This window comes from Bombina bombina, chromosome 1 (assembly GCF_027579735.1).
Source record: "Bombina bombina isolate aBomBom1 chromosome 1, aBomBom1.pri, whole genome shotgun sequence".
Taxonomy (NCBI): Eukaryota; Metazoa; Chordata; class Amphibia; order Anura; family Bombinatoridae; genus Bombina; species Bombina bombina.
The window spans coordinates 1,183,897,304-1,184,041,482 of record NC_069499.1 but is presented as its reverse complement, the minus strand read 5'-3'; positions in this window follow the sequence as shown (position 1 = coordinate 1,184,041,482).

The window sequence follows — 144,179 nt, the reverse complement described above, 5'->3', positions numbered from 1 at the left end:
TAAAGAAGGAATAGAAGCTATAAAACACTTCCTAAATAAGGATAAAAATATGGCAGAAAGGGGGGCGGAGCTTAGCCACGCAGGAAGATGGCAGCAGACTTCTAAAGCTCCTAGGCCCCATGGCAGGGATAAAATAAATAAAAGGGGTGAGGGCACCCCAAACCTTTGCCTAACAAAACAGAACATAGCAGAGAGAGCACTGGGCCAAAATTGTACGGAGTGCAGGCACTCAGAAGATCGATCCAGACGGCCTGTGCCTGGATCACAAGGGACACACAACTCTCATCTGCAGCACCGCAGCACTTACCCATACGCAACGATCATCGCTGAAAGAGGAGTGAAAGCCTCTGGGTCACGAAGTAACAAGGTGAGAACAGCCAAAGACTGAACTCAATATAACTGAACTGACACATGGTCTGGCAGCCTGAAGGTGCGGCAATGCTACCGGAGAGAACACAGCTCAGGAGGAGGCCTATGCTATCAGGATAAAAGGTATAGACAGGGAGATTTCCACGGGGCAAATAGAATCTAAAACGAACAAACAACAGAGATTGGCAGTAACAGCAGGGCCCAAATTATAAAGTCACACATAATACATATATTTTTAAAGTTCACTACGCCACAGCGGCCATCTTGGGGCAGAAGGGAAGTCCTGAGATAAAATACAGCAGGCAAAAAGTAATACACAGAAGACCCCAACCACAGCGGTCCCCTGCTACAAAGACCCAACAGAGCACAACAGAGACATTGGGCTTCAGTAACCCTCACTATACCCCCATTAGACACCACAAAATATGCAGGGGCTATGCGTCAGCATACCTAAATACACCAGAACTAATTGGAGCACTGGTCAATCGCAGAAAAGCTGCACTTCTTTGATATAGAGATCACTTGGCAGCTTCTACTCCTCACACAGTATTAGGGCCCAAAACCACATAAAGGGCTCAAATAAAAGTCACAGGAATGTCAAATAAATCGCTATCCAAAGGGGAAAAAAGCACTAGATCCAGAACTCTGGGCCATTATCTAAAACCAATAGACTCACAAGAAGCATTGTCCATGAATTCCTCTATTCCTGGGAACATACAAGCAGAAACAATGAATACAAATAATGTTGAAAGTGTGCCCTCTAACTACATTACAAAGGAGTACCTCAATCTACTTACATCCAAAGAAGATATGAAAATATTTATGCACGAGGTTAGAACACTTTACAGAGCTGCATAAAGACATCACAGTCATAGCAGACAGAGTTACAAATGTAGAGAAGGAACAAACCACAGTTCTAATGTCAACCAGCTCACTGATAGAGTCCAAGCTCAAGAGGAAATGATACAATCATTAAACGACAAAATTGAAGATTTGGACAACTGGTGCCGCCACAACAATTTGTGTATAAGAGGAGTTCCTGAAACCATTTCAGCGGTGGCCCTGAATGGTTACCTACAAGATTTATTTCAGACAATAAAGGGCACACCCAGCTCACCTGAAGTTCCCATAGAAAGAGCACACAGGGCATTGAGAGCCAAACTCCTCCAAAGACTCCCCCACGGGACATTATCCTCAAATTATTAAACTTTCAAGACAAAGAAGAAATATTAAATAAGGCAAGAACCAAACACCCTCTTCAACATGCAGGAATACCGCTACAGATTTTCAGTGACCTAAGCCCAACCACACTACAAAAAACGAAGGGCCTTGTCGCACATCACATCTACCTTACAAGCCAACAAGATACCATACAGCTGGGGCTTCCCGGTATCGATCATCGCGACTAAGGACAGCAAGAACGTTATCTATTGCACAGAAAATGATCTACAGCACTTCTGTCAACAATTTTCTATCAGGATCTCAGCTAACACAACGTCTTCAGGACCTGCTACATCCTCCACCTCCCATAGTACCAAGAAGGTAGAAGCTAGTGACGGCTGAACAGCTTGGCTTGGGATCCCCACAATGGCCCTCCACATAGGAAGGAATCCAGGAGGCAGGGTGGAGGGGCTGAGGATCCAGAACAGGACATCTGCTGGTCAAGGAACCTAGGTAATGTTCCACTCTAATTGACTTATCTTTTTTCCCTGACATCACACAGCATACCACCTACATGAGATCTTACCTTGTTGCAGGCATTGGTAATGTTATTGGTAGTGTCATTGTGCCCAGAGCAGAGGGCCTGCATAGTTGTTTCGATCCCTGATTTGACAGTTATTGTGGAACAGCTCTCTTGTGATACGGAGGACATGGGCATATCTCTGTTACAAGGGAACCTGTTATCTTGCACTGGGAAAATATTTTCACACCACTGCCTTTGGGTACCACACTTGTTGCCTAGCCTGTCTGGGGTTCCAGACAATACAGCTACTAGACAGCCATTGATGCTCAAGAGACTCCTCTCAGCATAGACACTTATCTAACAAAACTGGGGCATCGGAGGAGCACCCCCAGGTGGAACAAAGAGGATAAATAAAACTTTCTCAGGGGTAAACTGTATACTAATCAATGATAGTTTGTATGTGATGTGGGATGTTTGTGTTTCCTTTGAATGTATCTCATATAAGGTTCATAAAGGTTTCTTGTTGCTTGCTACCCCCTGCCTTATACCTTATATATAGGCTACCGAAGGGGCAATTTATGCCAATGTTTTCTCTAATAGATATACTTAAAAAAAACAAAAATGGGAGGAGGGGGTAATGGGAAATTTAACAGGCACTGTATAGCAATAATGTATAAGTATGTTTTGGATAAATTAACATATGGTTAATAGAATTTTACCTTTTGTGACTTGCATATTCCGGCCTGATTTTTAGCCCATAACAGGCTTTAGAATAAAGGCATGTTTGTTACAGTTATTACAGTGGACACAATTTTACCCTCCCCAGAAATCTACAGGAGGGACTCCCTTCCCAAAGCAGTATAAAATTACTTGTCACCCCCCTGCCATGGGGATACTCCCTCAGAACTACACCTTTCTCTTTAAGGTACTCTAGATCCCATCCCTAACTCCAAACCGATCACTACCCTTCATACTTTTCCCATTCCTTTTCCTACACCCCCTGAGTTTTATTATACCCCTTTTACCTATACCCCACCCAAAGCCCAACCCCACTTCTTGCACACTTGACTGATTAATCTTGTGCGTTGCTGCAAATCTAAAGACATATCTTAGACATCACATACTTCAATTATATATCAACTCCGATATTCACACTGGAAATTATATATAAAAATGCCTTGCAGCACACGCAACATAAATAAAAATTCCGAACACACCATCTCCCTGATGACACTGAATGTTAAGGGCCTTAACAGCCCAGGAAATAGGTCAATAGCTACAATAGAGCTATCCCATAACAATTATTCAATAATATTCTTACAAGAAACACATTACCAAAAAAGCAAAGAACCTAAATGGTCTATCCCAAAGTACCCTAATGCATATTACGCCTCCAGAAGAGGGGAAAAAAATGGGATGGGAATCCTGCTCCACAGGTCAATGCCGCTGCAAACAACATCGGTGATAAGGGACCCTGGTGGTCGTTATATTCTGATTGTGGGGCTGCTATTTGGCAGACCAATCACTCTCATGAATATATACACTCCAAACATAGAACAACACTGTTTCATCAGGAAGATATCCCAGTTATTACTGGACAACGGAAAGGGCAAGATTATTCTAGGGGGCGATTTTAACCTCCCATTTCATCCTCAACAAGACACGTTGAATAAGCTTTCTAGCATAGCTACAGCTACTTTAAAATCTGCTAAAAACACCCTATCAGACCTGAATTTGCACAATATATGGCGCACCCTTAACCCCACAGCTAGAGACTACACATATTACTCTAATGTGCATAAAAAATACTCAAGAATAGACTATTTCTTCACGGACTCAATAGGACTGACTACAATAACCAAATGCGACATAGGTACAATCTCATGGACAGACCACGCACCAGTTGAATTCACTATACTATGGCCTGAGACACCTCTTACAGAATTTATTTGGCGACTGGATGACCAGCTATTGGCGGATCCGCTGATAGCAGAAAAAGTCGGAAAAGCAATATTTGAATACTTCACTCACAACCCACATTCAGATACATCAAGTTCTACTACCTGGGAGGCCCACAAATATGTAATTAGGGGAGAATTGATTAAGATATGGGTGAGAAAATTGCTAGAAAGACGGACAAAACATGAACAGCTACACACCTTAATTCACCAACTTGAACAAACACATAAAAAAGAGCCACGCAACCAAGCACTCTTCTTTGAACTCACACAAACCAGAAGAGAACTTATGGATTCTTAATACAGGAATCTCAAATACAGGCACTATATATCCAACAAATGTACTATGACCAGGGGAACAAACCGAGCAAACTCTTAGCTAGAACAATACAATGCAAAAATACAAATCCTACATACACTCCCTAAAAAGCAGCAACTCAACTACTATAAAAGACAGCAAGGGAATAGCCAATGAGTTCAGGCAATATTATCATAGTTTATACAACTTAGATGGCTCTCAAACCCCCTCCCCACCCTCGCAATCCAGGGACAAGCACTCAAAAATTAGAGAATACATCAAAGATCTCCCTCTGGTTACACTAACAAATGAAGAAAAAGAAAAATTAGACTCCCCGATAACTGACTAGGAGGTGGGGTGGGCAATAAAGGAACTTCCTTCGGGAAGGTGTCCGGGTCCTGACGGTTCTCCACAAAATATTATAAAATATACAAAACTTCAGACCGATCTCCCTCTTGAATACAGACATCAAGATATTAGCGAAAATATTGGCCACTAGACTTAATAAATACCTTCCAAAGCTTATTTCAATGAATCAGGTGGGATTTGTACCAGGTAGGGAAGCTAAAGATAACATCCTTAGAATACTACACATTATGCCAAACACCATAACATCCTATTGACTTTATTCTCATCTGACGCGGAAAAGGCCTTTAATAGGGTGGATTGGTCTTTTCTTAGAGAAACCATGTCTGGGATGAATGTGGGCGATCACTTTCTTCACATGGTGTTTTCCCTGTACTCTGGACCTAATGCTAGGGTAAGAGCAAATGGCACGCTCTCAGACCCATTCTCAATCACTAATGAACCGTCAGGGCTGCCCCTTGTCCCCTCTACTATTTATACTATCTTTTGAAATGCTGGCTCATAAAATCAGACTTAATACAAAGATTGAAGGGATACATATAGGCGACAAAGATCATAAATTGATGATGTATGCTGATGACATCTTATTCTCCTTGTCTAACATCAAACAATCCATTCCAGAATTACTCACAGAACTACAGAATTACGGCCAAGTTTCTAACTTTCACCTAAATTTGACTAAATCAGAAATACTTAATATAACTTCCTCACCACATCTCCTTCAAAACCTTGCAACACAATATCAACTGACAAAAGCCTCGGAAAAATTAAAATTTCTGGGAGTCTTCCTTACAGCTAATTCAGATGCACTGATAGGATGCAATTACGCACGGCTTAAAAAAGAAATTACTGACGATTTTAGTTCATGGAACAATAAACCACTCTGCTGGTTGGGTAGGGTGGGATTAATAAAGATGAATGTGTTGCCCAGACTGTTGTACATGTTCCAGACCTTGCCAATCCCTCTCCCCCGCCAATTCATGACGCAAATGCAAAAAATCATAGATAATTTTATATGAGGAGGGAGGAGAAATATGGTTCGACGGAGGACTATGTTCCTGCCCAGAGAGCGGGGGGGGGGGGGGACTGGGGGCTCCCAATTTGGAGCTCTATCACAGAGCTATACTACTACAGCAGATTTTGGACTGGAGCCATAACTCAGAACAAATGGCCTGGGTCCAGTTAGATAATCGCATCCTTGAGAGGGGCAATGTTGCCTTTCTTGCATGGTTGGAATCCAGAAAATGTCCAGACACTATTCAACACTATGTCACCATATCTGAAACATTCAGGGAATGGGATAGGACAACTGCTACCAGCTCACATGTTTCCACCAAAATCGGCCCTCTTCTCCCAATTAGGGAAAATCCTGGCCTTCCACTAGGAACAGGCACCAAACATAGACCAACATATAAGTTAAAGGAGGGTATTTTGCACAGTGCAATAGAACAGGGTACAATAGTATCACTGGAAAAATTACAACAATGGGATGCAAAAACGTTTCCCACATGGTTGACACGGGTACAAATAGTACATTATATAACCACACATAGACATAAGACAGAAATGCAGGGGGACTTGACACCTTTTGAGAAACTATGTACGCAGGAACCCGGCCCTAGACACACAATATCATTAGTTTACAAATTACTATTGCTACCGGACGAGTCGGAATTACCTAACTATGTTAGATCCTGGCATGCTGGACCTAACGATGAACCCAACTTCAAAACCTGGCACATGTCATTTCGGATGGCGAAAGCTGTATCAACTTCTGCTAACATACAGGAAATGCACATTAATTTTATCCGTAGATGGTATATGACACCACTAAGACTACACAAATCTAACCCACATATTAGTGAACAATGCTGGAGAGCATGTGGTCAGGTGGCACGATGCAACATATATGGTGGACATGCCCCCTCATAGGGGACTACTGGAGGGATGTCTTTAGGGCTATCTCCTCAGTATTGGGAATTACAGTAGAACCCGACCTACACATCTTATTGATTCTAAAAATCCCTCAATTACATAGTCAATTACACAGGACCATATTCCTCTTAATGATAAGTGGCGCCAAGAAACGAATCCCCAAAAAGTGGAAATCCAACACAATACCGATGATTCATGAATGGCACACGCAAACTACCGACATCTTGACACTAGAGTGCTTCCACTACTTGAAAACAAACAACTTACAACATCACCAGGGGCTTATGGATCTGTGGGGCAGAGTACAGCTCTAGGAGTTTGTTGGACTTATAATGTCTCCGCTACATAAATTCGACCATGGCAGCATGCACACCAACCCTCCCCCCCTTTTTTTTTTTCTTTTTCTTTCTCCCTTTGTCCTTGTCAATTCTTTCTTTTCTTGTCCTTGTTTAAATATCATGCAACCAATACTGGGTTACACACTTTGTTTGAAAGTTAGTTATGTTATATACTACTTGCAATGTATAATAATCAGCTGAAGTGGTTGACATTTCTGAACAACCGGAAAAGAAAGTGTACCAAAGTAGCATTTAGTAATAGATGTAACACATTGCTTAATACTGTAACCTTGGCTGATGGTTGTTTTCATTTAATTGTATATGTTGATATTCAATAAACTTCATTTGAAACTCAAAAAAAAAAAAAATATGGCAGAAAAACAAAAAGATTTTATCCTGGAGGGTATTTTATACATACTCACACATAATTATTTTAACTTTGATGATACATTTTACAAATGATGTGTGGAACTGCGATGGGGACCAGATTCGCACCAAGCTATGCAAATCTATAAATGATCAAGTGGGAGACAATTTTTTGGGACTCCTGCCCAGTGAGCACAGATCTGGTTATCTACCATAGATATATCAATGATATATTTATGGTATGTAAGGGTAATGAAGAAGATCTCAAATTCACTATTGATGTTATAATACAAAATTAATACAATCTTAGATTCACTTACGAATACAGCTACACTAACATAACATTTCTAAATTTAAAAATTGAGATTAAAAATGGTAAAGTAGAAACCTCAACTTTTTTTAAAAAAAGTTGACTGTAATATTTACATCCATCATTCCAGTTGCCATCATCACGTTTGGAAAGCAAATATACCAAAAGGGCAATTACTTTGGGTTAAGAAAAAATGCTCAAAGGATGTTAAATGTATGGAACAGTCACAACTTTTGAAAAAACGATTTATAGAAAGAGGTTATACAGAGGACATATTGGATAGTACCACTGAAATTGTCAATAAAATTGATACGGAATCCCTCTTAGTATATAAAGATAAAACGAGTCAAAGTAAAGATGAGATTAATGTTCCATTTATAAATGAATACAGCGAAAATTGCCATCTGATTGAAAATATAATTTAAAGAAATTGGCACCTTTTGAAATACGATAACCTTTTGGGTGAGAAGAGAGATGTCCCACAAATCATCTATCGAAAAACTGAAAATGTAAAGTCCATATTGGCCCCCAGTGTATAAACAACAAAACCAAAACTTTACGAAACAGACATTAAGGGGAAAAGATCATCGGCTAGATTACGAGTTTTTGTCGGTAAGACTTGCGGTGCTAACGCGCAGTTTATGCTCACCGCTCACCTACAAACAACGCTGGTATTACAGGTTTTTTTAAACCCGGCGTTAGCCGCAAAAAATTGAGCGTAGAGCAAAATTTAGCTCCACATCTCACCTCAATACCAGCGCTGCTTACGGTAGTGGTGAGCTGGCAAATCGTGAGCTTGCAAAAAAGCAGCGCTCAGCTCCTAACGCAGCCCCATTGATTCCTATGGGGAAATACATTTTATGTCTACACCTAACACCCTAGGGTCATAATAATTTGCATACGAAGAAAGAAGCGCTCTACCAGGAACGAACAACAGCTCAGTGGCTTGTTCTATGGCGATTTACCACCCGGAAGCAGCCTCTTTTAGACCAGTGTGCTTTTCACAGAAGAAAACTTTCCTGAAGTATATCAGTCTGATCCCGCCAAGTAAGGTCAGTCCAGCCCCGAAATACCAGGCAATTCTCCTCTGAACAAGGAACATGACAACCCCAGACGATCGTTTCGGCCTCCTAACACCCTAACATGAACCCCGAGTCTAAACACCCCTAATATTACACTTATTAACCCCTAATCTGCCGCCCCCGACATCGCTGACACCTGCATTATATTATTAATCCCTAATCTGCCGCTCTGGACACCGCCGCCACCGACATTATACTTATTAACCCCTAATTTGATGCCCCCAGCATTGCAGAACCTTACATTATATTTATTAACCCCTAATCTGCCACCCACAACGTCGCCGCCACTATAATAAATATATTAACCCCTAAACCTAAGTCTAACCCTAACTCCCCCCTAACTTAAATATAATTTCAATAAATATAAATAAAATTACTACAGTTAACTAAATTATTCTTATTTAAAACTAAATACTTACATATAAAATAAACCATAAGATAGATACAATATAACTAATAGTTACATTGGAGCTATCTCATGGTTTATTTTTATTTTACAGGCAACTTTGTATTTATTTTAACTAGGTAGAATAGTTATTAAATAGTTATTAACTATTTAATAGCTACCTAGCTAAAATAAATACAAATTTACTTGTAAAATAAAACCTAACCTAAGTTACAATTACACATAACACTACGCTATAATTAAATTTATTCCCTAAATTAACAACAATTAATTACAATTAAATTAAATGAACTAAAGTATGAAAAAACAAACACTAAATTACAGAAAATAATTGGAACAGCAAATAGAATGCGTGCTCAATCCTATTGGCTGATTGGATCAGCCAATAGGATTTTTTCTACCTTAATTCCGATTGGCTGATAGAATTCTATCAGCCAATCAGAATTGAAGGGGCGCCATCTTGGATGACATCACTTAAAGGTACCGTCATTTAGTGTTAGTCATCAGAAAGAAGAGGATGCTCCATGTCGGATGTCTTGAAGATGGACCCGCTCCGCTCCGGATGGATGAAGATAGAAGATGACGCCTGGATGAAGACTTCTGGCTGTCTGGAGGACCTCTTCTGCCCGGATAGGATGAAGACTTTGGACCGTCTGGAGGACCACTTCTGCCTGGCGGGGTGAAGACGTCTCAAGGTAGGGTGATCTTCAGCTGTTAGTGTTAGGTTTTATTAAGGGGAGATTGGGTGGGTTTTAGAGTAGGGTTGGGTGTGTGGGTGGTGGGTTTTAATGTTGGGGGGTATTGTTTTTTTTTTTTTTTAAAGATAAAAAAGCTGATTACTTTGTGGCAATGCCCCGCAAAAGGCCCTTTTAAGGGCTATTTGTAATTTAGTATAGGGTAGGGTTTTTTTTTATTTTGGGGTTGCTTTTTTATTTTATTAGGGGGATTAGATTAGGTGTAATTAGTTTTAAAAAAATGTAATTATTTTATTATTTTCTGTAATTTAGTGGGGGGTTTCGTACTCTAGTTTATTTAATTTAATTGTAATTAATTGTAGTTAATTTAGTTAATTTATTTAATGATAGTGTAGTGTTAGGTGTAATTGTAACATAGGTTAGGTTTTATTTTACAGGTATATTTGTACTTATTTTAGCTAGGTAGCTATTAAATAGTTAATAACTATGTAATAACTATTCTACCTAGTTAAAATAAATACAAAGTTGCCTGTAAAATAAAAATAAACCCTAAGCTAGATACAATGTAACTATTAGTTATATTGTAGCTTTCTTTTAAGGCCTAGATTTGGAGTTTGGCGGTAAAAGGGCTGTTAACGCTCCGCGGGCTTTTTTCTGGCCGCACCATAAATTTAACTCTGGTATCGAGAGTTTAAACAAATGCTGCGTTAGGCTCCAAAAAAGGAGCGTAGAGCATTTTTACCGCAAATGCAACTCTCGATACCAGAGTTGCTTACGGACGCGGCCAGCCTCAAAAACGTGCTCGTGCACGATTCCCCCATAGGAAACAATGGGACTGTTTGAGCTGAAAAAAAACCTAACACCTGCAAAAAAGCAGCGTTCAGCTCCTAACGCAGCCCCATTGTTTCCTATGGGGAAACACTTCCTACGTCTGCACCTAACACTCTAACATGTACCCCGAGTCTAAACACCCCTAACCTTACACTTATTAACCCCTAATCTGCCGCCCCGCTATCGCTGACCCCTGCATATTTTTTTTAACCCCTAATCTGCCGCTCCGTAAACCGCCGCAACCTACGTTATCCCTATGTACCCCTAATCTGCTGCCCTAACATCGCCGACCCCTATATTATATTTATTAACCCCTAATCTGCCCCCCTCAACGTCGCCGACACCTGCCTACACTTATTAACTCCTAATCTGCCGAGCGGACCTGAGCGCTACTATAATAAAGTTATTAACCCCTAATCCGCCTCACTAACCCTATCATAAATAGTATTAACCCCTAATCTGCCCTCCCTAACATCGCCGACACCTACCTTCAATTATTAACCCCTAATCTGCCGAGCGGACCTCACCACTACTATAATAAATGTATTAACCCCTAAAGCTAAGTCTAACCCTAATACTAACACCCCCCTAAGTTAAATATAATTTACATCTAACGAAATAAATTAACTCTTATTAAATAACTTATTCCTATTTAAAGCTAAATACTTACCTGTAAAATAAATCCTAATATAGCTACAATATAAATTATAATTACATTATAGCTATTTTAGGATTAATATTTATTTTACAGGCAACTTTTTAATTATTTTAACCAGGTACAATAGCTATTAAATAGTTAAGAACTATTTAATAGTTACCTAGTTAAAATAATAACAAATTTACCTGTAAAATAAATCCTAACCTAAGATATAATTAAACCTAACACTACCCTATCAATAAATTAATTAAATAAACTACCTACAATTACCTACAATTAACCTAACACTACACTATCAATAAATTAATTAAACACAATTCCTACAAATAAATACAATTAAATAAACTAGCTAAAGTACAAAAAATATTTTAGAATTCTATCAGCCAATCGGAATTAAGGTAGGAATTTTCTGATTGGCTGATGGAATCAGCCAATCAGAATCAAGTTCAATCCGATTGGCTGATCCAATCAGCCAATCAGATTGAGCTCGCATTCTATTGGCTGTTCCGATCAGCCAATAGAATGCGAGCTCAATCTGATTGGCTGATTGGATCAGCCAATCGGATTGAACTTGATTCTGATTGGCTCATTCCATCAGCCAATCAGAAAATTCCTACCTTAATTCCGATTGGCTGATAGAATCCTATCAGCCAATCGGAATTCGAGGGACGCCATCTTGGATGACGTCCCTTAAAGGAACCGTCATTCGTCGAAAGACAACGGAAGAAGAGGATGGATCCGCGTCGCCTGCTTCAAGATGGACCCGCTCCGCACCGGATGGAAGAAGATTGAAGATGCCGCTTGGAGAAGATGTTTGCCGGTCCGGATGTCCTCTTCTTGCCGGATAGGAGGAAGACTTTGGAGCCTCTTCTGGACCTCTTCAGCACCGGATGATGGATCGCCAACCCCCGCTTGGGTTGGATGAAGATGTTGGAGCCAGGACGGATCGGTGAACCTGGTATGGTGAAGACAAGGTAGGAAGATCTTCAGGGGCTTAGTGTTAGGTTTATTTAAGGGGGGTTTGGGTTAGATTAGGGGTATGTGGGTGGTGGGTTGTAATGTTGGGGGGGGTATGGTATGTTTTTTTTTACAGGCAAAAGAGCTGAAATCCTTGGGGCATGCCCCGCAAAGGGCCCTGTTCAGGGCTGGTAAGGTAAAAGAGCTTGTAACTTTTTTAATTTAGAATAGGGTAGGGAATTTTTTATTTTGGGGGGCTTTGTTATTTTATTAGGGGGCTTAGAGTAGGTGTAATTAGTTTAAAATTGTTGTAATATTTTTCTTATGTTTGTAAATATTTTATTATTTTTTGTAACTTAGTTCTTTTTTATTTTTTGTACTTTAGCTAGTTTATTTAATTGTATTTATTTGTAGGAATTGTGTTTAATTAATTTATTGATAGTGTAGTGTTAGGTTAATTGTAGGTAATTGTAGGTAGTTTATTTAATTATTTTATTGATAGGGTAGTGTTAGGTTTAATTATATCTTAGGTTAGGATTTATTTTACAGGTAAATTTGTTATTATTTTAACTAGGTAACTATTAAATAGTTCTTAACTATTTAATAGCTATTGTACCTAGTTAAAATAAATACCAAGTTGCCTGTAAAATAAATATTAATCCTAAAATAGCTATAATATAATTATAATTTATATTGTAGCTATATTAGGATTTATTTTACAGGTAAGTATTTAGCTTTAAATAGGAATCATTTATTTAATAAGAGTTAATTAATTTCGTTAGATGTAAATTATATTTAAGTTAGGGGGGTGTTAGTGTTAGGGTTAGACTTAGCTTTAGGGGTTAATCAATTTATTAGAATAGCGGTGAGCTCCGGTCGGCAGATTAGGGGTTAATAATTGAAGTTAGGTGTCGGCGATGTTAGGGAGGGCAGATTAGGGGTTAATACTATTTATGATAGGGTTAGTGAGGCGGGTTAGGGGTTAATAACTTTATTATAGTAGCGCTCAGGTCCGCACGGCAGATTAGGGGTTAATAAGTGTAGGCAGGTGTCGGCGACGTTGAGGGGGGCAGATTAGGGGTTAATAAATATAATATAGGAGTCGGGGGTGTTAGGGGTAGCAGATTAGGGGTACATAGGGATAACGTAGGTGGCGGCGCTTTGCGGTCGGAAGATTAGGGGTTAATTATTTTAAGTAGCTGGCGGCGATGTTGTGGGGGGCAGGTTAGGGGTTAATAAATGTAATACAGGGGTCGGCGGGGTTAGGGGCAGCAGATTAGGGGTACATAAGTATAACGTAGGTGGCGGTCGGCAGATTAGGGGTTAAAATTTTTAATCGAGTGGCGGCGATGTGGGGGGAGCTCGGTTTAGGGGTACATAGGTAGTTTATGGGTGTTAGTGTACTTTAGGGTACAGTAGTTAAGAGCTTTATGAACCGGCGTTAGCCAGAAAGCTCTTAACTCCTGCTATTTTCAGGCGGCTGGAATTTTGTCGTTAGAGCTCTAACGCTCACTTCAGAAACGACTCTAAATACCGGCGTTAGAAAGATCCCATTGAAAAGATAGGATACGCAAATGGCGTAGGGGGATCTGCGGTATGGAAAAGTCGCGGCTGAAAAGTGAGCGTTAGACCCTTTAATCACTGACTCCAAATACCAGCGGGCGGCCAAAACCAGCGTTAGGAGCCTCTAACGCTGGTTTTGACGGCTACCGCCGAACTCCAAATCTAGGCCTAAGAAAGCTACAATATAACTAATAGTTACATTGTATCTAGCTTAGGGTTTATTTTATAGGTAAGTATTTAGTTTTAAATAGGAATAATTTAGGTAATTATAGTAATATTTATTTAGATTATTTTAAATTATATTTAAGTTAGGGGGGTGTTAGGGTTAGGGTTAGACTTAGGTTTAGGGGTTAATACATTTAATATAGTTGCGGCGACGTTGGGGGCGGCAGATTAGGGGTTAATAAATGTAGGTAGGTGTCAGCGATGTTAGGGACGGCAGATTAGGGGTTAATAAAATTTAACTAATGTTTGCGAGGCGGGAGTGCAGCGGTTTAGGGGTTAATATATTTATTGAAGTGGCGGCGATGTCCGCTCGGCAGATTAGGGGTTAAAACATTTATTTAAGTGTTTGCGATGTGGGGGGGCCTCGGTTTAGAGGTTAATGGGTGTTAGTGTACTTTTTAGCACTTTAGTTAAGAGTTTTATGTTACGGCGTTAGCCCATAAAACTCTTAACTACTGACTTTTAAATGCGGTAGGAGTCTTGACAGGAGAGGGTGTACTGCTCACTTTTTCCAAGACTCGTAATACCGGCGTTAGGAAAATCCCATTAAAAAGATAGGATACGCAATTTACGTAAGTGGATTTGCGGTATGCTCGAGTCACGGAAAAAAAGTGAGCGGTACACCTGTACCTGCCAGACTTGTAATACCAGCGGGCGTTAAAAAGCAGCGTTGGGACCTCTCAACGCTGCTTTTTAAGGCTAACGCAAGACTCGTAGTCTAGGTGTAAGTCTTTTTTTCTCTGTGGATGGTGTAAAGCATGCCAACACAGAATTAAAAGTGACACGTTTTCATCCAAAAGCAATAAGGAGGTGGGGATTATGGCAAAAATATATTACAGGCTGATGCCAAATGGATCTTTCATATAGATTGCCTATTCCCTAGAGGTTTAAATGCTGATGTTGAAATATTTCATCTTATATAATACTTTTAGACTAGTCCATATATTTCTTCTGACTTATCAATTTTATTCTATTTATATATTCATACCCCCTGACTCACCTCTTTGATTTACATACTTTATAAACGCACCCTAGTATTGTAAATCCGATGGGGAACACTATATTAACTTTTTGTATTGATACAATGCAATTTTAGAATTTGGTTGTTATAGATTCATACGGCTAGATTTAGAGTTCTGCAGCCAAAGGGGTGCGTTAGCTACGCATGCTTTTTTCCCCCCGCACCTTTTAAATACCTCTGGTATTTAGAGTTCACAGAATGGCTGCGTTAGGCTCCAAAAAAGGAGCGTAGAGCATATTTACCGCCACTGCAACTCTAAATACCAGCGTTGCTTACGGACGCGGCCAGCTTCAAAAACGTGCTCGTGCACGATTCCCCCATAGAAAACAATGGGGCAGTTTGAGCTGAAAAAAAACCTAACACCTGCAAAAAAGCAGCGTTCAGCTCCTAATGCAGCCCCATTGTTTACTATGGGGAAACACTTCCTATGTCTGCACCTAACACCCTAACATGTACCCCGAGTCTAAACACCCCTAACCTTACACTTATTAATCCCTATTCTGCCGCCCCCGCTATCGATGACACCTGCATATTTTTTTTAACCCCTAATCTGCCGCTCCGTATACCGCCGCAACCTACATTATACCTATGTACCCCTAATCTGCTGCCCCTAACACCGCCGACCCCTATATTATATTTATTAACCCCTAATCTGCCCCCCACAACGTCGCCGCCAGCTACCTACAATAATTAACCCCTAATCTGCCGATCAGATCTCGCCGCTAGTCTAATAAATGGATTAACCCCTAAAGCTAAGTCTAACCCTAACACTAACACCCCCCTAAGTTAAATATAATTTAAATCTAACGAAATAAATTAACTCTTATTATATAAATTATTCCTATTTAAAGCTAAATACTTACCTGTAAAATAAACCCTAATATAGCTACAATATAAATTATAATTATATTGTAGCTATTTTAGGATTAATATTTATTTTACAGGCAACTTTGTAATTATTTTAAACAGGTACAATAGCTATTAAATAGTTAATAACTATTTAATAGCTACCTAGTTAAAATAATTACAAAATTACCTGTAAAATAAATCCTAACCTAAGTTACAATTAAACCTAACACTACACTATCAATAAATAAATTAAATAAAATACCTACAATTACCTACAATTAAACCTAACACTACACTATCAATAAATTAATTAAATACAATACCTACAAATAACTACAATTAAATAAACTAACTAAAGTACAAAAATAAAAAAGAACTAAGTTACAAAAAATAAAAAAATATTTACAAACATTAAAAAAATATTACAACAATGTTAAACTAATTACACCTACTCTAATCCCCCTAATAAAATAACAAAGACCCCCAAAATAAAAAAATGCCCTACCCTATTCTAAAATTAAAAAAGTTACAAGCTCTTTTACCTTACCAGCCCTGAAAAGGGCCATTTGCGGGGCATGCCCCAAATAATTCAGCTCTTTTGCCTGTAAAAAAGAAACATACAATACCCCCCCCAACATTACAACCCACCACCCACATACCCCTAATCTAGCCCAAACCCCCCTTAAATAAACCTAACACTAAGCCCCTGAAGATCTTCCTACCTTATCTTCACCATGCCAGGTTCACCGATCCGTCCTCCGAAGTCTTGATCCAAGCCCAAGCGGGGGCTGGCGATCCATAATCCGGCTGAAGTCTTCTATCAAGCCGCGGCTGAAGAGGTCCAGAAGAGCCTCCAAAGTCTTCATCCTATCCGGGAAGAAGAGGAGATCCGGACCGGCAACCATCTTGATCCAAGCAGCATCTTCTTCTATCTTCATCCGATGACGAATGGCTCCATCTTGAAGACCTTCAGCGCGGATCCATCTTCTTCTTCCAACGTCCAACTGAAGAATGAAGGTTCCTTTAAGGGACGTCATCCAAGATGGCGTCCCTCGAATTCCGATTGGCTGATAGGATTCTATCAGCCAATCGGAATTAAGGTAGGAAAATTCTGATTGGCTGATGGAATCAGCCAATCAGATTAAAGTTCAATCCGATTGGCTGATTGGATCAGCCAATCAGATTGAGCTTGCATTCTATTGGCTAATCGGAACAGCCAATAGAATGCGAGCTCAATCTGATTGGCTGATTGGATCAGCCAATCGGATTGAACTTGAATCTGATTGGCTGATTCCATCAGCCAATCAGAATTTTCATACCATAATTCCGATTGGCTGATAGAATCCTATCATCCAATCGGAATTCGAGGGACGCCATCTTGGATGACGTCCCTTAAAGGAACCGTCATTCTTCAGTTGGACGTCGAACGAAGAGGATGGATCCGTGCCGGAGGTCTTCAAGATTAGCCGCTCGTCATCCGATGGAACAACATAGAAGATGCGGCTTGGATGAAGATGTTTGCCGGTCCGGATGTCCTCTTCTGCCCGGATAAGATGAAGATTTCTTCCCGAAGATGGACTTCTTCATTTGCCGCTTGGATCCAGACTTCAGCCGGAGGATGGACGTCACTCTTCAGCCCCTGCTTGGGCTTGGATGAAGATTTCGGAGGCTCTTCTGGACAGATCGGGACCCGGTGTGGTGAAGACAAGGTAGAGAGATCTTCAGGGGCTTAGTGTTAGGTTTATTTAAGGGGGGTTTGGGTTATATTAGGGGTATGTGGGTGGTGGGTTGTAATGTTGGGGGGGGGGTATTGTATGGTTTTTTTTTACAGACAAAAGAGCTGAATTCTTTGGGGCATGCCCCGCAAAGGGCCCTTTTCAGGGCTGGTAAGGTAAAAGAGCTTTGAACTTTTTAAATTTAGAATAGGGTAGGGCATTTTTTTATTTTGGGGGGCTTTGTTATTTTATTAGGGGGCTTAGAGTAGGTGTAATTAGTTTAAAATTGTTGTAATATTTTTCTAATGTTTGTAAATATTTTTTTATTTTTTGTAACTTAGTTCTTTTTTATTTTTTGTACTTTAGTTAGTTTATTTAATTGTATTTAATTGTAGGTATTGGGGTGACTGGGAGCAGAGTTGGGAGATTGCAGGTTTGTGTTGGGATGTTTCCTCGGATTGCAAGTGTTTTATTGAGAAAATAGTCAGCAAGGTCTTGAGCACTGAATGCAGATGAGGGGGGTGGTGCAGGTTGGTAGAGGAGAGAGTTGAAAATAGAGAAGAGTCTTTTAGGGTTTGAGGAGTGAGTGGATATAAGAGAGGAGAAGTAGGTTTGCTTAGCTAAGCGAAGGGCAGAGGTGTAAGAGTAGAGAATGAACTTATAGTGCATGAAATCATGTTCAGAGCGGGATTTCCTCCAGGCACGCTCAGCAGTGCGGGAGAATTTTTGTAGGTGACACGTTTGTTGGGAGTGCCAGGGTTGGAGCTGACGACGTGGGGCTTTGCGAGGTTGGGGTGGAGCGAGAGTGTCAAGTGCAGCAGAGAGAGTATTGTTATAGTGGGTTATAGCAAGGTCAGGGCAGGATATCATGGAAGTGTGGGGAGGCGTAGTTGAATAAGATTGGAGAGTTGGGGAGCGTCCACAGTGTGCAGATTTCTGCTGGTGCGGGGGCGAGAGGGGGAAGTAGGTTTAGTATCTATATTAGGATTAAAGGTGAGCAGATGGTGGTCTGAGATGGGAAATGGGCGACATGCAACATTAGAGATTAGGGGTTAATACTATTTATTATAGGGTTATTGAGGCGGGAGTGAGGCGGATTAGGGGTTAATAACTTTATTATAGTAGCGGTGAGCTCCGGTCGGCAGATTAGGGGTTAATAATTGTAGGTAGGTGGCGGCGACGTTGGGGGCGGCAGATTAGGGGTTAATAAATATAATATAGGGGTCGGCGGTGTTAGGGGCAGCAGATTAGGGGTTCATAGGGATAACGTAGGTGGCAGCGGTGTGCGGTCGGCAGACTAGGGGTTAAAAATTTTTATTAGAGTGGCGGCGATGTGGGGGGACCTCGGTTTAGGGGTACATAGGTAGTTTATGGGTGTTAGTGTACTTTAGAGCACAGTAGTTAAGAGCTTTATAAACCGGCGTTAGCCCAGAAAGCTCTTAACTACTGACTTTTTTCTGCGGCTGGAGTTTTGTCATTAGATTTCTAACGCTCACTTCAGCCAAGACTCTAAATACCGGCGTTAGGAAGATCCCAGTGGCGTCACTAGGGGGGTGCGGGGGGTGCGGGCCGCCCCCGGGTGACACCCTCCAGGGGGTGACACCAAAAAAAAAAAAATTTTTTTTTTTTTTTTTTTTTTTTAAATTTTATTGAAATTCATAAAAATACAATGTTGAGATGCATAGATTATTTTATTAGAGGCTGGCATTTGTGAACATTAGTGGGACTGGGGAAGTTGTAGACACACAATTTTTTTGCCCCTTGAGCCAGTGCTGCAATTTCAACAAATAGTTTTCCCGGCTGCTTTTGCTTGTTTGTACTTTGCTCCTCCCCTGCCCAATTTCACTATGAATGTTGTGGGTGTGCCGTGGGGCTTGCAAACTTGCGCTGCTAGCCTAAACCTGCCTGCCTATCTGTGCTCACTGCTCAGTGACACGCGGCCCAGGGCTGTGCACTGACGGACTTGGAATAGAGTCAGAGAGTAGAATTTTCATAGTTTACACGCCTAAACCTTTTCTTCAGTGATTTATTTTAGAGTGCTCTGTTTATCTTTCATTTGATGTTCTGCTGAGCCAGGGAGCAGCTCTAGGCATGAGCTTCATAATTAATGCAGTGCAGTTTACATATTGTGTATGTGTGTGTCTGAGTTTTTGTGTGTCTAAGTTTTTGTGTGTCTGAGTTTTTGTGTGTCTTAGTGTTTTTGTGTGTGTGTCTGAGTGTGTTTCCGAGTGTTTGTGTGTGCACCTGAGTATGTTTTTAAGTGTGTCTGAGTGTTTGTATGTGTGTTTGCCTGTGTTTTTGTGTGTGTCTGCTTTCTGGGGGGGGGGGGTGACACCATGACTTACCGCACCGGGTGACACCAACCCTAGTGACGCCACTGGAAGATCCCATTGAAAAGATAGGCTACGCAAATGGCATAGGGGGATCTGCGGTATGGAAAAGTCGCGGCTGCAAAGTGAGCGTTAGACCCTTTCCTGACTGACTCTAAATACCAGAGGGCGGTAAAAACCAGCGTTAGGAGCCTCTAACGCTGGTTTTGACGGCTACCGCCCAACTCTAAATCTAGCCGTTAGATTTTTTTATTACTAATATTTAATTGCAAATGTATATATAATATCCATTAGGAGACTACTATATATTTCTATTATATTTTTATTGTGTTTTTAATATTATCTAATTTTATTTTATTATGTATAATCAAAAGAAATTTCTGATTAACAATAATCTGACTTATATTTCACATTTTTATCTTTGTAACTTCAATATAATGTTTGCCGAATGTTGACCTATATAGAATGTCATTCACACAGAAAGTGGAGGTGATAAAGTCACCTCCACGAAAGAATGCGGTTCTAGCACTCACTGTCTTAACCTCTTATGCAGCGTTAACTTCCAGAGTGTAAAACTTAACTTTTATTTATTTAACTAAAATAATTGGAGAAGGGGGGAAGACAGGGGGGAAAAAACATAAACAGTTAAAAACCTAGGATAGAGTAGTCCTGTATAGATTTTGTTATATGCAATAATGTGTCTGAATAGGCCTTTGGGGTATGATAGCCCAGATAATAATATTACAGTATAATCTATACAGAAATCAATGTGGCACACCGGCTCAATTAAATAAAGCTGTGTTGATGTAGTGTAGATTGTTATAACGATACCCAGTGTGGGATTATTTCAGATCAACTAAGTTAACGATTCTAAATTTTAAGCCGTAGCCAGGATGTCTTATGCAATAAGTAGTCAGTTTAATGCTGATATAATATGTTTATGTATACATATTGCTGTCATCCATACTCTAAGGCTGTTATTCCTTTACAGTGATCTTTTACATATAGGATAATCTACACAAAAGATGCTGGAATTGTATTGGTTGTCCAGTGGGGGAAACTGAACTTATATTAAAGTGCTGGGCTAATTCTATTCTCTAAGGTATATGAGATAAGACAGCTGCCAATTTTGTCTTTCAGTTATTCACTGTTGTATCAATATAAATAACTTGATAGTGATAGTATTGTTACTGCTGTTGTCTATCCATTCACTCACTATTATATTCACTTATCGTAGGGTTAATGTTAAGTAAATTGGTTTGTATGCATTATACTATCCCAATACCACTTATATAATTGCGTTTGATCCTCTGGTCTGGGATGGTTTTATGTTAAGAATCAGCTAGGGTATAATGTAGTCAAGCTATTATTATTTCAAGTTTAAGTGTAACTTGTTCAATCTGTATTCTTATTGTGTTTCATAATAGCTTAGTATGCATTGGAAAAACCCTAGATATTCTGCATTCCCATGTAGTAATAGTAGTGTGGTATTAAACATACAAAGGTAACTTTATTTTAGTGCAGCAGTGGTTTTATTACTGTATTGTTCTTATGTGAGTCCCGGTAAAATGTTAAATAATATTACTGATTATTAGTCTGATTAAATCAGAGTATTCTGGTGCAGTAGTGCCACTTCACAGTATTAAGTATTTGGGTACTAGTTTGTGCACCAGTTATGCAGCACCTATAATGAGTATTATAGTGAGTTATGATTGTTGAGTTCGATTTCACTGAGCAAGGGTAGTATCACTTTAATGCAATCTCGGTTACTATTTCAAATGTAAAATTGTGTTCCACAAGTAAACCGTAATATAGTTCTTTTTGATTTTTTGAACAACAATAGTGTGCCTGCAGGGAGATCGCTACATGTAACTCGATAACCTCTTAGTGTTTGCCCTTTGGCACGCTTGTGTAGTATAGTAAGATTCTTATTGTGAATACTATTTTCTTATACACAAAAAAATATCAAGCTGCCAGCATGCAGTTTGTTATATTACTTTGCTGTTGTGAATCTAACTCTTGATTGTTTGTCTGGATTGGCAGTAATTTGCGCTGTAACTGGTTTAGCTTATACTCTAAGTTAGCTTAGTTACCCATGTAAATAACCCATACCCGTTATAGTCTTGTTGTAATGGTTAATCATAAACTTATTACTGATTATGCCATACAGGAGTTATAAATATAGGTTTCTGGTATAGGCGATATTAGTCAGTGGGTGTCCCTCTAAGGAGTTTCCTAAATAGTGTACCACGCTGACACCCTATTGATGCCGGTGAGCCATAGTTTAACGTAACCGACTACTTTCTCCTAATTTTTAAAAAAGAGCTTAACAATGCTCTATCTCTACACCTAACGCGTTTCGCCCGTATAGGGCTTTATCAAAGGCGGCGGGCCGCCCGTCTCTGAGAAATTTAAACCCGGTATGAACCGGAAGTTCCGCCTTAGAAATTTTCTGGTTGGGCAAATCTATATGTCAATCTAGGTTCCCATGTTTTCATGTTGTGGGTCCCGGATGTTGTTAAGGAGGATTTTAACTTATTCACTTAAGGTGGAATGTATGTAAATAGAGTCTATTAAGTGTCTATTTATTATTATGTGTATACATAGATTTGACATTACATTCCAGTATAGTGCCATCCATGGTAAATTTATTTAGTTATATTTTGGATGATTTTAATTACTTATATTATTGCAATGTAATAATATATATATCTCTTTGTTAAGCTATATGTACTAAGTTTGAGATAAGGTCTTCGGATCGTATATCCTTTCCCATGTTTATAGTATCTTGATGAGGGTACCAGTTCAAAAGTTGACTCGTTTAGTGATATACCATCATGAATCATGTCCTAAAATGATCGTATCTGTATTGATTGTTTACCTATTTGTGAGTCCACAGGATTCTCCTAAAACTAAGTATGTAGGTATAGAGATCTTGAGTGGCTAGTCGAATGATGATTTTAACTTTAAAGTCAACTGTTCGAATTTGTGGTATTCTCATACTTGCCTCCGGTATTCTGAAAGATTTATATCAGGAAACTAATTAATAAAATGGAGTAAGAGCAAGTGACAAGAGAAACTATGTTAGAGTAGGAGAATCAATGATGTTTTATAATGTTTTATTGTTGTATTTTTTTGTTTTTTATTTTTTATTTATTTCCATTATTCTATGAGGACATTTAACTGCTGATTTAATGAAACATAATACATTATAGGGGGTGTAGTAACTATGTGTGCTATTAATAACATGATGTTATGTGGTTAGGTGTAAATTGTGAACAGTGTAATGTGTCTTAAACAATAAAAAGTCACAAAAAGAAAACTTAGGTCCCATGTGCCAACAAAGGAAACCCTCAAAATAACAAAAAGCACTTTCTAAGTGAAAAGTGAGGTGAGTGAAAATATTCTATTGAGAATTATTTTCTTTTATTATTCAAAAAAATATGTTTTTTTGATTTATACTTGTGAAGTGTAGCGTGTTTCGACATGTTGTGATACATGTATATATCCTGTGGTAAGTGAATGATATAGTGATGTAAAGTGCTAAAAAGATTTTTATATTATTCTCCAGTTCTTGTTTTGAGAAGAGAGAAGGTGAAAATCCTATACTTGTGTAGCATAAGTAAAAGTGATAATGAATTAATATACACAATGTTCCCTTATTGGTGGTTACTTATAAGGAAATTAACGGTTGGGTGTTAGTGGTGGTTTAGTGCACAATGTGACAATACTCAGTTTCTTGTCATTGTAGTGAAAAGGTTTTTATTCTCATAGAATGTCTTGTATAAATTTTTATTGAATCCTTCTAGCGTGATAACTCTCATTTTAGTTTCCTTCCAGATAGTTTGTTTATTTATATTAATGTATCTTGTAATCTCGACATGGTTGTGGTTTGTTTTAGGAAAATGATAACTTTTTATCATTTTGGTGTGATTTGTTTTATGGATATTCCACCATTGTTGATTAGATTGGAGTTTTTAGAAGATATTTGCCTAAGATAGTTTTTGGCAATAAAAAATTGATTCATCTCTTCATATCTATAAAAATGTGAAATAATTATTTTGTTCATTAAGGCCTGTTGGATATACTGAGTTGAGTAAGTATATCCATCTGCTCTCTGCTCTTAATAGAGCAGTTTCAAGCAGTGTTAATTTTGACGGCAAATTTCAATTTAGTCTTAGTTTTAGTCTTTTGACTAAAATGCCATTTTAGTTTTAGTCGTATTTTAGTCATCTGAATTGTTTTAGTTTTAGTCTAGTTTTAGTCGACCGAATCTCCAGTAGATTTTAGTCGACTAAATCTCCAGTAGATTTTAGTCAACTAAAATCTAAGGGGTTTAGTTAAAGTGTAATGCATTATTTAAGCATTTCTCTATCATTTGCAAACTGATTACATACTCTAGGAGTAAACATAACACCTGTTATTATTTATGTATTAAGGTTTAAACATGCAATACAGACACAGATTTAGCCGTTGTGATATGTAACATCTTTATTAAACTTAAAATTAAATAAAACCAAGTTTCATAAACAAACAGAAGTGCAACTTTAAAATATAAAAAAACAAAACTGTAAACTGTATTGGCTGTATTGAACATATTACCCAATATAAAAACTTTAACAGTTCTCTGTTAATAATTAAAACAAGCATCAAGTATCTTAACACAACAAAAAGTTTCTGCAGCTAGCACAGACACAGCATAACTTAAACCCATACTCGTGAGTTATGCTTATTTCAATAGGAAGAATCAATTGATTGTTTACAGATTCGAAAAAGTTTTGGCAACAATATTAGCACTGCTCTAGAACTTCCAAACTCATTATATACTCCTGGAGTAAAGGTTAATTAACCTGTTTTTATTTATGGTATTAAGGTTTGAACATGCAATACAGATTTAACAGATTTAACTGTTGTGGTATATAACATGTCTATTTATCTTAAATTTTAATAAAATTAAGTTTCGTAAATTTTACAAAAGTGCAGTAATTGCATATGGATTGATTATAACAACTTGCATAAAATGTTTTTGTCAGCACATTTTGATTAAGTTTTAGTCATAGCCTTTTGACTAAAATGTCATTTTGATTTAGTTTTAGTCATAGTCTTTTGACTAAAATGTCATTTTAGTTTTAGTCGTATTTTAGTCATCAGAATTTCTTTAGTTTTATAGTCATTTTAGTCTAGTTTTAGTCGACGAAATTAACACTGGTTTCAAGATCTCCTCCTCTTATCCCTAGGCTCACTTTTTCTATGCCCCAGCAAACCAAATCTTCTTGTCTGGAGTTGTGGTGTTCCAAAAAGTGTGTTGCTACACTGGTGATGGCTTTACCATCCAATTTATCTTTTCCTGCATTTTTGATGTTCCTTAGGTGTTCCATTAATCTGGTTCTTAATTTTCTAGTCGTCATGCCGACGTAATATTTGTCACATGTGCATCGAAGTACATAGATTATGCCTTCACTTTGGCAGCTGATATATCTCCTAATTTTATGTATTGTGCCAAAACGGTCCGTGATGTTCGTGGTTTTCTTGATGTATTTACAAGTGCTGCAGTTTCCACATTTGTGACATCCTGGATTAAATGCAGTTTTTGTTTTCTTTGGTTGGAAATGACTGCTGGTTAGTAAATCTTTTAGATTTTTAGTTCGTCTGTAACTTATAGCAGGTCTATTTCCTAAGCATCTTTTCAGTGTGGGATCAGTCATTAGAATATCCCAGTGTTTTGATATGATTTGTACGACTTCAGAGGTTTGTGAATTGTATGTAAGAACCAACCTAGGTTTATTGTCATTGGTTTTCGTCTTTTTATGTAATAGATCTTGTCTTTTGGTTCTCTGGGCTCTATATTTGGCTTGTTTGATCTTCCTTTTACTGTAGCCTCTTTCTATTAGCCGGGAGGATACTTGTTTCGCTCGTATTTGAAATGTCGTGTCTTCCGAGCAGTTCCTTCTAGTTCTGAGGAATTCACCTGTTGGTAAACCTCGGATGGTACCTGGTGCATGCGCACTTGTACTATGTAGGATGCTGTTGGTTGCTGTATGTTTTCTGTACAGATCTGTTTGAATGTTGCCTTCAGAATCTTTTTTAATAGTAAGGTCTAAGAAATTTATTTCGCTTTGACTTGCTTCATGCGTAAGTTTTATATTTAAGTTGTTCCTGTTCAGTATGTTTAAGAATGTCAGAAGTTCCTCTTGGGTTCCCTCCCAGATGAAAAAGATGTCATCTATGTACCTTATCCACATGGGTATAAGGTCTGTGTATATATTGTTTGTATCAGAGAACACTTCTTCTGCCTCCCATCATCCTAAAAAGAGATTGGCATAGGTCGGGGCACAGGCTGTGCCCATGGCAGTGCCCCGGACCTGTAGATAGTGTTGGTTGTCAAAGATGAATGTGTTGTTGGTCAGTACAAATTCCAGTAGGTTAAGGATGAAATCATCATGTGGTCTTCCCTCTTCAGATTTTTGTTCTAAGAAGTAGCGAACTGCTTGTAAACCATCTTTATGTTGGATTGATGTATATAATGACTCAACATCCGTTGTTACCAGCCACGTTGATTTATTCAAAGAGATATTGTTGAGTCTTTGAAGGACCTGCATGGTGTCTTGAACGTATGAGGGGAGCTCTGCAACATACTCTCTTAAGCGAAAATCTATATATTCGCTTGCTCTTTCAGTAAGGCAGCCTATGCCGGAGACAATAGGTCTTCCTGGTGGAGTTTCTTGATTCTTGTGGATCTTCGGTATTAGATAGAATGTTGCAGTCTTTGGTTTTGTTACGTTAAGATATTTTTTCTCTTTTTCATTGATAATTCCTTCATATGCAGCTTCCGTAATCAGCTTATTATATTTCTTGTGGATGTTAATTATTGGGTTGTTAAACAGTTTCACATAGCAACTTGTATCTTTGAGTTGTTTGTATACTTCTTTTAAGTATAATGTAAGGGGCCAAATTACAATGTTGCCACCCTTGTCTGAATTTCTAATGACAACTTCATCCCAATTTTGCATCTCTTGCAGTGCTTATCTCTCCTTGTAGGTTAGATTATTGATTTTGGGAGGTATATTCAAACTTGTAATTTCATTGCAGACCATCTCATTGAATATGTCCAATTGTGGGGCATTTACATTTTGCGGTACAAAGGTAGATTTGTTATGGATTTTATTTCTCCATTTTTTGTTCATACTTGGATCATTTTCATCCAATAAGCTCTGTAAATCTTGAATTGTTTGTATTTCTTCTGAATTCCAGCCCCATTCTGGTTCTTTGTCTGTAAAGAATTTTTTTAGGAGCAGTTTCCGTATGTACAGTTGAATGTCTTTTATGACTTCAAATTTGTCTACTGTTTGTGATGGACAAAATGAGAGTCCCTTTGATAATAAACAGATATGGCTTTCTGAAAGTTGGATATCAGACAGATTGATAATTCTTAGTGATTCAGACGTATTTGGGAGAATGGACTGGGGGTCCTCTTGTATTGATTCCCATTCTTCTGATGGTTCGATTGTTGAAATGTCCTCCCTCTGGCCGGCTTTTTGTTTTTTCCTCCCCCCTCTTCTGGTTTGTCTTCTTCCCCGCCTGATTCTAAAAAATCCTTCCTCTTATTATGACTGGATGATCTTGGGGCTAATGTTGTTGTTCTGTTGGGGATGGGAGTAGCTGTACCAGAGCTGCCTTCCTCTCCATCTGTGTCTGATACGTCACTCTCTACAATGGTTACCTTTGGATTTTTGTTTGGCTGTCTGTAAAATGATCTATTACGCCATTTATATACTCTGTTGTTGCTGAAGTCATTAATGTCTCTATTCAATTTACCTTGTTTGGTATTTTTTAGTTCTAATTCATATTTGTCCAGTTCTTTCTGATAGGCTTTATATGATTTTTCAAATTCTGAGTTGTCTTGGAATTGTTTCAGTATTTCATTTTGTTCTTTTATTTTGGCTTCCAATAGGTCATATTCTGATTGGTCATTTTTCATGAGTATTTTCATTAGTTTTGTAGAACATTCTAAAAGTGCTTCCTCCCATTCTATACTCAGTTGTTGATTTTTAAATTCATATGCCGGGAACAACTGAATGGGTATAAGTTTCTTTTGAATATATTTTTCGAAAAAATGACGGTTCCACCATACTTTATCTTGTTTAAACATGGTCTTATGTAATTCTCTGAGGGCCCCATCTAGCGAAGTTACTGTATTATGTGGTTTAGAGATATTGCCATCCTCAAAGATTTCTTCTAGATCAGCTGCTCTTTTCTGCTGTCTATTTTGTCTATCTAGGTCCCACGGAAATGCCATGTTCGTGATTATTTTTATAGAGGTCTGTGTGCTCTATTGCTCGAGAATTCTGGATAACCCAGATAGCTAAGATTATTGGAAACGAATTTGAGCAATGGCACTATACTTAGACACGCTCCCCAATATCTCTATAGTGGTCAATGTTAGTTGGTTATTGTGTAATTAATCTATGCTGTTAAAGGGAGGGGTGCTACCGCACAACAATAGCATTCACACAGAAAGTGGAGGTGATAAAGTCACCTCCACGAAAGAATGCGGTTCTAGCACTCACTGTCTTAACCTCTTATGCGGCGTTAACTTCCAGAGTGTAAAACTTAACTTTTATTTATTTAACTAAAATAATTGGAGAAGGGGGGAAGACAGGGGGGAAAAACATAAACAGTTAAAAACCTAGGATAGAGTAGTCCTCTATAGATTTTGTTATATGCAATAATGTGTCTGAATAGGCCTTTGGGGTATGATAGCCCAGATAATAATATTACAGTATAATCTATACAGAAATCAATGTGGCACACCGGCTCAATTAAATAAAGCTGTGTTGATGTAGTGTAGATTGTTATAACGATACCCAGTGTGGGATTATTTCAGATCAACTAAGTTAAAGATTCTAATTTTTAAGCCGTAGCCAGGATGTCTTATGCAATAAGTAGTCAGTTTAATGCTGATATAATATGTTTATGTATACATATTGCTGTCATCCATACTCTAAGGCTGTTATTCCTTTACAGTGATCTTTTACATATAGGATAATCTACACAAAAGATGCTGGAATTGTATTGGTTGTCCAGTGGGGGAAACTGAACTTATATTAAAGTGCTGGGCTAATTCTATTCTCTAAGGTATATGGGATAAGACAGCTGCCAATTTTGTCTTTCAGTTATTCACTGTTGTATCAATATAAATAACTTGATAGTGATAGTATTGTTACTGCTGTTGTCTATCCATTCACTCACTATTATATTCACTTATCGTAGGGTTAATGTTAAGTAAATTGGTTTGTATGCATTATACTATCCCAATACCACTTATATAATTGCGTTTGATCCTCTGGTCTGGGATGGTTTTATGTTAAGAATCAGCTAGGGTATAATGTAGTCAAGCTATTATTATTTCAAGTTTAAGTGTAACTTGTTCAATCTGTATTCTTATTGTGTTTCATAATAGCTTAGTATGCATTGGAAAAACCCTAGATATTCTGCATTCCCATGTAGTAATAGTAGTGTGGTATTAAACATACAAAGGTAACTTTATTTTAGTGCAGCAGTGGTTTTATTACTGTATTGTTCTTATGTGAGTCCCGGTAAAATGTTAAATAATATTACTGATTATTAGTCTGATTAAATCAGAGTATTCTGGTGCAGTAGTGCCACTTCACAGTATTAAGTATTTGGGTACTAGTTTGTGCACCAGTTATGCAGCACCTATAATGAGTATTATAGTGAGTTATGATTGTTGAGTTCGATTTCACTGAGCAAGGGTAGTATCACTTTAATGCAATCTCGGTTACTATTTCAAATGTAAAATTGTGTTCCACAAGTAAACCGTAATATAGTTCTTTTTGATTTTTTGAACAACAATAGTGTGCCTGCAGGGAGATCGCTACATGTAACTCGATAACCTCTTAGTGTTTGCCCTTTGGCACGCTTGTGTAGTATAGTAAGATTCTTATTGTGAATACTATTTTCTTATACACAAAAAAATATCAAGCTGCCAGCATGCAGTTTGTTATATTACTTTGCTGTTGTGAATCTAACTCTTGATTGTTTGTCTGGATTGGCAGTAATTTGCGCTGTAACTGGTTTAGCTTATACTCTAAGTTAGCTTAGTTACCCATGTAAATATCCCATACCCGTTATAGCCTTGTTGTAATGGTTAATCATAAACTTATTACTGATTATGCCATACAGGAGTTATAAATATAGGTTTCTGGTATAGGCGATATTAGTCAGTGGGTGTCCCTCTAAGGAGTTTCCTAAATAGTGTACCACGCTGACACCCTATTGATGCCGGTGAGCCATAGTTTAACGTAACCGACTACTTTCTCCTAATTTTTAAAAAAGAGCTTAACAATGCTCTATCTCTACACCTAACGCGTTTCGCCCGTATAGGGCTTTATCAAAGGCGGCGGGCCGCCCGTCTCTGAGAAATTTAAACCCGGTATGAACCGGAAGTTCCGCCTTAGAAATTTTCTGGTTGGGCAAATCTATATGTCAATCTAGGTTCCCATGTTTTCATGTTGTGGGTCCCGGATGTTGTTAAGGCTAATAGAAAGAGGCTACAGTAAAAGGAAGATCAAACAAGCCAAATATAGAGCCCAGAGAACCAAAAGACAAGATCTATTACATAAAAAGACGAAAACCAATGACAATAAACCTAGGTTGGTTCTTACATACAATTCACAAACCTCTGAAGTCGTACAAATCATATCAAAACACTGGGATATTCTAATGACTGATCCCACACTGAAAAGATGCTTAGGAAATAGACCTGCTATAAGTTACAGACGAACTAAAAATCTAAAAGATTTACTAACCAGCAGTCATTTCCAACCAAAGAAAACAAAAACTGCATTTAATCCAGGATGTCACAAATGTGGAAACTGCAGCACTTGTAAATACATCAAGAAAACCACGAACATCACGGACCGTTTTGGCACAATACATAAAATTAGGAGATATATCAGCTGCCAAAGTGAAGGCATAATCTATGTACTTCGATGCACATGTGACAAATACTACGTCGGCATGATGACTAGAAAATTAAGAACCAGATTAATGGAACACCTAAGGAACATCAAAAATGCAGGAAAAGATAAATTGGATGGTAAAGCCATCACCAGTGTAGCAACACACTTTTTGGAACACCACAACTCCAGACAAGAAGATTTGGTTTGCTGGGGCATAGAAAAAGTGAGCCTAGGGATAAGAGGAGGAGATCTTGAAACTGCTCTATTAAGAGCAGAGAGCAGATGGATATACTTACTCAACTCAGTATATCCAACAGGCCTTAATGAACAAAATAATTATTTCACATTTTTATAGATATGAAGAGATGAATCAATTTTTTATTGCCAAAAACTATCTTAGGCAAATATCTTCTAAAAACTCCAATCTAATCAACAATGGTGGAATATCCATAAAACAAATCACACCAAAATGATAAAAAGTTATCATTTTCCTAAAACAAACCACAACCATGTCGAGATTACAAGATACATTAATATAAATAAACAAACTATCTGGAAGGAAACTAAAATGAGAGTTATCACGCTAGAAGGATTCAATAAAAATTTATACAAGACATTCTATGAGAATAAAAACCTTTTCACTACAATGACAAGAAACTGAGTATTGTCACATTGTGCACTAAACCACCACTAACACCCAACCGTTAATTTCCTTATAAGTAACCACCAATAAGGGAACATTGTGTATATTAATTCATTATCACTTTTACTTATGCTACACAAGTATAGGATTTTCACCTTCTCTCTTCTCAAAACAAGAACTGGAGAATAATATAAAAATCTTTTTAGCACTTTACATCACTATATCATTCACTTACCACAGGATATATACATGTATCACAACATGTCGAAACACGCTACACTTCACAAGTATAAATCAAAAAAACATATTTTTTTGAATAATAAAAGAAAATAATTCTCAATAGAATATTTTCACTCACCTCACTTTTCACTTAGAAAGTGCTTTTTGTTATTTTGAGGGTTTCCTTTGTTGGCACATGGGACCTAAGTTTTCTTTTTGTGACTTTTTATTGTTTAAGACACATTACACTGTTCACAATTTACACCTAACCACATAACATCATGTTATTAATAGCACACATAGTTACTACACCCCCTATAATGTATTATGTTTCATTAAATCAGCAGTTAAATGTCCTCATAGAATAATGGAAATAAATAAAAAATAAAAAACAAAAAAATACAACAATAAAACATTATAAAACATCATTGATTCTCCTACTCTAACATAGTTTCTCTTGTCACTTGCTCTTACTCCATTTTATTAATTAGTTTCCTGATATAAATCTTTCAGAATACCGGAGGCAAGTATGAGAATACCACAAATTCGAACAGTTGACTTTAAAGTTAAAATCATCATTCGACTAGCCACTCAAGATCTCTATACCTACATACTTAGTTTTAGGAGAATCCTGTGGACTCACAAATAGGTAAACAATCAATACAGATACGATCATTTTAGGACATGATTCATGATGGTATATCACTAAACGAGTCAACTTTTGAACTGGTACCCTCATCAAGATACTATAAACATGGGAAAGGATATACGATCCGAAGACCTTATCTCAAACTTAGTACATATAGCTTAACAAAGAGATATATATATATATATTATTACATTGCAATAATATAAGTAATTAAAATCATCCAAAATATAACTAAATAAATTTACCATGGATGGCACTATACTGGAATGTAATGTCAAATCTATGTATACACATAATAATAAATAGACACTTAATAGACTCTATTTACATACATTCCACCTTAAGTGAATAAGTTAAAATCCTCCTTAACAACATCCGGGACCCACAACATGAAAACATGGGAACCTAGATTGACATATAGATTTGCCCAACCAGAAAATTTCTAAGGCGGAACTTCCGGTTCATACCGGGTTTAAATTTCTCAGAGACGGGCGGCCCGCCGCCTTTGATAAAGCCCTATACGGGCGAAATGCGTTAGGTGTAGAGATAGAGCATTGTTAAGCTCTTTTTTAAAAATTAGGAGAAAGTAGTCGGTTACGTTAAACTATGGCTCACCGGCATCAATAGGGTGTCAGCGTGGTACACTATTTAGGAAACTCCTTAGAGGGACACCCACTGACTAATATCGCCTATACCAGAAACCTATATTTATAACTCCTGTATGGCATAATCAGTAATAAGTTTATGATTAACCATTACAACAAGGCTATAACGGGTATGGGATATTTACATGGGTAACTAAGCTAACTTAGAGTATAAGCTAAACCAGTTACAGCGCAAATTACTGCCAATCCAGACAAACAATCAAGAGTTAGATTCACAACAGCAAAGTAATATAACAAACTGCATGCTGGCAGCTTGATATTTTTTTGTGTATAAGAAAATAGTATTCACAATAAGAATCTTACTATACTACACAAGCGTGCCAAAGGGCAAACACTAAGAGGTTATCGAGTTACATGTAGCGATCTCCCTGCAGGCACACTATTGTTGTTCAAAAAATCAAAAAGAACTATATTACGGTTTACTTGTGGAACACAATTTTACATTTGAAATAGTAACCGAGATTGCATTAAAGTGATACTACCCTTGCTCAGTGAAATCGAACTCAACGATCATAACTCACTATAATACTCATTATAGGTGCTGCATAACTGGTGCACAAACTAGTACCCAAATACTTAATACTGTGAAGTGGCACTACTGCACCAGAATACTCTGATTTAATCAGACTAATAATCAGTAATATTATTTAACATTTTACCGGGACTCACATAAGAACAATACAGTAATAAAACCACTGCTGCACTAAAATAAAGTTACCTTTGTATGTTTAATACCACACTACTATTACTACATGGGAATGCAGAATATCTAGGGTTTTTCCAATGCATACTAAGCTATTATGAAACACAATAAGAATACAGATTGAACAAGTTACACTTAAACTTGAAATAATAATAGCTTGACTACATTATACCCTAGCTGATTCTTAACATAAAACCATCCCAGACCAGAGGATCAAACGCAATTATATAAGTGGTATTGGGATAGTATAATGCATACAAACCAATTTACTTAACATTAACCCTACGATAAGTGAATATAATAGTGAGTGAATGGATAGACAACAGCAGTAACAATACTATCACTATCAAGTTATTTATATTGATACAACAGTGAATAACTGAAAGACAAAATTGGCAGCTGTCTTATCTCATATACCTTAGAGAATAGAATTAGCCCAGCACTTTAATATAAGTTCAGTTTCCCCCACTGGACAACCAATACAATTCCAGCATCTTTTGTGTAGATTATCCTATATGTAAAAGATCACTGTAAAGGAATAACATCCTTAGAGTATGGATGACAGCAATATGTATACATAAACATATTATATCAGCATTAAACTGACTACTTATTACATAAGACATCCTGGCTACGGCTTAAAATTTAGAATCTTTAACTTAGTTGATCTGAAATAATCCCACACTGGGTATCGTTATAACAATCTACACTACATCAACACAGCTTTATTTAATTGAGCCGGTGTGCCACATTGATTTCTGTATAGATTATACTGTAATATTATTATCTGGGCTATCATACCCCAAAGGCCTATTCAGACACATTATTGCATATAACAAAATCTATACAGGACTACTCTATCCTAGGTTTTTAACTGTTTATGTTTTTCCCCCCTGTCTTCCCCCCTTCTCCAATTATTTTAGTTAAATAAATAAAAGTTAAGTTTTACACTCTGGAAGTTAATGCCGCATAAGAGGTTAAGACAGTGAGTGCTAGAACCGCATTCTTTCGTGGAGGTGACTTTATCACCTCCACTTTCTGTGTGAATGCTATTGTTGTGCGGTAGCACCCCTCCCTTTAACAGCATAGATTAATTACACAATAACCAACTAACATTGACCACTATAGAGATATTGGGGAGCGTGTCTAAGTGTAGTGCCATTGCTCAAATTCGTTTCCAATAATCTTAGCTATCTGGGTTATCCAGAATTCTCGAGCAATAGAGCACACAGACCTCTATAAAAATAATCACGAACATGGCATTTCCGTGGGACCTAGATAGACAAAATAGACAGCAGAAAAGAGCAGCTGATCTAGAAGAAATCTTTGAGGATGGCAATATCTCTAAACCACATAATACAGTAACTTCGCTAGATGGGGCCCTCAGAGAATTACATAAGACCATGTTTAAACAAGATAAAGTATGGTGGAACCGTCATTTTTTCGAAAAATATATTCAAAAGAAACTTATACCCAGAGGTCTAAGAATTCAGTTGTTCCCGGCATATGAATTTAAAAATCAACAACTGAGTATAGAATGGGAGGAAGCACTCTCAGAATGTTCTACAAAACTAATGAAAATACTCATGAAAAATGACCAATCAGAATATGACCTATTGGAAGCCAAAATAAAAGAACAAAATGAAATACTGAAACAATTCCAAGACAACTCAGAATTTGAAAAATCATATAAAGCCTATCAGAAAGAACTGGACAAATATGAATTAGAACTAAAAAATACCAAACAAGGTAAATTGAATAGAGACATTAATGACTTCAGCAACAACAGAGTATATAAATGGCGTAATAGATCGTTTTACAGACAGCCAAACAAAAATCCAAAGGTAACCATTGTAGAGAGTGACGTATCAGACACAGATGGAGAGGAAGGCAGCTCTGGTACAGCTACTCCCATCCCCAACAGAACAACAACATTAGCCCCAAGATCATCCAGTCGTAATAAGAGGAAGGATTTTTTAGAATCAGGCGGGGAAGAAGACAAACCAGAAGAGGGGGGAGGAAAAAACAAAAAGCCGGCCAGAGGGAGGACATTTCAACAATCGAACCATCAGAAGAATGGGAATCAATACAAGAGGACCCCCAGTCCATTCTCCCAAATACGTCTGAATCACTAAGAATTATCAATCTGTCTGATATCCAACTTTCAGAAAGCCATATCTGTTTATTATCAAAGGGACTCTCATTTTGTCCATCACAAACAGTAGACAAATTTGAAGTCATAAAAGACATTCAACTGTACATACGGAAACTGCTCCTAAAAAAATTCTTTACAGACAAAGAACCAGAATGGGGCTGGAATTCAGAAGAAATACAAACAATTCAAGATTTACAGAGCTTATTGGATGAAAATGATCCAAGTATGAACAAAAAATGGAGAAATAAAATCCATAACAAATCTACCTTTGTACCGCAAAATGTAAATGCCCCACAATTGGACATATTCAATGAGATGGTCTGCAATGAAATTACAAGTTTGAATATACCTCCCAAAATCAATAATCTAACCTACAAGGAGAGACAAGCACTGCAAGAGATGCAAAATTGGGATGAAGTTGTCATTAGAAATTCAGACAAGGGTGGCAACATTGTAATTTGGCCCCTTACATTATACTTAAAAGAAGTATACAAACAACTCAAAGATACAAGTTGCTATGTGAAACTGTTTAACAACCCAATAATTAACATCCACAAGAAATATAATAAGCTGATTACGGAAGCTGCATATGAAGGAATTATCAATGAAAAAGAGAAAAAATATCTTAACGTAACAAAACCAAAGACTGCAACATTCTATCTAATACTGAAGATCCACAAGAATCAAGAAACTCCGCCAGGAAGACCTATTGTCTCCGGCATAGGCTGCCTTACTGAAAGAGCAAGCGAATATATAGATTTTCGCTTAAGAGAGTATGTTGCAGAGCTCCCCTCATACGTTCAAGACACCATGCAGGTCCTTCAAAGACTCAACAATATCTCTTTGAATAAATCAACGTGGCTGGTAACAACGGATGTTGAGTCATTATATACATCAATCCAACATAAAGATGGTTTACAAGCAGTTCGCTACTTCTTAGAACAAAAATCTGAAGAGGGAAGACCACATGATGATTTCATCCTTAACCTACTGGAATTTGTACTGACCAACAACACATTCATCTTTGACAACCAACACTATCTACAGGTCCGGGGCACTGCCATGGGCACAGCCTGTGCCCCGACCTATGCCAATCTCTTTTTAGGATGGTGGGAGGCAGAAGAAGTGTTCTCTGATACAAACAATATATACACAGACCTTATACCCATGTGGATAAGGTACATAGATGACATCTTTTTCATCTGGGAGGGAACCCAAGAGGAACTTCTGACATTCTTAAACATACTGAACAGGAACAACTTAAATATAAAACTTACGCATGAAGCAAGTCAAAGCGAAATACATTTCTTAGACCTTACTATTAAAAAAGATTCTGAAGGCAACCTTCAAACAGATCTGTACAGAAAACATACAGCAACCAACAGCATCCTACATAGTACAAGTGCGCATGCACCAGGTACCATCCGAGGTTTACCAACAGGTGAATTCCTCAGAACTAGAAGGAACTGCTCGGAAGACACGACATTTCAAATACGAGCGAAACAAGTATCCTCCCGGCTAATAGAAAGAGGCTACAGTAAAAGGAAGATCAAACAAGCCAAATATAGAGCCCAGAGAACCAAAAGACAAGATCTATTACATAAAAAGACGAAAACCAATGACAATAAACCTAGGTTGGTTCTTACATACAATTCACAAACCTCTGAAGTCGTACAAATCATATCAAAACACTGGGATATTCTAATGACTGATCCCACACTGAAAAGATGCTTAGGAAATAGACCTGCTATAAGTTACAGACGAACTAAAAATCTAAAAGATTTACTAACCAGCAGTCATTTCCAACCAAAGAAAACAAAAACTGCATTTAATCCAGGATGTCACAAATGTGGAAACTGCAGCACTTGTAAATACATCAAGAAAACCACGAACATCACGGACCGTTTTGGCACAATACATAAAATTAGGAGATATATCAGCTGCCAAAGTGAAGGCATAATCTATGTACTTCGATGCACATGTGACAAATACTACGTCGGCATGACGACTAGAAAATTAAGAACCAGATTAATGGAACACCTAAGGAACATCAAAAATGCAGGAAAAGATAAATTGGATGGTAAAGCCATCACCAGTGTAGCAACACACTTTTTGGAACACCACAACTCCAGACAAGAAGATATGGTTTGCTGGGGCATAGAAAAAGTGAGCCTAGGGATAAGAGGAGGAGATCTTGAAACTGCTCTATTAAGAGCAGAGAGCAGATGGATATACTTACTCAACTCAGTATATCCAACAGGCCTTAATGAACAAAATAATTATTTCACATTTTTATAGATATGAAGAGATGAATCAATTTTTTATTGCCAAAAACTATCTTAGGCAAATATCTTCTAAAAACTCCAATCTAATCAACAATGGTGGAATATCCATAAAACAAATCACACCAAAATGATAAAAAGTTATCATTTTCCTAAAACAAACCACAACCATTTCGAGATTACAAGATACATTAATATAAATAAACAAACTATCTGGAAGGAAACTAAAATGAGAGTTATCACGCTTGAAGGATTCAATAAAAATTTATACAAGACATTCTATGAGAATAAAAACCTTTTCACTACAATGACAAGAAACTGAGTATTGTCACATTGTGCACTAAACCACCACTAACACCCAACCGTTAATTTCCTTATAAGTAACCACCAATAAGGGAACATTGTGTATATTAATTCATTATCACTTTTACTTATGCTACACAAGTATAGGATTTTCACCTTCTCTCTTCTCAAAACAAGAACTGGAGAATAATATAAAAATCTTTTTAGCACTTTACATCACTATATCATTCACTTACCACAGGATATATACATGTATCACAACATGTCGAAACACGCTACACTTCACAAGTATAAATCAAAAAAACATATTTTTTTGAATAATAAAAGAAAATAATTCTCAATAGAATATTTTCACTCACCTCACTTTTCACTTAGAAAGTGCTTTTTGTTATTTTGAGGGTTTCCTTTGTTGGCACATGGGACCTAAGTTTTCTTTTTGTGACTTTTTATTGTTTAAGACACATTACACTGTTCACAATTTACACCTAACCACATAACATCATGTTATTAATAGCACACATAGTTACTACACCCCCTATAATGTATTATGTTTAATTAAATCAGCAGTTAAATGTCCTCATAGAATAATGGAAATAAATAAAAAATAAAAAACAAAAAAATACAACAATAAAACATTATAAAACATCATTGATTCTCCTACTCTAACATAGTTTCTCTTGTCACTTGCTCTTACTCCATTTTATTAATTAGTTTCCTGATATAAATCTTTCAGAATACCGGAGGCAAGTATGAGAATACCACAAATTCGAACAGTTGACTTTAAAGTTAAAATCATCATTCGACTAGCCACTCAAGATCTCTATACCTACATACTTAGTTTTAGGAGAATCCTGTGGACTCACAAATAGGTAAACAATCAATACAGATACGATCATTTTAGGACATGATTCATGATGGTATATCACTAAACGAGTCACCTTTTGAACTGGTACCCTCATCAAGATACTATAAACATGGGAAAGGATATACGATCCGAAGACCTTATCTCAAACTTAGTACATATAGCTTAACAAAGAGATATATATATATATTATTACATTGCAATAATATAAGTAATTAAAATCATCCAAAATATAACTAAATAAATTTACCATGGATGGCACTATACTGGAATGTAATGTCAAATCTATGTATACACATAATAATAAATAGACACTTAATAGACTCTATTTACATACATTCCACCTTAAGTGAATAAGTTAAAATCCTCCTTAACAACATCCGGGACCCACAACATGAAAACATGGGAACCTAGATTGACATATAGATTTGCCCAACCAGAAAATTTCTAAGGCGGAACTTCCGGTTCATACCGGGTTTAAATTTCTCAGAGACGGGTGGCCCGCCGCCTTTGATAAAGCCCTATACGGGCGAAACGCGTTAGGTGTAGAGATAGAGCATTGTTAAGCTCTTTTTTAAAAATTAGGAGAAAGTAGTCGGTTACGTTAAACTATGGCTCACCGGCATCAATAGGGTGTCAGCGTGGTACACTATTTAGGAAACTCCTTAGAGGGACACCCACTGACTAATATCGCCTATACCAGAAACCTATATTTATAACTCCTGTATGGCATAATCAGTAATAAGTTTATGATTAACCATTACAACAAGGCTATAACGGGTATGGGATATTTACATGGGTAACTAAGCTAACTTAGAGTATAAGCTAAACCAGTTACAGCGCAAATTACTGCCAATCCAGACAAACAATCAAGAGTTAGATTCACAACAGCAAAGTAATATAACAAACTGCATGCTGGCAGCTTGATATTTTTTTGTGTATAAGAAAATAGTATTCACAATAAGAATCTTACTATACTACACAAGCGTGCCAAAGGGCAAACACTAAGAGGTTATCGAGTTACATGTAGCGATCTCCCTGCAGGCACACTATTGTTGTTCAAAAAATCAAAAAGAACTATATTACGGTTTACTTGTGGAACACAATTTTACATTTGAAATAGTAACCGAGATTGCATTAAAGTGATACTACCCTTGCTCAGTGAAATCGAACTCAACAATCATAACTCACTATAATACTCATTATAGGTGCTGCATAACTGGTGCACAAACTAGTACCCAAATACTTAATACTGTGAAGTGGCACTACTGCACCAGAATACTCTGATTTAATCAGACTAATAATCAGTAATATTATTTAACATTTTACCGGGACTCACATAAGAACAATACAGTAATAAAACCACTGCTGCACTAAAATAAAGTTACCTTTGTATGTTTAATACCACACTACTATTACTACATGGGAATGCAGAATATCTAGGGTTTTTCCAATGCATACTAAGCTATTATGAAACACAATAAGAATACAGAAGGTTACACTTAAACTTGAAATAATAATAGCTTGACTACATTATACACTAGCTGATTCTTAACATAAAACCATCCCAGACCAGAGGATCAAACGCAATTATATAAGTGGTATTGGGATAGTATAATGCATACAAACCAATTTACTTAACATTAACCCTACGATAAGTGAATATAATAGTGAGTGAATGGATAGACAACAGCAGTAACAATACTATCACTATCAAGTTATTTATATTGATACAACAGTGAATAACTGAAAGACAAAATTGGCAGCTGTCTTATCTCATATACCTTAGAGAATAGAATTAGCCCAGCACTTTAATATAAGTTCAGTTTCCCCCACTGGACAACCAATACAATTCCAGCATCTTTTGTGTAGATTATCCTATATGTAAAAGATCACTGTAAAGGAATAACAGCCTTAGAGTATGGATGACAGCAATATGTATACATAAACATATTATATCAGCATTAAACTGACTACTTATTGCATAAGACATCCTGGCTACGGCTTAAAATTTAGAATCTTTAACTTAGTTGATCTGAAATAATCCCACACTGGGTATCGTTATAACAATCTACACTACATCAACACAGCTTTATTTAATTGAGCCGGTGTGCCACATTGATTTCTGTATAGATTATACTGTAATATTATTATCTGGGCTATCATACCCCAAAGGCCTATTCAGACACATTATTGCATATAACAAAATCTATACAGGACTACTCTATCCTAGGTTTTTAACTGTTTATGTTTTTTCCCCCCTGTCTTCCCCCCTTCTCCAATTATTTTAGTTAAATAAATAAAAGTTAAGTTTTACACTCTGGAAGTTAACGCCGCATAAGAGGTTAAGACAGTGAGTGCTAGAACCGCATTCTTTCGTGGAGGTGACTTTATCACCTCCACTTTCTGTGTGAATGCTATTGTTGTGCGGTAGCACCCCTCCCTTTAACAGCATAGATTAATTACACAATAACCAACTAACATTGACCACTATAGAGATATTGGGGAGCGTGTCTAAGTGTAGTGCCATTGCTCAAATTCGTTTCCTATATAGAATGTCAATTTCCAATATGATTGTAATAGATTAATTTATAATAAACATTTTATAAGTAAGTTTTTAAATGAACATACATAAATTCACCAAGTAGGTTCTGAATATCGATAAGATTAAAGGGACAGGCAACACTAATATTGTTTATTATTTAAAACTGTAGTTAATGCCTTTACTACCCTTCCCCCAGCTTTGCACAACCAGCATTGTTATTTAATAACATTGAAACCTCTAAATGTCTGCCTGTTTCTAAGCCACTAAAGACAGCCTCTTATCAAATGATTTTTATTTGCTTTTCACAACAGGGGAGTGATATGTGAGTCATATAGATAACATTGTGATCATGCCCTTGACTTGTGGCAGACACTGCACTAATTGGCTAAAATGCAAGTCAATAGATAATAACTAAAAGTCATGTGATCAGGGGGCTGTCAGAAGATGCTTAGATACAAGGTAATCACAGTGGTAAAAAGTATATTAATATAACTGCGTTGGTTGTGCAAAACTGGGGAATGGTTAATAAAGGGATTATCTATCTTTTAAAACAATAACATTTCTGGTGTAGACTGTCCCTTTAAATATAAACTACAAGTCCCATGAATCACTACACCGGAAGTAATGTTGCGGTGTAACCCGGAAGTGACATCACATATATAGTGATGTCGCAAATTGTTCTCTGGTGGATAGTTCCCGGCGAACATAGCATGTTCGCGTTCGCCTCAACGGGCGAACATATGCAATGTTCGATCCGCCCCCTATTCATCATCATTGAGTAAACTTTGACCCTGTACCTCACAGTCAGAATACACATTACAGCCAATCAGCAGCAGACCCTCCCTCCCAGACCCTCCCACCTCTTGGACAGCATCCATTTTAGATTCATTTGGAAGCTGCATTCTTAGTGAGAGGAGGGACAGTGTAGCTGCTGCTGATTTAATAGGGAAATCGATAGCTAAGCTTTTTAGGGCTAGAACATCAGTCTGCTTTTTTTTTTCCTGTGTAATGTAATTGCAGTTGCCTGCCTGCCCTGCCAGCGTGTGTGTCAGGCTCACAGCGTATACTGTGCCCACTTGCCCAGTGCCACCACTCATATCTGGTGTAACAGTTGTGTACATTTAAAAAAAAAAAAAACTTTTTTGACTGTGAAATAATAGCAGACAGCTGCCAGTACCCAAGATGGCCGCCAATAAGGCAGATGGGGAGGGTTAGAGAGCTGTTTTGGGGGGGGGGATCAGGGAGGTTGGGGGCAAAGGGGGGAGGCTACACCACAGCATATGTAAATATGCTAAAAAAATAAAAAATAAATAAAAACCTTTTATTTTAGTACTGGCAGACTTTCTGCCAGTACTTAAGATGGCGGGGACAATTGTGGGGTGGGGGAGGGAAGGGAGCTGTTATGGAGGGATCAGGGGGTCTGATGTGTCAGGTGGGAGGCTGATCTCTACACTAAAGCTAAAATTAACCCTGCAAGCTCCCTACAAACTACCTAATTAACCACTTCACTGCTAGCCATAATGCACGTGTGATGCGCAGCAGCATTTAGCAGCCTTCTAATTACCAGAAAGCAACGCCAAAGTCATTTATGTCTGCTATTTCTGAACAAAGGGGATCCCAGAGAAGCATTTACAACCATTTGTGCCATAATTGCACAAGCTGTTTGTAAATAATTTCAGTGAGAAACCTAAAATTGCGAAAAAATGTAAGTTTTTTTTAAATTTGATCGCATTTGACGGTGAAATGGTGGCATGAAATATACCAAAATGGGCCTAGATCAATACTTTGGGTTGTCTACTACACTACACTTAAGCTAAAATTAACTCTACAAGCTGCCTACATGCTCCCTAATTAACCCCTTCACTGCTGGGCATAAAACACGTGTGGTGCGCAGTGGCATTTAGCAGCCTTCTAATTACCAAAAAGCAACGCCAAAGCCATATAAGTCTGCTATTTCTGAACAAAGGGGATCCCAGAGAAGCATTTACAACCATTTATGCCATAATTGCATAAGTTGTTTGTAAATAATTTCTGTGAGAAACCTAAAGTTTGTGAAAAAGTGAACAATTTTTTTTTATTTGATTGCATTTGGCGGTGAAATGGTGGCATGAAATATACCAAAATGGGCCTAGATCAATACGTTGGGTTGTCTACTACACTACACTTAAGCTAAAATTAACTCTTCAAGCTGCCTACATGCTCCCTAATTAACCCCTTCACTGCTGGGCATAAAACACGTGTGGTGCGCAGTGGCATTTAGCAGCCTTCTAATTACCAAAAAGCAATGCCAAAGTCTTATAAGTCTGCTATAATGGCATGTCTGGCACACAGTGTTGGGGCAAGGGTCCATCTGACCACTGATACCTGGTCTGCAAAGCATGGTCAGGGCAGGTATATCCCCTACACTGCGAACTGTGAAGCGGGCGTAACCCTTACATGTAACCCTTACACTACCTGATCGATACAACATCATACCTGATGTTTTAAAGCACGTTATTCCAAACAATTTAGGAATGTTAGGTGATTTATGCCCTTTATGGATTAAAACCAGACTCTGCATCAACTATGTCATTTTACATGGAAGTTTTGCCTTGGATCCCCCTCCGGCATGCCACAGTCCAGGTGTTAGTGCCCTTGAAACAACTTTTCCATCACTATTGTGGCCAGAAAGAGTCCCTGTGGGTCTTGAAATTCGCCTGCCTATTGAAGTCTATGGCGGTTCGCCGGTTCGCGAACTTTTGTGGAAGTTCGAGTTCTCCGTTCGTGAACCCAAATTTTTAGGTTTGCGACATCGCTACACATATATATACCGGAAGTGCTTTTTCGCGATGATTAGATAGACCCCATATGAAATTCCGGATAACATAAGCTTCATACAACACTTCCATTTTGCTTAAGGGCAAGAAATCTATAATCAGGACTATGTACCTAAGGCTAAGAAAGCACTTTAAGGGCAATGTTTTTGGCGGGAAAATGAGGTTTGATGATTGACTACTAATGGCTATTTAAACTAGAACATAACGAGCAGTTGTCATTCTTGAAAAAGGCCCATGTCAGGGCCGAAACGTGTCAAATAAGAGTCACTGCTCAAGTCTTACATAGGGTAAGCCTGATTTCATAGTAGGGCTATTAGTTTTACCTTCCAATATCGCACTATGTGATTTTTTCCCCACAGATAATCAAATATTTATATTTTTTTGATACAACAGATTTTTAATTACCAACTTTGTTTCCATTTTTATTTTTATTATTTTTGTTTGGAGACACTGTCTTATCGCTTTATTTTTTTGGGGACATACAATTTTAGGACACCACCATAAAGGACAATTTTCACAGACATTTTGACAATTGGCAATATTCTTATTTTCTTCAGGATTCATATTTTGTTACACAATATTTGCACTATTTGTATTATTAGTATTGCTTGTATTTATCAGGTTCCTTGCTTATTTGAATCACAACTGCAGAGTTTAAATAAATTATATATGTTTCACAACTGGAGTACAGGCTATTATATCAGCATAGACTGTATTTACTCAGAGTGATTTTTATAAGGAAATGCAGGAAGACTTTATATGATTATATATTGATGTTATACCATATAAGTAATATGAGACTGAAAATAAGTAATAATATTAATAACAACTTTTGACATTTATATAGTTCAAGCCCATATAGGAGAGATATAGTTCATTGTAATAACCACTAAAGCGTGAGAGACATGAGATAGACAACTGCAGGTGCTGACAGGGGCGTGACCTGATGCGAGACACAGCACACTGAATAGTGTTTGCAGCGTGGATAACTGAACACAGACCAGAGAGTGTATTGAGAGCAGTGAGACACGCTGAGTTGTAAAAAGCTGACTGACACGCTGATATGTGAAGCTGTGTGACGTCACAGAAACTCCGTTACTGTCCGGTATGGAAATGAATCAAAGTATGGTTAAACATTATCATGAAACAAACGTTGCAATTGTTAGAAGTATTTCTGAGACAAAGTCAGTTTAGAAATGTTCAAGAGAATAATGACATTTGATATTAGCCTTAGATTAGGCTTCCAAGGAAATAAATAGAAGTGATACAAATACCGTAACGGTAGTAAGTAGAATACTTTTGTTGGTCACAAAGTAGCAATTCCTGTAGAGATGTTAAGTTGATATAGGTTGTTACTTCCAGGAGTAATACTTTTCAGGATGAAATGTAACTAATTGTAATCCATAAGTTGAAATAGTAAAAGTAGATTTTCTCTTTATATGAATTTAGCTTATAAGAAACAGAGCACTGAACTTAGCAAACAATACTCAATAACTAAGCATTTGTTTGGGGCGTGGTGATGCCTTAAGTACAGGCGAGGGAGGTGAGTTGAAGCAAAAGGTAAAAGCAGGACTGGAATCCTTACAGATCCCCCCCCTCAAGCAAGCCGACCACGGGTTGGAATTTAGGTCTACTTGGATAGCGTCTATGGAAACGAGCTATAAGCTTCGGAGCATTAATGTGTGCATGAGGTTCCCAAGTGTCATCCTCTGGGGCGAACCCCTTCCAACGGACCAGATACTGTAACTCTCCATTATAATGTCTTGAGTCCAAGAGATCATAAACTTCATAGACATCAGTGCCTAATTGTATAGGAGAAGGGGGTAAAAGAGGTGCATCAGGCTTATCTCCTAAGTAGGGTTTCAATAATGATACATGGAAAGTTGGGTGGATGGGTAAAGATTCAGGTAGGTCAAGCCGGACGGCATTTTCATTGATGATGTGTAGAATTTTGAATGGGCCAAGGAACAACCCAGCCAATTTTTTGCTTGGTAAGTGCATTTTAATATTTTTGGAAGATAACCAAACATAGTCCCCAATGGAATATTTTGGAGAAGCTCTATGTCGTAAATCATAAAAACATTTCTGAGAAGCCTGAGCATGTTTGATGTTATCACGTAAGTGTAGGAAATTTTCAGCTATGTTTTGTGTTAACACATCGACAGATGGTGAATCATGTGTAGGAGTCGTAGAAATAGTGAATCTTGGGTTAAATCCATAGTTGGCAAAAAAGGGAGAGTAATTTGTAGTGCTGTTGATGGTATTATTATAGGCAAATTCAGCCATAGAGAGGAAAGAAGTCCATTTATTTTGATGATATGAGCAATAGCAACGTAGGTATTGCTCAAGCCACTGATTGAGTCTCTCAGTTTGGCCGTTTGTCTGAGGATGGAAGGATGTGCTTAACCTTTGATCAATTTGAAGTGCTTTAGTGAGTGCTTTCCAGAAGCGTGAAGTGAACTGGGTTCCTCTATCAGTAGTTAAAATGGAGGGTAACCCGTGGTATCGTACAATGTGGTTTAGAAATAAGTATGCTGTTTCAATGGAAGTGGGTAACTTGTGATAAGGAATAAAATGTGCCATTTTAGTAAAATGAGCTGTAACAACTAAAATGGTAGTTTGTCCTGAACTAGGTGGTAAATCAACTATGAAATCCATTCCCAAATGAGACCAAGGAGATTTTGGTACTTCTAGAGGAATCAAATACCCTTAGGGCGGTCTTCTTTCTGGTTTCGATACTGTACAAGTTGTACAATGTTGTATATATTCTTTTATACTGGTTTTCATCGATGGCCACCAATAACTTCTGGCGATAAGCTCATAAGTACGTTTGATACCTGGATGACCAATTAGTGGAGGGTCATGATGTTTTTTGATTATTTTCTGTCTGAAACGTTCTGGAATATATAGTCTAGAACCATGGAAGTAAAAACCATTCTGGAGGCTTAGACTATCTAATAGGGTTTGGTCTTCTGATGATAGATCAGATTGGTATTCCTTATCCTGTTGAGATAGGATAGCAAGGAAACGAGTATGAGGAAGAATGCTAGTAGGAGAGTCTTCTTGTACAGGTCTTGAATCTCGTCGAGAGAGTGCATCTGCCTTCCCATTTTTTGATCCCGGCCTATACATGATTTGAAAATTGAAACGACTAAAGTAGAGACTCCATCTCACTTGACGTCCAGATAAAGTTTTGTAGATATTCCAAATTCCGTTGATCTGTGTAAATCACTATAGGTAGAGAGGTACCTTCAAGAAGATGTCTCCAAAATTCAAAGGCTCTTTTAATGGCTAACAGTTCCTTGTCCCCAATGGAATAGTTGATCTCTGCTGAAGTCATAATTTTTTAATAGAACCCAACTGGGTGTAAAGGTTCTTTAGGAGACTGTCTTTGAGAGAGGACAGTGCCAAGAGCATAATCTGAAGAGTCCACCTCTAGGATATATTGAAGGTTTGGATCAGGATATTTCAGAATGGGAGCAGATGAAAAAGAATTCTTCAGAAAGCTGAAAGCATCATCCTGTTCTTTGGTCCACTGGAAAGGGCAGTTTGCACTAGTTAATTTAGTCAGAGGTTTCGATATTTTTGAGAAATTGCGAATTAACTTTCTGTAATAGTTACTGAAGCCAAGAAATTTTTGTAGTTCTTTCCTTGTTGAAGGTGTGGGCCAGGATTTTATTGCTTCCACTTTGTTATCTTGCATTTGAATCCCATTCGGGCTGATGGAGTATCCCAGGAACTCTATTTTATTGGTGTGAAAAATCCATTTTTCCAATTTGGCGTAGAGCCGATGGACTTGGAGTCTTGCTAAAACCCAACTAACATGTTTGATATGTTCTTCTAGATTTGTGGAGTAGATTAGAATGTCATCTAGGTAGACAACAACACAGGTGTCGAGAAGATCATGGATAATGTAATTAATAAAGAACTGGAAAGTTGCGGGTGCGTTGGTTAAGCCAAAGGGCATAACCAGATATTCAAACAACCCATATCTAGTTCTGAAAGCGGTAAGCCATTCATCCCCCTCTCGAATACGTACTAGATTATACGCCCCTCTCAAATCTAATTTAGTAAAAATCTGAGCATGCCTGAGTCTTTCTATGAGTTCAGGAATGAGGGGGAGGGGGTAACGGTTTTTTATGGTGATTTTGTTCAATTGTCTGAAATCAATGATAGGCCGAAGAGATTGGTCTTTGTTCCGCACAAAAAACATTCCTGCACCAGCAGGAGAAACCGAAGGACGGATAAACCCTTTCTTTAAATTTTCATCTAGGTAAGTCATTAGATGATCCAATTCTGGTTGGCAGAGTGGGTATAGATGGGTGGTGTGGTTCCAGGTTTCAATTCGATAGGGCAGTCGTAGATTCTGTGTGGGGGAAGAGTGTCTGCTTCCTTCTTACTGAAGACCTCAGAGAACTGCTTGTACATTTCTAGTATCAGAGTCTCTGATGTGGAGGATAAACTGTGAAAAAAGGTTCTATGACAAGTCTGTTGACAAAATTCAGAGTTTAATTGAACATTTAAAGATTTCCAATTAATATTTGGTTCGTGAAGCTGTAACCAGGCTAGCCCAAGTACTATAGGGAATAATGGAGATGTGATTACATCAAAGGTGAGATGTTCATGATGTGTTTTTAATGTGGTAACAGAGAGCGGGATGGTGTGATGTGTAATGGGCCCTGATGATATCTCAGAACCATCAACCACACGAAGGAAAATAGGAGACAACTTTTTGATCAATGGTATTTTATTTTTTGAAACCAGAGAACTGTCAATGTAGTTTCCTTGTGCTCCTGTATCCAAGATGGCTGGAATGGTCACTTGATTTTTTGCCCACTGTAGAGAGAGAAGTAAAGAACAATGAAGAGGGTTGTTATGCTTTAACTGGATAGAAAGATTGGTATGGTACTTACTCTTCTTGTTCTGTGGCAAAGAGGGGCAGTCCTTTAAAGTATGAGATGAGGATGCGCAATACATGCAGAGGCCTCTAGTCTTTCTTCTGATGCGTTCTTCAGGAGTAAGAGGTCCTCTGATAAAACTTATATCCATTGCTTCAGCACCAGTTGAACCAGTATGAGAACTGTTGGAAGTGGGATGGTTTAGAAGCTTATCCTTCTTGTAAACAATTTCAGGGTATTGCCGTTCAAATCTTCTTTCACGTAATCTCCTATTAATTTGCCTGCTGAGCTTCATAAGGCCTTCCAATGTTTCAGGTAACTCAGTTCGGGCTCATTCATCTTTTACTGTGTCAGATAGTCCAAGCCTGAACTGATTTTTTTAGAGCAATGGCGTTCCATTGAGAGTCAATAGAATATTGTTTAAATTCTGTTATGTAACTTTCAACAGGTTTGATACCTTGTTTTAGGTTCCTCATCTTTTTCTCAGCAGTATACTGTGTTAGAATCATAGTATAATTCATCCATGATATCCAGAAAAGATGAGAGAACTGAATTATTTGTCTCAAAGAGAGTGTCTGCCCAAATACGAGGTTCACCTCTTAAATAACTTATCATTGTAAGGACTTTAACCCTATCATTTGGGTATGTTCTAGGTTTAAGGGTGAAATTAAGCAGACAAGCATTTTTAAATTGGCGGTATAAATTCCTATCTCCATTGAAAAATTCTGGGGGTGCAATGAATGGTTCTGACAGATTGTCAGGGAGGCTCTGTTTAGTAGAGACAGTATCTTTTATGACTTTTCTTAAAGTTTCATTTTCTAATTGTAATTCTCTAAAGGCTTGACTAAGTTGATCAACTCTTTGTGTCAAATTATAAACAATTTGAGGAAGCTCTGCTGGATCCATTATATATGGCTTAGTTATTATATCAGGTTCCTTGCTTATTTGAATCACAACTGCAGAGTTTAAATAAATTATATATGTTTCACAACTGGAGTACAGGCTATTATATCAGCATAGACTGTATTTACTCAGAGTGATTTTTATAAGGAAATGCAGGAAGACTTTATATGGTTATATATTGATGTTATACCATATAAGTAATATGAGACTGAAAATAAGTAATAATATTAATAACAACTTTTGACATTTATATAGTTCAAGCCCATATAGGAGAGATATAGTTCATTGTAATAACCACTGAAGCGTGAGAGACATGAAATAGACAACTGCAGGTGCTGACAGGGGCGTGACCTGATGCGAGACACAGCACACTGAATAGTGTTTGCAGCGTGGATAACTGAACACAGACCAGAGAGTGTATTGAGAGCAGTGAGACACGCTGAGTTGTAAAAAGCTGACTGACACGCTGATATGTGAAGCTGTGTGACGTCACAGAAAGTCTGTTACTGTCCGGTATGGAAATGAATCAAAGTATGGTTAAACATTATCATGAAACAAACGTTGCAATTGTTAGAAGTATTTCTGAGACAAAGTCAGTTTAGAAATGTTCAAGAGAATAATGACATTTGATATTAGCCTTAGATTAGGCTTCCAAGGAAATAAATAGAAGTGATACAAATACTGTAACGGTAGTAAGTAGAATCCTTTTGTTGGTCACAAAGTAGCAATTCCTGTAGAGATGTTAAGTTGATATAGGTTGTTACTTCCAGGAGTAATACTTTTCAGGATAAAATGTAACTAGTTGTTATCAGTCCTTAATGAGACCAAACTGCAGCTGGTAATTGTAATCCATAAGTTGAAATAGTAAAAGTAGATTTTCTCTTTATATGAATTTAGCTTATAAGAAACAGAGCACTGAACTTAGCAAACAATACGCAATAACTAAGCGTTTGTTTGGGGCATGGTGATGCCTTAAGTACAGGTGAGGGAGGTGAGTTGAAGCAAAAGGTAAAAGCAGGACTGGAATCCTTACAGTATTATTGGCCTATACAGGGTACCCTAATGATTTGTATCATAATAAATGTAAAAATTTTAAATATACACACTGGTCACTTTACTATTACTGTCGTAATAAGAAAAGAAAGAAAGAAATGAATATGAAAGTAAAATGAAAATAAAAAAACTCACCAAATTTTCTGAGGTTCTCCAAAATTCAGGGAGAGAGGCAGTGATGAGCTCAGCCTCCCTTGATTCCACAACAGCTCTGAATGTGCTGGGTGGAGCACCCGCCCACGGTCGGATAGGTAAGGTTTTACATTCATGATTAGGCCAATCATAAAAAAGCTCCAGGGTAGGCAGCTAACACATCTGCCTAATTGAGGGGGGCATGACTTGAGTCTAGGACTGTCTTCCAGTCAGAAGGGTATTTATCTGGATGGGTACTAGCATGTGCCATGTAATCCATGTGAACAGCAATAAAAAAAGAGGTTAGGTTAAAAAGAGTAGTACACACACACACACACACACACACACACACACACACACATATATATATATATATATATATATATATATATATATATATATATATATATATTATATATATGTGTGTGTGTCAGGGTATGGCTGAATGGCATTGAATATTACATAATTTAATATCTCATTTAGCTAATATCTACTATGAATTGATTTAGCTGCATTGCGAATAAACACTGGAATGGGTGATATCAACCCCTACCTTTTGTTCTCAACTACAAACTTGTAGAACAAAATAAATAGACAGGACTTCTAAAGAAAAACAAACATTGATCCCAAACTATAAGAGAGATAATGTCACATCTAAATAGCCTTTTATCACGGTCTCAGAAGAGAGGTAACTTCTAATGAATTATTGTTGGATAGCCTTCCCAGGTTGAAATCTCTAAATTAATTTAGCCTAAGAAATTCATTACTTATATCACAGGAACCCCTGTGGATAAACAGACATGATGTCTGAGATGGGTCCTTTGAGGCTTAAGTGTATGCAGAGAAGAACCTATTTTTACAGAGGGAAATGACCATTTACACTGAGGTGTTAATTGCCCCTGAACCTCAGATACACATAATAATCTGAACTCATGTTATAGCTAGCATATGGGAAGTTGAAGGCCTAAGAATCAAGATTTCAAAATATCTTAACCTATGTACTTTTGATAACAAATTATCGACATAGTTCTTAGATAAATTAAATATACCTCAGTATTGTATAAAAATGTATATAATTGTGAATCTGAGATGAAAAGCCTGACAATAACATATTAGATAAATATTTGATGAACTTAATACGTAGCTATATAATCAATGTAAATTGTTTAATCAACTTGTTTCAAAATGGATAACATATTTTTCAGGCATCTAATAAGTACATATATAATTGGTGCTATAAATAATATCATATGTTTTATGCACTCAGCAAGAGATGTACAGATATGCAATATTTATATTAATATGGGACAACAGTCCAATATAATTATGTGAAATCACATCTGATTGCTGATCTCAAGGTATGTATGTGATATTAAGATGATAACTGAGATATTAATTAAATCCATGCTAAAAGTATTAAAATTCTTTTAAATACCCATATATTTTAAATGCATAAGAATTACTTTGTAATGTGGTACTAGAGATATACTCACGTTTTAATATGAAAATACTCAGAATAAATTATATTAAAGGGACCATATATGGAACATATAATTATTAAAACTATAGATTAAAAGTGTATAAAAATATTGTGGTATTTTAATGTGATTCATTGTGAGTAATGTTAATTTTAAAGGTATGTCTTTTATGATCTTTGTAAAGAATATTATAACAGCATAAGCGTGTATAATTTGATTCATAATCTGGTCTCTACATAAATATATTGCAATGTGTATATAAATTTTAACTAATCTAAAGCATTTAGGAAAAACTATTAATTTAAATTATTTCGTATATACATTTTTATTGGGGGTTTGTTTTAAAGAATAATAATAAATACATTGTATTATAACCCTGGTATATACTGACATATTATCTGGAGGCACTGCAAGAGATTATTATATGTATCACATTGATATAATATATTTGTAGTAAATAGAGATTATAAAAAAAGAAAAAAAATTTGGGGAAAATTTTATTAATTTTTAAAAAAAATTTAATTAATATTTCAAAATTAATATTCATATTTTTTTTTCTCTTGTTGGTTAAAATTGTATTAGCATTTTAATTTAGCCAAATACTAAGACAAAATAATAATGTCTGTTACTAGAAGTGAATCCAATGAAGAAACACTTAATACAGAAGCCATTACTCACCTTAAAAATAGATTAAGTATTAAGGGAGAATTAGGCGCTTACAATAAGATGCTGAAGACTATGGCCAAAAATATTGCAAATTATATATGGTGTGGCGAAAGCAAAATATTTCAAGGGCTGTCAAAATTTGGCCAACCTCAAAAGCCGAGGAAACAAGAGGAAATCATTTTCAAAACTTGGGGTCTGCTCCTCTATATGAACAATGAAATCTACGATTGAAGTACAAAACTCACAATTGGAGCAACTGAGGGGTAAAAATTATTTCTTAAGGTTAGATAAGGAAGAGGCAGAATGAGTCCAGGATAAAATTGATGAGTTTGCCCAAAACATGGCCAGCTTACAAATATATAACTAGAGTTTAATAGCTCAAATAGAAGATTTGCATAAACAACTCGCGCAAAGCCAAAGAGAGTTAAGTTGTTTAAAAGGGCCGTATCGTCATAATGAAAACCCCTCTATTAGCAATGAGTATAATGCAGATAATTTTAAATCCCTTAAAGAATTTATGAGAAATGAACTGCAGAATATTAGGGAAGAATTTAAACAAAGGACCCCTGTTGGGTCAGAAATACACTTCCCAAATAAACAGTCACCTCAGGTTATAAATTCAGGGAACTGCTATACTTCAGATGAGTGGAAAAGCTCTAGTAGTGAGTCAGAGGGCAGAGCCACCTACCCAAATAACCCCCATAATGCTAATATGCATAAGGGATCTCCCCACAATAGAAGGACAGATAGGGAATGCTCCAGCCCCAAAAATAAGGTCCCTAACAAAGCCGAAGATATGCCCAATAAGGTATATGACACCCCTAAAATAATTCAATTTTTAAATAGTGCAGCACCTAAGTTTTCCAACAAGGGAACCAATTCTATAATTGACCACTTACTGACCTATGAAAATGCTTTATCCATAATGAATGTTACTAGTGAGCAGTCAAAAATTAAATTGAATGCCCAGGGTATGTGAGGGTAAACATCACAAATTTTTTGCTTCACTAAAGGATATGAATATTCATTCCTGGAGTGAAACAAAAAAATCAGTGCAAAAAGGAGTTTGGGCAATATCGCACTAAAACCTCTGCGAAAATAGCTGTATACGGTTAAAAATGTAGTGCCAATCAAAGCCCTATAGAATTCATTTCTGTACTAAAAAGTGCGTACAGTATGGAATTTATTTTTTGAAGCACTGCCCTCACACATCAAAATGAATCTGGCTAGAGATTTTGATGAGATCTGCTCATTGGACTGGCTGATCAAAGAGAGTAACAAGATATACTCTATTCCAGCAATATTTAACCAGTGTCCCATGAGAGATCCTCAGGTGTGCCACGGCAGACTGACAACAGTGTGACATATTTTTTTTAAATTGTTGCTTGTTTTTGTTTTTTACTCTGGGCTGTTTTTTTATTTTGAGTGAGATGATCAGTCATTGTGACAAACATTGCATAGGAATGCTGCCTTCCCCCCTACCACAGCACACGGCTACCCATGCAATACATTCTCTGTAACTTTGTGTCTGTTAATGGCTCCTCCTGCAGGCACTGCACCAAGACCCTCTGCCCGCATTAAATGACTGCAGAGGCTCTGTACGGTGCCTGCAGGAGGAGCCATTGACAGACATACAGTTACAGAGACCCGAGAATGTATTGCCTTTGCACGAAGATTCAAATACAAAAGCCACCGATAATAATGCAGCTCCTTCCTTTACTTCTACGAGCGCTCCCATAACAACTGCAGCCTTTTCCGATCCAAAGTTAAAAACAAAGTTATCCTCTGCCTGCTCTCGCTGAGCTGCACTAGCAACTCTCGCAAGACCCCTGACTGACTGCTAGATGCCGAGCAGCTGGAGGAGGATGGTGTGTTGTTACCATGGTGACAGCTTATAGGTAGTGTCTGGTCTAAAACAAATAGTATATGAATGACAGAGATGCAGCAGGGCCAGAGCCTGCTTTGATGCAGGTATGTGGCAAACTAAGTGACTGCATTGCTATTGTGTGATCTGAGTGGATATTGCATGATATTAAAGATGTGTCTGCAAGAATGTTGGTGACAAAGGGTCGCCAGCAGTCAAAACCAGAGCTCCCATCTAAAATCTGTTGTTGACATGTGACTTGCCGAGAAACTACAGTAAAAGGAGAGCTGATGTTTGACAAAGAGCCAAAGCACATGAACAGATTGTAGGCTTCCCTGGGCAGAGTGGGTGAAAATCAAGGGTGGGGGCAACCACTGGCTGGAGCAGGGTAGTTGCACCCCATAAACTAAATACCAGTGGTCATGCATGCCCCTTTAACCCACATACAAACTTTGTGGCTTAAAGGGGCCTGCATGGCCAATGGTGTTTAGCTTATGGGGTGCAACTACCCTGCTCTATCCAGTGGTTGCCCCCACCCTTGATTTTCACCCACTCTGCCCAGTCTAAGGGAAGCCTACAATCTGCTCATGTGCTTTGGCTCTTTGCTGACTTGGTTTTGGGAGCTTGGAGTTGGCTTTGTGTTGAGGATCAGTCCCTTTCCCGGGCACAACTGCCCCCTGCAGGATGAGGCGCTCAGGATCCTGGGGTATCTGGCATGTCTTTGGTGTAGTCCTGTCCCTCAAAGGTAAATGCTGGATGTTTTTTAACTTTGCACATTTAATGACATTTCTGTTACTATACATATATGTTTTGTTGTTGATGCAGGTTGTTGTTCTCAGTGATATTTTGATTGTTATTATTGTGCCTCTAGCTTTGGCAATACAGTTGTAGTGACTGTCGTGCTAATAAAGATTAATTGAATTGAATTGACTAAAATTTACTAAATTGTTTATATATATATATATATATATATATATATATATATATATATATATATATATATATATATATATATATATATATATATATATATATATACACTGTATTAGGCTACAATGTGTGATTTTGTAAAATTTTGGGATGGTGGTGTGCCACAGCAAAAAAAAAAGTTGAAAATCACTGCTCTACTACAGGGGTTTAAAAAGGAACCAAGGCCCAGCCCCAAAATTGTGGCAGAAACTAGGGTGTCACCTAGCCCCCTCAATTTGGAAAGAAAACCTATGCGGAGGTAGCCCGAGAAAACAGGCCTTCCCCGCAAAGTTTTAATTCTGCCCCTCCCCCAACACGGGCTGAGGCGCAGAGAGAATATACTCAAAATAGGGGGCATAGCCAGATAAATAATTATCCCCAAAGAGATAAACACCCACAAGGTAATCAGTACCCCCGTAAAAATAAATACCAAAAGTGGCAAAAATACTCTTAGGGTAATCAGACACCCCAAGTAAATATTGCTCCTAAAAGACATTAATGCTGAACAAGTTGAACCCCAAAGTCAAAATAGGAACAATAGCTATGATTCTGAGGGATACCAAGGATCCAGGAATTAATACCTTGGGATATAAAAAAAGTTAAGGATGATCTATTTATCCCTATGCAAGTGCATGACCTTGGTAAAACCAAGTATGCTAAATTGAACTTAAAACAGGAAGCTAGCTACATAAGCATAGATTTATTAGCGCAGATCGCTGAACCTAAGGTGATTAAATATCTTTCTCCCCAAGACCACTTTGTCCATGGCATGGATGACAGGTCTGAAAGCTATAACATCACAGCTAAGTGTTTATTATCTATCTCCATAGGTAATAAATTAGTGAAGCACCTGTTTTTAGTTTTAAATACTCCCCATAATCAAATATATATCGGCAATGATCTCTTATATAGATATGCCATACAAATAGATTTGATTAACCTTTGCCTCTGGAGCAGGTTAAAGGAGGACCCTGAAGTATTTCAGGATGAAAATGCAGCCCTGAAATCGAACCAGCAAATGCCATATGCTGTGAATATGCAGGTATCTAACGATGTTGTAATCCCTGCTGGGGCTGATAAATTCCTCTTATCCTTACAGGTAAAAAGAGGTCAGAAATTAAAAACTTCTGAAACACTAATATGCATCTCCCATAGTATGTAAAATTTTGGTATAACAATGACCCATACTCCTATGGTAAATATTGGAACTACTCCAATACATGTTATTGTGCATACCATGACCCCACAGGATATCACCTTATCCAAGGGAACTACCATAGGATATGCGATAGGAATCAAGTTATTACACTTTTGGATTCCAGAATAATGTAATTGGGCTAATACCTGAAGGATACTTAAAGGGCCATGATACCCACATGTTGAAACACTTGAAAGTGATGCAGCATAGCTGTAAAAAGCTGACAGGAAAATATCACCTGAACATCTCTATGTAAAAAAGAAATATATTTTACCTGTCCAGGGACAGCGGAAGGTGCAGGCTTTCGTGCACTCTCATCTTATTTCCCTATTAAGTTTAAGGAAGTTTACTATGAAATCTCATGAGAGTTAAGTGAAATCTCATGGGATCACAGTAAAAGAGTTCATGACCTCAGCACTGTTGATGCTGATTGGCTTCTGTTCATTTCTTCATTTTTTTTTACCTGCAGCTGGGCAGCAGCTGAGTATAACATTTTACACAGAACTTACTCTGCTGAGCCAAGGAGATTGCGAGGTAAAATATCTTCCTTTTTTACATAGAGATGCTCAGGTGATATTTTCCTGTCAGCTTTTTACAGTTATACTGCATCAGTTTCAAGTCATTTAGCATGTGAGTATTATGTCCCTTTAACTGAAGAACAATTAATAGAACAAACCTTTGCATCTATGCCAGAGGGACTATTTACAATTTGGTCTATTTATCCCTTCAGATCAAAGAGCAAGAATACCCCAATACCCAGAGTCATGGGGGCAATGTAAATTATAATCAAGGGGATCTCATCTCTAGGTTGGAAGAAGCCTATGAGATAGGGCAGCCTGAAATCTTTCCAGGATTTCATCAAATAGTCGAAGAGCAAATCTCCTTAGCTAATGGCTGTTCCAGTGATGATGAACGCCGACAGCTACGAGAACTCCTGATGGAGTACAAGGATATTTTTGCTAGGGATTCTTATAACTGTGGGACTACAGACTTGCATATTGCAAGAATCCAAACAGATCCCAATGCACCACCTGTTTTTGTTAAACAATACAGACTTCCTTTAGCCTTATATGATTCTCTTGCAGAAATCATAAGGAACCTGGAAGAAAGAGGTATTATCAGACAGATGCATAGCTCTTATAACAATCCTATTCTAGGTGTCCTTAAAAGCCCAATGGACAATGGCGTTTGTGTGCTGACTTAAGACAGCTAAACAAGCGAGTGTACATGTCTGGCTGGCCTGTGCCATATATTGACCAGTACCTAGCACAGATGCAGGGATCTAAAATATTCACTGCCATTGATTGTGAACAGGGATATTGGACCATAAAGGTACATAAGGAGGACCAGTATAAGCTTGCATTCTCGTTCCAAAAGGTCCAGTATGCATTCCAAAGGCTCTCGTTTGGATACATAAATTCAGGACATGAATTTGCTGTATTCATGCATAAGGCTTTGCCTAATGCACTGGAAAGGGGGACCTTATCTTATGTTGATGATGTTTTAATCAAAATCACAGACTTTGAAAAACACATCCCAGAACTTAAACACGTCCTCAGCCAACTTAAAAGGGCAGGTGTCAAATTATCCCTACAAAAATCTCAATAGTGCCTCACTCGTTTAAACTTCTTGGGACATGAAGTTACTTCTGAAGGGTTAAATCCTCCGAAGAAAAAGGTGAAAGCTATAATAAATTCTAAAAACCCAACTAACTTAAAGGAATTAAGATCATTCCTGGGTATGACAAATTATTCTCGCAAATTTATTGATAATTATGCAGAATTAGCTAAACCATTGCTACTTCTTCTAAAGAAGGATGTGAAATGGCACTGGAGTGAAACTCAAGAGACAGCCATAAAGGAGCTGAAGAGAAAACTCACTCAAGCACCTTGCTTAGCGTACCCTGAAGGTGGTAAACCTTTCTACTTAGAAACATGTTACACAGATATAAGCATGAGTGCTGTTTTATACCAAAAGCATGATATTTAAGCAAAGTCATTGCTTATGCGAGCAAAACTCTATTCCCAGTAGAAATAAAATTTAGCGATTGCGAAAAAGCCCTCTTATCTACTGTGTGGGCTCTACAAAATTTCCGCAGCTATATACAGGGAAAGAAATTTATTGTAGAAATGGCCCACCAGCCTTTGCTATATCTGCAAAGTGAGAGAATAAAAGATGGAAATTTGTCTAATAGCCGTATAACAGGTTGGACTCTTTCCTTACAAGGCTGGCCTTTAGAAATTTGCTACAAGCAAAACAAAAAGAATACAGTCGCACAGGGGCTTACTGAGCTCCATGACTGTACTGCTAAGGATCATGAAGAGTTATTAGAAGATGATTTCCTGGAGGAACAATTGCTTTCCCCGTATAAAATATACAATGAGGACCATTGTAAAACATTACCTTGGGTATATGTTGATGGTTGTTCTTAACATGCCACTATTGATAATGAGCACAGATTAGTTGCCGGCATTGGTATAACCTGGGCAAGTGGATTCCCAAATATTTCTGTAGGTTTCAACATTTTACCAAGATCCAGTCAAGTTGCAGAACTAACTGCTGTTATAAAAACCATTGAGATGGCTATTGAACACGGTATTCATGAATTTGTGATCATTACTGACTCAAATTACATGCGTGACAGTTTTGTTGAATACTTGCCAACTTGGAAAAGAAATGGCATGCAGAAAATAAACAATAAACCAGTCAAACATGGCAAGTTGTTCTGCGAGATTGATAATCTAGTGGTGTCCAATGGGTTAACCATACACTGGAAAAAGACCAAGGGTCATTCCAGGGTTCTAGGTCCTGATAAGGAAGGCAATGATTTTGCGGATTCATTAGCCAAACAAGGAGGCATAACTGGAGAACTCCTGAATATTGACCACTAAATGGGTGCAATTCAGGTAGAAGCCATTACCAGAAACCAGGCTAAACAACAGAGTGAGCCTAGAAAGGCAAAAAGAGAGGAAACGATGGCACTACAGGCGGTGTGTCCCTATGATCCTAATGATATTCCTAAGGTACCAGGGGATATCAAAAGTATTTGGTATAGGGTGGACTCAGGTGCTGGGGAAAAAGAACAACTAGTTGAAATTTCAAATGAAAACATTTGAAAAGTATGCACGTAAATAGCACTCAACACCAATGGGGATAGGAGCCTAGAGGTACAGGGAGAGCCCAAAAGGGAATCATCCAATAGAAGGGGAAAGGGGTAAAACTTAACTTTTAATACAAAAATATTAAAACAAAATGAAAACTAAAACCACAGTGTGATAGAGTGAATCATTGATCAGGATGGATACCCTGAGGATAATGTTATTCTACCGACCAAAACTGGAAAAAGTGAAATAGAATGAACCAAATGTGCCTGTAATAACAGAGACACTGACAAAATTATATGGTTGCTCTCAATTCCAATTGGTAAGTAAAGGATACAAAAATAAACTAAATATGTCAGGAGATTCACCAATTGTTCTGAGTAATGGTTATGGTTCCTTTATTAGGTCAATAATCATACTATGGCCAGGAACTCACTTTGATTCTAGAGGAGATAATAAGGCTTGAATAATAGTGAAATCTAATTTATACTCTTGAAATAAAAAAATCCGCAAATATTGTTGAGATGCTGGCCAATATATTGTATGAATAATATCAATTCCAATTATTGGAAATAAGAACATAAATAAATTAAGTATGGTTTAGTGTCCCCTTGATACCCTATATGTGATTTTAAAATAAAGTTGATAAAATAACTGCTTAATGGGGTTATATTATATTATGTTATTTGCCTAACTCATATTAGAGTGTTATAGTGCGATACAACCTAATATTATTCTCTCTTATTTATTTGGTGGTATAGCTCATTCCAAACTGAAACCATTGGTTTACAATGTAGATCATAATTTAGGGGTCCACACTGCAAGTTATTAGCAGTGATCGATTTTAGTTTACTACAAAAGTGGATACAATAAACAGTAATAAATATTCTGAGGTTATTGCTCCCGCTCCCTATATTTGAGAAACATAACCCAATATGATTCTATTTACATATCTGATATAGCTTATCACACTTATGTATTGGTATTTATTGTGGAATACAATTTAGGGAACTACGCTACTTGTCATTGGCTGTGATCAGTCTTAGTCCACTACTTAAGTGTATGGTATAAACCCTAACACTCACACTGGGTTTATTACTCTCTCCTCCCACCAATGATAGTTGTATCATCCTATCCCTCACAGTAAGGACGCTATATCCCCCCTCATATTTTGATTTTGAGTAAATATCTAATATAACCCCATTAAGCAGTTATTTTAGCAACCGACCAACTTTATTTTAAAATCACATATAGGGTATCACGGGAACACTTAACCATACTTAATTTATTTATGTTCTTATTTCCAATAATTGGAATTGATATTATTCATACAATATATTGGCCAGCATCTCAACAATATTTGCAGATTTTTTATTTCAAGAGTATAAATTAGATTTCACTACCATTCAAGCCTTATTATCTGCTCTAGAATCAAAGTGAGTTCCGGGCCATAGTATGATTATTGACCTAATAAAGGAACCATAACCATTACTCAGGACAATTGGTAAATCTCCTGACATATTTAGTTTATTTTTGTATCCTTTACTTACCAGTTGGAATTGAGAGCAACCATATAATTTTGTCAGCGTCTCTATTATTACAGGCACATTGGGTTCATTCTATTTCCCCTTTTCCAGTTTTGGTCAGTAGAATAACATTATCCTCAGGGTATCCATCCTGATCAATGATTCACTCTATCCCACTGTGGTTTTAATTTTAATTTTGTTTTAATATTTTTTAATTAAAAGTTAAGCTTTACCCCTTTCCCCTTCTATTGGATGATTCCCTTTTGGGCTCTCCCTGTACCTCAGGCTCCTATCCCCATTGGTGTTGAGTGCTATTTATGTGCATACTTTTCAAATGTTTTCATTTGAAATTTCTAACAGAGTGAGCCTAACCTGGTACAATGGAGTCAGGATTCTCCTAGTGAGGACCTGATCACTAGTCAAAAAGAAGACCCCATTGTAGGCATCTTCTATAAACACATAGAAGATCCTGAATGCAACCTCATCTCAAAAGATGATTGTATTGGTAAGAAAGATCTTAGAATCTTAATGAAATCCAGATCACAATTCAAGTTACTGGATGGTTTGCTAATTAGAACCTCCAAAACTGGCTTCCAGCAATGGGTGGTACCTACCCAGTTCAGAGGTCTCATGCTTTAACATGCCCATGATGCTCCCACATCTGGCCATCGTGGTGCCAAATTAACGTATGAAATATTGTGTGACTATGCCTTTTGGCCGCATATGTTGAAGGATGTTCAAACCTACTGTCAAGGTTGTTTAATCTGTCCACAGTTCCAACCCACTGCACTAACGCATAGAGCGCCATTGACGATAAGGGGGATGGTAATGCCATGGTCAGATATACAAATTGATTTTATTGGTCCAGTAACTAGGTAATCAAGAGGTAACAAATACATGTTGACAGTAACATGCCTATTCACTAAATGGGTAGAGTGCATCAGTGCACATAACAATAGTGCTGAAACATGCGCAGCATTGCTCATCAACCACGTGTTTTCCAGATTTGGTTTGCCACAAAGAATCGAATCAGATAGGGGAACCCACTTCACTAGCGAAGTGATGACTAAAATGTGGAAAATACTAGGGATCAAAAGAAAGCTCCATATTGCATATAGAGCTGCCTCAAGTGGTGGTGTAGAGCATTATAACCAGTCCATTGTGAAAATCCTCAAAAAGTTTGTAAGTGAAACAGGTAAAGACTGGGATGTAAAATTACCGCTAATCCTAATGGCATTAAGAACAACTCCAAGTAGTGCTACTAAGATGTCACCTTTTGAGTTGATGACTGGTAGAAGAATGGTTCTACCTCAACATCTATTATACCGTACATCAGACTAGAACTTGATAACTTGCGAGAGTTGCAACCAAAGGGAATTATAGTGTAAAATGACCATATGTTCCCAGTAAACCAATCAGGGACAAGCTCCGTTAAGGGCCTATAAAGAGACAAGCTCCAAAGGGCCTATCAGACAAGTTTCATTAAGGGCGCATCCCATATTCACCAATGATTAGAATAAAGAGGGGTGGAGTATATCACGTGATATAACCTCATGCAAGGAGAAAGAAGGGGTCTTTTGCTTGCTAAAAATTTGACTAATAAACTTGCTGCCTTTTTGGGACACAGTCTCTATAAAGCAAATATGGGCCTAACTTCCTTATCCAGATTGCAAAAATACCTCTTTTAATTTATGAGGTGAACTGGACCTATTTAAAAAAAATTGAACATTCAATTTGGTGTATCTGGTAACGTTTAAAAGGTTGTTTCATACTTTTATATTTAAATCAAAGGTATCTTGTTGCTACAGTTAAATTGCAGCTAATAATTTAAAGAACATATTTTGGCCTAGATTTGGAGTTTAGCGGTAAAAGGGCTGTTAACGCTCCGCGGGCTTTTTTCTGGCCGCACCATAAAATTAACTCTGGTATCGAGAGTTCAAACAAATGCTGCGTTAGGCTCCAAAAAAGGAGCGTAGAGCATTTTTACCGCAAATACAACTCTCGATACCAGAGTTGCTTACGGACGCGGCCGGCCTCAAAAACGTGCTCGTGCACGATTCCCCCATAGGAAACAATGGGGCTGTTTGAGCTGAAAAAAAACCTAACACCTGCAAAAAAGCAGCGTTCAGCTCCTAACGCAGCCCCATTGTTTCCTATGGGGAAACACTTCCTACGTCTGCACCTAACACTCTAACATGTACCCCGAGTCTAAACACCCCTAGCCTTACACTTATTAACCCCTAATCTGCCGCCCCCGCTATCGCTGACCCCTGCATATTTTTTTAAACCCCTAATCTGCCGCTCCGTAAACCGCCGCCACCTACGTTATCCCTATGTACCCCTAATCTGCTACCCCTAACACCGCCGACCCCTATATTATATTTATTAGCCCCTAACCTGCCCCCCACAACGTCGCCGACACCTGCCTACACTTATTAACCCCTAATCTGCCGAGCGGACCTGAGCGCTACTATAATAAAGTTATTAACCCCTAATCCGCCTCACTAACCCTATCATAAATAGTATTAACCCCTAATCTGCCCTCCCTAACATCGCCGACACCTAACTTCAATTATTAACCCCTAATCTTCCGATCGGAGCTCACCGCTATTCTAATAAATGGATTAACCCCTAAAGCTAAGTCTAACCCTAACACTAACACCCCCCTAAGTTAAATATAATATTTATCTAACGAAATAAATTAACTCTTATTAAATAACTTATTCCTATTTAAAGCTAAATACTTACCTGTAAAATAAATCCTAATATAGCTAAAATATAAATTATAATTATATTGTAGCTATTTTAGGATTAATATTTATTTTACAGGCAACTTTGTAATTATTTTAACCAGGTACAATAGCTATTAAATAGTTAAGAACTATTTAATAGTTACCTAGTTAAAATAATAACAAATTTACCTGTAAAATAAATCCTAACCTAAGTTATAATTAAACCTAACACTACCCTATCAATAAAATAATTAAATAAACTACCTACAATTACCTACAATTAACCTAACACTACACTATCAATAAATTAATTAAACACAATTCCTACAAATAAATACAATTAAATAAACTAGCTAAAGTACAAAAAATAAAAAAGAACTAAGTTACAGAAAATAAAAAAATATTTACAAACATAAGAAAAATATTACAACAATTTTAAACTAATTACACCTACTCTAAGCCCCCTAATAAAATAACAAAGCCCCCCAAAATAAAAAATTCCCTACCCTATTCTAAATTAAAAAAGTTACAAGCTCTTTTACCTTACCAGCCCTGAACAGGGCCCTTTGCGGGGCATGCCCCAAGAATTTCAGCTCTTTTGCCTGTAAAAAAAAACATACAATACCCCCCCCCCCAACATTACAACCCACCACCCACATACCCCTAATCTAACCCAAACCCCCCTTAAATAAACCTAACACTAAGCCCCTGAAGATCTTCCTACCTTGTCTTCACCATCCAGGTATCACCGATCCGTCCTGGCTCCAAGATCTTCATCCAACCCAAGCGGGGGTTGGCGATCCATAATCCGGTCCAGAAGAGGCTCCAAAGTCTTCCTCCTATCCGGCAAGAAGAGGACATCCGGACCGGCAAACATCTTCTCCAAGCGGCATCTTCGATCTTCTTCCATCCGGAGCGAAGCGGCAGGATCCTGAAGACATCCAGCGCGGAACATCCATCCGGACCGACGACTGAACGACGAATGACTGTTCCTTTAAGGGACGTCATCCAAGATGGCGTCCCTCGAATTCCGATTGGCTGATAGGATTCTATCAGCCAATCGGAATTAAGGTAGGAATTTTCTGATTGGCTGATGGAATCAGCCAATCAGAATCTAGTTCAATCCGATTGGCCGATCCAATCAGCCAATCAGATTGAGCTCGCATTCTATTGGCTGATCGGAACAGCCAATAGAATGCGAGCTCAATCTGATTGGCTGATTGGATCAGCCAATCGGATTGAACTTGATTCTGATTGGCTGATTCCATCAGCCAATCAGAAAATTCCTACCTTAATTCCGATTGGCTGATAGAATCCTATCAGCCAATCGGAATTCGAGGGACGCCATCTTGGATGACGTCCCTTAAAGGAACCGTCATTCGTCGGGAGACAACAGAAGAAGAGGATGGATCCGCGTCGCCTGCTTCAAGATGGACCCGCTCCGCACCGGATGGAAGAAGATTGAAGATGCCGCTTGGAGAAGATGTTTGCCGGTCCGGATGTCCTCTTCTTGCCGGATAGGAGGAAGACTTTGGAGCCTCTTCTGGACCGGATTATGGATCGCCAACCCCCGCTTGGGTTGGATGAAGATCTTGGAGCCAGGACGGATCGGTGATACCTGGATGGTGAAGACAAGGTAGGAAGATCTTCAGGGGCTTAGTGTTAGGTTTATTTAAGGGGGGTTTGGGTTAGATTAGGGGTATGTGGGTGGTGGGTTGTAATGTTGGGGGGGGTATTGTATGTTTTTTTTTACAGGCAAAAGAGCTGAAATTCTTGGGGCATGCCCCGCAAAGGGCCCTGTTCAGGGCTGGTAAGGTAAAAGAGCTTGTAACTTTTTTAATTTAGAATAGGGTAGGGAATTTTTTATTTTGGGGGGCTTTGTTATTTTATTAGGGGGCTTAGAGTAGGTGTAATTAGTTTAAAATTGTTGTAATATTTTTCTTATGTTTGTAAATATTTTTTTATTTTCTGTAACTTAGTTCTTTTTTATTTTTTGTACTTTAGCTAGTTTATTTAATTGTATTTATTTGTAGGAATTGTGTTTAATTAATTTATTGATAGTGTAGTGTTAGGTTAATTGTAGGTAATTGTAGGTAGTTTATTTAATTATTTTATTGATAGGGTAGTGTTAGGTTTAATTATAACTTAGGTTAGGATTTATTTTACAGGTAAATTTGTTATTATTTTAACTAGGTAACTATTAAATAGTTCTTAACTATTTAATAGCTATTGTACCTGGTTAAAATAATTACAAAGTTGCCTGTAAAATAAATATTAATCCTAAAATAGCTATAATATAATTATAATTTATATTGTAGCTATATTAGGATTTATTTTACAGGTAAGTATTTAGCTTTAAATAGGAATAAGTTATTTAATAAGAGTTAATTTATTTCGTTAGATAAAAATTATATTTAACTTAGGGGGGTGTTAGTGTTAGGGTTAGACTTAGCTTTAGGGGTTAATACATTTATTAGAATAGCGGTGAGCTCCGGTCGGCAGATTAGGGGTTAATAATTGAAGTTAGGTGTCGGCGATGTTAGGGAGGGCAGATTAGGGGTTAATACTATTTATGATAGGGTTAGTGAGGCGGATTAGGGGTTAATACATTTATTATAGTAGCGCTCAGGTCCGCTCGGCAGATTAGGGGTTAATAAGTGTAGGCAGGTGTCGGCGACGTTGAGGGGGGCAGATTAGGGGTTAATAAATATAATATAGGGGTCGGCGATGTTAGGGGCAGCAGATTAGGGGTACATAGGGATAACGTAGGTGGCGGCGATTTGCGGTCGGAAGATTAGGGGTTAATTATTTTAAGTAGCTGGCGGCGACGTTGTGGGGGGCAAGTTAGGGTTTAATAAATGTAATACAGGGGTCGGCGGGGTTAGGGGCAGCAGATTAGGGGTACATAAATATAACGTAGGTGGCGGTCGGCAGATTAGGGGTTAAAAATTTTAATCGAGTGGCGGCGGTGTGGGGGGACCTCGGTTTAGGGGTACATAGGTAGTTTATGGGTGTTAGTGTACTTTAGGGTACAGTAGTTAAGAGCTTTATAAACCGGCGTTAGCCAGAAAGCTCTTAACTCCTGCTATTTTCAGGCGGCTGGAATCTTGTCGTTAGAGCTCTAACGCTCACTTCAGAAACGACTCTAAATACCAGCGTTAGAAAGATCCCATTGAAAAGATAGGCTACGCAAATGGCGTAGGGGGATCTGCGGTATGGAAAAGTCGCGGCTGAAAAGTGAGCGTTAGACCCTTTAATCACTGACTCCAAATACCAGCGGGCGGCCAAAACCAGCGTTAGGAGCCTCTAACGCTGGTTTTGACGGCTACCGCCGAACTCCAAATCTAGGCCTTTGTGTTTTAAGCTATTTCCATAGTCCTGTGTAGTTTTAACTAGTTACAAATGTTAAATAATTTTACCCGCTACCTGTAGATAAAGGTCTTTTGTATTTTATATCTCTAAGTCAGGCTTATTATTTTAAGTAAACCTCTTTGGTGTGTATTAAGTTATTTGCAGCTATATATATATTTTAGAATTTTTCTTATTATAGCTAAATAAAAGGTTATTTCAGGTCAGACATATTGGCATATAAATTGGCTGTTTGCATTAATAATATATGCAATTTCTGGTGTTTTTAATTGAAGTTATATAGAATCATTTGTGGCCTAAATAACTAAATTATACTTGTCTGAAAGTTATCTTAAATCTATTGAAATCTTGTAAGATTTAAGTGAAGTATCTTGGTATATTGCTTATCTAAACACTGAAGTTAGTGGTCCATATTCTAGTATTGTGGTATTTTAATGCGATTCGTTGTGAGTAAAGTTAATTTTAAAGGTAGATCTTTTATGATCTTAGTAATGAATATTATAACAGCATAAGCGTGTATAATTTGATTTATAATCTGGTCTCTACATAAATATATTGCAATGTGTATATACATTTTAACTAATCTAAAGAATTTAGGAATAACTATTAATTTAATTTGTTTCGTATATACATTTTTATTGGGGGTTTGTTTTAAAGAATAATAATAAATAAATTGTATTATAACCCTGGTATATACTGACATATATATACACAGTACTGTGCAAAAATCTCAGGCCGCCATTCGATTTGTTGTTTTAGTAATGGTATAATGACCATATATAATTATATTTTTCAGTCTCTTTATTAGAATACAACCAGAAAACACAGGATATTTGTTTGCAGTATTAAAAAACAGAAAAACATCAGAAGAAACAGCTTCTGTAAACTAAAGTGGTAAGTATTTAGTGTGACCTCCCCTTACGCTTGAGCAATAGCAGGAACCTGGCTCTCATAAACCTTAATATAATGGAACCCTAATTAATGTCATTGCTAACATATGTATTTGTCCTACTATTTCATGTCAAAATGACTGCTGTGAAAAAGGTTTATTACACCAGGTTTGTGCAAGACATGCTTGAGCATTACATACACATGTGGTATGAGTTTATTTCATTGGAAGCTTGCTAATAAGACCAACTTTCAATTACATCATTCCATTCAAAATGTCCAAGATCACAGAATTTGACAGACATAAAATCATACTTTTGCATCAGCAAGGCCACTCTCAAAGGGAAATCTGCAAACAAACGGAATACTCAAGATGTGGTATTCAAGCTGTTATAAAGAAATTTGAAGAATCAGGAGAGGTCAAGGACAAAAAAGGACTGGAAGGCCAAGAACATTTTAAAGTCTGATGAGAAGTTTCTCAGAGCATCTAGCAGCTTCATCTGGAGGCCAAGTTAAACCTTCTACAGTCTGAAGAAGCTAGATCAGGAATGGTCTTTGTTGAAGGGTAGCAGCCAAAAAACATTTTTTTTAAGGGGAACAGGGTGAAAAGGCTAAGATTTGCAAAAGTTTACAAAGATTGGAATGAAGATCAGTGGAAAAGAGTATTAAGGAATGACGAATCCAAGTTTGAAATTTTTGGGTCCAATCGTCGACAATATGTAAGAAGAGTTGGAGAGAGATGAAAGAGTGAGTGCTTGCGGCCTTCAGTGAAACATGTTGGCGGGTCTGTCTTTGTTTAGGGCTGCATTTCTGCCAATGGTGTTGGCGGTATTGTTTGAATTGATGGGATCATGAATGCTGAAATTACAGACAGGTTTAATTCATCATGCCATTCCTTCTGGAAAGCGCCTGATTGGGAATAGTTTTATTTTTCAGCATGATAATGATCGAAAGCACACTGCTAATGCAGGGAAATCATATTTTGAAAAAAAAAATAGCTTCTAAAACACTGACAGTCATGGGCTGGCCTCCACAGAGTTCAGACCTGAATATTATAAAGGCAGTATGGGATAACCTAGACAGAGAAATAAAAGACAACCTAAATCTAAAGAAGAACTCTGGGAAGTGATGAAAAACCTGGTATAATATACCAGAAGATTACTTTAGAAAACTTCAGGACAGTCTCCCTAAAAGAGTTCAAGATGTGCTTAGGGCCAAGGGAGGTCACACTAAATACTGACTTTTGCCTGAAGAAGCTATTTAGTTCTGAAAAATGTGTTTGCTTGTTTTTTTATGTTTGGTGTACATATTTCCTGTATTTTCTGTTTGTACCTTAATAAAGAGACCAAAAAATAAATATGGATGGTCATTTAAATTTTGCTAAAACAACAAAGCATGTATACACACAATGTATGTGTGTATGTGTGTATATATACCCACATACTCATGCTGAGTATTATTAGAAAAACATAATGTAGAACAAGGATTCCAGGATATCCGGTGGGCGGAGCTGACGCAGGAGAGAGGAGCTGCACTCGCGGCAAGCACAAAATCGCTAACCTTGCTTATCCTTGGGATTAGGATCAAAGTACACCTAGAACCCCATGCAGTAGGGGGGACAATCGAGGAGGGAAATGGGGAGATCTATCCTGACCGGATATTACTGCACAAGTTGAATGCGCACAGAGTCACCGGAGCGGCAAGACGCACACACCGCAATTGGATAGTCGTATCAGCTGTCCAAACAAGACCTGGGTGTTAACCTAAAAAAAAAAAGAAGGTAAAGGAAAAAATACCCCTAAATACCAGACGTCGTACATAAGAAATCACCTGCTCTCGCTTCCCATACAGAGCTACCTGGATCCGTGGTGACCGGAGCCCCAGAAAGATGGAAAGGTAAAACTCTGTGAGTATGTTCCCCTTCCTAGGAAGATATAAACATGAACATTAATGGGGCTAGGTCTTAAATACCCTAGATAAGGGGGCCCAAAATGGAGTGTGAACCCTATTATAGGAAGGCTGTTGTATACTGGGACTAATTTGTATAAAAATAGGTCTTATTGCTGTATGACACAACTTCACAGCATCACCTCTGGAAATCATTGTGTATTTATAATGTTGACATTATATATACTTTGGAACTCTGACTAAAGGGCCCTTGTATGGTTGGTAGAGTCTAGGGGGAGTCTGCTTCTTGGGGATAATTAGCTGGCCTTAATAGAGTTCCCAAAAGGAGCAGATAAAGAGTACCTAGTGAAGAGTACATATGAGGAATGAAGATTAGAATATCAGATATGGAATATTTTCTTTTTTTTAAGGAAAGCTGCTGGAAATTAGAGCTATCTGGTACAAGAGCAGGTCATATTGCTGCATGATTCTACCATATAGCAGCGTCTTTTGAAAAATATTGTGCACCTATGTTGTCAGCACTAGGCATACTCAGGAACACTGAATAAAGGGCCCTCATATGGTTGGTGGAGTTTAGGGGGAGTCTGCGTGTTGGGAATATGCAGCTGTCTTTAAAATGGGCAGCTAGTTATCTTCTTATTAAGTCCTCAAAAGGAGCAGATAAAGAGTACCTAGTGAAGATTACCTATGAGGGCTGAAGACTAGAAAGTAGATATGGAACTTCTGTATTATTACTGCACGTAAGGCTGAATGGCAGAGAAAGAAACATTTTAAGAGTCTGCTGGCGGAAAGTGTTTTGTCTTTATTTTGGCTGGAAATGGCCTAGCCTTTGTTCCCTTGTGGAATATAGTTTAATAAGTATAGTTTGTCTGTTAACAGCTATACATAATATCACCAGCTTTGTATTAATATCTGACAACTCAGTTTAAACACAGCCTTTATTACTACTGCATAAAACCTGTTTCTAGTTATCTGTGCCTTTAAGCTGAAAGTTTAAAAGGTTTTATGAGAGCTGAAAATATATGGCATAAAATCCTAGTCTGGAGTTCCCAGGGAAAAAATGCATATTATAGTAGTTGATTTAAAACCTGGAACTGTGCTCTGGTTGTTAAATGTATGCTGTACTGGTGTAAATATAAGAAGATCCATGGTGTATATTTATATAGATAAAGTTTATGTGATAGATAGGTAGGAGAAATATCCCTTCAACTATTGCCTCCCCAGTATCAATGATAAAGAAGCTTGGAGCATATTATAAATGGTAATCTGTAAGTAAAACAAAAGCGGAGAAAGGGGGAATTAAGAAGATACTGATATCAGCGAGTCATAAAAATATTTAAACAATGTTTACAATTTGTATTACTAGAAGAATTATTCTTTTTATGGGTAAAATATCTCATTGAAGTTACATTTTTGAGTCTGAGCGGGCTTCCCTGGTCCTATAACACATAAGTCACAGACTTTCTTTTTCTGTCTTAGGTATTGGGAAGGGAGGGGGGGGGCAGGGTTTGTTATAGGATATACCTAGCTGAATCACGTGTGGGTCTGTTTTTTCTTCACAACTTCACTATAACATATTGCACTGTTTTTTATGGATACATTTTTGTCACATAACAAGAATAAATCTCCAGGGATATCTACTAAATGTAAAGACAAAAAGTCAAGAGGTAGTAATGAAACTACCTTTGATACAAGTACTGGGAACATTAATACTCAAATTAACCCAAATGATATGCAGCAGTTAATAAAGTCCATCCCAGACATTTGTCATTTGTTTACCGCAGTTTAAAGGGACAGTCATGTCCCAAAAAACTTTCATAATTTAAATAGAGAATGTAATTTTAAACAACTTTACAATTTACTTTTATCACCAATTTTGCTTTGTTCGCTTGGTATTCTTAGTTGAAAGCTAAACCTAGGAGGTTCATATGCTAATTTCTTAGATGTTGAAGACTGCATCTAATCTGAATGCATTTTGACCACTTGAGGGCATGTGTTTCATATAGATAACATTGAGCTCATGCACGTTAAGTTACCCTGGAGTGAGCACTGTTTGGTTAAAATGCAAGTCTGTCGAGAGGTGATCACCCACACTGAGAGACCAGATAGAAGAGATAAGAGGCTAAAATAAGCACTTTTAAAAACGGAAAAAAACGTAGGCCCTCACATCAAGATATCTCAAAAACCCCACTGAATGAAAGGGGTGGAAGGAAGGCTACAGATATCCAAGCTGGAGCAGTATATTGAAGAATAAGGTGGCCAGAAACAAAAGAGGCATCCAGTTACTCCAAGAGTCCCTGAGAGGGGTAAGTGGTGGGAAAACACGCCATTTTATTTACACATCTTTTTATTTTCACTGAAGCCTTAAACCTGCTATAGTCATATTCAGGACTACATCGAAATTTTAAAGTATACAAGCCACAACCCTAAGTGAAGGCCTACTAGCTACTGGGACATACTTAGGAGTCTAAGACTGCAGGAGTGAAGAGGCGGGAACATCTCCATTTTTGAGTTTATAGACACTGTTATACCCTAGCAGAGAATTAGCAATCTTTCCGCTAGATTTAGAGTTCTGCGGCCAAAGGAGTGCATTAGCTACGCATGCTTTTTTTCTCCCGCACCTTTTAAATACCGCTGGTATTTAGAGTTCACAGAAGGGCTGCGTTAGACTCCAAAAAGGGAGCGTACAGGCATATTTACCGCCACTGCAACTCTCAATACCAGCGGTGCTTACGGACGCGGCCAGCTTAAAAAACGTGCTCGTGCACGATTCCCCCATAGGAAACAATGGGGCCGTTTGAGCTGGAAAAAACCCTAACACCTGCAAAAAAGCAGCGTTCAGCTCCTAACGCAGCCCCATTGTTTCCTATGGGGAAACACTTCCTACGTATGCACCTAACACCCTAACATGTACCCCGAGTCTAAACACCCCTAACCTTACACTTATTAACCCCTAATCTGCCGCCCCCTGCTATCGCTGACCCCTGCATATTTTTTAACCCTAATCTGCCGCTCTGTACACCGCCGCCACCTACGTTATCCCTATGTACCCCTAATCTGCTGCCCCTAACACCGCCGACCCCTATATTATATTTATTAACCCCTAATCTGCCGCCCCCAACGTCGCCGCCACCTACCTACACTTATTAACCCCTAATCTGCCGACCAGACCTCATCACTACTATAATAAAGTTATTAACCCCTAATCCGCCTCACTAACCCTATAATAAATAGTATTAACCCCTAATCTGCCCTCCCTAACATCACGACACCTAACTTCAAGTATTAACCCCTAATCTGCCGACCGGACCTCACCGCTACTCTATTAAATTTATTAACCCCTAAAGCTAAGTCTAACCCTAACACTAACAAACCCCTAAGTTACATATAATTTTTATCTAACGAAATAAATTAACTCTTATTAAATAAATTAATCCTAATTAAAGCTAAATACTTACCTGTAAAATAAACCCTAATATAGCTACAATATAAATAATAATTATATTGTAGCTATTTTAGGATTAATATTTATTTTACAGGTAACTTTGTATTTATTTTAACCAGGTACAATAGCTATTAAATAGTTAATAACTATTTAATAGCTACCTAGTTAAAATAATTACAAAATTATCTGTAAAATAAATCCTAACCTAAGTTACAATTAAACCTAACACTACACTATCAATAAATTAATTAAATAAAATACCTACAATTATCTACAATTAAACCTAACACTACACTATCAATAAATTAATTAAATAAAATACCTACAAATAAATACAATTAAATAAACTAACTAAAGTACAAAAAATAAAAAAGAACTAAGTTACAAAAAATAAAAAAATAATTTACAAACATTAGAAAAAGATTACAACAATTTTAAGCTAATTACACCTACTCTAAGCCCCCTAATAAAATAACAAAGCCCCCCAAAATAAAAAAAATGCCCTACCCTATTCTAAAATACAAATAGAAAAGCCTTTTTACCTTACCAGCCCTTAAAAGGGCCTTTTGTGGGCATGCCCCAAAGAATTCAGCTCTTTTGCCTGAAAAAAAACATACAATACCCCCCAACATTACAACCCACCACCCACATACCCCTAATCTAACCCAAACCCCCCTTAAATAAACCTAACACTAAGCCCCTGAAGATCTCCCTACCTTATCTTCACCACGCCGGGTATCACCGATCCGTCCAGAGGAGCCTCCGAAGTCTTCATCCAAGCCCAAGCGGGGGCTGAAGAAGTCCATCATCGTGCTGAAGAGGTCCATCATCGGGCTGAAGTCTTGATCCAAGCGGGCGCTGAAGAGGTCCATCATCGGGCTGAAGTCTTCTATCAAGCGGCATCTTCAATCTTCATCCATCCGGAGCGGAGCGGAGCCATCTTCTTCCAGCCGACGCAGATCCATCCTCTTCTACCGACGGAATTAAGATCCAATCAGCCAATCAGATTGAGCTCGCATTCTATTGGCTGATCGGACCTTAATTCCGATTGGCTGATAGAATCCTATCAGCCAATCGGAATTCGAGGGACGCCATCTTGGATGACGTCATTTAAAGGAACCGTCATTCGGCGAGTAGGCGTGGGTAGAAGAGGATGGATCTGCGTCGGCTGGAAGAAGATGGCTCCGCTCCGCTCCGGATGGATGAAGATTGAAGATGCCGCTTGATAGAAGACTTCAGCCCGATGATGGACCTCTTCAGCGCCCGCTTGGATCAAGACTTCAGCCCGATGATGGACCTCTTCAGCCTGATGATGGACTTCTTCAGCGCCCGCTTGGATCAAGACTTCAGCCCGATGATGGACCTCTTCAGCCCGATGATGGACTTCTTCAGCCCCCGCTTGGGCTTGGATGAAGACTTCGGAGGCTCCTCTGGATGGATCGGTGATACCCGGCGTGGTGAAGATAAGGTAGTGAAATCTTCAGGGGCTTAGTGTTAGGTTTATTTAAGGGGGGTTTGGGTTAGATTAGGGGTAGGTGGGTGGTGGGTTGTAATGTTGGGGGGGGTATTGTATGGTTTTTTTTACAGGCAAAAGAGCTGAATTCTTTGAGGCATGCCCACAAAAGGCCCTTTTAAGGGCTGGTAAGGTAAAAGAGCTTTTCTATTTGAATTTTAGAATAGGGTAGGGCATTTTTTTATTTTGGGGGGCTTTGCTATTTTATTAGGGGGCTTAGAGTAGGTGTAGTTATCTTAAAATTGTTTTAATCTTTTTCTAATGTTTGTAAATTATTTTTTTATTTTTTGTAACTTAGTTAGTTTATTTAATTGTATTTATTTGTAGGTATTTTATTTAATTAATTTATTGATAGTGTAGTGTTAGGTTTAATTGTAGATAATTGTAGGTATTTTATTTAATTAATTTATTGATAGTGTAGTGTTAGGTTTAATTGTAACTTAGGTTAGGATTTATTTTACAGGTAATTTTGTAATTATTTTAACTAGGTAGCTATTAAATAGTTCTTAACTATTTAATAGCTATTGTACCTGGTTAAAATAAATACAAAGTTGCCTGTAAAATAAATATTAATCGTAAAATAGCTGCAATATAATTATTAGTTATATTGTAGCTATATTAGGGTTTATTTTACAGGTAAGTATTTAGATTTAAATAGGAATAATTTATTTAATAAGAGTTAATTTTTTTCGTTAGATAAAAATTATATTTAACTTAGGGGGGTGTTAGTGTTAGGGTTAGACATAGCTTTAGGGGTTAATAAATTTAATAGAGTAGCGGTAAGGTCCTGTCAGCAGATTAGGGGTTAATACTTGAAGTTAGGTGTCGGCGATGTTAGGGAGGGCAGATTAGGGGTTAATACTATTTATTATAGGGTTAGTGAGGCGGGAGTGAGGCGGATTAGGGGTTAATAAATTTATTATAGTAGCGGTGAGGTCCGGTCGGCAGATTAGGGGTTAATAAGTGTAGGTAGGTGGCGTCGAAATTGGGGGCGGCAGATTAGGGGTTAATAAATATAATATAGGGATCGGCGTTGTTAGGGGCAGCAGATTAGGGGTACATAGGGATAACGTAGGTTGCGGCGGTGTGCGGTCGGCAGATTAGGAGTTAAAAAAATGTATTAGAGTGGCGGCGATGTGGGGGGACCTCGGTTTAGGGGTACATAGGTAGTTTATGGGTGTTAGTGTACTTTAGAGCACAGTAGTTAAGAGCTTTATGAACCGGCGTTAGCCCAGAAAGCTCTTAACTCCTGGCTTTTTTCTGTGGCTGGAGTCTTGTCGTTAGAGTTCTAACGCTCACTTCAGCCAAGACTCTAAATACCGGCGTTAGAAAGATCCCATTGAAAAGATAGGATACGCAAATGGCGTAGGGGGATCTGCGGTATGGAAAAGTCGCGGCTGCAAAGTGAGCGTTAGACCCTTTCCTGACTGACTCTAAATACCAGCGGGCGGCCAAAACCAGCGTTAGGAGCCCCTAACGCTGGTTTTGACGGCTAACGCCAAACTCTAAATCTAGGCGTTTATATTTATAGCATCTGTCTCCCTAAGGCAGTGACAGCACTCAAGCTGCAAAGTGCCCCAGATCAGCACATAAATATACAAGCACTGCATAGCAGCCACAAGCAAATTTTCCTCATCAAGGTATACACCATTGCTCTCACAACCCTGCTTAGAGGCTACTTGGGTGGGAAGTTGAGTGAGGGAAAAAGTGGACTGAGGAAAATTAACTCTTGCGAGTTTGTTTTTTTCACCTTGCTTTTCAAAAGCCTTGCACTAAGTCATGAATAGTGACATACTGGGACTGCAGTGGTGACATGTAAAGATTAATCAGGAGGTATACTTCCCACTCTGCACCTACATGTTTTAACTTCATAACCATGTGGACCCTGCAGAACATCATAAGCAAATCCACCTAGTCAACACCATCTTTATAATTAGGAACATCTGTTTTTTGGCAAACATGAAGAATAAATCTCAGACAGTTAAAGACTGCCTATCACGCTCTCAACTTAAACAAAAGACAATGGAAGCTTCATTATCGCCAGTGGGTAGCCAAGTAGCGAAAACACCTGAAAAGAGAACTGAACCTGATACAGCGCCCACCCTAAACCAGGAATTGCTAGTACAAATAAAATCTCTCTTTCAAGAAGAGCTGAAAACAGCATTAACTGATCTGAGACAGGAAATACTGGAAATAGGTGGTCGTACTACAGATCTGGAGGAAAAAGTCAACGAGGTGGTGGAAGAGATCCCAAACATCCACACTGCTCTTCAAGAACAAGCCTCACAAATCAAGAAATTAGAAGATCAACTGGAGGATCTTGAAAATAGATCTAGAAGATCCAACCTACACATCAGGAATCTTCCTGAAAGCTATTCTAATCTTACAGCAACGCTTGAGAAAATATTTCATCAACTATTGCCTGACACAGAGGACACCTTGTTTATGATGGACAGAGCACATAGAGCACTTTCCAAGCCACCTCAAACATCGTTGGCTAGAGATGTGATAGTAAAAATGCATTATTATCATATCAAGGATCAGATAATTAAAGCGTCAAGATCAGTATCAGCTATCACATTCGAGGGACATCATCTACAAATATACTCTGATCTTTCGCCACCACCCTGCGGAGGCGAAGAGAACTGAAACCAATTCTAAATGTCCTTACAAATATGCAGATTAAGTACAAATGGAACTTTCCCTTTAGACTAGTGTTTTCATATCATAATACCCACTACTCTTGCTCCTCTCTAGAGGAAGGCAACTACATATTACAAAGACTGAAGCTCTAGCCAGAACCACCAGCCCCAGTCTCCCACCCGAAGCCACAAAGGAAGTCGCCCCAGCGGGAATGGACTCAAGTCGGGAAACAGAAGAAGCAAAAAAAAGATACAAGAGAAAATAAAACCATGGACTGGGATGACCAGGAACAAGAGGGCCAGTCAAGGATAACTTGAACTCAGATCCAAAAGACTTCATTCCAGAGCTGTTCTTGACTATCTATGGTTTGATGTAATGGTTTGTTTACAACAATCCATATAAAATAAGGTTTGATCTATACCAAGTTTGTTGTTACTGCTAACATTCCTTTTTCTTCCCCCAGATGATCCATTTGAACTGTCTACAAGGGTCCACTAAATTTACCCCTAATCCCCCCCTCCCCCCACCCACTATCCCTACTCCCCCTCCCTCCCATCCCACCCTCATACCTCAGATTATTAAGCTTATAGTTAATGTTTTACCACTGCGGTTTCGTTGTTTCATTGTTGATGTACTTGTTTGTTATAACTGTTAAGCTAATCATTGTGCATGCACAGAAAAAATGTATTACCTCATTATTGTCTAGCTTCAGGAAACTCATAATCATAGCATATAATAACATAAGGTCCAAATATAGGCTTTCATGCTCACATCACTACCACACTCCAGGTAAACATCCCTATAGAGTTTGCTCCACAGACACAACAATGCACTCTGGGATGAACCCCATATATACGCAACCAAGATCCCCAAGGCAGCATAGCACACCGTTAGCAATACACTATCCACATTTATCCCATGACCTCTATTAAAATAATATCCCATAATGTTAGAGGCCTACACTCTAATATCAAACGTAAAAAGGCACTATCAGAATATAAAGCCCAACACGCACAAATCATAATGTTGCAAGAAACGCACTTCACTAAAGAGACCACCTCTAAATATTGGGACAAATCTTTCCCACAGCAATATCACACTGTCAGCTCTAAAAAACACAAAGGGGTCTCCATTCTACTACACGCATCCCTGAACTTTAAGGAGGAGGAGGTAATCAGAGATAGAGATGGAAGGTACTTGATAGTCAGAGGGCTCATTCACAACACCCCGGTTATTCTTGGGAATATATATGCACCTAATGAAAGACAATCCTCATTCTTATCTAAAGTGAGTAAACAATTAACTTTTTGGAAAAGATATAAGATGATTATAGGGGGAGACTTCAACCTAACTCTTAATAATCAAATTGATAGAGCTAAAACTGCTACGCAAACCACACAGAAACCTGAACCGACTCAGAGAATTCTAGGGGACTTTCTCCTGGATCACAACCTCATAGATGCATGGAGAACCACACATAAAAATGAAAGGGACTATACATTCTACTCCCCAGTGCATAAAACACACTCCAGGATAGACTACATCCTACTTAGCCAAATTCTTATCCCACTTCTATCTAGTGCTAGCATTCATGCTTGCACGTGGTCAGATCACGCACTAGTAACAGCTACCATTCAGGGCATAATAAATCATAACAGAACACGAAACTGGGTTCTTAATCCTAGACTATTAGGAGATCAATTAGTTGTTCAAAACATACACACAAAAATAGCCCACTTTATAGACGAAAACAAGGGAACTAGCGAAAACCCATTATATATCTGGGGTGCTCTTAAAGAGGCATCCAAACAGAATAAGGCACACAAAAAGCGACTAGAGACATTAAAAACAGATATTGAAGAATTGAGACGAAGTGAAATCATTCTCCCAAGCAGAAAAACAGCACAAGCGATAACACAAAAAAAGCAAGAGCTAGATAGTTTATTAACAGAAGACGCAACTAGAGCCATCAAATTACTAGACACTCACTATTTTATACATGCCAATAAGCCTGACAGAATGTTAGCAAACAGACTAAAAGAAATCACAAGGGCCAAGACTGTCCCCCAATTACAAACTGATAAGGGTAGAATAACTAACGACCCAATGGAAATAGCAAATCTGTTTGCAGATTTTTATCATAACCTTTACAATCTCCCTACCCACTCAAAAAAGAATAATATGGAAGATGAATTAAATAAATTCCTAGATGAAAGCAAGTTGCCCACACTTTCCTCTGAAGACATACGTACTCTAAACTCACCAATCACTCTAGCAGAGGTATTGAAAGCAATCAGGGATTTAAAGCCCAATAAATCCCCAGGCCCAGACGGATACACGGGAGCATTCTACAAAACATTTAGAGACTTAATAGCCCCACAATTAGTACTAATTTTTAATTCCATTATGAAAGGAGGTGCGATTCCTGATGAGATGCTATTAGCAAGAATTTCAGTAATACCCAAACCAGATAAAAATAAACAACACTGTAAGAATTATAGGCCCATATACCTAATCAATCAGGACATCAAGTTATTCACAAAAATTTTGGCTAACCATTTAAATGACCCCCTTACAACACTCGTTCATTCAGACCAGGTGGGATTTGTTCGAGACAGGGAAGCCCCAGACAATATTAGGAAAATAATTGACCTGACCAACATCACATCCGTGGAAAGAATGCCTTCTCTGTTCCTATCATTGGACGCAGAGAAGGCATTCGATAGAGTGGACTGGAGTTATATGCTGGCTATGCTGAAAGGCATTGGTCTGAGAGGAGAATTCCTCAATGCTATAGAATCCCTGTACTCCACACCAGCAGCATATATAAGGCTAGCAGGACATCAATCCAGGAAAATAGATATTCGAAACGGTACAAGGCAAGGATGCCCCTTGTCGCGACTCCTATTTGCCCTCTGTATAGAGCCACTGGCTATTAAAATTAGAGATTGCCCAGACATTACAGGTATTCCGGTAGCTCAAAAACAATATAAGATGGCATTATTTGCGGACGATGTCATCCTAACTCTCACAAAACCCCTTTTGTCCCTACCACCCCTTTACTCCATACTTCAGAAATTCAGTGCGTTATCGGGCTATAAAATTAATGAGGATAAATGCAAGGCATTGGGTCTTAATATTCCTTCAATGACAAAGAAAATCCTGGAGTTAAATTTCACATTTAAATGGGCAAAAAAGTTGATTAAATATTTGGGAATTAATCTTTCCTCTGATGTACATGCCCTATATCAACATAATTACAAACCTATGCTCACACACTTGAGACACCTTATGACTAAATGGTCAAAGTACAAGATATCACTCCTGGGGAGAATAGTGACTATAAAGATGACGATTCTGCCCAAGCTTCTCTATCTGTTTAGGTCACTCCCTATCTCCATACCCCGGATAGAAATTGATAAATTACAGGCAGATATTCTTAGATTTATATGGAATAACAAAAGGGCTAGAATAAATAAACACATAACGACAAGACATAGAACAGGAGGAGGGCTAGGGATACCGCAATTGTCTTCATACTACAATGCTGCAAGAATGGCACAAACTGCATTATGGCACCATATCACTAGTGACATACAATGGGTTCATTTAGAAGCTGACATTGTTGAGGTGGACGACATAGCTAAACTACTATGGACGCCTAAAACACACAGGCCCCAGACAGGGAAAAACTTTATAACTATCTCACACACACTATTTATATGGGATAAGCTGACACAGAAATACCCAATACTTAATAGCAGATCGTAAGCTGTACCACTAACAAATCTTAACACTTCGATAGACAAGATTGTACAAAGCAAATGGATAAATAGAGGTCTATATAGGATAGCAGACACCTTCATTAATGGGAAATTTTTTGACCAACCAACAGTATAGGGAGTTAGATCCAACAGATGAAAACACATGGTTTCACTACTTTCAATTAAGAGCTAATGTAATGGAAGCCCTGGGAAATTTACCTCCACACAATCGTACCATGTTTGAAATGATGTGCTTAGCTAAAACAAGAATGAAGGGAGCTATTGCTAAATTATATCTTACATTTAACATTATCAAACCTGACACTAAAACCTCTCTTATGACCAAATGGGAAAACGATCTGGAGCAAGAGTGGTCAATCCAACAATGGACTGCAACACTTAGACAGGGTACATCTTTCTCAATTAATGCATCTTTACAGGAAAATTGTATTAAATCTTCGTTTAGATGGTATCTATGCCCCACTAAGATCTACAAAATGGGAGGGGAGAACACTAGCCATTGCTTTAGAGGACGGGGAGAAGAAGGCAGTTATATACATATGTGGTGGCACTGCACCAAAATCCAACCACTCTGGAATAAGGCAGCTTCCCTTTTAAGTAGAGTTTTTGAGAGAGAAATAGAGCTTCACCCTGAACACGGGCTACTACATTTTCCAATAGAGGGGTTTACAACACGACAGAACAAACTCATAGCGATTGTTAACACCGCTGTACGATTAATAATTTCTAAGTACTGGAAAACAGAGCCACCGGGTTTTTACCTGATAGAGCAAAAAATAGAAAATAAGATGCCCAAGGCAGCTGCTGATCTGCTGCTTAACTTAGATCACTTTATAGCAATATGGGAGCCCTGGATTATGTATTGGGAAGCCAGACAGAGAAATCAACAGGTGATGTGACAAAGCAATCCTACAGATATGTAAATGTTAGAATGCTTATTGGACTAGTTTCTTTTCTGTGCGAGCTAATGAAGTTTTGTAAAGTTATGTTCAAATGTAATGTGTTCAATTGTATTTTATAACATATGCTAATAAAAGCAATTTGCATAAAAAATGCAAGTCTGTCAAAAGAACTGAAATAAGGGGGCAGTTTGCAGAAGCATAGATACAAGGTAATCACAGAGGTAAAAAGTGTATTTCTTAAACTAGACTTTATTGCTGACGTGATATTCCTTTGGGAACAAGACTTATGAGTTTAACATATCTGCACTGAACCAAGGTATTACATTATTGTTAATTGCAGTGTAATAACGAATAATGCTACTGATGGAACCTGATAGGTTTTTTATTTTTATATATAAACCAACTTATAAGTTAGGTGTGTTGACCTGAAGTGTTGAGAATAACGTGATTATGCGCCTGTTTTATTTTTATTTGTGTTTGTTGTTAATCCCTATATGGAAAAGAAAATGCTTTATTACTTAATGTGAATTGCCAGTTTTGAAAACAATAAAAAGATATATTGCAAAAAAAAAAAAAAAAAAGTGTATTTCTATAACAGTGTTGGTTATGCAAAACTGGGGAATGGGTAATAAATGGATTATCTTTCTTTTTAATCAACAACAATTCTGGTGTTGACTGTCCCTTTAAAGAATTTAAATCTGAAATATCGCTGTTGACAACGGAAATCAGACAATTTTCCCAAAGACTAACAGAAGCTGAACAACGTATTTCAGATTTAGAGGATAATTCTATAACCCAGAAAAGTATTTTAGAAATGCACGAAAAAATAGTTAATGCTTTACAATCAAAAATCGACGACCTAGAGAAAAGGTCAAGAAGAAATAATCTTAAAATTGTTGGTTTGGCAGAAGAAGAACATAAAAATTTAATTAAATGGGTTTCAGAGGACCTACCCAAAATATTATTAATATTATGGAAGAAGACCTTCTCAGTCGGACTTCAGGAACGGTGAGTACCTATTTGGGGCTTAGTTTTAGGATTTTTATTTTTTATTTTTTTTATTTTTAGGATTAGGGATTTAATGGGCTGTTAAAGAGCTGAATGCCCTTTTAAGGGCAATACCCATACAAATGCCCCTTTAGGGGCAATGGGTAGTTTAGTTTTTTATAGTGTTAGGTTTTTTATATTGGGGAGTTTGGTGTGTGGTTTTTTTTTTACTGTTAGGGAGTATTTTAAAACATAAAATAGCTGTTTAACTTAGGGCAATGCCCTACAAACGGCCCTTTTAAGGGCTATTGGTAGTTTAGTTTAGATTAGGGGGTGTTTTTATTGTGGGGGGCTTTTTTATTTTCATAGGGATTAGGTTTAATTTTTTTAATTTTTGATAATTTTGTTTATTTTTTCTGTAATGTTATACTTTTATTTTTTGTAATGTTAGATTAATTTTTTGTAATTTAATGTTAGGATTTTTATTTTAAGTGTAATTTAGTAGTATTGGGGTTAATTTACGGGGTGTTAGGTTAGGGGGCTTAGTAATTAAATTAGTTATTTGCGTTGTGGGGGGTTGGCTGTTTAGGAGTTAATAGGTTAATTTGATTTATAGTGATGTGAGGGGGTTGGCGGTTTAGGGGTTAATAGGTTAATTAGGTTTATTGCGATGTGGGGTCTTGATGGTCTAGGGGTTAATAGTATAATTAGTTGGCGTTGTAGGGTTTGGCGGTTTAGGGGTAATATTGTAATTTATTTTGTTGGCGTTGTGGGCGTTATAACAAGGGATTGGGATAAGTATAACAAGGCCGAAAATTAAAGAGACTCATAAGACAACACAGATGGAGATTAAAACCCAGGCTAAATTTTATAGATTCGAAATAAAACCGGGAAGTTACTAGCCAATATCACTAAATATAGAAATACGACTAATGAGATTCTCTAAAACATAATGCCAAATCCTTAATAAATACTGAAGATATGTTAGAAACATTTACAGAGTATTTTCAGGAACTCTATTCATTTAGAGAGACTGATAAGATAAATATGACGGATTTCTGGTCTAAAATTAAGAATTCTAAGATTTCTAATGAATCCCTTAACATTATTAATTCACCGATTACCGAGGAGGAAATTTTCCAAGGCCATAAGCAAACTTGTAGGACTAAAAACTCCAGGCCCAGATCTCCTCCCAAATGAGTTTTACAAACTATTGTCTACAGATTTAATTCCCCATTTAAATTTTTTTTTTTGATTATTACTATATACAGGGAAATTAAATGTCTAAAAATGTATCTGCCTCTTGGATGACACTGTTACTGAAACAAAATAAAGATCCAGACCTCAAAGAATCCTAAAGACCACTCTCATTATTAAATACAGATTATAAAATATCGACAAATATAATTGCTGCTCGCTTACAACATCCATTAAAAGAAGTGATCCATCCAGATCAGACAGGATTTGTGAAAGGGAGAAACTCTACTACTAATATTAGGAAATTGGCCCTGGTCCTAGATTATTAAAAAAATGAAAGTTAGATGTAAATGTATCAACTACAGATATGGCAATAATCTCTGTGGATGCGGAGAAAGCCTTCAATTCAATTTACTGGGATCACCTATTTCAGTCTTTAGAAAAAATTGGTGTTTCAGGTAATTGCTTAGAAATAATAAGAAAGATATATAACGCACCTCACTCACATATGTTAGTAAATTACACATTGTCTAGGAGAATAATACTTGGCAGAGTACCCCACAAGGCTGCCCATTATCATCTTTACTTTTTAATATAGCAATAGAACCACTGGCCATTATGATAAGACAAGAAAAAGAAGGTATACTTATAGGAAAAAAGCAAATTCAACTTGCATTGTATGCAGATGAATTTCTCCTGTTTGTAAGAAATACGGAAAATAATATTCCACGCATCTTTAAGATTATTGCCCTATACAGTATCTTCTCCGGATATAAGGTTAATACTTTAAAGTCTGAAATTTTGTGGATTTGTAAAAATAAAGTTTCCAATCCGAATATCCCTTTTAACGTAGTCTCCACTTCTTTTAAATACCTGGGCATTCAAATAGCTGTAGCTGTAGATAGATGATACAACTTGAATGCTGTCCCAGTTATTTTTAAAATAAAGAGAAATCATTGTCAGGAAGAGTGAGTTTGCTTAAAATGGTAGCTCTCCCAAAAATGTTATACATCACTAAGAATATACCAATGTTGTTGAAGAAAAAAGATTTAAATAGTCTACAGGTAAGCTTAACAAAGTTCTTATGGGCCAATAAAAGGCCAAGGATAGCGATAAAAAAAACTATATTTACCCAAACAATATGGGGGAATAGGTTTACCCAATTTACACCTAGATTACGAGTTGTGCGTTCGGGTTTTAATGCTGAAAAAATGGTAATTTCAGCGTTAAAACAGCACCACAGCCATTACAAGTCTTTTCGGTATAGCTGTACCGCAAGCCTTTTAGCCTGTAACGCAACGTCAGTCCCGCACACATAAAAATAACGTTTTTTCATTGGACTTCCATAGCGCAGCCATTACAAGTTTTGCGTTGAGGCTAAAAAGCTTTCGTTCCAGCCTATAACAACAGGAGAAGTGGACCGAGCGCTACACCCAGGGCCTTAAGCTTACTAACTATATAGCCTCCTAGTAGGCTAACAATACAAAAGTTAAAATGGGGAGAGAGTAAGCGCTAAAAAGCTTAAAAGGCTAGTAAAAGGTACATTTTAATACATATAAAAATTTACAAATGGCAATCAGACGCATGGATCCATGTCTGACTTAACAAAAAAATATATAATAAACAAATCTAAAAATATCTAAAAATATCCAATGGAGTATAGCATGTGACGCTGACTTAGTGAGCCAGTGATGAGGAGTTAGAAGGACATGTACATTCAATAATATAAACAACCTAAGTGAGTGATTGAGTGCACACAATAGCTTTCAACAAAGAAAAATAGCATTCACAAAAAAGAAAAATAGCATTCACAAAAAATAGTGTTCACAAAAATTGGCATACATAAAAAATGTTCAAATGTTCAACCGGTTATATGTAAGTGAATCCAGTAGTGTTTCCTCCAAAGTGACGTGTAGAAATATAACGTGAAGTCAATAATAGTAGAATGTAAACGTTGAGTGGGTCAAATTATTGTGGTTCAGCTGCTAAATTAAAAAATTGTAAATCCGTGAGGTGTATAAAAATAAAAATAACTTGTGAAAAAATCCACGTGGAAAACTTGAATTCAAATGATAAACAAAGGTCAAAAATCAAAAGACAAAAATCAAAAGACAAAAATATCAAAAGACAAAAATAGAAAATCAGTGATAATATTAAAAAGCACTAAAGATCTAGTGAAAACAAATCCTTAATTCAGATGTTAAAAAATCCTTGGTAAGATCCATAACAAACAAATACATCGATAAAATACCTAAAAGGGAACAAAAGAGAAACAAATAGTGCAACACTGTATATGATATATAATATAGGTAATTAAAACCAAGCTCACCAGTATGCCAACGCGTTTCGGCCTAGACTAGGCCTTTCTCAAGACTATACTGTATCAGAAAATCTGGGAGCTTTAAGTAGGGTCAGTGTTGAAATGATTGGTGCTGTTTTGGCGCCATTTTTAGAGGCACCTCCCTTTCCTGTTTCACCCATTGCATCTCTGGGATATTTCCTATGTTATGTTTCCTGTTTCACCCATTGCATCTCTGGGATATTTCCTATGTAATGTTTCCTGTTTCACCCATTGCATCTCTGGGATATTTCCTATGTTATGTTTCCTGTTTCACCCATTGCATCTCTGGGATATTTCCTATGTTATGTTTATGTTTTCCCATCTTAAAGGTTAATTGGTCATCAACAGGGGCAATTCGTAAATGAGAACCAGTCCATGTAAATAAATAAGCAATTTGAGCCCAAAGAAAGGGGAAACCCGCCCAGAAAACTAACTGAGTTAACACAGAATATAATAATAATAACAACATTGACAAAACGCTACTATTACCTAATAATGAAAATAAAAAACAAATAAATAGGAAAATCTAGATTTATACTAGAATTTGTGGCAATAATAGGAACCAATTAACCTTTAAGATGGGAAACGTAGTCTCCACTTCTTTTAAATACCTGGGCATTCAAATAGCTGTAGCCGTAGATAGATAATACAACTTGAATGCTGTCCCAGTTATTTTTAAAATAAAGAGAAATCATTGTCAGGAAGAGTGAGTTTGCTTAAAATGGTAGCTCTCCCAAAAATGTTATACATCACTAAGAATATACCAATGTTGTTGAAGAAAAAAGATTTAAATAGTCTACAGGTAAGCTTAACAAAGTTCTTATGGGCCAATAAAAGGCCAAGGATAGCGATAAAAAAAACTATATTTACCCAAACAATATGGGGGAATAGGTTTACCCAATTTACAACTAGATTACGAGTTGTGCGTTCGGGTTTTAATGCTGAAAAAATGGTAATTTCAGTGTTAAAGCAGCACCACAGCCATTACAAGTCTTTTCGGTATAGCTGTACCGCAAACCTTTTAGCCTGTAACGCAACGTCAGTCCCGCACACATAAAAATAATGTTTTTTCATTGGACTTCCATAGCGCAGCCATTACAAGTTTTGCGTTGAGGCTAAAATGCTTTCGTCCCAGCCTATAACAACAGGAGAAGTGGACCGAGCGCTACACCCAGGGCCTTAAGCTTACTAACTATATAGCCTCCTAGTAGGCTAACAATACAAAAGTTAAAATGGGGAGAGAGTAAGCGCTAAAAAGCTTAAAAGGCTAGTAAAAGGTACATTTTAATACATATAAAAATTTACAAATGGCAATCAGACGCATGGATCCATGTCTGACTTAACAAAAAAATATATAATAAACAAATCTAAAAATATCTAAAAATATCCAATGGAGTATAGCATGTGACGCTGACTTAGTGAGCCAGTGATGAGGAGTTAGAAGGACATGTACATTCAATAATATAAACAACCTAAGTGAGTGATTGAGTGCACACAATAGCTTTCAACAAAGAAAAATAGCATTCATAAAAAAGAAAAATAGCATTCACAAAAAATAGTGTTCACAAAAATTGGCGTACATAAAAAATGTTCAAATGTTCAACCGGTTATATGTAAGTGAATCCAGTAGTGTTTCCTCCAAAGTGACGTGTAGAAATATAACGTGAAGTCAATAATAGTAGAATGTAAACGTTGAGTGGGTCAAATTATTGTGGTTCAGCTGCTAAATTAAAAAATTGTAAATCCGTGAGGTGTATAAAAATAAAAATAAAAATAACTTGTGAAAAAATCCACGTGGAAAACTTGAATTCAAATGATAAACAAAGGTCAAAAATCAAAAGACAAAAATCAAAAGACAAAAATATGAAAAGACAAAAATAGAAAATCAGTGATAATATTAAAAAGCACTAAAGATCTAGTGAAAACAAATCCTTAATTCAGATGTTAAAAAATCCTTGGTAAGATCCATAACAAACAAATACATCGATGAAATACCTAAAAGGGAACAAAAGAGAAACAAATAGTGCAACACTGTATATGATATATAATATAGGTAATTAAAACCAAGCTCACCAGTATGCCAACGCGTTTCGGCCTAGACTAGGCCTTTCTCAAGACTATACTGTATCAGAAAATCTGGGAGCTTTAAGTAGGGTCAGTGTTGAAATGATTGGTGCTGTTTTGGCGCCATTTTTAGAGGCACCTCCCTTTCCTGTTTCACCCATTGCATCTCTGGGATATTTCCTATGTTATGTTTCCTGTTTCACCAATTGCATCTCTGGGATATTTCCTATGTAATGTTTCCTGTTTCACCCATTGCATCTCTGGGATATTTCCTATGTTATGTTTCCTGTTTCACCCATTGCATCTCTGGGATATTTCCTATGTTATGTTTATGTTTTCCCATCTTAAAGGTTAATTGGTCATCAACAGGGGCAATTTGTAAATGAGAACCAGTCCATGTAAATAAATAAGCAATTTGAGCCCAAAGAAAGGGGAAACCCGCCCAGAAAACTAACTGAGTTAACACAGAATATAATAATAATAACAACATTGACAAAACTCTACTATTACCTAATAATGAAAATAAAAAACAAATAAATAGGAAAATCTAGATTTATACTAGAATTTGTGGCAATAATAGGAATCAATTAACCTTTAAGATGGGAAAACATAAACATAACATAGGAAATATCCCAGAGATGCAATGGGTGAAACAGGAAACATAACATAGGAAATATCCCAGAGATGCAATGGGTGAAACAGGAAACATTACATAGGAAATATCCCAGAGATGCAATGGGTGAAACAGGAAACATAACATAGGAAATATCCCAGAGATGCAATGGGTGAAACAGGAAAGGGAGGTGCCTCTAAAAATGGCGCCAAAACAGCACCAATCATTTCAACACTGACCCTACTTAAAGCTCCCAGATTTTCTGATACAGTATAGTCTTGAGAAAGGCCTAGTCTAGGCCGAAACGCGTTGGAATACTGGTGAGCTTGGTTTTAATTACCTATATTATATATCATATACAGTGTTGCACTATTTGTTTCTCTTTTGTTCCCTTTTAGGTATTTTATCGATGTATTTGTTTGTTATGAATCTTACCAAGGATTTTTTAACATCTGAATTAAGGATTTGTTTTCACTAGATCTTTAGTGCTTTTTAATATTATCACTGATTTTCTATTTTTGTCTTTTGATATTTTTGTCTTTTGATTTTTGTCTTTTGATTTTTGACCTTTGTTTATCATTTGAATTCAAGTTTTCCACGCGGATTTTTTCACAAGTTATTTTTATTTTTATTTTTATACACCTCACGGATTTTCAATTTTTTAATTTAGCAGCTGAACCACAATAATTTGACCCACTCAACGTTTACATTCTACTATTATTGACTTCACGTTATATTTCTACACGTCACTTTGGAGGAAACACTACTGGATTCACTTACATATAACCGGTTGAACATTTGAACATTTTTTATGTACGCCAATTTTTGTGAACACTATTTTTTGTGAATGCTATTTTTCTTTTTTGTGAATGCTATTTTTCTTTGTTGAAAGCTATTGTGTGCACTCAATCACTCACTTAGGTTGTTTATATTATTGAATGTACATGTCCTTCTAACTCCTCATCACTGGCTCACTAAGTCAGCGTCACATGCTATACTCCATTGGATATTTTTAGATATTTTTAGATTTGTTTATTATATATTTTTTTGTTAAGTCAGACATGGATCCATGCGTCTGATTGCCATTTGTAAATTTTTATATGTATTAAAATGTACCTTTTACTAGCCTTTTAAGCTTTTTAGCGCTTACTCTCTCCCCATTTTAGTTCCAGCCTATAACAACAAGATCTGTTTTGCAATCTGAGAGCTGTAGTTATGAGTTTTACGCAACAAAACTGTTACATAAAACTCATAACTAAACTGCTACAAAGTGCACTAAACGCTCATAAACTACCTATTAACCATAAACCGAGGCCCTCCCACATCGCAAACACTATATTAAATTTATTAACCCCTAATCTGCCGCTCCCGACATCGCCACCACTAATAAAAATTATTAACCCCTATTCCGCCGCTCCCCGACATCGCTGCCACTATACTTAAGCTATTAACCCCTAAATCCGCCACCCTCCCGCATCGCAAACACTATTTAAATATTATTATCCCCTAATCTGCTGTCTGCCCACTACGCCCCCACTATACTAAAGTTATTAAGCCCTAATTCCACCGCCACTATAATAAACCTATTAACCCCTAAACTGCAAGCCCCCACAATGAAATATTCTAAATAAACCTATTAACCCCTAAACCGCAAGCCCCCCACAACAAAATGAACAAAATAAACCTATTAACCCCTAAACCGCAAGCCCCCACAACAAAATATGCAAAATAAATCTATTAACCCTTAAACTGCAAGCCCCCCACAACAAAATATACTAAATAAACCTATTAACCCCTAAACCGAAAGCCCCCACATCGCAATAAACTAATTTAAACTAGTAACCCCTAAACCTAACCCTAACGTAACCCTAACCCTAACACCCCCTAACTTTAACATAATTAAAATAGAGCTAAATTAAACTTACAATTATTAACTAAATAATTTCGATTTAAAACTAAATACTTACCTGTGAAATAAAACCTAAGCTAGCTAAAATATAACTAATAGTTTAATTGTAGCTAGCTAATGTTTTATTTTTATTTCACAGGTAAGTTTGTATTTATTTTAACTAGGTAGACTAGTTAGTAAATAGTTATCAACTATTTACTAACTACCTAGTTAAAATAAATATAAACTTACCTGAGAAATAAAACCGAAGCTGCCTTACAATAAAACCTAACATTACAAAAATAAAAAGCCTACCATTACAAAGAATAAAAAACACTAAAAATAAAAAAAAACCACCATTACAAAAAATAACAAACGAAAATATACAAAATAATAAAAACAATTCCGATTCTAATACACTTTAAAAAAAATAAAAAACCCACCCCAAAATAAAAAAGCCTAATCTAAAATAAACTACCAAGGGCCCTTAAAAGGACCTTTTTGTGGGACCTTAAAAGGGCCTTTTGTAGGGCATTGCTACAAAACAAACACCCCCTAACAGTATACAACCCCCCACCCTGAAACCCACAAAATAAAAATAAAGTAAAACCTAATCTACCCATTGCCCTGAAAAGGGCATTTGTATGGGCATTTCCCTTAAAAGGGCATTTAGCTCTTTTTCCTGCCCCTAAAAGGGCATTCAGCTCTTTTATGAATTGCCCAAGCCCTAATCTAAAAATAAAAACCCACCCCAAAACAAAAAAAATACATTACACAAAATAACAAATTATCAAAAATAATAAAAATTATTCCTATTCTAATACCCATTTTAAAAAAAACACCCCAAAATAAAAAACCTAATCTAGAATAAACTACCAATAGCCCTTAAAAGGGCCTTTTGTAGTGCATTGCCCTAAGTTGAACAGCTCTTTTACCTGAAAAAAAAATACAAAGTCCCACTAACATTACAAACCCCCACCACCCCAAAGCCACAAATTAAAAAAAGCTATCTAAAAAAAACCTTAGCTAACCATTGCCCTGAAAAGGGCATTTGTATGGGCATTGCCCTTAAAAGAGCATTTAACTATTTTGCTTTGCCATGAAAAGGGCATTTAGCTCTTTTACGAAAGCCCAAACCCTAAACTAAAAAAAACCCACCCAAAAAAAAACCTTAAAAAAACCTAACCCCCGAAGATCCACTTACAGTTTTTGAAGTCCCGCTTGAACGATCTTCATCCAGGCGGCGAAGTCCTCATCCAGATGGCCTCTTCTATCTTCATACAGGCGGCGAGAAGTCTTCATCCAGACGGCATCTTCTATCTTCATTTCGGAGGCACGGAGCATCCTGAAGACATCCGGGGCGGAGCATCCTCTTCATACGTTCGCCGCCGTACACTGAATCTTCAATGCAAGGTATGCGATTCAAGATGGCATCCATTGCGTTCCTATTGGCTGACTTGATTTTGGAAATTCAAATCAGCCAATACGATGAGAGCTACTGAAATCCTATTGGCTGTTCAAATCAGCCAATAGGATGAGAGCTACTGAAATTCTATTAGCTGATTTGAACAGCCAATAGAATTTTTAGAAGCCCTCATCCTATTGGCTGTTTTGAACAGCCAATAGGGTTTCAGTAGCTCTCATCCTATTGGCTGATTTAAATTTCCAAAATCAAATCAGACAATAGGAATGCAAGGGACTCTATCTTGAATCGCGTACCTTGCATTGAAGATTCAGTATACAGCAGTGACCGTATGGAGAGGATGCTCCGCACCAGATGTCTTCAGGATGGGCCCACTCCGCGCCGCCGGGATGAAGATAGAAGATGCCGCCTGGATGAAGATAGAAGATGCCACCTGGATGAAGACTTCTCGCCGCCTGGATGAGGACTTTGCCACCTGGATGAAGATAGAGGAGGTTGCCTGGATGAAGACTTCTCACTGCCTGGATGAGGACTTCGCCGCCTGGATAAAGATAGAAGAGGCCACCTGAATGAAGACTTCTCTCCACCTGGATAAGTGCTTCGCCACCTGGATGAAGATCGTTCAAGCAGGACTTCAAAAACTATGAGTGGATCTTCTGGGGTTAGTGATTTTTTTTAATTTTTTTTTTAGTTTAGGGTTTGGGTTTTTGTAAAAGAGCTAAATGCCCTTTTAAGGGCAATGCCCATGCAAATGCCATTTTCAGGGCAATGGTTAGCTTAGGTTTTTATAGATAGTTTTTTTTATTTTGGAGGTTGGGGGTTTGTAATGTTAGTGGGACTTTTCAGGTAAAATAGCTGTTTAACTTAGAGCAATGCCCTACAAAAGACCCTTGGTAGTTTATTCTAGATTAGGTTTTCTATTTTGGGGTGGTTTTTTTTTTTAAAATGGGTATTAGAATAGGAATAATTTTTATTATTTTTTCTAATTTGTTTGTTATTTTGTGTAATGTGTTTTGGCTTTTGTAAAAGAGCTAAATGCCCTTTTCATGGCAAAGCAAAAGAGCTAAATGCTCTTTTAAGGGCAATGCCCATACAAATGCCCTTTTCAGGGCAATGGTTAGCTTAGGTTTTTATAGATAGTTTTTTTTTAATGGGGGGGGGGGGTGGGGGTTTGTAATGCTAGTGGGACTTTGTATTTTTTTTCAGGTAAAAGAGCTGTTTAACTTAGGACAATGTCCTACAAAAGGCCCTTTTAAGGGCTATTGGTAGTTTATTCTAGATTTGGGGGTTTTTTTTGGGGGGGGGGGTTTAAAAAAAAATGGGTATTAGAATAGGAATAATTTTTATTATTTTTGATAATTTGTTATTTTGTGTAATGTATTTTTTTGTTTTGGGGTGGGTTTTTATTTTTAGATTAGGGCTTGGGCATTTTATTAAATAGCTGAATGCCATTTTAAGGATAATGCCCATACAAATGCCCTTTTCAGGGCAATGGGTAGATTAGGTTTTACTTTATTTTTAGTTTGGGGGGTGGGGGTTGTATACGGTTAGAGGGTGTTTGTTTTGTTTTGTAGCAAAAGAGCTGTTAACTTTAGGGCAATGCCCTACAAAATGCCCTTTTAAGGGCCCACAAAAAGGCCCTTTTAAGGGCCCTTGGTAGTTTATTCTAGATTAGGCTTTTTTATTTTGGAGTGTTTTTTTTTTTTTTTTTTTAAAGGGTATTTTTATTATTTTGTAATTATAGATTTTGTTTATTTTTTGTCATTTTAGTGTTTTTTATTTTTTGTAATGGTAGGCTTTTTATTTTTGTAATGTTAGGTTTTAGTGTAAGGCAGCTTAGGTTTTATTTCACAGGTAAGTTTGTATTTATTTTAACTAGTTAGTTAGTAAATAGTTAATAACTATTTACTAACTAGTCTACCTAAAGGTAGCAATCCTAATTGTAGCTTGAACCTGCCACTCCCAGCCCCAGCAGAGCTGCTTACTTGACTCAGGTCTCAGGCCCTGGGGCAAGCTTCACCCAGTCTGAAGGTAAGGGGCTGTGTCTCTTGGAAAACTGTCCCCTTCTCTCTGCCCCACTCTCCAGACCATCTCCCTGTCCTTTCCTCCCTTTTAAGATAAGAGTTCATCTGTGCTGTGTTTTTTTGTTTCTTTATGTTAACAGATCTAAAAAACTATTCATAGTTTAAAAGTCTGCAAATAATGTAAAAATGAAACAACACTTTTTTTGCAGAGCTACTCATGTTCCCATTTGGTAAGCTTACATTTTGACCTGCAGCAGGTATAAATATGCTGTGTTTTTAAATATTAACTACAAATTAAAATGGATATTATGTTTTTCTACAATGTGTGTGTCCCTCTGTGTTTGTGTGTCTGTCCCTCCCTCTGTGTTTGTCTGTGTCCCTCTGTGTGAATCATTTTATAAAGTATCTAATATCTCAGCACTCTGGCTCTGATACTAGCCAGTGCCTCCCCAGTCACTGACCTCACTGCATGTAACTGAATTCAACATATACGGATTCATCCTTCAGCTGTCTTAATGTTTCATCTATATACCAACTTTTATCACAGACCACAGTGCTATTGCTGTTATCTGACCTTTTAATCACAATCTGATCATTACTTTCTAATGATCTTATTTCTTCCATTTCCTTGATTCATAAGTTGGAACGTTGTAAATTTACTTTTGTAAAACAATTTAATCAGATCTTCCATAACTCTTTTCTGAAATAATTCAAGTTGTTGGCCCTTGAAGGTATAGAATAAAATGTAGATTACATTTAAATCTTTTACAACTTTTACCACTCATAACTTTATCATCTACTCAGCTTTCCCTTGCAAACTGATTAAAGGAGATAAGGGTACATACCTCTTTAAACTCTAAATGCTAAATTACAAGTGGATCTCTAAATTATTGCGCGCCAGCAAACTGGAAAATTTGCCCGTTTTGTGTGCGCACAATAAATAACCAGCCATTACAATTGGATAGTTATTGCTACTGCGAGCTTGCTCACTCTGGAAACGTTTCATTAGAGTGGGAATACGTACAAATTTATTGACATCCAGTATTGTTTGAAAGATGTTGAATACCTTAATCTCTACCTCATTTCAGTCATATGATGATATATTTATCACTGTATTTGTATTCCCTTTGTATCCTTCCTGACCTCCCTCAGTTGATAACGATTTTCTGTCTCTCATATATGTTGATGTTTGTATAAATCCTTACCCTTTTAGCCTTTCCTAATCTGACTAAAAAACCTGGGGATTCTTTTAAATTGGTACATCTATTATATCTAGAATCACTAGTTTATTTTATGATCTTTGTCACAGGAGACCAGCACTCTATACCGTTGTTTTACTGGGATAATTTTAATGAGCAAAACGAATGGTGAAATAAATTGTACTTTATTCACTATCAATAGGCAAACACACAGAATTACACAAAATACACTCACTTTGGGGCTAGGAGAAAAACTACCCTGTTCTATCAGCCCCCGTCAGTAGAATCCAGGTAAATACAAATAGTAGACGTTCGGTTCGATTAGTTCCGAATCGAAATTCGGACGAATTTGTTAAATTCGGAGATTCGGATCGATTTGAATTTCTGAATTACAGTAGTACCGAATCTACCGAATAAATCCGAATTAGTTCGGATTTATTCTTTACATTCGGATGGCCATGGATTACACTAGTATTGTACAGTATATTAGGTTATATCATTCTACTATGGGTTACACCTAATATACAGTACATAATACTAGTCTAATACAATTTCCGAATCGAACCGAACCGAATCCAGATGAATTTATTCGAATCCGAATGAATCCGAAACAAAATCATTCAAATTTTTCCGAATTCAAAACGATCCAAACCGAAATTCTAAAACATCTGAATCGATCTGAACCGAAACAAATTTTTCGGCCGTGCACAAGTCTAACAAATAGTCCTCTTGCACAGTCTTGTTATAGCTCCTTGGAGACCTATTGGTTAATCGACCCCAGGATAGTTCAGACAACTTGGAATAACTTTTTCCACACGCAAAGTGGTTTTGACAACTGCCCATCTCTCTTGTCACCTCAAAACACGCCCCCTAGCAATGATCTTAGCAACCAATCGTAACCCAGCACACAGAGGGGCATCACTGTTAACAGCTGTCAGTCCCACCCCTGATCACCTGCTGAGATTGTACTCATTCTGGCAAACTGGACCCTTTTGATCTGAGGATGTACAAATGCAGCCTTTTGAAGATCTGAGGGTAAAAGATGGACCAGATACCACTTTTGTCCCTAGAAGATTTACTGCCATGAGTAATTAACTCTCTGCTTTGAAGCAGCCTGCTCAGATATGTAAATCAGTGTTCTAAGCAGAGACTGTGAAAATCTTTCTTTGTACACTGGCCTGTGACATAATTTGTAGAAATAGCAATACACCACTGTTATTGACATACATGCATGAGAGGCAAGCCCCAAAACACACAAAAAAGGAAACCATGTGGGCCAAACCCCCCATCAGTGAGCCTGGGCACCCACTTTCCCATCACAATCTTAGTGGGTCTTTTAATTATAGGTCTTGCTCCCATATCCAGCCGAGACATATCTGTCTTTTAGAAGTTTCTATATTAGATATTTGATTAGATGTAACAACTCTATCATCTTGTTTATCTGATACATTATCACTATACTCTTCCTCTCTCTCTGATGTGAAGTCTTCATTTGATGGAGCTGTATCTTTTCCAAAAAGGGACTCATTTACATCAGTAGTTCTCTCCTGTTGTTTCTTTTATTATTTGCCATATCAGTGGTATGAATAGGTTGTCTCTCTATTATATTCTCTATTATATTCATTGCTCTGCCCTGTCTTCTTTGATGCCTTTCCCAAATATAAACCTGCTTTTTTTGAGTAGTCCCTACTGTCCCTCAGAAGTTTTGTATGTTTTATGCTAATATTCTGTTGTTTAGCGCATTCGACTGCCTCTTGGAATATGGAATCAAAGGTAGAATATTTTGGGTTCTCTTTTAATTTATTAATTTCCAGTTTTTATTTGATCATTTCTTCCTTTAGAACCTGTAATTGTGCTAGTTTATATTTTATCAATAGTCCCATTAGTCTAATAGAGCATTCAGTGAGAATGTCTTTCCATTCCGCTATGAAATCCATCATAGGCCTGAAATGTTGAAAACTTTTGAAGCCTCAGTCCCCTTGGTATCGTTCCTATGGTAATTTTTCAAAAATCCATTTATCTAATCTAAGTCTCTGTTCTTTAATTTGTAGCTGTTCCATAATCATGAATAGGTCACTGAGGTTCGTGTGTCCTTTATCCAAATTAAACAATTAATCTGATTCCAAATTGTTTATATCCCAATCGGCATCAGTCCTCAGTGAGAAAAACTGTGAATGTGCTGTTTGTTCCATATTGTAGAAAAAGTGACACAAATGGGCAAACAAAACTGTTCAAGTATTTAGGGGCTAAAAGAGGTTATAATATAACAAAATAATACCAATATAACAAAGCACACTGTCATGCAAACATGGCTCTTTATACAGGACTTCTGCTTATATTGTGCTATATAATACTCCAGTATGAAGCTATGAGCCACCAGCAAGAAAAAACCTTGTATATAATTATATAATTAGTAATGTCCCCTGGTTGGCAACAAGTATACACACAGCGTACATCCGCTGCTAACCTTGCACCTTGCACGCCAAGCTGATCTGCAGACTCATTTTTATCCAACTCCAGGAGAATTTGAAAGTAAGTTGTGGTGATTTACTGTTCCTCAGCATTTCGAGCTAGCTGTTTGCAGCACACCAAGCCAGGACCAAAGCCTATGTTTCACCCAATCTCCCCTCTGTCATCATTGTCCCCGCCTTACATGATATGTGCTCCTCCTGTCCGTGTAAGATTCAAAACACAAAGTATCCAAGGCGGCATATGTAAAACTTCCAAAACTTTATTTTAGCATTAATATAAAAAAATAAAAGTCCTTTCAACAAGATCAAATCATAGTAAACCAGTGTGTAGGTCTGACACGCTTCAGCAGTCTAAGTTAGCCGTACTCATAGACCTTTATTCTGCGGTAGTCCTTGTAGCTCTTTAAATAGCACTTCCCATACAAGTTTAATACAGCCCACAAATTGTTTAACCCTTAAAGGACCGGGAGTCAGATTAGGTTACTTAATATTAATTATAAATCTCTCATGTTGAATTATCTCTTTTAAAGGTATATGTACAATTAACAAACATTATTAATGACAATGAGAAATTTTACAACAAAAATAATACAAGAAAAAATAAAATATTATTCTAAGACCATTAATCTAAAGTGCATCGATTCAGTACTCTTAGATGTTCAAAAATTTACAGCCATAAATAAATGTAGACATTCATCTAGATACAATATTTTCCTAGGAACATGGACAAATGTAGCAACATTTTTACCAATAATTTACAATGTCATGCTCTGAATTGAAACCGTTAGGGATTTGTGTGCATAACTTAAAGATCCAACAGACTTGCTGTCTGGATAACGTATCAAGCTTATAGCCTCCTCTTAACGTTTTTTTTAATTGCTTCAATAGCATTTCACGTAAAAGTGCTACCACCTTGATTATGTGCATCTATAAAGTGCTTTGCAAGTGCAGAACATGATTGATTGTTATCTATATATAAGAGATGTCCACGGATACGTGCTCTGACGTCACGTGTCATCATCCCTACATGTTTGGAATGATTGCTAGATGGATAAAGTATAGCGTTACCTGCAGTAGGTTTATGAGAAATATCTGTAGTGGTCTTAGAGGAATTTACATCTGCTTCTACAACTAAAATGCAAATGTCAAAATGTGGGGATGACGATGTTAGGGGGTTATTGTATTTTTTAAGCAAAAGAGCTGTTTGCTTTAGGGTAATGCCATACAAAAGGCCCTTTTAAGGGCTATTGGTAGTGTATTTTTTTTTTAGGTTTTTGTTTTTAATTTTTTTTTTTTTAAGGGGTATTAGAATAGGAAGAATTCTTTTTATTTTTGGTAATTGTGTTTGTTATTTTTTTGTAATGGTAAGGTTTTTATTTTTTTGTAAATGTTAGGTTTTTATTTTTTTGCAATGTAGGTTTTTTTATGTTTTGTAATGAAATTTTGTTTGTTTAATTAATGGTAGTTAATATTTTATTTAGTTAGTTTGCATTGTGGGAGGATGGCGGTTTAGGAGTTAATAGTTTATTTAGGCCTAGATTTAGAGTTCGGCGTTAACCGTGAAAACCAGCGTTAGAGGCTCCTAACGCTGGTTTCTTACGCACTCCGGTATTTAGAGTTTATTTACCGCGACTCAAAATACACCTAACGCTCACCTTTCTACCGCCACCTCAGACCCAGTAGTAAACATATACCGACAAAAAAAACATCCACGAATCACTAAACAAATATTACACAAAGTACACTTACACTCATACAAACACTACACTATCTTTATTTTTCATATTTATTTTGTTTTCGTTAAAATACAAAGGATTAAAGTTGCGAGATCTCGGGTGTTTGAAATAAATCCACAAAAATCCATTTTCCCATTGACTTACATTGACACACGGGAAAAGACCCTCATATACCTACATCTAACTAATAACATTATCACAAACATACACTCATCGATGCATACAAACAATATACACCACATGACATACACAAAATTTTTATTTATTACAAAAACAACACGATTTATTTACTTTTTCACACAAGCTCATGACGTCACTCACTTTACGAGGAAAACCAGTCTTAGAAAAAAAAATTAGAAATCTTTAGAGCCTCCATTGACTTCCATTGGGAAGACGTGCTCGTGCACGCGAAACCCTCATTTCCCTAACGCACGCAAATAGCGTAGACAGAAAAACTCCAAATACCAGCGCTAGAAAAGACATGATTTTATGCGTTAGACCTAGCGATGATAAATAGATTAAGAAATGACTATTTCCCTATGGTGGACTTATGGTTTTTAATTATTAAATATTCACAACACCATAAATTTGTTTCACACTTTTAGATTACATCAACTACAAATCCACATCACTAGTAACACATTATTATTTCAATAAAATTACATTTAAAATTAAAATAAAATTCTAGACACATTTCTGGATTCACAAACACTACACAATGGGAAACACCTCTCATTTACCTTTATTATTGCATTTCAGTTATTCAACTCATATGCTTGCAGCAACAGCATATCTACATAGGCTTAACACATGATCACTCATGGATGCACATACATTACTTTTAACATTCACTCATACATGTGCATTCAAATGATGGGTGAAAAACACATTACATTTTCTAGAGGAATCACAAAACACAACATATGGATTTTACTGTACTTTTCACATCATGATTCCATCACAATAAACCATTAGGAATTACGTACAACAAGAACATCATTACACCAGATTACAGATGTCACTTTATGGGAAGGAACAACAATGCCACACCGCTATATACAAGTCAGCATATGTGGGACACAATCACAATATATACGTACATGTACATAACACGCATCACCCATCACGCAACCACAAAGCACACATTTATATTTTATTCAGCACACAATAACAATGTAGCACAATACAACAACACAATGAGGATTTCAGAACTACATAGGCAGGGTAATAATATCATGACGTCATTAGAAGATTCAACCATACACATCACAGATTCACCACTGTACCGCCCCTTTAGGAACTTTAACACTCAATACTACAATACAACATATACGTAAACAACTGTTTGGAACAGCATTATTAGGGAGATTTCAATGGGACAATTAATAAATATTGTCAGATCGCAAATCACTTATATATATAATACTACAGATGACAGCCGGAAGTTATTCAGTATTAGTGCGATTTTAATGGGACGCATACAATATTGACAGCTCGGCAATCACTTATATATACAATACTACAGATGGCAGATGGGAAGTTCGGAATTATTATTGCGATTTGAATGGGACGCATACAATATTGACAGCTCGGCAATCACTTATATATACAATACTACAGATGACAGCCGGAAGTTATTCAGTATTAGTGCGATTTGAAAGGGACGAGTACAATATTTACAGCTCGGCAATCACTTATATATACACAATACTACAGATGACAGCCGGAAGTTATTCAGCATTAGTGCGATTTGAAAGGGACGCGTACAATATTTACAGCTCGGCAATCACTTATATATACAATACTACAGATGGCAGACGGGAAGTTCGGAATTATTATTGCGATTTTAAAGGGACGCATACAATATTTACAGCTCGGCAATCACTTATATATACAATACTACAGATGTTACTTTATCGTTTACAAACAATGTTGCAGCAACATTGATCGATCACATTCGATGCACATTATACACAACTATGCACCTTCATTCATGTTAGCCTGGACGTGTGCTTGTTACTATAAGATCGCGTTTAAGAAATATTGATTACGCATATGATCAAACATTACAAACATGCACTGTATGTGTGATATTTGACACTTTCACATTGAGATTCATTGGGGGAAAACAACATTTCAGCAAACAACAAAAAAACGCCCACTGTGAAAGCATTCGCGCCGCTCACATACAAACAAGTGAATACAATCAGCAATCATTACAAACTCACTACCATTGGACTAATTGTACTATAAATCCCCCAAACAACATGGCCAAAGCATCACTTGTGATCCACATCAGATCAAGTGCTTACCTTGTTACGCTGTTTTGAAAGATGGATGACGATGACATGGTAGACACTGCTGGTGCTGCTATTGGCGAACTAGCTGTTGGTCGAATCAGGGAGCCTCGGCGGCTCAGACCGAGACGAAGGGGTCGTCTGGTTCGAGGTCCTCGTGTCTACAGGGTGAGACCCACCTTGGAAAACATGAGTGACTTTGAGGTTTTTGATAAGTATCGGCTCGATCGCGAACAGCTCATTGGCCTTTACGAGCTTCTTAAACCTCATTTGGAGCCACGTATACAAATAAGGACTGCTGTTCCCCCCATGAGTAAGATGCTAAGCTGTCTATACGTCCTGGCCTCCGGGAGTTTTCAATCCGGAGAACTGTACATGCATGGCCTGGCTCAAGGTACATTCTCTGGGGTGTTTGATAACTTTCTGAACGCCATGGTACGTATCAGTAAGCAATACATAGGATTCCCACAGAATGATGGTGATTGGAGGCGCCTGAAGCGGGAATTCTTTGATATTGCTCAATTGCCCAATGTCTTGGGAGCCATAGATTGTACCCACATTGCGCTGCGTGCTCCAATTGATGACTTGCCCTTCAGAAATCGCAAACATTTTCATAGCCTCAACGTGCAGTATGTTTGTGATGCACGGATGAGGATTATGCATGTGTATGCGAATTTTGGAGGGGCTTGTCATGATGCCCGCATCCTCTCTCTGTCGTCCCTGTGGAGCCAGTTTGAGGAAAGACAAATGCCCCCTGGTTATCTCGTTGGTGAGTATTTGTGCTCAACATGGTTAATAATGTTGACAATTGGCCCTGTATTTTTTAACTGTTAGCGTCATGTTCAGCTATAGGATTAAATTTAACCATTTGTTATTTACCGACGCTAAGGTCTATTTTTATTTAAATGCAGATATGTAGCATGTCTTACCTTAAGTGTTCAGATAGAGAATGCAATGTAACCATGTATTTAGCATTTTACACAAGGTTTGTTTTCAGAACAATACGCATATGTAGCATGTCTTAGCTGAAATGGGAAGCTATTATCTCATGCAATTTAACCCTGTCATTGTCTCTTTCTGCTAATGTCTAGTTTTATTTAAATGCAGATATGTAGCATGTCTTACCTTAAGTGTTCAGATAGAGAATGCAATGTAACCATGTATTTAGCATTTTACACAAGGTTTGTTTTCAGAACAATACGCATATGTAGCATGTCTTAGCTGAAATGGGAAGCTATTATCTCATGCAATTTAACCCTGTCATTGTCTCTTTCTGCTAATGTCTAGTTTTATTTAAATGCAGATATGTAGCATGTCTTACCTTAAGTGTTCAGATAGAGAATGCAATGTAACCATGTATTTAGCATTTTACACAAGGTTTGTTTTCAGAACAATACGCATATGTAGCATGTCTTAGCTGAAATGGGAAGCTATTATCTCATGCAATTTAACCCTGTCATTGTCTCTTTCTGCTAATGTCTAGTTTTATTTAAATGCAGATATGTAGCATGTCTTACCTTAAGTGTTCAGATAGAGAATGCAATGTAACCATGTATTTAGCATTTTACACAAGGTTTGTTTTCAGAACAATACGCATATGTAGCATGTCTTAGCTGAAATGGGAAGCTATTATCTCATGCAATTTAACCCTGTCATTGTCTCTTTCTGCTAATGTCTAGTTTTATTTAAATGCAGATATGTAGCATGTCTTACCTTAAGTGTTCAGATAGAGAATGCAATGTAACCATGTATTTAGCATTTTACACAAGGTTTGTTTTCAGAACAATACGCATATGTAGCATGTCTTAGCTGAAATGGGAAGATACAAAATAATATATAAATTTTTTTATTGGTATGTTTCTGAAAAGTTTTAATATGGATTATGGTTTTTAACTAAAATAAATTAGACAACAATATACTAGTTTAAGTATTCTGTTTGAATTATGTTCTGTTCAAAATTTATAGGTGATTCTGGGTATATGAGCCGGCCTTGGCTCATTACCCCCTTGCGTAGCCCGACTGATGTGTCTGAGGAGCGCTACAATAGGGCTCATAAGAGAACCAGGGCGGTGGTTGAACGGATGTTCGGGCTCCTGAAGATGAGGTTCAGGTGCCTGGACCGTTCTGGAGGAGCACTCCAGTACAACCCAAAGAAGGTGGCGAAGATCGTTGTAGCCTGTAGCGTCCTGCATAATATTGCACAGCGGGCTGGGATGCTGCAGGCCGTCCCGGTGGACAGAGACCTCCTCAGAGATGAGGAGGATGATCCTGTTCTAGAGGGGGAATTCCAGGACGAGGGACTTGATGTCAGAGCAGACGTCATCAACCGCCACTTTAGACGGTAAAGAATAGAAGTTAGACTGTGTAGTATTTTCAATAGATGTGAACTCTAGGGAAATGACAAGTAGAGAATTGTGCAAACATGTTAGTATTGATCAAATGTTAGAATAAATTTTAATTTTCATAATATAGGTGATGCTCTGGGCATTGGGTCCTATAGCGAGTCTTTGCCACCTGGTTTTTAAAGAGGACATCAGATGGTAAGTAGAAATGTTTGGACTGTTGCTGGCATGATTTGTACACAAAAACATCATATGGCATACATTTTAATAAATAGATTTTTGTTTACACATTACTTAAAATGTACATAATCAGAAAGGGATACTCTAGAATGACTATGGTTCAATGTCACACAGAGGTTTTTTATGCTCAATATGACTCATCTTCACACTTGCTAGAAAATAACACAGGTTCATACACAGGCTTAGTAAGCTAGTGACAGATATTTATTATGAAATGGGGGGTGGGAGAGGGGTACTGAACTGATTCACACACTTGTATGATTTTTTTTTATTAAATTTATTACATTAGGGAGATGACTTAATCTAAAGACTGAAAGGGAACAATTTGAAGCCTGACAGTCAAGATTGCCCAGACTGACAGTGGGGAAAAAGCCAAGATTGAAATTGAAGTATACCAATGGGATCATGTCTGGCATTATCTTTCAATTCTGCTGACCTTGAAAACCATACAAAGACATGTTCACATGGTAAGTGCAAACTATTTGATAGAATAAGGCTGTAGATACATCCTATTGGAGACACTTAGATGATTTTCTATTTTGTAGATGGTATTTCCCAGTCCTCTATTTAATGAACTGATGAATAAGACACCTATTGAAGATCAACTGTTTACCCCTGAATTGACTTTCAAAGACCATGCATTATCCAGGTTGGTGCATGCTAGTTAAGAATCACATGAAGAATGTTGATTATTGTTAGCTTACATACATTAGTCAGACTTATTTCATCATTAGATATTTAGGGATCACAATCAGAAAAAGGAATGCATATTATAGTTGATATAGAGGTATTTGAATGGACATGAAATATTAGATTTATGTTCAGCATACATATATTGTTGAAATGTGATATACATTATTATGTATAATTTGAAATTTGGATATTTAAATTGAATTTTTAATCAACAATATAATGGTGTATGTATTTCATGAATTTTAAATCAATTTAATGATTATCTTTAAAAAATGTTTATCAAAGTTAGAGCATAGACACCATATGATTTTAAATGTATTTTATGAATATTTGACAACGTGTGTATTAACTTTGTTCCATTTTTATTATTTTTCTTTTCAGATTGGCATCTGATCACTTCCAGGAATATTTAATTATTTTTGATTAATTATATTTTGACATGTTAATACTAAACATTTTATTATTAAATACATTATTTTGAACAGATTCTACTAAATATCAATATAATCTGTAAATAAATCAAACTTGGACTCCCATGACTGGTAGTTGGCTATTTGACAAGCACATGCATAAGATAAAATAATGCTTTAATATTAGAAAATAAAATGCTTCCGAGAATATAAATATATATTTTATAACATTAATTGGGGAGTCAGATTCTTCAATGCTTTTATATTGAAAATGTATATATTACAATGATTTAGGATATGTAGTAAAATATTTTTTGTTTAACATATAATAAGGTGAAGTGGTTCAATTACATGAAAGTGACAGTGTTGTTGAATGTAAAAATAATTGTATAAGATCATGTATCTTCCTTAGGTATCTAAAAAAATTAATAGAAATTATTTAAATTATTACATTTATGAATGGTAGGTCATTTAACTTGATAATTTTTAAAAATTATTAATTGGATGCCAGGTTAATCTATGTAATTTTCTAGTGGAGTCATTTAACTATACTTAGTAATATTATGTATTTATTACAATCTTACCTCTTGGGTTCGACATCAAATATCTATATAGAATGTAAATTCCACTTTTGTTTATTTTGTCAATGTTAAATAAAAATACCAAATGTTTGGGTCCTTAAAGGGACAATGACAAAGTATATTTTGTATAGATTGTAAAAAATATCATACAAGAATTTAAACATATTTAGAAAGTACTATAGAATTACATTCAGTCTTTAAATATACTTGTTTTCAAAAAAAAAAAATGCACATATCTTAGTCAATGATATAAGGCATCTATATGCAAACAACAATCAGCATCAAAATAGCCTATGTAGAGATGTATTTAATCCAAGAATATATATAATTACAATATAATGATTGAATAACAAAACATATTAAGTTGTTCAAATATAAGAATATTATACAAAATGCATACATAACATATAGCTTAATGTCCCTCTACACTGAAGGCTAAAAAAGACATCATTTAATAAATATATTTCAGCCAGTGTGTAAAACAATCTAGAATTTAATCTTAATTTGCTTTACTCATATGTTAGACTCATTTAGCAAAAGGAAGGTGCCTAGGTTTATGATATTTTAACCATTATTGTGAAATGTTTATTTAAAGGGACATGAACTCAAAATATACTTAAAGGTAGACAGTTAAAAAATTAATGATTTATACATTCTGAATGAGTATTCTATTGGAATCAACTTTAAAACTTGTCTCATATTATGAATGCTCATTGTGATGTTGCTATCATTACTTTAAATTTAAGGCAGTAAATAGCTAATTTATTTGCTTCAGTACTCTGGACAGAACTTGATTGTTTGGAATAATTGATGCAACAATCGTCAAGGACAACCCATGTTTTTATAAAACAATTGTCCGTAATATAAAATATCATTATTGATTTGCAAAGAAACATAACAAGATAACTGTTAAAATTTGATAATCTGATTAAAGAATAAAGTTGATTAACATTTCATGCTCAATCACCAATGCTAAATTTGTTGGGACAGTGTCCCTTTAAGAGATTTAAAGAGTGTATTTACTTATCTTGATATCTTCACATACTTTGCTTGAAAAGCATATCGAGATCGGCTCAGTAGATGAAGATTGGTGGATGCACAGAGATGCCTTATGTGATTGGCTCAACCATGTGCATTTAAATTTCTTATGTTGAGGATATCTAAATACTAAGAGAAATTGATTTACATTTTAAAGTCTAAACAATCTTCTATCTATACAGATCATTTGATACAATTGTTTGTAATGTCTCTTTAAAACTAAAGACGCCATTGCACAATAACATATATGAGCACTTCAGACAAATACAAGCTCGAGGTTTATTTGCGAATAACAAAGCTGTAGTTTAATATTTATAAACAGATTATCCAAGTTACTGACATTCTAACCTGAATTTTAACATTAATAAATATTGCGTGGGAAACGCATCTTGAAACACCAGATTAGCATCTTTAAACATTAGAGTCTAATGTCACGCAATAGCACACAATCAATGTGCATTATGAAATGCATTTAATAGAGCAATGTCAATACTTCACAATAAATGTATTTAAAGAACAATAAAGACATACAATATGAAATGTGTATTTGTATTAAAGAAACAGACCGTTATTAAACCGAGAAATGTCGACAACATTAATAATGTGACAGTATTAGATTTTAAAGAGTATTTAATCATTAATATTTAACGTATCACGGATATTAAATCTGCGTCACACATATCCGCATGACAGGCCCATGAGTTACAAATAAGTATACATGAAAAATGAAGTTACAGCACCACCATGAGGTATGTGTAAGGAAGTTACTAAGATATGAAACATTAAGGAACGGCCAATCAGAGTTCATCACACAAACACAACTTCTCACAGACATTATAACAATATTTCAAACTTTTATCCAATCAGATGTACAGATAACTTGTCCCATGGTGCATCTCATGTTTACTTCACCATATAAAAGTCCATTACACGTTGCCATCTTTGTCAGTTCTCTAATGCCTGCAGGCGTACTAGATATATTTTTATATATATATATATATTTGAGAAGACAACCCAGCAGGCATGTCAGTTCCCAGGTTCACCAAGGAGGAGAGCGCTGCACTGGTCCACGCCGTCAAGGACTTTTATCCCCAGCTGTTTGGGAACAAGAGGAGGTTGACAGATGCGCACGTTAAGAAGGCCCTCTGGGAGTCTATCACCAATGCGGTTAGATTGGTGTGTGACGTCCAGAGGACCCAGGATCAGATCATGAGGAGATTCGGAGATATGAGGTTGCGTTTATCGAAAAAAGTAAACCTCATAAGGGACTGGGTACAAGCCCGTAAAAGAGGTGGCAAAAGAGAGGCCCCCGCGGAAACTGTACCTACTCCCTTATGAGGTGACTTTATGCGAGCTCCTCAATCTCCGGGTCCCCAAAAGATTTAGATCCTCGCCATCCTCGGCCTCCTCTTCTTCCCTCCCAGCTGCGGGATCTGAAAGTCCTGACGCGGGGGACAGGGCAGATGCTTCTCCGTCCGGTGGCCTGGGAGGAGATGATAGAGAATCTGAACCAGGTAATTATCCAACTTCATATAATATGTTAATATTTTATTAGACTTTTAGAAAATGTGCATATAGTCAGATACTAAACCTATACAGATCTCACAACATACACTACATATGATGTTTAGATATCTGATTTTAGATTATTGACACATGAAATAGGAATGATGTTTCTTGCGCTCTACAGAATATGCGTCACAGAGCGGAAATGTAATTTCTCATCCACGTTAACATGGGTTTGCGGAAAGTGGCATTGCTTTATACATATTGGTGAAATGACGGATGCGTAATTCCGCTTGGAATCATTGCGCAATGATCGCGAAAATGGCATTTCTCATCCACGTTAACATGGGTTTGTGGAAAGTGGCATTGCTTTATACATATTGGTGAAATGACGGATGCGTAATTCCGCTTGGAATCATTGCGCAATGATCGCGAAAATGGCATTTCTCATCCACGTTAACATGGGTTTGCGGAAAGTGGCATTGCTTTATACATGTTGTTAAAAATTAAATGGGAATTCTTAGATTAGTGAAGAATACAGTATTCTTATTTTCAATATTATAGCTAATAAAAAACCAATAATACAAAACAATTATAACATATGGCCATCAATTGATGATTATGTAATAACAAGCAGATATTCTTAAAGATACAGTAAACAACACAACTGATTGAAAATAAGAGTCCAGGATATATTTTTAATTAATTTAATTGAGGAAACTATTAACTCATGGGACTACCAAAGGATTAATATTTTTCAATAGATTTGTTATTAATGTAAATATTTTAAACATGGCATGATTAGTATTAATGATATGCAATCCTCATTTAATATATTACAGATATGGATGTGGCTGCTGGATCCTCAAGCCAGGGCTTGTCACAGTATGGTATGTCTCTTTTTAATTGACATTTGTCTTAGAAACATGGACTGAACATTACATACTAAATACACATTGTTCAATATTTAGATGTAATGTCTATTTAATAGATGAAAATTAAATAATTATTCGGATATCCTTAAATAACATATTACATTTTAATTGCATGCACAATACCATTCATGACATCAACATATGGAGTAGATAATTCATTAACAACAACATTGTGGAATCAATTTAATTTTACATTAAAGGGATACTGAGCTACAATTATTAATATTGTCATTCAGATACAGTATGCAATATTAATAAACACAAAAATATAATACTATCATCATATGTGACATATTCTATTGCTAAATGTATTGTAAAATAAAGAAAGTACGTTGATGTGCATCTAAATTTTGGTTGACCAACCTGGGTTTTTATTGATGATTGGTGGATACCTTCAACAAACAATATTTATTGAATCCAATATTCCTTATCTGCCTTTAAGATTAATATCGAGCAACATTCTAATTATAATAGGAGTCAATGTTAAATAATTTTTTACAGTTTGAACATAGAAATCAATTATTTAAATTAATCATGTCAGTGTCCCTTTAAGACAAAATAGATTCATTCATCTTTACATTCTTTTTATTAAAAACTATTGATATATAAATCACATTCTCTGTTGGAGTTACTTTATAGATATCTGCATACTCTAACAGCACCATGATTACATATTTGTAATAATCAATTTTGTTTTGTATTGTGATAAATATGTGTTGTGTCCTAAACAAGATTACTGTACATTGCAAAAATGGCTCGATGTGACACATGTGTTTGTTTAGATTTGTCAACAGATGCTACTCAATATGTGGTTTGTGTGTATTCTTGTAACTTCTTAAGGACATATGACGGAATTATTCCGTCATAAAACAATTGAGCAAAGTGAAAGGCGTGTCCTTAAAGGGTTAAGAACATTGATCATTGGGTATATTTAGATATGCAATAGCAGCATCTGAGATGACTTTGATGTCTAATGTAGTCTGACATTAAACATATGTTCAATACAGATATTTTTACAGAATCCCCTTGATTCAATCAAGCATTTTCTTGTGTAATGACTGCTCTATTCTTCACATTTTAAAGTTGATTAATGTTAAAATTCTAGACAGATGTGATTTAGTGATATCCAAAATGTCTTTAATAATATATATCTATATCATTCATAGAGAGAGTTGGTGTGGTGAGCCCACAGGAATCCAGCAGTGACATAGAGACGCCTTTGCGGTCTCCTGGTAAGTCCATTGACTCATTTATATGTAATTGAAGGTGTATTGCTAATCAATACTATGATCATGATTCTGATGAAGCATAACATTATAAAAATTCAAAATATTTATCTTCTGATTATATATTAATTTATTTTTCATATTGAACGATTAATAATTTCTACTTTATTAGTCTACACATTTGTTATTCATAAGATGTATAACATATGTTTGTTTCCATTAGATTTTTTGACAACAGTCATCAAGTTATACACACATGAGAAATCTTAAATGTTCTATGTACTATGCTTTTATGAATTGAACATTAATACAAACAATACATTAAAATTAATATTCATTGACAATAACAAATCTATTGTCATTTGTATGCTCCATCAAAATGATGAAAATCATAACTTTGTGTGTGTATATCTTTAATGCAACATTGATGTGCGTATTTGAGCAACAGTAACATATGTTATAATATCTGATCTTAACGTGTACACAACATGTTATGTTTTACAGAGATTGCTGTCACATGTGGGACGGAGGAGGAAGAGGCTGCCTTGGAGTCTGATGGTATGTGAAATATATCTATCATGTTTCCAACATGTTTTTTTTTTTTAAATCATTTTATTGAAGACCTTAAAAGTCTACAGCTTTTGCCCTTTAAAAATGAATATTATTTGTCTGTTCAAATACACTACTGCCCCCTTTCTATATCAGGCAGCATGAAATTCTGCTTGTATATTTATTTTGAAATATTTCTAATTCATGCCATCATTATGTCACATGCATATTCCATGCCAAAAAACAATAATAAGGTTCAAATTGTACAGACAGTCATTGATATTCATCTGAGTGCCTATATACATACCATATCCTCATTTCAGAATTGTTTAAAAATTCAAACACACTTCGAAGTATATTGAAAACATAATCAATTTGAAATGCGTTGATTTGATGTCAGGATGTATGAGATGTTAATATATTTTCTTTACATTTTCAGATGGATCCACCACTTCTGGTCATCTGGTTTCCGCCCCTGCCCAGTCACAGACCCCTCCCCATGCACACACCCATGACCATGGCCACACCCCTGCACAGACCCAGAGCCCTTCCCATGACCAAACTCATGACCATGCCCAGACCACTGCCAGCCCTTCCCATATTTCATATCCTGTCCCTCCCAAAAAACGCCCATACACCCCCCTTCGCCGCTCTCCCCGTATTCTGGCCCGTACAGCTGCCCAGACCCAAACTCCCCACTCCCCAGCTGTACGGCCTACCCCGGAGTGGCAGCTCACCCCTCCCCAAGCCATTCACATCCCTCCCCAAGCCAATCCCATCCCTCCCCCCTGTCTCAACCTTCATTGTCCTGGGTGTCAGATTGTCCTTCCCAGGCACAGCTGTAAGTATCATTCTAAATACACTTTATAAGATACTTAAAGGTACAGTGAAGTTAAATTGTGAATCAAATCCAGCATGCAATGTTAATCAAATTTATTATTTCATACTCTTATTAATTATTCGTCATTCTCTTGATATATTTTTGTAAAAAAAGTAATTACTATAATTATTTTAAACAATAAAATAAATCTGGCCATCATTTCTTTATTGTTGGATGAATGTATCCATAAACCAGCATGCACAAACAAAGTTGATAAACAAATATTTGCTTCCATAAAAAGCAACATTCTTGCTTTCAAAATATAGCTTGAGAATTAAAACATATAATGAATATGTGTAATTTATAAAGATTTGTCATGTCATGCTCTATCTGAATGAGTCCATTAAATATTTAGGTTCAGTGTCCTTTTAATTGGATATCACTACATATACCAATCACCACTACTTGGATCCAAAATTTTATGTACAAATGTGGATACATTATCTCTTGTCTAACCCAGTGGGAATGTAATTTCTTCTGGTTTCTATGTTTACACAGCTTGTCCTCAATGCAAAAATGTTTAAGGATAGGTGTGCCTACCACAGTCTAAATTAAATTTTAAAATTTCTGATGTAAGTACTATGTAAATCCTTTAACAAGATTTGATACACTCAAGCTGTATAAGTGGATCATCTAAAACCAATTAAAGGGGACAACATGTTTGAGTAACATGTCCCTTTAATGATTTCTGTCTGTCTGAATAACCTAATTCATGTGTAAAGAATAAATGTAAACTAATTAATGTAAATAATTATTTGTCTTTATGATGACAATGTATGTATTAAAATTTTTAGTCTGTTGTGTAATTATCCTTAATCTTGGATTTTATTTTATTTTAGGCTGTGACTCAGCATGGCTCATGCTAGAAGGGATAGCAAGAGTAGAGCAGGCCGTGTTGAGGAACGCAGCTGTCCTGAGAGGGATGAACGACACCATGCAGGCCCAGCTCCGGGTTCAGGACTTGACTCTGCGTGAAATTATGCAATTACGTTCAAGGCCTGAATCTGGAGCTGGACATGCACAGGACAATGAAGAGGATGACCAGTAAGTGGAGGATCTGGATATGCTCCATGGTGGCAGATAAGAATCCTCCGTCCACATGTTGAATTTTTATTGTTAGTGTTGCCATTTGGCCTTTTTTTCTGTTTATTGTTGTGCCTGTTGCACTCTTTTACCTTGTCATGTGTCTCCAATGGGGCTATGCTGGCCCTTGGCAACTCTCTTCATGGACTGTGATGCACTGTGTTACCTTGTCATGTGTCTCCAATGGGGCTATGCTGGCCCTTGGCAACTCTCTTCATGGACTGTGATGCACTGTGTTACCTTGTCATGTGTCTCCAATGGGGCTATGCTGGCCCTTGGCAACTCTCTTCATGGACTGTGATGCACTGTGTTACCTTGTCATGTGTCTCCAATGGGGCTATGCTGGCCCTTGGCAACTCTCTTCATGGACTGTGATGCACTGTGTTACCTTGTCATGTGTCTCCAATGGGGCTATGCTGGCCCTTGGCAACTCTCTTCATGGACTGTGATGCACTGTGTTACCTTGTCATGTGTCTCCAATGGGGCTATGCTGGCCCTTGGCAACTCTCTTCATGGACTGTGATGCACTGTGTTACCTTGTCATGTGTCTCCAATGGGGCTATGCTGGCCCTTGGCAACTCTCTTCTTGGACTGTGATGCACTGTGTTACCTTGTCATGTGTCTCCAATGGGGCTATGCTGGCCCTTGGCAACTCTCTTCATGGACTGTGATGCACTGTGTTACCTTGTCATGTGTCTCCAATGGGGCTATGCTGGCCCTTGGCAACTCTCTTCATGGACTGTGATGCACTGTGTTACCTTGTCATGTGTCTCCAATGGGGCTATGCTGGCCCTTGGCAACTCTCTTCATGGACTGTGATGCACTGTGTTACCTTGTCATGTGTCTCCAATGGGGCTATGCTGGCCCTTGGCAACTCTCTTCATGGACTGTGATGCACTGTGTTACCTTGTCATGTGTCTCCAATGGGGCTATGCTGGCCCTTGGCAACTCTCTTCATGGACTGTGATGCACTGTGTTACTTTGTCATATGGCTCATAGATTCCTTATTTTTACAAGATTATTTATAAACGTTGTGTATGTTTTCTTACATACTAATAAAATACATTTTATTTCACAAATAATTGTCCTCATTCTTCCTGTTATTTTTTGAAAGCTCTAGTTTATGTTGTTGATCCTTAAAGGGACCTACCAAATATATTTGTTATACTGAAATCATATATGTAAGACAATAGTAAATGACTTTAAGATTAACATCTCCAATGTAATCTTATTATTTGTCTTTATATTATTTTCTCTTAGCTCTATCATTGCCTGATTATGATTAGCAGAGTAATTTCTTTATATATGTATATATAGATTGGTATTTGTGTATATATGTATATTTAAATGTTCAGATCCATGTGTGTATTTAGAAAGTCTGCATGAATTGATGCACCTTTACCAAATGATCTGAGTATTGATAAAATGATATAATCCCTGTAAAGTCTTCATTTTATTGAAATAGTATTGACTATGTGTATGCTCTTTTTAAAAACAAAATAATGTCCCTTTAAGTGATGTTGTTCACAATTGTTAATGAATGTTTTTCCATTTGTAAAGCGTTTTTGTCCTTTTTACAAGAACAAAGACATATAATTTTATTAATAAACAATCTTATTGTAATGTTGACAGCACCTGTATTTCATTTTCAAATCTATATTAGTGTAAAGGTGTAACCAAATAAATCTCTGTGTGTAATGCAAATAATTTAGATGATGAATATTAGTTAACTAATATGTTAACAAAATACATCTCCTCCCATATATGGCTATAGGTAGGCTGACAATAATTAAACCTGAATAAATGACACGTTTAATCAATACATGTATAACTATTGTTATTCAACAACAATCCAAACATATCTTAAAACATCAATGGCATATGTATTTCTCATGTGTATCTTTTAAATGTTAAAGATATACACCATAGCTATAGTTCAAGGTACAGTGAAGTCCGAAAAGATGAATCAGGATTTGTTGTCATTCCTAGATAGCAATCTACACACATACTAGTTCCTAAAATATAAATACGTTTCTTAGTGATATGCCAAGCTGTCACTGAGTCCTTGTATTGTCAGCGGTTTTTCAGCGATCTCGGATGCGCCATGTTGCTTAAGACGTCACCTGCCAGGCTGTCCAATGATTCCTTGTATTGACTGACGTTCTTACGTGATCAGGAATATGCCTTTTATTGGATTGCGTTTTGACGCGATCAAGGATGCGCCTTTTATTTTGGGCGTTCTTACGTGATCAATAATGTGCCTTTCATTGGATGGCGTTCTTACGTGATCAAGGAAGCGCGATGTTAAGACGGCACATGTAAATTTAAAAAAACGTCTGATTGGATTACGTAGTCCCGCAATATTTGTGCACGTTAAAAACGTTTGTGACTGCATCCAATTTTAAAAAGCTTGCGAATATGTATTATTTGCATCATGTTACATTGTTGACCCGTAGCTGATAAAGACCACCACATTCTCTTTTGCTGTATGTCTGGTTGAATCAACGAACTAAAGAAAAATGTTTTCATGCATAGGATATTTCTAGGCAAGTGCAAATCTCTACAGTCCATGTTTAATATGTTTGTCAACAATATGTTCCTTTTTCTTAAAAAATTAATGTTGTGTTTAATGTTGAATATATCTAATTAATAAATAAGCGCTATTGTGTTTGAATAAATTAATCAATATGCATTTATCTTTATCATATGCTAAATATATGATGCCGACTTCTTCTAAATGTAATTTTGTTGTATATTTTATTAAAGGTTCATTAGACACTCACATTATAAATCAAAAGCTTGGATTTTGTCTCTAGTTAGATAGTCCATTGCTTAACCAATACGTTTATTTTTTCTTCTGTTCTAAGAAAATGTAAGTAATTTTCTTACTCCTCGCAAAGCCTCTGAGTTTCATGTGAGTACATTCTCCAGCTTTCTCCAGTTTGTGTAAAGGGTCTTTTCATATGTTAATGATGGTGTATTGTGTTGTTTTACGGTTGTAATGGGGGTTTCGTCTATATTTTCAATATAGCTAACCCTATTTTATTTTCAATTGTTTGAAGGTTTTTAAGATTGATATCAGTATATGTTAATCTTGTTGTTTGTAGTAGTGTCTATTACATACAGTTATGTTAAAAATATAGGATACTGTCCCTTGAATGCAAATGTTGTTTTTTGTATCATGTATGAGATCCACATAGTTTAATCTTCAAATATATTATTGTTAGCATATTTTCTTCCCCCCCCCCCCTCCTAAAAGGACTTTAAACCATATTCATTGTTAAATAAAAATGTCTTTACAATAAAATATTAACACAATAATGTCTCTTAAAGAAAATAGACTTTATTTAACACGTCAATATAAATGTGATTTCAATTTTTTTAATTTGACAAAGTACATGTAGATATACCAACAAGTTTAAAATATGTGTTAGCATATGTAATGTTGTTAAAGGGACAGTTTAGAAAATATATAATGTTTGTCATTATTCTAAAAGTCAATTCTGTAATATCAAGGATATCAAATGTTTCTCAACAATTGAACATTTGTCTGGGTTTATTTAAATTTGCTATCTAAACTTATGAGGTTGGTGTGCTCATTTCTTCCATCTTGAAGAGTGCTTGTAATCATTATACAATTTGAGCACTAGAGGGCATTTTGATAGCATTTGTATATGTAAAACCTTGGGCTCATACAGCATATTATTGACCATGTATTGATCATTGATATCTAAAATGTTGTTATGTCAGAACAACAAATAAGTGGTCATTTTTCATAGTCATAGATACAAGGGTAAGCACATAAGTCACACATGTATTTCTCCATGTTTTGTTGTTTCAAACTTTATAATGCGTAATACAGTGTTTTCTTTGTAATCAATAATTTTCTGACTGTCCCTTTAAGCTGTGTTATTGGCATTCAAACAGTAATATGCCATCATGGAAAATTGTTATGGTAATTGAGTTAGCGATTGGGGAAACAGTTTGGACATCACATCACAGAAACCAATCAATATCATGAACAAGGATAGGTATGTGATGATGTGGTTTTCACACACTTATAACCCACACTCTGCAAACAATCTGCCTCCATGGACCCGGCCCCATAGAAGTCGATTATATACAGAGTGTGGTCCACAAGTGTATGAAAACCACATCATCACATACCTATCCATTACACATTAAATTAAAAAAATCAGTGAAGATGAAAAAAATACTTACTTCCTCTTCCTTCCCCTCTTCCCACGGGGCTGAGGCTCTGGGAGAGGCAACTGCCGACTCCGAAGAGTCCTCCTTGGAGCTGTTGTGGGAGGAGTGGAAGGAAGAGTACTGGGACGACCAAGGTGAGGAGTAGATGGCTGGGGAGGAGAAGATGGATGAGGAGGAGAAGATGGCTGAGGAGGAGGATGAGTAGATGGCTGAGGAGGAGGAGGAGTAGATGGCTGAGTAGGAGGAGTAGATGGCTGAGGAGGATGAGATGGGCCGGCAGGAGGAGATGGCCCAGCAGCAAGAGGCCCAGCAACAAGAGGCACAGCAACAGGAGGTAGACCAGCATGCGCCTCCCGGAAAAAAGTAAACATTTGTTGATGAAGATTAAATATTCTTGTTTGGCCTTCTTCTATTCTATTCAGTATGTTTATGATTTCATTTTGGCCTTGAATAATCTGATTTTGGCCATCAAGTATTCTGTGTCGTCCTTCTATATTTTCTATCCGGGAGGTACGCATCTGGTCTATGTACTCCAGTAGAACCCGCACCTCCGCTATCTCCTCTTGTTGTGCATGTTGAACCCGTGCACGGCGGGGTGCCCGTGCACGGCGGAGTGCGGGTCTTTGAGGGACCTCGGGTTCCGCGGGTTCCTCCTGTGCTTCCGGGGCCTCTTGATCATCTCCCGTGCGCTGTTCGTCACGGGGGGCCTCTTCCCTCCGAAGTGGAAATTCCTCACCACCACTCTCATCCCGGGGAGATGCAGGAGGCTGTGCTGCCTCGTCCCCAGACTCTGTATATAAAAAGAAAAAATAAAAAAGTATATATTAGCATATTTGCAAATAAAGGTTTAAATGACTTAGCTTACGATACAATTACAAATGCAGAATCATTAATCCACTTTGAAATCTAACAAACAATCAATACGATTTCATATTTTTCATAAACCGTGTTTGTGATATCTGGTCAATGTGAATGTTTTTGCGTTTTTTTTCAGTCTGTTTAAATGCACACCTAACCTATAGCCTAGATACTGATGTAACCGCAAAGTAATTGAATGCGTGTAAACAACGTTATAGCATTAATCGGATACTTAACACATGAAACCCAATGTTTTATCTTTCATGATTTAGAAGCATACATTTTGTATCAACTTTCGAATGTACTTTTCTTATCTAATTCGCTTCATTCTCTAGATATTCTTTGCTGAAAAGCATATCTAAATATGCTTATAAGATGCTGATTGTTAGCTGAATATAGCTGCCTCCTGTGATTGTTTCACCGTGTGCATGGCTATTTCTTCATTAAAATATATCTCAAGAATGAATCAAATTAGGTAATATAAGTACATTTGAATGTTTTGACAAATTGTATTCGCTACCTCAATCATGAAAGTAAATGTTTGCGTATAGTGTCCCTTGAAATACATTTGTATGTGAAATTATTTTTCAATAAGCTTACCGTCAGATGAGAGTGGCAGGTTCCCGGTATCGATTCCTCCGATACCGACTACTTCCACCTCGGAGATGCTGGGACGCAACATTTCCTCCCATCGGCAGTAGTCCATTTCAATGGCAGGGCCGCCACCGGTCCCTGCGGCATGTCGGGCCTCCAGGCTTAACTTTTTTTTCAGTTCAAGTTTACAGTCCCGGTACCGATGTTTGATAGAATCCATATCGCGGTTCCGGCCACCCACTGCATTGACTGCATTCCTAATCTCGTTCCAGAGCCTCCTCCTGTCAGTCGGGGTGGTCTTCTGGTGCTGCAGCATCCTATGCCTGGCCATATAGGCCTCTACGAGGGCCTCCTTCTCCTCCATCGAAAACCTCGCCTCCCTGGTCGCCTTGGCCTTCCCCTGTGATGATGCCCTCTGTTTCCCGGACTGTGAAGCCCTACTCTGACCGCCACTGGGCCCAGCCACTTGGTCATCTTGAACCAAGTGGCTGGGTCCACCCACCGTTTCCACCCCCGCTTCCTGCCCCCCTTCCTGCCCTGTTCCTCTCCCCCTCCCTCTACTCCCCCCTCTACCTGTCCCCTGCCTGGCCTCCATCTCTTCCCTAAACTAAACCCCAAATAATCAAAAAAAAAAAGAGTGTGATGAAATTAAAGGGGGTCAAAATAAAGAACTAAAAAGACAAAAAAGGTGCTTAAAGTGTGAGAGGGATGTAAAAAACAAAGAGGGTAAGGAGTCTTTAAATAAACGAAAAGAATAAGACTAAAAGGAGGATATGTAAACTAAATGTAACTAGGGGATGGGTATGGGATGGGTATGGGGTATGGGATAAGAGTAAATAGGATGAAAGGGAATGGGACTACAAGGAATGGGGTATGGAGTGTAGTATGAGGGGGTAGGGGGTATGGAGTGTATGTAGTGTTATTGATAAGTGTATGTATGTATTGAATGTGTTTGCGTGTAAATGTGTTAAGTGTACAGAAAAATCACTCGCTCGCTAACTCACACTACTTCTAATTCTCACTAACAAACACTCCCACTAACTCTCACTAACTACCAGTAACTTACGCTCCCACTAACAACTCTCACTAATAACTCCCACTAACTCACTCACGCTCCCACTAACAGACTCTCTCCCACTCCCACTAACTACCACTAACTCACTCACTCTCTCACGCTAACACTACCAACTGACTCTCTCACGCTAACACTAACTCTCAAAAATTCGCAAACTCTCTATTCTTAAACCTCCAATCTCCAAAGACCCAACAGCAACACAGTCAAAGAAGCCATGCTTGTGTGGTGCTTATATACCCTGTGTAAATGTTTAATGATGTACCTATTTGCGTTGTAAATAGTGTTCAGGTGTGCTTTATTAGCAATTAATATTATTGCAATGTGTATTAGGTGTGTGAATTTGCGCATGCTCATTTTGAGTTGGTATTTGTGGAATGTGCAGAATGCGATGATGTCATAGTGGTCGTTTTCTCTAACATTGTCCAATAGTATTCTTTTTAAATGTGAATTTGTGATGGTGTGTTATTAGTGAAGTGTTGTATATGTATGTTTGTCCTAATATATAGTGATATTGAATACGATCTTTTTTCTAGTGTATGTATATCATTTTTAATCCTTGTTGTTATTTAGCGATTTTCCGCATCTTAAAGTATATGCGTATTCCCCGTATAAAAATTTTATTAAAACATCCCCCGCTTGTGAATGTGTAATGCTTGTGTGCTTTGTTGATTGATTGTTGTTGTGACATTTGCGGCGTGTTATTGTTGTGCATGATGTGGTATGCGTCATATGACTGAGCTGTGCGTATTCTCGCGAGATCGAGTGTTAGGTGAAAAAAGCTATTTTTTTGCTTTCCCATTGATCTCTATGGGAGACTGTCTTACGCGGCCAGTATTACGCGTGTGACATACACGCGTTAGGAGCATCGTTAGATGGTCTTATTTTAACTCTAAATACCGGAGTCAAACAATGCCGTGCGTTAGACATAAAACACGCGTGGCGTTAACAGCCCTTTTACCGCCGAACTCTAAATCTAGGCCTAAGTTTGCATTGTGGGGGGTGGCGATTTAGGGCTTAATGGTTTTATTTAGAGTTGGTTATTAGGCTAGGGGCTTATGGTAGGTTGTTAGGTTTTGTTAAATTTTTGTGTTGTTTTCGTGAGTAGGGTGTTTTTTTCCTCACTGTTTTTTTCTCTATTGATTTCTTTGGGGAACACATGCACACGAAAACTCCGCTAGCGATTTTTGCACTTCTCTGGCTACCACTAGTGCAAAATAATGATTTTTTTTCAACTTGTAATATGAGCAGATCTTAAGAAGGGAAAAAAGCATTTTGCTAGCGGAAATTTTAGATTTACCGCGGCACTTGTAATCTCACCCTTAATTGGCATTATGTGGGAGCACCCAGGTGCGGATTGGTAAGCGTGTTCACCGCACAGAGCATATGCACCTGTCAACACCTGTGTAAAAACAGAAAATTACAATGAGAAATTTACAATAATAAAAGTAAAAATAAAACATTATTCTGAGACCATTAATCTAAAGTGCATCGATTCATGACTCTTGTGTGTTTAATAATTTATAGCCAAACATAATTGTACACATTCATCTAGATACAATACAAACATTCTGTGATGATAGCAGGATGTGATGTCACTAGCTGGTGGGCGGGGCTTAGGTCCGGTGTCTGTGTCGCAGTTAGTTTAGTACAATCAACCTGTCTGGATGTGTATTGCTATGCTCTGTAATAAAATAGAGTTGTACCATCATTGCTGTGTCCTGCATATGTCCTGCATCTCATGACACATTCCAAATTTGAAACGAACAAACAAATGTGTTTAAATTCCTTTCATTTTTTGAATGTTGCAAAACATTTGCCCATCCCTAGTACACAGCAGACATTCGCGGACTTTAGCGGGTGAGATGAAGGCTTGAGCAAGTGGGTATAATGGAATAGGAGTCTGGCACACTGCAGGTATTCACAATCTGGATACTTGCACTGGTGAATAGAGACTCGAGACTGGGAACATACACTGAAAGGCAGGAAACTTGAGGAGTTGAGTATACAGAAGGTAATAGCTGGGTAATCTGCAGACATTAGGAGGATGATACTTCCTAAAGACAAAATACTTCAGTGCTCAACGATCTACAATCTCATCCCCCCCCCCCCCCCCCAACCTCCAGTTTTAGTTCTCTTTAGCTGTGTATCAAATAAAAATCAAATAAATAATCCTGGGTGTGGCAGATTATTGGCATTCTTGTTTGGGGAATTTGGGTTCCTGTTTGTTTTTTTGTTTTTAATAGAAACTGAGAGATATTTAGGGTAGATAAAGTGGCATAAAGTACAGCTGGACAAAGCTAAAAAATGCATGTTGTTTGGGAGCACTGTAACTATAAATGTGTGTGATATGCAAAGTGCTTATTTCCATCAAGGTTTTGGGGCTACATAATTTAAAGGGACACTGTACTCAAAAAATTTCTTTTGTGATTCAGATAGAGCATGCATTTTTAAGCAACTTTCTAATTTACTCCTATTATCAAATTTTCTTCATTCTCTTGGTATGTTTATTTAAAAAGCAAGAATGTAAGTATAGATGCCGGCCCATTTTTTGTGAACAACCTGGGTTGTCCTTGCTGATTCGTCAGCACCAATAAACAAGTGCTGCCCATGGTCCTGAAGCAAAAATTTGCTGGCTCCTTAACTGAGATGTCTTCTTTTTCAAATAAAGATAGCAAGAGAACAAATTAAAATTGATAATAGAAGTAAATTAGAAAGTTGCTTAAAATTGCATGCTCTATCTGAATCATGAAAGAAAAAATTTGGGTTCAGTGTCCCTTTAAGATATTTTGCATGTTTCTTCTCAGTTTGTTCTCATTCCATTGTTTAATGGATGCCAGCTTATTTTATTGTTTTTGATAATCATTTTTCTAAAAATGCACTAAATTTAGGCATTTTTTTGCCTCTGTCCATGTCTGTAAATGTATCATCTTTGCTGTTTAATGGCAGTTCTGCTCACTGTGTACACATCCCACGCTTTGTCAAGCAACCAGCTGAGTGTGTGTTATGAGTACAGTGTGCAGTTAATTTGGTTGCCAGGCAACCAGTGTTGGAGTGATTTTTTTTATTTTTTTATTTTTGTCAATTCCCCTAAAGCTTAAACCAGATATTGCGAGCAAGACAGAAGGAAAACACACGTAGCAGGGGACTTGTAGAGAGAGGTTTGCTCTGTCTGTATAATTGTATGTTGTTTTTTTTATATATTATTTCATTTGTATGTGATTTTTCAGCAAGCTATTCTCTCAGCAAGCTTTTTGTGGATATATAAATATCCATATTGGAGCTAACCAAGCATGCTGGGAATTGTTCTAAACCTATGAAGAGTGAAATTAAGCAAAACAAAAGGAACTTTATTTTGAATGCTGAAAAATTAAACATTCTGGAGAATGGCTTCCTAGATTTTAAAGCTCTTGTATTTTCTGCATGATGGTTTCTCAATCTGATACCAGTCATGACAGTAAGGGCTAGGCAGTGGGGGTTTCAGCGGAATTCTGGGGATGTCCAAAAAAGGTGATTTCCTAGATGCCTCTGCTGAGCCCTTCTAGAGACAAGCCTGGTCTTAGACTGACTCAGAGTGGAAACCAGGGGCTGGTTCACAGAAGCTTGTAATGGCACAGTACAATGTATAGCAGAGGTAAATTAAAAGCAAATCCCAGCTTTATAAAAGCCATTTGGTAGGAGGTGTATCTTAGTAGTAGGCTTTTAGTAAGTACAAACTGGAAGCAACAAATGCTGTATTGTTGGAATTTGGAGTAAAGGTGTAGTGCAAAAATGGAGGCAAAGCACACCAAACACTCTCAGGAACTGCAGGAGCAGGTCTGAACAGAGGGCAAAAAAATTATTGTGTTTAGTATGAAGTCCAACTCTCAATATTTGCCAATAAGAGTAGAAAGCCAGGTCTACCTTAAAAACATACTGAAAATATTTCTTTAGAACAACAGAACATTCTAGTACTACTGGATTAATGTAGGAGTCCAAAAGAGCAACCATTTCAAGCACTTAAGAAGGTGAGTATACAGGTGCTGGACGACTGGGTGCCCTGCATAAACTCACAGTCGGGAGACTTTAGCAGTTGAGTATTAGAGAGTTGAAGACTGGGTGCACTGCAGGCATTTAAAGGAAAGACTTTAGCAGTTGAATATACAGGAACTGGAGGCTGGGTACACTGTAGAGTTTTTTGGGGCCTGGAGACTTAATCAGGTGAGCATTGACAAGCAGAAGGCTGGGTACACTGCAGATACTCAGAGACTGGACAGGTGAGTTTAGAAAAAATGGAGGCTGAGTATACGGCAGACATTCATAGTCAAGAGGCTTGAGCAAGTGAGCATAAAAGAGTAAGAGTCTGGTGCACTGTACGTTGTTACAGCCTTGAGACCTGCACAGGTGTACAGTTGTATAGAGAGACTGAAGGCTGAGAACACTGCATGTTCCTTTTAGTTTTCCCTAGCTACTACTTTGTTGAGCGTTCCTGGAGATGTTTGAGACTGGCCGGTGAAGTTTAAGAATTTTCAACCAAACTATTGATCTGGAATAGAGGAGACCTAATGCGGCATACTAGTGGGACAGTGGAAAAGGGACTGACAATATGCAGAATCAATTTTAATTTCTAGTAAGTGCAATTGTACACTTGCACTGTATCTTTTTATTATTAAAAGAACACACTTGAGCTAGAGATGCGCTCTTGTATGTTTGTTTATAGATATAAAAGGTTGTCTTCATTTCTGGCGGTGAGAATTGTGCAGCGAAAAAGAGAGCAGCAAATTCTTTAACTACTGTGCTTTAAATATTCTATCCACTGACAGAGCAAGTGGATCCTAAGATTGGACCCTTTTTGTGCATACGCTTTTGGGTGACTATATGCACTTTAGAGACTTTTATATTGCTTACTGTTTGTTTTTTTAAATGTATATAAATAATCACCTTCTTTATAGAACGATTGGTGATAACTTATCTATATAAGTCTTTCATTATACATATGAGTGTTTTAGGTGAGCGCTGACGTTGCTTCTGCATTATCAATCAAATGCAGGAAACTTAAAGGGACACTCAAGTCAAAATTAAACTTTCATTATTCACATAGAGCATGTAAGTAACAACTTTCCAATTTACTTCTATTAACATAAATGTGCACAGTCTTTTTATATTTAAACTTTTTGAGTCACCAGCTTCTACTACTGAGCATGTGCAAGAATTCACAGCATATACATATTTGCATTTGTGATTGGCTGATGGCTGTCACATGGTACATCTATGCATTTGTGATTGGCTGATTGTTGTCACATGGTACAGGGGGAGTGTAAATAGACATAACTTTTAAAATTGTCAGAAAAAAATCTACTACTCATTTAAAGTTCAGACTAAGTGCTATTGCATTGTCTTGTTATCTTGCATTTGTTGATTATGCAAATCTACTGTGTTGACTGGTCCTTTAAGCAGGTGAGTGTACCTGAATTCTGGGTACGTTGCCAATATTCTGTGCCAGGAGGCCTAACCAGGTGAATATACAAGTGCTGAGACTATGTATACTGCAGACACACAGAGGCAATATACTTGAGCACAGGAGCTAAAGGCTGGCTACACTGCAGACATTTTAAGTTATGTGCAAGTGGGTATACAGGTGCCAAAGGCACACTGTAGACACTCAGAGCCTTGACACTTGAGCAGGTGAGTAAAGGGGAAATTGGAGGCTGGGTATACTGTAGACTTTCAAAACCAGGAGATTTGAGCAAATGTCAGCCCTGAGACTTAAGCAGATGAGTACATAGGAGTTGAAGGCTGGATATACTGCATACATTTAGAGCCAGGAGTTCTGTGCAAGCTAGTATACAGGGGCTGGAAGGCTGTGTAGTACACTACAGACACTCAGAAACTTAAGCAGGTGAGTACAAAGAAGCAGGTGACTGGCTACACTGCAGATATTCAGAACATGAAGACTTGAGCAGGTGTGTATACGGGAGCTGGAGTCTGATTTCACTGCAAACATTTAGAGCTTGATTATTTGAGAAGTGGGATTTTACAGGAGAAAGAAACACATGTAGACAGGTTAGGAAGCAAACTCCAGTTTCAAAGTACAAATTAGGATGAAATGTCAGTATTTGAATGCTAGCTGATGACCTGAAGTCTGAAAGACAGCAGGATCTCATAGCAAGTGCCACAAACCTCAGAATGCTCCTCTGGTTGTGAAACTAATTCACAAATTGTATCTCCTTGGTCTAGACTCAAAATGGTGAACTGGCTAGAATGCTGGCTTAAGGATAATAAACAGAGTATCTTAGTAAACAGAGCACATTCAGCAGAGAGGGCAGTTACTAGTGGTGTTCCTCAGAGGTCAGTTTTGGGGCTTGTTTTGTTTAACATATTTATCAGTGATTTCAGAAAAGGGCTACAGGGGAAAGTATGTCTGTTTGCAGATGATACAAAATTTACAATAGAGTAGGTGTGAAAAACAAAGGTATTTGAAGTATTTCTTAATAAACCTTTGGCTTTAGCACAGTTATCCTAGTAGACCTTCATTTTACAGAGCAAGCAAAAGCCATAAGAGGCTATTGTAGTGCACCCCATAGAAGTCTATAGGGAAAGGAAGTTAGCATGGTCACTCTGTGTGACCTGCAGATATTAGTACACCCGAGTCTCTCACTAGCTAATATTTTACGTTCAACTTGTAACAGGCAAAAGCATAGGTGCACTATTGATTTAACTAGAGTGGTATTAGAGCTCTATAGCACTAATATTTTTGTACTCTATTTGTAATCTACCCCTAAATCAGCATGATTGTGTGATTACCTTGAGTATTTGTTGAAGCATGGCACTTAGGAGCAGCAAGAAGCACACTTTTAGAAAAAAGTGTGTACACCTACTCTATCTGTCCTCCCTCTTTTTGTTCTACATAGGTGAATTTTGCTCCAGTATTTCAAGATTTTGTACCCTCTACTATATCTGAGATGTTGGCAGCCATGCCCCTTCCAAATAAGCGTAAGGAGGTGGTTTTTGATATTGGTTCTTCTGTTATATAATCGCCTGACAGATGATCAGTATAAATTTGTTAAGGCCCTGATTATTCTGTTATATCTTCTGAGGTGAAGTATTTTCAGATGATCAAGAGTCTGTCTCTAATCAGGAAACTAAATCTTCTTCTTTTTTGTTTAAGCTTGAACACTTTCGTTCTTTTTTAACAGAAGTGTTATGTACTTTAGGAGCTCAGGATTCTACGTTTCTGAGGATAAGTCTGTTAAACAGCTGGATTTAATGTTTAAATCCTCTTTTAAGTCTCCTGAAGTATTTCCAGTTTCTGAGGCTATCGCTGAGGTAATTTCTAAGAATGTTCTATGCCTGCTATCCTTTTTTTTATCCTGCTCAAAGATTTAAAAGGACGTTTCCTTTGCCTGCTTCTAATTTAGAGCATTGGGAATCTATTCCTAAATTGGATGGGGCTATTTCTACTTTGGTAACTGTACTTGAGGATAGTACCTCTTTTAGAGTCCCTATGGATAGCAAATTTGAGTCTTTTCATAGAAAGTCTTTTCAACAAGCAGGTTTTATTTTTAGGGCAGCATTGCTTGCGTTGCTGTGGCCTCTACCCTTTGGTGTGAGGGTTTATATAACAGCTTTCTGAGGTTTCTGCTGGTGAAGAGTTTTCTAATCAATTAAAACGTTTGAAGACAGCTATTGTTTACATTTGTGATGCTGTTGTTGATGTTATTAAGATCAATGCTAAGAATATGGCAGTAGCAGTTTTGAAAAGGAGGACCTTGAGATTAAAATCATGTTCTGCTGACATGGTTTTTAAATCTGGATTTATGTCTCTTCCTTTTAAAGGGAAGGTGTTGTTTTTGTCTGCTCTGGATGCCATTATTTCTATAGTGACTGGGGGGGAAAAGGAGCCTTTCTCAATCAGGATAAGAAGTATAAGTGTAATTCTAGAGCTTCTAATGGTTTCTGTTGCTTTCATCAATCTAAGACCCAGAAGTCCTCCTCTCCATTTCAGAAGCATGGTTCTTCCAGTTTTTCCTGGTAGCCAATCCTTAATTGGAACAGGTCAAAACAGTCCAAGAAGCCTGTTGCCACTTCCAAGTCTGCATGAAGGTGTAGGGGCTTGGTTTCATTCTGTTCAAGATCCCTGGGTTCTGAACATTATTGCCCAAGGATATGTTTCAGATCAAGGCCTCCCAGGGGAAGGTTTCTACTGTCTCATATTCCAAAGAATCCTGTAAGGCAAGAGCATTTTTTCAGTTGATTTCAGATCTGGAATCTATTGGTGTAATGGTTCCAGTTCCAGAGTTGGAGCAAGGTCAGAATTTCTATTCAGAGCTTTGAAGTTCTAATTACAGGCTACAAAGGATTTTGGACAATCTTCTATCTTGTTTATTATTTTTTCTGCCGCTTCCTTGAGGATGGATGTCGGATCTTCAGAACAGTAAGTCGATCTTCAGGGGGTTAGTGTTAGGTTTTTTTTAAGGGTGTATTGGGTGGGTTTTATTTTTAGGTTAGGGTTTGGGCCTGCAAAAGAGCTAACTGCCCTTTTAAGGGCAATGCCCATCCAAATGCCCTTTTCAGGGCAATGGGGAGCTTAGGTTTTTTTAGTTAGTATTTTATTTGGGGGGGGGTTGGATGTGTGGGTGGTTGGTTTTACTGTTGGGGGGGTTGTTTGTATTTTTTTTACAGGTAAAAGAGCTGATTACTTTGGGGCAATGCCCTGCAAAATGCCCTTTTAAGGGCTATTGGTAGTTTAGTTTAGGCTAGGGTTTTTTTTATTTTGGGGGGGCTTTTTTATTTTGATAGGGGGATTAGATTAGGTGTAATTAGTTTAAATATCTTGTAATTTGTTTATTATTTTCTGTAATTGAGTTTTTTTTTGTACTTTAGCTAATTGAATTTAATTTATTGAATTGTATTTAATTTAGTTAATTTATTTAATTATAGTGTAGTGTTAGGTGTTATTGTAACTTAGGTTAGGTTTTATTTTACATGTACTTTTGTATTTATTTTAACTAGATAGTTATTAAATAGTTAATAACTATTTAATAACTATTCTACCTAGTTAAAATAAATACAAACTTGCCTGTAAAATAAAAATAAACCCTAAGCTAGCTACAATGTAACTATTAGTTATATTGTAGCTAGCTTAGGGTTTATTTTATAGGTAGTTTTAAATAGGAATAATTTAGCTAATTATAGTAATTTTATTTAGATTTATTTTAATTATATTTAAGTTAGGGGGTGTTAGGGTTAGACTTAGATTTAGGGGTTAATACATTTAGTATAGTGGCGGTGATGTTGGGGGAGGCAGATTAGGGGTTAATAAATGTAGGTAGGTTTTGACAATGTTAGGGACGGCAGATTAGGGGTTAATAATATTTAACTAATGTTTGCGAGGCGGGAGTGCAGCGGTTTAGGGGTTAATATGTTTATTATAGTGGCGGCAATGTTGGGGACGGCAGATTAGGGGTTAATAAGTGTAGGTAGGTGGCGGCGACATTGGGGGCGGCAGATTAGGGGTTAATAAATATAATGTAGGTGTTGGCGATGTTGGGGGCAGCAGATTAGGGGTTCATAAATATAATGTAGGTAGCGGCGGTGTCCGGAGTGGCAGATTAGGGGTTTAAAAATGTATTTTAGGGTTTGTGATGCGGGAGGGCCTCGGTTTAGGGGTTAATAGGTAGTTTATGGGTGTTAGTGTACTTTTTACCACTTTAGTTCTGAGTTTTATGTTACGGCGTTGTACCATAAAACTCTTAACTACTGACTTTAAAATGCGTTACGGATCTTGACAGGGTAGGGTGTACCGCTCACTTTTTGGCCTTCCAGGACAGACTCGTAATAGCAGCGCTATGGAAGTCCCATAGAAAAACGACTTTACGAAGTTTACGTAAGTCGTTTTGCGGTAAGGCCAAAGAAGTGTGCAGTGACCCTAAACCTTCAATACCAGCGGGCGTAAAAAAGCAGCGTTAGGACCTCTTAACGCTGCTTTTTTACCCTATCGCACAACTCGTAATCTAGCCGCCAGTTTGCTTGTGTATAATTCTATTTGTTAACATCTTTTTATTAATAATGCACTGTGACTTGATTTTTTGCTCATAATAAATAATTCATTTATTAAGTTTGTGCCTTTGTCTTAAATTTTAAGCACGTTACTGAAAGAGACTGGTAGTATTGTTATTGTGATTTTAGATTACTTTTGTGCTAAATTGTATTCTGGGATTTAATTTGTTAGTCTGGGTTCCTTAAGATTTCCCATATAATAAATCTTAAGTGGTGCCAGCTTAGAGATAGTTTAGTGTGGGTGGCATTAAAGTGGAGTTTGGGCATTTTTTCCAAGTCTAGGACAGACTAGAGAGTGTTGTTAACCAATGGACCCACTCAACTAATCCAAATGCTTGCCTGGAGTGGCTAGACTGTGACAGATTAGTTTAAGTGGAAAGGGTCTTTTAACCCTTTCTGTGCCAAACAAGTGACTGGTGCAGGGTTGGTTAACCCCAATCATCACAATGGATAACAAGGAATATTATTCAAACTTTGAAAAAATATTGAACAAGTGTTTTTGTGATATAAGGATTCCCAATACATTGGACAAAACTTACTAGATAAACTTTCATCCTCAGAGTTTTCTACTTTAACCCCTTAATGACCGAGGACATGCCAGGCACGTCCTACAAAAAATGGTCATTAACGACCAAGGAACGTGCATGGCACATCCCCTGGGGTTTCAAGCGCTAGAAGAGATCGTGATTGCTTCCAGCTGCTTTCAGAGTATTGCAGTGATGCCTCGATGTTGAGGCATCGTGCAATACCCTTTGCTAAGCAACTGATGCAGAGAGGGCCACTATGTGTTGGCCAGCGATGGCGCCGATCGTTGTGGCATGGGAGGGATAGCAGGGAGGCAGATGGGTGGCCCATTGTGGGAGGAGTTTAGGATGGGGTGTGAGAGGGGCGGGAGGGGGGCGTAAGAGGGGTGGGAGTTGGTGAGAGGAGGCAGGAGCGAGAGGGACCTCTTACACTACGGAAAAGGTGTAGTAAGTGGGAAGGAGGGAGAGGGGGATATTAGCAAGTGAAATGATCTTGGAGGGGGTAGGGTGGTAGGGGAATGAGGAAGGGCAGCTACACTACAGAAAAAAGTTTATTTATATAAAATATATATAAAAAAATAAGCTACAAATTATAGCAAAATGGGTACTGGCAGACAGCTGCCAGTACCTTACATGGCGGCTAATAGGTAGAGGGGGGAGGGGTTAGAGAACTGTTTGGGGGGGTCAGGGAGGTTGAGAGGCTAGGGGGATACTACCCTGCAGAAAATATATTACATTTAAAAAAAAAATGACTTTCTGCCAGTACTTAAGATGGGGGTGATCTTTGGGGGGTAAGAGAGCTGTTTGAGAGGGGTCAGGGGGTGGGATGTGTCAGGTGGGAGGCTGATCTCTACACTAAAGCTAAAATTAACCCTACAAGCTACCTAATTAAACCCTTCACAGCTGGGCATAATACAAGTGTGGTGCGCAGCGGAATTTAGCGGCCTTCTAATTACCAAAAAGCAATGCCAAAGTCATATATGTCTGTAAATGCTTCTCTGGGATCCCCTTTGTTCAGAAATAGCAACCATGTGTGCCATAATTGCACAAGCTGTTTGTAAATAATTTCATTGAGAAACCTAAAGTTTCTGAAAAAGTTAACAAGTTTTTTAATTTGATCGCATTTGGCGGTGAAATGGTTGCATAAAATATGCCAAAATGTGCCTAGATTAATACTTTGGATTGTCTACTTTTTTGGTGGTTGTAGATGTGTAACAGATTTTGAGGGTCAAAGTTAGAAAAAGTGTGGTTTTTTTCAATTTTTTCATCATATTTTATAAAAATAATTTATAGTAAATTATATGATATGATAAAAATAATGGTATCTTTAGAAAGTCAATTTAATGGCAAGAAAAACGGTATATATTATGTGTGGGTACAGTAAATGAGTTAGAGGAAAATTACAGCTAAATACAAACACCGCAAAAATATAAAAACAGCCCTGGTCCTTAACGATAAGAAAATTGAAAAATGGTCTGGTCACTAAGGGGTTAAAGACCCAAATCGATGCAATGTTGTCGGACTTCTGGAAGAATCATAAGGTTTGCAAAAGGAAAAAATTCTCCTGCAATGCTGCCAATTACCTCAATGGTCACTTGTACAGGTGTATTCCCGTGAGATGTGGGATTTCAGAAGAGGACATGAGAGACTCCTGCGTCAACGACCATGGAGAAGGCCCTCACAGGCCTCGGGCAGCGATACCTTAAGGAACACCATAGAGGATACCATGCCAAGACACTCCCCATAGTCACAAGCAACTTTGTCCTCTCAGAGAAGGAATTGGGAACAAACCCCAAAAGACTCCCAAAGTGAAACATTAAATGAACTGGTCATTAATATGGCTGGTATTGAGTTAAATAATTCACAGACTGATTTAATAAATAAATGGCTTAATCTGTTTAGGTTCTTTAGACAAATAAGATTAAACGTTGATTTTTCAAAGAAGGAAGATCATTTGAGAAATAATTTTTCAGATGAGAGTAATATTTAAAATCTGATTTTATATCACCAACAAATTTTCATCCAGTAGAAACCTGTAATTGCGCTAGTAAGTAAAGAAATTGATGAATTGAAACATAAAATTTGCAAAGATAACGGAATAGAATTTAATTATAATTTGACAGAGAATGAACAGAGCTATATCTGAGATTGTAAATAACATTGACATAATAATAAAACCCTCTGATAAAGGAGCCATAATAATTATGGAAAAAATGGATTGTTTAAATGCATTTATCGGATGTGATTGTATGTCAAAAATGTTAAACAAATCCACTGAATGATAGTGAAAATGTTATATGCATGTGAATACATTTTAATTTTAAATCAAAACATTTTGTTACTTGCTTGTATTAGTGTGTATGTATGTGCATATGTATGTATGTATATATATATATATATATATATATATATATATATATATATATATATATATATATATATATATAAAGGTAACAAAGGCAGAGTGCAGCAGACGAAATTGATTAAAAAGTCCAAACTTTAATACAAATAAGTTAAAAGTCCACAACATCCATGGGAACAGTGAGTGAGACACAGTCACTTGTGCAAAACGGCTGACATGTTTCGACCCTCAGGTCGTAATCATAGCTGTTTAAAGAAACACCTTACAACCTATTTAAGGGAGTAGGTTACATCTCATTGGTTAAAAGATAATGAATTAAAAATTCAACAAGGTGTGTCAATAGGTAATTTCATTGCCTGCTCATACAATTTTAATTTCCTGCTTACACAATTTAAAGTGCCCTATACAAAAAATACTTTATATTAAAGTGTAAATAAGTCACTGGGTAAACCATTTAAGGAAAATACATAGATAAAAGAATTGACCTTATGTTAAATATTCATAGTATACATTATGTATCATAAACAACACTATATTTGATGAATGCAGAAATACTTGAGTTTTGAGAATGGAAACTTAAGTGAACTGAATCACTAAATGACTATTGGAAATAGTGAGCTAAATATCAGTGCATGATAATGAACATCTTGTTTAAGAAAAGTATTTAGAGTAAACCATAAGGTAAATAAAGTATGAGAATATATTGGTTTACATAACAAAAATCTTTGTATACTTTTCATGATTCATATATATATAGCTCACTACAGTGTACATATGAGGATAGCAAAAATAGAAATAGCAATAGCAAATGTGGTTCTTACACAAAAGCGAATTGAAAATGAATGTGAATACGCTGCAGAAGAGGGAGATAACCATCAGACAGAAGCCCCAAAAATGACTACTATTTCCAAAAATGAATTAAGTCATATTCAGAGTTAAGACCATTTGGCACTCTAGTTTGGAGCTTGAAAATCCAGTACATCTCCCTCTTCTGCAACAACTTCTCTCGGTCGCCACCTCTAGGGGGGCAGAGAACCCTTTCTATAGCTTGCCATCTCAAAGTACTAATGTTTTTGTCATGGCAGCGGGCAAAATGTCTAACAAGTGGAGTACTAGCCTCACCTGCCTGTATTGTAGACAGGTGGTTTCTGATTCAAACTTTTACCTCGTTAGTGGTGAGGCCTACATATTGTAGGTGGCACGATGTACAGGTGAGCAAGTATATCACATATGTGGTAGTGCATTTCAAACAACTGGTGATTGGGAAAGTTTCCCCTGTAACCTCTGATCTGAATATGTTTGAAGCTGTGATATACTCACAAACCCGGCATTTTTGTCTGCACTTGTAAAGGCCCTTTTGTGTAAGCCACGAACTAGTTGGTTTGTCAAGTTCTGGTAATGATGATGGCGATAAAGTATTTGCTAGAGTACGTGTTCTCCGATAGGAACAGCGTAGTCCGTTTTTTACACATTTTTCCAGTTTGTCATCAGCGGACAAAAAGTTAAAATGTTTTTTAACGATACTGCATATCTCTTGATATTGTGCGCTGAACTCTGTGACAAATGTGATGCCCTGAGAATCAGTATTGAGTTTTCGGGATGTCATAGACTGTTCTTTAATTAGTTCATGTCTATCAATACTCTGAACTTGTCTCTTTGCTTTGTGTATGATTTTGTCAGGGTAGCCTCTTTGTTTGAGCCTTCTAGTAAGATCTTCAGATTGTTTACAAAACATATCTTCCTGACTACAGTTTCTCTTTACTCTGACAAATTGTCCTTTGGCAACAGCAAAAGGGACATGGGTTGGGTGGCAGCTTTTGGCGTGTAACAACGCATTCCCAGCAATGGGTTTCCTATAGATGTTACTGATGATTTTTCCTTCTTTAGTACCAGTTAAGGTAATGTCCAAAAAATTTATTGAATTATTATGTAATTCAGAAGTAAATCGAATACCATAGGTATTGTCATTAAGGTTGGATATAAAGTTAGAAAAATCAGCATCATCACCCAACCAGATGACCAGAAGGTCATCTATGTATCGCCCATAGTAATGGACGAAATGTCTGAAGGGATTACTATCTCCATAGATGTGGAACAGCTCCCACCAACCCATGAACAGGTTGGCATAGGAGGGGGCGAATTTCGCCCCCATGGCTGTCCCACATCTCTGGAGATAGAATTGATCCTCGAATTTAAAATAGTTATGGGTCAGTAGATATTTAAGTAGACGTAAGATATACATCTGAAAGTCATGGGTAAGATTAGAGTGATGTTTCAGAAAGTATGCTATCGCTTCCAAACCCTCTTTGTGGGGGATGGACGAGTATAGGGCAACAACATCAATTGATGCCCATCTGAATACATCATATTTCCAATCTGTGCCTTCCAATATCTCAATTACATGTTTGGTGTCCCGAAGGTAACCAAACAGAGAGACTACCAATGGTTGCAGAAGGCTGTCTATCCATTGTGAAATATGTTCAGTTAAAGAACCTATTCCGCTCACTATCGGACGTCCCTTGATATTTGTAAGGGATTTGTGCACTTTAGGTAAGTGATGGAAGATGGGCACTATAGGGTGTTTGACACACAAATACTCAAATGTTTTAATGTCAAAGTGTCCATCTTCTAATCCATCGTCCAGTAAGCTAAATAGCTCTTTCTGGAAGGCTCTGGTTGGATCGGACGCAAGGGGGGCATAGTTCTCCGTGTCATTAAGCTGGCGAAGGGCCTCCTTAACATAATCAGTCCGATTAAGGACGACTATGGAGCCACCCTTATCCGCCGAGCGGAAAACTATGTCCTCCCTGCATCTCAACTCCTCCAGAGCCATTTTTTCTTGCCTAGTAAGATTTTGTTTGGTATGTGAGCTATTGGATTTGAGTTCCAAAAGATCACGCTCCACTTTCTTGAAAAAAGTTTCCAGAATCTGGCCCCTATGCTGTATGGGATAAAAAGTAGAGGGGTTTCTGAAACCACCATGGGAATTTAGTCTATCTGATTCAGAATCTTCTGAACCTTCCCTTAAGAGATGTTCAAGAGTTAGAGTATCACATGCTTCCTTAAAGGAAGCTTTGTGAATGGAGGTTTTTGGATTAATGCTTGTGTTTCTGATAGAAAATTCAGCATTATCAGGGGCATTTTCAGGGGTGTCATTATAAAATTTATTTAGAGTGATATTTCTGATAAGCTTATTGACATCTAGTAATGTTTTAAAGATGTCAAAGTTATTAGTTGGTGAAAAATTGAGACCATAACCAAGTACTGAAAGCTGAGATGGTGTCAAAGTATGATCTGACAAATTAATCACATTATTAATTATTTGTATTTTTGTTTTCCCCGATTGCCCCTGTTCCCCCTCAGTTTGTACCGATCTGCTTCGCCATTGGTCCCTTGACCTATCCCCGTTTTTTGCGGGGGAAGGCAAAAAACCTGCGCCATATTATGCAGATCTTCATTGGAAACCATGGACCCTTGTGTATGTGTAGTGGGCGTGATGTCACTAATATAAACATATTTGGAAGCTGTGGGGTTCTGGAGTGAATGTATGTCTTTAGGCCTAGTGGCCTGTTGATTATGTAAATCATTTATAGGTTTCTCATTAGATGTGTGAGTTACTTTTAGAATACCATTTGGTGGTTCCTCACCTCCTGAGGCACCCCTTTCATCGCCTGACTCAAACTCACTATCCGAGTATGTGACTTTTTTGAAGTTATGTGATTGGTTAGACTGGTTAGACTGTTCAGACTTGTTGTTTCTGTTGTTATTCTTACTGTTATTACGTCTATTCCTGGACCTTCCCCTATAGTTTCTCCTAGAAGAGCTCCTTTCAGAACGCTTCCAGACATAAACACTATTATTAGCATAGTCTGACTGATCCCTAATAAACTTGATACGTTTAGTCTCTAGAACTACTTGTTTGGCCTCTGCCACACCAGTTTTCAATATCACATCAAACCTTGAAAAATTTGTATCAGTTAGCCTTTTGTTCATTTCTGCCTGTAAAATAGCAATTTCTTCTCTAACTGCATATATATGTGTGTGTTTGTATATGTATATATGTATGTGTGTGTGTGTATATATATATATATAAGAAAAGAGGAACAAGATGGTATGGTTCCAAGCAAGAGCGCTAGCTCAGTAATGTAACTCCTTATATATATGTATCAAGAGAACTTTAGGGAAATAATTATTATCATAGGTATCTTTTTGCATGTTAATATACAAGAAGGACTGGATGAGAACATAGGGAAGAAGGTCCCCTGACTGAGCCACCTGAGTGTCTATGAGCCGTCGCTGATAACCTTTAAACCTTTTGCCGCAGCACCTTATTGAAGTGGGTCTCCCTACCTTTGAAACACCTTCTCTGGACAGCAAGTGTGGTTTCCACTTGCCTCCTGTATCTGGGCCATTATCTTACCTCATAGTATTGAGGTATTTTTCTGTAAGTAGGAATTTCACCTACTTTCTATTTATCATTACACTGTATCATTAACAGTACACTTTTTGTGACTTTGTGCACTTATTCCATAAGTGTACTTATAAACTGTATCATTTATGTGCCTGTGTACCTGAATCTCGGACTGATATTATCATGCTTACCCTCGCATGTTTTGTTTTTGCTCATATAATTGTTATAATTGTTCTGGTTTTATCGTGCTAGACGTTTTTAATATTTCCTCTACCCCCATAGCCTCTTAGCGCTGGAGACACTTTCTTCGTTTGTTCATATATAGATATATATATACAGGGCTTGAAATTTGAAGTGGTCCACTAGTGTCGGATCACTTAGAAATTGCAGCGGATGACTTAGAAATTTGACTTTTTCCTATCTTAAACATTGAGTGGACTAGTAACTTTCTCCATCTGGGCAATTAGCTTTTAACTGACTAGTAAACCATAGTGATATTTTCCCACCCTCTATCTATATATATAAAATATGTCCTTCAAATGCAATCAGCATGTAAGAATCCACTCTTTCCTCTATTACAAAAATAAAATGGTACATGGACAGTAGAATGATCACTGGTGTTTCTTTGGGGGGGGCATAGGGTTATTCTTCAAAGCAGAAAAAATCCTTGCAGAATGCAGATGCACAGAAATACCAGCTAGCTCTAATCCAGACAAAGGGCCTGTGATGTCACTACATGCAGGTTTTTTGGTCTGATTATTAATGCATTGATTTCAAGGCACAAGCTAGTTACCATACAGCAAAATGACCTGTAGCAAAAAGGTGGCATTATACATATGACACATACTGCACAGTTATTTCTATCTTACGTGTTTGTGTCTTTGTGTGGGAGTGTCTGAGTGTGGGAGTATTTGTGTGTGAGTGTGTAAGTACCTTTGTGAGAGAGAGTGTCTTTGTGTTTGTCAGTGATTTTCTGTGTGTGAGTCTGTGTGTGAAAGATTAAGTGTATTTGTGTGTGTGAAAGAGAATGTTTGTGAGTGTGTGTGTGTTAGTGAGTGAGAGAGTTAGTATCTTTGTGTGAGGGTGAGAGAGAGAGAAACAGTGTGTGCGAGAGTATGTGTATGTGAGTGTGTGCATCTGTGAGAGAGTGTGTGTAATATAGAGAGTGTGGGAGAGTGTGAATATCTATGCAAGTTTGTGTTTATGTGCTATTTTACATAGTGTGTACTCGGCAAATAATTTTAGCTGTACATGGCGCTAGAGTGTTTGAGTTTGGCCTGAACTAAAGGGTGCAACCCTATTCTGAGCTTGAGTAAGCAGGACACCCAGCACACAGTTTGAAACCCGGACTGTCTTGGACAATACCAGACAGGTGGCAACCCTATCTCTTTTTGGCACTGGATATATTGGCAAATCCAGATAATTTTGTGTTGCACTTTTGTATGAATGTATTCGGCACTGAAAAGAGTCAAATGCTGCAGATTGTGGCCATTTTCAGCATTTGTTTAGTAAATTAATGCAAAATTATACATTGCCCTAATTGTCCTAATAATGTATTGAGTTACTATATTTATATAGCATACCTCTCTAATATTTGTCGCTAGTTATAAAGCACTTAGCAGGTTGATGGGGTTGTCGTCATAGGTGGATAGTGGGTGGGGTAAGGTCTGTGTCTGGTCATTTTATGGAAGTTCTTGACTGTTCGTGGGTGTGTCTGGGTGGTCTATGGGGCAGGGCTAAGTAAAATTCTACAAATTAGGGCATATGGCTGTCTCAGAGGGAGAGAGCTTAGAATTAGAGACTGCCCTTCTCAAATACGTACAGTTGATCTGCTATAGTTTAAACTCTACTTAAAAGCAATATAATACTAATTTTTTTCAAGTAGATGAAAGAGCAGCAGAATAACGTAATAAAAATGTTTTTGTGTAAAAAAGGATTAAACGAAAGCGGTTTAAATTAAAAGAGAAGCAACTATAATACATTCTGAAACATTCTATTTTAGATAGAACAGAGCTCATGTCCCTTTATTTTTTATAGCTTGATCTATTTTCCAGTTTGTTCTCACCAGCATTCCCAGTTCGACCCCCTACTTCGCTGTATTAGTATACATTTTCTATAAAGGGCATTGTTTAGTTTAGCTTAGCATATATGCATTTGTAATTACAATAATTTATGATACTGTTTTGGAATAGACATTTGTAAATGATACCTGCATTTTTATCATGTAGCCAGGTAACATATATATATATATATATATATATATATATATATATATATATATATATATATATATATACATATATAAAGTAAATTAGCCGGTGGCCCAGCACTCCAACCTTGGTGTTGTACCGACCTGGGTGCAATCCTCAAATGAAACTTGTATAGATTATATTTGTAAAGAAGGGCACTCTCAGGATATTTGTTTCAAGTTATAAATAAGTTTATTCTGACGACATCAGAATTTTAATTACAGAAGATCATAGTCGACGTTTCGGCTCCTATATGAGTCTTCTTCAAGACAAAACATATCATTAGTCGGCTATTAAGCCGTACTCCCAGATGAAACTTATTTATAGCTTGAAACAAATATCCTGAGAGTGCCCTTCTTTACAAATATAATATATATATATATATATATATATATATATATATATATATACATACTGTATATATATATATATATATATATATATATATATATATATATATATATACACTGTATATGTGTGTGTGTGTGTGTAACATCTTGCTATTTGCCCTTGTACATTTGTCTTTTCTAAATAAAACCCTAAAAAAACCCCTAAAAAAACCCCTAAAAAAAACAGTCAGCAGAGCATTTATAGAAAGTGTCTAATAACTGCTGGCAAGCAAGACATATAATCTCCTACATTCTGGCCAGCAAAGGAAAGTACTATTATTCTTCCTGACCTGCAATAACACATAGCTTTAACAAAAGAGCAGGTGGTGCCACATTAGACGTAAATTAGAAAGCAAAGTGCATGTACTAAGTCTACTGATGGAAATAAGCCAAGAAATATGTTACACACATAGCTACATATGGGCTAAATTACAAGTGGCCTGCTAACATTAGAGCGTTCAATATAGGAATTTGAGCGCGTATTACAATTTGAAAGTAAATATGTTCGCTCGAGACCAATCAAATTTAACGTGAGACGGGTTACTGCGACTGAAGACCTTGTGTAAAGGGTTAGTGATAAATATAAATGCATTCAAATATACTGTTAAACTCATATAAACACTATCTGATAAAAATTAGTTATAGAAATATTAATAAAAATATTTATAAGGGTTAAAAATAGTATATGATCATGTATTTGACTGTAAAAGACAATATGTATTTATATATATATATGGAAACGTTGAATAAGCTGCAGCACTCCAAATTTCTTTTTTGTGTTATTTTATTACAAGCAGTAAGACAGAGGCAACGTTTTGGGCTTTCGCCCTTTCTCAAGCCAAGTGTGTGTGTGTGTAAATAATAATTCCATAATAATATTTGATGTGTTTTACTGTGTATTTACCATAAATATTTCACATTTCACAAAAGCCATTTTTATCGAATTGATTCCTCAGTTGGAATTCTTCATTAAACGCTGGAAGTTTATTTGCACAGCTTTGTCTGTGAGTATATTCCTTTTAGTAGCCATTGTAGCCGGTGCATTCAACACCATTTGTGGGCTCCTTTCCTCAGAGGCCGCATGTATAAGCTACCAGGCGGTCCCTAGAAGTGGTCAGCACCACTGTGTTAACATACTACATTCCATACAGCTGAAGGAGAAGATGAGGCTCACTGCAGCTATTTTTGAAAGGGAGGTTAATTTTATTTTTAATCCCACTTACCTTGACCCTTATGTTTGTTACAATTTATTATCGAAATACATGTTTTAACAGTAATTTAAAGGAATATGTTATATGGCAAGCTGTTGAACTGGGAGGGGCTCAAAGGTATATATAGTCATGACCAAAAATATTGGCACCCCTGCATTTCTGTCAGATAATGCACCACTTCGCTCAGAAAATTGTTGCAATTACAAATGTTTAGGCATTCTCATGTTTATTTAGTTTGTTTGTATTGGTATGACTCAAAAACGTGGAGAAAAAAAAGCCAAATGGGACACATTCCACGGAAAACTCCAAAATGTACTGGACAAAATTATTGGCACCTTCTCAAAATTGTAAGAAATAATTGCATTCCAAGTTTGTGATGCTCCAGTAATTAATTAATGCAATTAATGTTATTAAACTCACCTGTATCAATTAACATGTATAGAAGAAAAGAAAAAGAGAAGGAGCACACAAAGCACGACTCAAGTGAAGATTTATTACACAAATACACACGCAACATACATTGTTGCACTTACTAGATTATAGTAAAAGACAAGCCTCCAGATACTATATGGTGTTATCTCTCCTGCAGGACCAAAAACTGGGCACAGTTGGTTTGCCCTTAACACGGATCAAAGTCTCTACGGAGTCTCCGGATTACCCACTGTAGTCTTCGTCATGAGCAGGAGAGATAACACCATATTATATCTGGAGGCTTGTCTTTTACTATAATCTAGTAAGTGCAACAATGTATGTTGTGTGTGTATTTGTGTAATAAATATTCACTTG